Genomic DNA, 128,698 nt, shown 5'->3' on the forward strand with positions numbered 1-128,698 from the left:
ATTATTGTTATTATCTATATACATATTTGAATTTTATTAATATTTTTGGCACTGTGGAAATTTAAATTATTAATTATGTCTTGTAAGATTAGGATGTATCCTATAATAATAAAGATTACATTATTACATTATATTACTAACGCCAAAGAGCCTCTGTAATCAGGGGTAATTGATACATATGGAATATCTGAAAACATGCTTACTGTGTTCCATACTGTATTCCAGTATTCCATTCTTCAGAATATATGATGAAGTTGACAGAAAAGTATCATTTTTTTTTAATTTCCTACTGGAGTTATTTGATATGCATGAACCAATTGTCATTTCAAGAAGCTTTATAGAGGTATGCACAATTAACAAGATGTGAATAGAGAAAAAAAGGCATGTTTCACTCATCAGTTTAGCTGCCTTGATGAAAAGGAACTGTGGATAAAAGTAAAAAGCATTAAAATTTTTCCTGAAAATAAAATACTTGTAGCCCTTCAAAGAGCTGATTGAATTAAATAAATCACATGTTATGGATCATATTTTTAGATCCAAAGATTAAGGTTAATATAGAGCATTAGTGTTATTTGATTTCAGCCGAACATTTGATACAATAAACGCAGATGAGATGAAACACAACTGTTTCATCTCCTACCTGAAGGTTGTTAATGGCTTCTGGCGGTTCTCAAATTGATAATGAACCATCGCAGGTAAGAGAACCGCCAGAAGCCATTTACAACCCTCAGGTAGAAAAACACGTAGGAGAACTGCCAAAAGCTATCGACAACCCTCAGGTGGAAAAACAGGTAACAAATCCATACAACTTACGCAAGCGAAACCATATAAAAACACCACAAGAAGAACCTAACATCAGTTACACCTCTCGAAGCGAAGCAGTAACTCGTCTTGATAATGCCATCTGAGATGATGGCGAAACGTCGACTATGGAATAGTACACAATGGATGAACACCCGGAAAAACAACAGATCATATATATATATATATATATATATATATATATATATACATATACTATTCGATATAGTCGATATACATATACAAATATATCACTGATGACTCCTCGGTGAACCATCTGGATGAATAGACCTCTGAAGAAGCCAGCCACTCGTGCTGGCGAAACGTTAGGATACAGTTCCAAACCACGAACGTAACGAATATCGTAACACTGAAAATCTTGGCCGCGAAAGCCCTAATCAATTTATCAGACTTCCGTTTCCGATATGGTGGTGGATGGTCGATAGCGACCGTCCACAAAGAAGGTACGCGGACGCCATTGTTGGAAACGGAATTCATTTTGTGTTATGAATGTTCCCCGTTTTATAACGAGCCAGCAATCGTAAATTAATAATAGTGTTAATAAAAATTGCTTGTGATTCAAAAATAAGTAGTACTCCCATTCACGCCGGTTGGAGGCCGGGGTGAATCGGATGTCCACGTGGGAGTAGGATCGCAACAATAATATTTTATAAAGAAGACGATAGTTTTATTTTCACAGTAGAACTCATTTCGGACATACTTGCAAACTGCAAGACAGTCTTTGTCACCCAACGAAGCTTTTGTTATTTAACAGCCAGTTACGTAACAATCAATCAAACATTTGTTAAATCAGTTTTCCTTCACAATCACATTACACAATGACGAAAAGTTTAAAAATTATTGTTGTTAAGCGTTTCCCTAGTTAGGGGCATGACATGATGCTAACAAAAAATTTATATGTTTAGACATAAGTGAGGTTAAATATGTATTTACATAAATATTAAAGAAAGATGTATCTAAATTTGGAAATAAGTAGCAAACTTCTAGAGGAAATAGTTTTTAAGATATCAAAGTTGGAAATTTGAAGTTACAGAAATTGGTAACTAAGGAAAGTACAGGATTTTACGAATGTGAAGGCAGCCACGGACTTCTAGCCATGGGTTTGTAGCGAGAGTCAACGGCACCCGGTCGTCAGCGGCACCCAAAATATGTTGCACATTGGAGAACAGCTACGACTTTATTTAAGAATTGATGAAAATTCACTGCAGAATGTTCTTCAAGAAATGAATATTGATTCATTATATTGATGTATCTCATAATATTTTGCCAGGCAGGAAACCTACCCCCACACACGCTTATATGTTTTCAAAATTAAATTTAATAACTCCTATCAAAATATTTGTGGATGGGGATTTTTTGCATGATTACATTACTATGAAAGGTGCTGAATGAGACCTATATCTCAAAATATTTTGCCGAGAAGGCAGGTGTACCGCAGGGCACAGTTCTAGGCCTGATTATTTTTTTTGTGTATCAACTCGACAGCAAAATTTTAAAGATTTCCAAGAACATATTTTTTCATTCGCTGATGATACAGCAATTTTTTTTACTGATAGAAACTGGAATAATCTATTTGATGAAGCTGAAAAGGGTCTTATAAAAAATCTCACAATGGGTAAATTATGGCGAATTGTCTCTGAATACATCTAAAAGTTAATTTATAACATTTTCTACAAATGTTGACACACAAGCAAACGGAAATAATATGCTTCATAACAAAATATGCTCTCAACCTAACTGCAACTGTCCATCTATTCAAAAAAACCAAAAAAATTAAATATCTTTGGCCCATCTAAAATGGAATGAGCATGCGAAATATGTAAACAACAAAGCTAGACAATTAATTCGAAAATTTTACATCTGTTAAAAAAAATCTGTTTTTCTGTTAATCAGCTGTCGCCCCCATACGAACGACAACTCTCAGAAGTTGAAAAACTTGTGCGAGCTAAGGACTAACGAGGTCTTACCTTTTAACGTGTGATTCCTACATTTTTTGGCAATCGAAACTTAAAACTTATATATACATATATAGATACTGTTAAGTAATATGGGGAGGATCATATAATGATGGATTACAAAATTTAAAAACTACTCAGAACTGTATACTGAAATAGGTTTCAAAAAACCAAACATTTCTTCGCTGATAGGCTTTACGAAGAGCTAGACATCTTTAACGTTGAAAAACTACATATGAACCAATGGTTGCTATTCCAACAAAACTATTACAAATCGATTTATAACAAACCAGTCGAATGACATACCGCTATTTACGAAAAGTCTCGCCCAAAACAACCTCTTTTATATAGGTCCGAAACTATATAACAAACTATCACTTCAAATAAAAAAATTATATGAGCTCAGTTCCTTCAAATACCAAATCAAAAAAAAATGAAAATAGAATATACCTATAAATTAAAAGAAATAAACAAATAATCAATAAAATAAAAAAGTACTTCTCAATTTTACTCAAAATACCCATATATCACTTATTCGCCAATGTTTTAATACAAGAAAAAAAGCAAAATATTCAGTTTGCACCTCTCCAAACATTTATTTTTTTTTAATTACCTTTCCTCGTACAGAAATATGCAGTACAAGCATGTATGTTTAGGTAATTACTATACAGGATCATAAAATCTATAACAATGATATAAATTATAAAAATTACAATTATGGAATGAATGAAATTTGATTTGTAGGTTTTCTCATTTATGCAATAATACTTGAAGATTGTTCAATGCTGCTTTTCAACAACCTAAATAGATTACGTGGACACATTGGTGGTAAATCATTTTATATATTATATTTATATAATAGTAATGATAATAATACTTTATTTCCGTAAAGACAATATAAAGTTGTATAGAAAACTATCAACACGATAAAATAAAGATACTATAAGTAAATTATAAAAATGGAATAGGCAATAGAAAAAGAAAAACAGACCTAATGATTATTTAAAAAACTCTGATAGTATATAATAACAATTTTGTAACAGATATGCTTTCAGTGTTTGTTAAAAATTATACAGTTGCTTTGAATCCTTTACATATTCAGGAAGATTACTGTAAATTTTTGGACCAACGTGTTTTGGCCCAGAATAAGTCACTTTTAATTTCGCAATTGACACATGGAACTGGTTTTTGATTTTCGTATTTTGGTGGTGAAAACTCTTATTCGATATGAATTTTTTTTTTAAACACATATACATACACACATTTCAAATAGACTGATGCAAAAGATGAAATATTATATTGTTTGAAATACTCTCTACAAGAATCTCTTTATCACACCATTATCCACTTTATTTGGTCCAACATCCAAGTTTTTCCTGGACCTTAATTTTTTTGTTTATTTTTACTATCTAGTAATCTAGTAATAATTATGGACATACATACAGCTTTCCACACAGGTATTTCCAATATTTCAAATTTGAGTTGACTTATCAAAATATTATTTACTCTTTTCAGAATGTTTGCAAATATGGATATCTCGGTTTTGAAAGCTACATCTTTATTATTTTTCAAACGCTTTTCTTTATTGAAATATTTGAAGCTGGCCTGGCTTTACATTTGTTTTTTGTATGTATTTTCTCATGAGCTTTTAAAAAGCGCCGCTGAGAAAATGATTTTGCACAGATTCCACAATGAAACGGTTTATCTCCTGTATGACTTATTTCATGACTTTTTAAATATTCAAGCCTTTTGAATGATTTCAAGCAAATTTTGCATTGGAAAGGTATCTCTCCTGTATGAATAATTTCATGGCTTTTCAAACAGCGTCCACGAGCAAAAGATTCTGGGCAGAATTTACAACGATATGGCTTATCTTGTAAATGAATACTCTCATGGTTTTTCAAATAACTTAGTTGACTGAAAGATTTCAAGCAGCTTTGGCACTGAAATTGTTTTTCCGTTGTATGAGTCATTATATGAACTTTTAAATTGTCCAATCGGTTGAAAGACTTGGAGCAGATTTCACAATGAAATGGTTTTTCACCTGTATGAGTTCTTTCATGGATATCCAGCTTACTTTGTACACTAAAAGATTTGGGGCACAGTTTACATCGAAATGGATTTTCGTTTGTATGTATTCTTTCGTGACTTCTCAAATTACACAACTTACTAAAAGTTTTCGGGCAGAACTTGCAGTAATTCAAATTCTTTCCTGTATGATATCTCTCATGAGTTTTTAAAGCACTCTTGCGAGTGAAAAATTTCAAGCAGACTTCGCAGCGAAATTGCTTTTTACAAGTTTCAGAATTTTTCAAAATGATTTTGTAGCTAGATGGGCCTTCCTGTGATACACCGGCTAAAAGTTCTTCATCGGTAATTTCATTTTTGCAAGACATTTCTTGCTGCGATCCAAAATCTGAAAAAAAAAAACAATATTTCCATTAAATGCAATTTTATTGTATGGCAAAATATTTGGTTAGCAGAATAGAAGTGAAATATAAAATAAAAAGGCAAATATCTACATCAAGATTGATCAATTACAGCAAGATTGTAACATCCTGTAGATGTTATTAGCATTAGTCTCATTTTAAAAAACACTGAATGAGTGGATTATGGCACTCAAAGTTTGTTACTTCAATTGAACTTATCCTGTATAGATTAGTATTGTTTAGTCGAACTATTTGTACTGGAATATAATCAACAATCCGAATTTTTGAAAATTTTATTCTAGTATAGACTACTCCTCAGTAGGCCTTGAATCATCTCTTCCAAGTATCCATTGGGCAAATGAATTTGGCTTAACATTTTTAAGGAAACAATCAGAAATTTTGCAAATTTTTCTTGAATATTAACCACCCCTTAAACATTGAAAAATGACTCATCTTTTGGTATATTCTTCCACAGTCCATTCAAAGTGTCTGTACAGAAAATGAATTTGGATGGAGGAAGAAAAATAATTTTTGAATCGCACCTCTTGCAAGGTTTCTAATTCAGGCATATTATTCTTTAGCCTATTCTAAGTGTTTGTACCGAAAATGAAAAAGAATTATTCAAGTAAAAGCTATTCCTTGACAACTTTCATTAGAGTATCACTTAGTATATCGTTCTTCAGTCAGTTCTGCACATATCATCATACTCTGAGCACTGTATAGAAGGAAACACAAGTAAGTTCACTCTCCGCCATATTTGGGTCAAGATTCCCCATCTCCAATTTTATGCTCAGTCGACCTACAGCGCAACTGACTAAATCTGATGCATTTACCAAGCGAGCCAAGTTGAGGCATGGAGTATTATTACAGAGTGAGTCGTTGTAAGTGGTGGTTTTGTATTTGTAACCCTGTAATTTGCAGGGTGATGTCGGCATTAATTTTTTTCGATTTTAAATCAACAAAAAAGGTATGTTTTTCTAGTATTTATTATGTAAGATTGAAGGAATGAACATAAAACGAAAATCATAAAATAAATTGTTATAGACCACATATAGTGGGGTCATTAATATGCAGACTATTTTTTTAATGAAATTAATTTGATGAAATTGAACCAAATAGTATATGCCTCACAAGTAATGATATAACATGACAAAACAATCAGAGTTCCACTAGAAATCCACAAAGGAAAATAATTGTTGAACCACATAAGTTTTTGATTTGAATAGCATGTATTTGTAGGAGAAATATTACTTTCACTAAAATATCTGCAAAACCAAACTATCGAATGTATATTCAAATAACCTTTTCTGGAGCCTACTTTCCATTTATATGTTCTAAATAATATATAAAAAGCAAATATGTCTATTCTTACATTCTGTTATCAATAACAAAAAACATTAGAATTTCATTTGATAGACACCCTTCATAATTAGCAAACTAGGCAACCCAAAACTAAGAAATCTGTATTTTATACTGAAGTTTTGATTAACAACCAACCCAATAATATAAAAAAGTTATTTCAGGAAAACGATTCAAAACCAAATAGAATAAACGTTTGCTAAACTACCTCAGCAGCAATCGGGACTGCTACATTCATTGAAAAAATGGGACGGCTATATTCATTGAAAAAATGAATAAAGTGTTTGATATTTTGAATTCAAATCAATATGACGATGTCCAACATTTCAATAAACCTTTCTTCAGAACATCAAAACAAATTGATTTTCTGAAAGAAATGAAAATATTTTTCAGCAAATTAACTGTCATATCAAAAAAAGGAAAAAACACGACTGGACAAATGAGATTCATTGAGGGGTGGCAGATAACAATTTCGGCATTTCTGCAACTTTGGAAAAACCTACATAGTGAAGGACGAGGAATATAAATCAGGACTATGTGGAAAATTATTTTGGTCAACAGAGAAATATACTTGTGGAAATGCCAGAAACCCAATTTCTGTTCAAATTACCAGAGCTTTCAAAAACAAATTTACTATTCAGTATTTCACACAGGCAGAAGGAACTAACTGTCTAGAAGATACTAGTGAGATTCTATCTAATACTACAGATGCTAACATAAATAGAATGAAGATTCTTGTGGAAGTTCCAAAAAATCCCTATGAACCTTTGAGAGTAGAGACAAATGATTACAGAACTCTAGCCATTCTTCTCGAAGGCAACAGCTTGGGCTATGTTTGTGGATATCTTTTAAGAAAATGTTCAAGAAAACATTCATATAAATTATGTACAAATTTTGCCACAGCGGCTAGTATCACACTGAATGAAACAAATGTATATAGTTATTTCAAGGCATACAGAAGCCATTCACTTTCGAAGTTTATATATGCCTCCCCAGATTCATTTTTATAAAGTATCATTCATCTAGAGACAGAATTTCCTTATAATTTTTATAATTTATGTGCCAATGATTGCATAGGCAACCAGCTCAAAACAATGTTTTCAAAAATCAACATTTCTCACCCTTGTGATAATTTTCATCAGGATTATTTATTTTCTCTTTTCACAAGAGTGAGAATTTATCGTACTTTGAAATTTGCCAATAGAAATTTGAAAACAAATGTTAAAAAAAAATCAAAAACTCATTCTGAAAAACCTTCAGAATAGATTAGTATAAGTTGTTGACCTAAATTGTATAATCTTACTTTACTAAATATATATTCCTAAATCATTTGAGACATTTATTGTGAGCTCCTCGTAGCAATGATGAAGTCAGATTATGGTCACATATTTTTTGATCGAACCTCGTGCAGAGGTGCACAATAGCTCTTAGCAGACACCCTCCTGCCCGGCAAAAAATAAAATCTCGACCCGATACATCAAGACGCCGACCGGATGTGAATTCACTTGTGTTTACTTCTATACAGTGCTCTGAGTAAGTTTATGAATTCAGAAAGTGTGGGAGCAGTGTGGCCCCGGAGCGCCAATTAATTTTTATTGTTGTTTTTATTTTATTTTTATCGTTGTTTTTATTTTATTTTTATCGTTGTTTTAATAAAATTAGGTGAAAAATTTTCAATTTTTAATAAAAAAATAGAAAATAACAATTTTTTTATTTTGGCAACGGTAATCTATTTTTTTTGCCTATTAAGGATAACTTCACCAAAGGAAAAAAATGCCAGGTTTTTAGTTTAATAATTATAGGGATTTTTATATTAACTTTCAATTCAGAAAAAGTTATTAACAAATTTATAATTAACGTTAAAATTGGGATAAAAATTTTTTGACTGCGGATTATTGTTTATTGATGTATCCCAACATTACATGAATTTTTTCATTCCTTAATATTTACATTTAATATGTTTAAATAATTTTTTTGTTTTTATGTTAGAGCGACGAAAGGCGCGCGGAAGCCAGACTACCCGCTTTTGGCTCTATTTTCAGGGCTCTGTAAAAATTATAAATAATCGAGATACAGTTTCGGGAGTCGGGACATTTTTTCAAATTCATTGATCTTTTCAAATCTTTTTTCAAATTTCCAAAATTTTGAAAATTTTCCAAGATATTCAGAAAAAACTAAAGCCCCATTTTTTTTTCACGTAATTGTTTGTAATTTTTATCGGCGCGTTTTCGGACCTTTCCTTAAACATTCTAGGCAAAAATACGAATTGAATTGACACCTTGGTCGTAATTTTTGGACAGGGCTGAAAAATGTTACAAAAAGAAGTACATGTGAACTAGACTCTAATATAATGTAAATTTGGGCATTCAGGGCATTCAGGAATCACAGGTAATGATAAAGCTGATAAATGCGCTAGACGCGGATCATCAACTTCATATATAGGTCCTAAACCAGCTCTGGGGGTACCAAAATCATTGGTATGAAACCAGATTAGGACAAGGACCAATAAGAAGCACACAGAGTACTGGACAAAAGTACCTGGCAACAAACACAGTAGAACATTCATTAGGGAACCGTCCGAGAAAAGAACCGAAGAACTACTTCAATATAGTAGGGATCGGCTCAGAATAATTACAGGGTTGCTAACGGGTCATTGTCCGCTTAGAGGACACCTGAATAAAATGGGGCTGTACAACAGAGACCTCAGCTACAGATTATGCAACGAAGGGATAGAAACAGCTCCATATATCTTATGCGAATGTGAGGCACAGAATCACAGGAGGCAGGCAATATATGGACATACAAAATTACGCCCAGAAGAATATGACGAACATCCAACACGGAACCTGTACAAACTAGTACAGGGAACGAGACTGATGGAATGGGTGTCATGAGAAGATGCGAGAATAAACGCAATAAGCCCAAGAGGCTGCAGTGTTTTCTGGAGACTTGGACTAAATGGACAAGTCAGACAGCTCCCAAGGTACAAAAAAAAAATATATATATATAAATCACAAGTAAGGCAAGACCAAGAATTTATCCTTGTGGTACACCAGCATAGATTTCAAGGAGGTTTGAAGGCTGAAGGCAATTACTCGATGAATTCTACAGAAGCTCAATGAGGCAATTGAAACTTGATGACATATTTTATCAGATTAGGAATGTATCATTTCACATCCATAATTTGGAAATATATGCTGGTACACAACCCAACAGCCCATATCAATTACCAGATGATGTTAGTAGTGTTATAAAACATCTAATATTCAGTTATCGCTGGACACGTTCCTTCTTTTCAATTCAAACTTAGACGAATTGTAACTCTTCAAAACTGTTATAATGCTCATCTTGTTTTCTGCCATTTTGAATTTTTCACCCTTGAATCCTTTCATTTGATATCTATATCATGGGGATGTCAAAAACATGATATCTGACTCCCTTATCTTTTCATTTCACTCGGTATTCCACTATAGCGTTTGAATGATCTCAAACATTTGAATTATTCATTCAGATTCTTGAGATATCTTGAGTTACAGGAATAAGCCAATATCTGATTATTTTCAATTCGAATTATACCATCACAGCAAATATTGACAATTTCAATACTTTTTTCATTAGCAATTTTTCAATAAAGAAAAATAATATGGATGATATTCAACTAAAATTTCATAAAACGAAAAAAGAAGTAAAGACAGGTTTTCCTGGTGATATTAATTTTATATCAGTCCATCAAAGATCTTAGTATGGTGCTTTCTGACAGGTGAGTCAGACCTTACATAATTAATATTATCGACACAATACAGTGTGTAACAACGAAAACTTAACAGAGTCGTTTTTTTATATAAAAAGTAAGATTTTTAAAAAAAGGTCGGACACGTCGATTTCTAATTAAAGGGGGACACCATTCAGACTAATCAGATTTTTTGTAGTACGCACCCCCTCGGAGGGGGTGCGTACTACAATTTACATAGGGAAAGTAGGCCGAGTGGCACCTTGTTTTAAAGGTCTTTCGAATACCTTTACAACTCTATTAAAATAAAATTTTTGTAACGATTAGTTTTCGAGATAATTTGAAGTTAAAATTGCCTAGTTAATAATAAATTAGACAGACCACTCGGTAACTTGTATGCCTAAATAAAAAAAATTTCGAGCAGTTCTTCTTATCAGTTTTTTGTTAAATAAAATCCCTTTTTTAAAATCAATACCCACTTCTCTTCTTCCCGTTTTCATTAGTAAATCGTTCGATTGTTTTGTTTAAACGGGTCGTGTATTGTTATTTGTTTAAAAATGCCTTACACTACTGCTGAAAGGGTTTCAGTTATTGCTTTATTTTTTGGCAACGACCAACATGCTAATAGAACATCAATTTTATTTAACAAGCAAAACCCTGGTAAACACCTAAGCAGAAATCACGTTCTGGATTTGGTCACAAAATTCAGGGAGACAGGTTCGGTTTAAATAAGAAAAGAAATGTTCAGAGAAGGGTAGTGAATGACGATAATGCGAATGGAGTGATTGGTGAAGTCATCGCCAATCCCAGGTTAAGTACCAGAGGTTTATCAGCAATGGCCGGAATAAGCCATATGAGCTCATGGAGAATCCTTAAAAACCACAAATTCCATCCTTACAAAATTAAATTTGTTCATGAACTCAATGAGGATGATTTTGACCGAAGACAGGAGTTTTGTGAGGGCATGAGTGAGAGATTATTGCAAAATCCCGAGCTGCTATATAACATCTGTTTTTCGGACGAAAGCTCATTCTATTTAAATGATTGCGTGAACCGTCACAATTGCCGTTATTGGTCGGATGAAAACCCAAGACAATACGCAGAAATACATACCCAACATCCCCAAAAGTTGAATGTGTGGGCCGGAATATTGGGCAATCATATTATAGGTCCATTTTTCATTGATGAAAATTCAACTGGTGAATCTTATTTACAACTTCTTGAAGAGGAAATACAACCTCCGAAGGGAGTGCATACTGTAAAAAATCTGATTAGTCTGAAAGGTGTCCCCCTTTAATTAGAAATCGACGTGTCCGAGCTTTTTTAAAAATCTTACTTTTTATATTCAAAAACGGCTCTGTCAAGTTTTCATTGTTACACACTGTATATAGTACACTACATTACTTAGTGATATTGATCAATAAAGTGCCCTTTTCAATTGTGTAGACAGGAAGGATGGATCTACAAGCTCTGATTATGTCTGCCTTGGTCATCAAAAAGAGTAAAGGTAGACAAAGATTGTGAAGTAAAAAATGATTGAAAACATTTTTTAAGAATGGATGAATATTTTTTTGCATAGGTTTTACCATTCATAATAGAGAAGGATACATCTTTTTCACTGCTCATTTCGAAATGAGTAGTTCAAGGAAGATACAAAACGAAAATTTTGGAAAAAATTTTGAAAGAAATCGATATAAGGGTAAAACTGTACAGAAGACTAGTATACGGTCAGTCTTGAAAGAGTCACGCTCAATTTTTCTTGTTCTTAAGAGGTCGCATATCTCTCAATTCAGAAACATAAGTTGAACATAATTTGTGTTACTTCAATAGTTTTTTTATCTTTTGTTACCTTAGCTTTTCTCATTGCTTTGCATTATCATAAACAAAAAGTAATTTCCTCACCTGGTGTATCAAAGTCAGAATGGTCTGGTTTGACACATCCCTTACTTATATGGTTGATAAGGTCTACCTCACTAACAAAACTTTCCTTACATTCACAAATATTTAAAATGTTACATTCACTTGACTTCTCATCACTTATTTCAATTTTGATAGTCTCATAGGTAGCATTGTCATTCTCAATTTTAACTAGTATATTTTTGCAGTCAGTTAAGGAAGAGGTATATGAACATTTTTCATCACTACTAGAACATGTCTGGTTTTCAAAGTCAGAGACCGATTCCATAGGTTCGTGTTTTACTATATCCATTTTGATATCATTATTAAAATCATCATAATGGACTTCTCTTACAGCTGGATCTATTATATAATCAGAAGAACCCATCATATTTCCGGAAGGGTTGTTGGTAACTACTTTCTGGTTCACTGCCATCGATGAGATTCAAGATTGTTAATTAACTGTTTAACTTAGTGACACGTGTTTGGTTAACCTGGGTTAACCAAAAAATAAATCTAACGTGGAATGAAAAAAATAACTTTCTGGTTCTGCTTCTGCGAAATTCAGGTTCTAGGACGTCAGGATCATGCGCAGTTGATATAGAGCGTTCTGGTTTATATTGAGGAATTGAGGATAATTTCGGACTGATGAATCCTCTGTTCTGGTTTTGACTGCGAAATGATCCTAAACTGTTTTGAACCGTCCCGAATCGTTCTTGCTCTCGAGGCTGAACTGTTGACAACTGTTCCTGTTGCTCATGCGCATTCATGTGGAAATTTGTTTGGGCTATTTGCTAGGATGTTTTTTTATTTGAATAATTGATGATTGAGGGTAGATAACATTTGAGCTGACTTTAGGGATACGCTACATAACAAAATGGACATGATTAATAGTATTTTCCCGTCTTCATCTCTTCATATATACGATAGGTGGCACAGTAGTCTCCTCAAAAGTGTTCTGGTTTAAACAAGTGTCCGAGACTATTTCGGACTGTTTGAGATTTTTTGTTTGTACGCACCATGTCTTGCGCAGTTTCCAAACGTTTTGGGATGTTAGAACAAGAACAAACCTTTTATATTTTTTGTTACTATATGTGACCAGTGTTGCCAAGACTCTTTGAAAAAAGTACTTGAAAGCGAACTAAAATGTACCAAATTGAATAAAGTACTAAAAAAGCGAATCCGTGGATAATTGATATAGTCACAGCATAGGTAAATGTTGCCTATGCTGTGATATAGTCAATATATATCCACCATTCCTATTGGTATAGTTGCAGTTTTTTTTCAACTCAAAATCTCCACAATAATAACAAAAAACTGATTGACAAGAGATGAAATCACAGTAACAATTGACATGAGAATATTTGCTTTCTTGGTGCAAAACACAAATCGTAAAATGACCATAACATAAATTGTTCAAAAGATGCTTAAACTGCTGTAGCAACTTACTGGTGTAGAGTTTTCATGCAAATCTATCGACTAATATGATCTACTCGATTAACGTGGGCCGCTCATTTAAAATAATGCTAGATCTAGATACCGTTAAGATCGCTGTTCGTGTGACGGTACAGTGGGGCACACTCTATGTTATAATGTAAATAAAGATTTGAAAGGGAGATATGAATTGTCATGACACTCATAAAATACTATTTTAGGATATGTATGCAAATGCATGAAAGTCTACCGATTGCTTTGAATTACAATAAATATATGGATGTAGCCGTTACTACGTGGTAGTTTATTGTAATTACTTGAAAATGTCCTCATAGGAGGAAAATGCAGTTACAACATTAGTTGCGATTAAAAGTGATAAAAAGCATAGAAAGTTCTATTTCTCATTTTTCACGCATTGAATTACATATTACATTTGTTAATCTATGATATTCTAGAATCATCAACAATGGCAGTTTGTATGCGTTGTGAACTATTTTATTGTTATGTGAATATTTGAATGGAATTATTCAAATTGAGGTGAGTGAACACGTTTGCTTCACTGTTAACCCATTAAATATGAATCAAAATATTTTACAAGTAATGTTACATCTGTGAATCTTCTCTTCTGATATTAGGTGCGTTTCGTTCGCATTAATCTATCCCAGATATGTCATTGTAGGAAGTTTTTGGCTTTCTCTGCTCGATAAAAATATGTCGAGAAGAGACATTTTATAACTTCTGGCAGGAATTACTCAATCTGGAATAAAATTAGTGAGAACAGAATATTTATAGATTGGTCAATAGTGAGATATAATTTAAGATTCAGTTTTGAAAAGTTTACATACTTTTGGTTCTTATACATTTCAATTCATAAACTCAAATTGCTCTTTCATCAATATTGAAATACATATTTTTCTTTCACGTTCTATTTTGAGTGTCATCATGGTATATATTGTTATTTTGACGTTCTCTTTCCTGGATCGTATGTCACGCTCAAATTCTCTTCCGCTGTACCCATTCCCTTTTAAGGCATTTTTCAGGTAATTGAGTTCCTCGGGGAGACTTTCAGGTTCACAAACACGTCGTGCTCTCTCAACCAACGGTTTAATTACTTCTTTCTTTGAATGTGGCTGGTGATAAAAGTTCTTATTCAGGTGCCTGTCTGTGTGTGTTGGTTTCCTGTACAATGTGGCCCAATGTACCATTTTCACGTCTGTTCACAAGAACATCCAAGAAAACTAGAGTCCCTTGGATTTCTCGTTCCATTGTGAATTGGATTTTTGGGTCGAGAGAGTTTAGATATGTCATCAACATAACGTCATCAACATAATGCCGCCAACAATAATGTTTCATGGCCGCTTGCTCTAAAAGACCCGTTCCTGATAATTTTTCATGAATTCAAAAATCCAATTCACAGAAGCCCAAGGGACTCTAGCCTTCTTGGATGTTCTTGAGAGAGCACGCCAAAGTAACCCCAGCTGGGTTGGTTGAAAATGTTACAGACCGCATTGGGAGAATCTTAGAGAAACACGACGTGAAAGCAATATTTAGGAGAACAAAAACTATCAGACGAAGTCTAAGGTCAGCTAAGAACCCCAGAGATCCTTTAGCAACACCTGGGGTAGCTTTTGTAGCTGCGGATCGGTCTGAATTGGAACCACGAAAAGAAGTGTATACACGTGTAGGATTTTTTGTTTTTTCAAATGTCACATTATAAACGCCATTTTTCAATGATTTTATAGCATAATCGTTAACTCTCAAGAGAGAGTTATTGATTGTTACGATTTTCATTACTATGTTGCTAAATATGTTATGAAATAATTGAGTACTTCTTGTATTGTAATTATGTTTGGTGCAGAATAGTTAATAAGACAAGTGTCTTATACAGAAACATTGACGTCCGCCACTGAGTATGGTAGTTTCCATCTATAAGTGAAATTTCATACTGTAACTCTTTCATAGTCATGATAAAACAATTCAACAGATCAGAAAGTAAAAGCACCTAGAGGCTGACTTTCGACCAAAGAAGGTCAGATGTCAATCTTGCTGAAGTGGCCATCTTAGAGGTGCCCATCAATAAGTTGAAGACCGCTCCGGGGGAGCGGGGGTGAATGGACGAGATGGGATGTTCTGCACACATCACAACTCAGAGCACTTAACCCGTGAGGGGGCATGGGGGGGACTCTTTCATATACTATATTGTGTAGTGTTCCTGTGTGAATGATATCTGTTTCAATTCCATAACGAATGTTTGGAGTACAGAGTGAATAGAAAAAAGTGATTTTTTATATAATTCAATATTCATATAAAATTAATTCTTTCCAAAGTACTTTTTCTTTCGTGTAACTCAATGTTTACATGAAAGTAGTTGTTTCCAGAGGGCTTATTTTTCAGTTTGTATCTGAAAGTAACTTCCATGCATGATCTACACATCTTTGTAAGGAGTTCATTTTGAAATCATTCGCTTTCTTCCTTTCTTTGGAAGTTTCTCAAGCGTGGTGTTAAGTGGAAGAATAGCGTTCTGCTGCACTCTGCCACATTAAATAAATAATATTCATTATTATTAACATAATTATTATTTATTGAGTTTGTTGGGATCATATACCTTATCATCTCACTGATGAGATTGTGGTATCTCCATAAAAATTGAACCTTTTACTTTCTATAGTTTCCAGAAACGATGTATTTGTAAATGTAAATGAAAAGATGGCATGTATTACACTTATGTTCTGTGATTAAATAATAAATATTTCAACTTCTATGCGACATGTGTAAAAGACATTTTATTCGAAAACATTTTTCGAAATGAGCATTCAGAAATCAATTCACTCAATAACTCATTTGAAACATATTTAATAGTTATTGATTGACCAAAAATCTACATTGAATATTGCTGAATAAATCAACTTGGCCCTTGCATCAAATTTCAAATAAAATCCTATGCCATTCGTTTTAAAATGGGTTTTTTGAATATTTTTTACAGTAACATCTGAAGCTGTCTACACTGCACGCACTGTCCGTTCGATTTGGGGTCAAATCGAATGCATCTCAAAAATGTCATAAAATTTAAATTTGGATCACCCGCGAAATATTTATCCTAACCTAACTAATGTTTGAAATAAACAAATAAATGATAGAAGTATGTACAAAAATTGCAAACTTCGAAATTTCATCTACTTGCATAATGCAAGGACTGCGTTATTTGCAATTGAATGATTTGTATTGTATGTATCTGAATGGAAGAAAACACAGACCTTGGAATATAATCTCATTTTACATAACGTTAGCACTTTTGATAAGGTTTGAATCTGATTCTTTGAAAATGTTGTTTGGGAAACTGAATACAAACAGTTGGAGAAACTTGATTCAATCGCCTCAGATATTTACTGCACCAAATATTCATCTGTCGAATATCTAAAGTGATTAAGTATGGAGAGGCCTCCATCTCTTGAAAGTGTGTCAGTTTTTTGTAGTATATGTCTGACAGAAAACACATCGGAATTGGTTTCGGAAAATATATCTCTTCAAGATCTCTTTACAAATATTACTGATATCCAGGTATGTACAACTTTTTTGTGAATCCAAAAATAGTTTTTCACCAGTCATTAGTTTAACAAGTCGTTGCTGACATGATTCATCTCTCCTTTAGGGATGGGTGATTCAAATAGTTGAGGTCTTAACTTTGTATCGGAATATTGTAACACTAGAATTATTGATCACCAATGGAATCAGAAGTTCCTCTTGACGAAAAAATCATTTTATTTATTTTTTATTATTTTTACCTATAATGTAATACAGATCTACATGCCTTACCGCATGTCCTGCTTCAAAAAAAGTATAGCAAACCTGATAGAATGTTACCTTTATTCAAAATTAGTATGTTTGAAACATTTTTTGACTTTGTGGATAAGTGTGGTTTCTCAGAGGACTGATTCAAGTGCACCATATGAATGCCATGATCTTTGTGTATCAAGAATATGGGTGAATTATAAGTCACAACAAAAATACAAAATGATCATCAGCTACTCATTATATTTTTTCAGTCAATAACTACAATAATATCAAAAATATCATTGTTCATAATTTCAACACTACATGAAATCAGTCTTATCTCAGTCAGTTGTTTGAATTAGTGAAGATAATCGGATTATTCAAGTAATCTGTTATGATCCATATATTTCAATAATCCTATAATAATTCAAATAATAATAACAATAATAATATAGGAGTTTTCAGCTCCTGGCGAGACGAATATCGTCCGAAAAGAGGAGGAAAAAGGGATAAAATATAGAGATTTTCTCACCGCAGTCTCTATCCAGACCACTCTGTCAAGATGGTTGTTTTGATTATTGAAGTCCTTGGTGGAATGATGCCCTCTCTACTCTCGAATCTTAAAATCATACTGGCTTGCCGCACTAAGGCAGAAGTCTTAGCCGCACAGATGCAAAAGGCTGTCATTCTTGGCTTACTGCGCTTGCTCAGGGCACATGATTCTCGGACCCAATGATCACTTACCTCACGGTGTGGGGAGTGGTCATTGGTTTATAATGCTGGCCCGCCCTCCCAAATGTATCGGCGCTTTAGGGGATAGGGCCTGACCAGCGCAAACTATGTTTGATAATAATAATAATATGTTTATTTTCTCATACACTGATATAAATTACATGCGAGTGCTATCGAAAATAAACAAGATAATCACAGAAGCCAGAGAAATCTATAGCTTGTTCCTGATGAGACTATGTTGTGAATTAAGTGTATTACATACTTTCACATCACCTTTACATTTCATTAAAAAATAATGGGTGATCAATCAATTAATAAATAAACCTAATAACAGAAACAGTAGTTACAGACAGAATACATAGTTATTTTCATCTGATCAATAATTGCTTAGGTCAAATTGGTGTTTGGAATAGTTTGACTAATGAAGTCACAAAAAAAGTTCTTTCGGTATTTAGAATAAATTTCTTTACTTCTCTTCTAAACATAGAAGAACTGTTGATATTTTTTATTTCTCCTGGTAATATTTGGTAGAAGCGTGGTCCGAGATTTGTTGCATTTCTTTGTCCTATAGTTTTGTCACATCGTGGTGCATTTTTTTCTAGTATTGCAGGAGTGAATGATTGGTTCTATTTTGATGTTTCCTTGTTTAACATCACTCAGTATGCTAATACAAAAAAGTTGTCGAATATCACATACACTTGCTTCTTTAAAAAAAGCATCAGTTGGATGAGTTTTTTTTCTATTAAATATAATTTTCAGTATCCATTTCTGTATGACATTTTGATTCCTAAGATAACAATCATTCAATCCTCCCCAACCTTTTATACCATAAGGTAGTTGTGATTACAAGTGCAAAGTACAATGTTTACAAATGCTGAATGTCAAGAAAGTTTTTTAGGTAATTGAACTTAGAAATATATAGAAATATATTCAAATATTTGAATTGAAGGGGTTATATTTTTAGGAGTGATTAATTTTTTGGGAAAGTTTTTGGCTTTCTACTACTCCATCTTGATACAAAAAAAAGGGATGAGGGAATCTTCCAAAGAAAGGAAGGGAGTAATCAGTGTATAGAGTTACTTATTTTCAAATTGATTACTCCCTTCCTTTCTTTAGAAGATTCCCTCATCCCTTTTTTTGTATCAAGATGGAGTAGTAGAAAGCCAAAAACTTTCTTTCCAAAAAAAATATTCAAATGCTACAGCAACATGAACCAAGGATGGGTAGATACATAATCCGAATTACTCCAAATTATTTATTTTTTATTTTATTACTCCAATAGTCTCGCAGGACAAGGTAGCCTTAGCAAAAACTACCTGAAATATAATAGTATGTGAAAACTTTTTATTACATTACAAAAAATTTGGATCATATAAATTTTCTGAATTCATTTAAAAAAATGTCTACCTATTAATTATTATTTGTTTTTGCAAGCATTCTCAAAGAATTTCCATTATTTTTATAGATAGATAGATAATATATTTGTCTCTTTAGATTGTTCTTACAACATGAGATATGTCAAAAAAGAAAAAAGAAAAACAACAAGTACAAACACATTAACAATAGTCAATTTCACACAAAAGTTAAAACATATTGGATAGATACATATTAAAAACAGTACATATAATGCATACTACATAGATGAAAATGAATCAGCCACACTTTTGAATAAAATCGTCTAAAGTATAAAGTGCTCCTTGAATTAAGAACTTTTTCAGTGTATGTTTAAAAGTTTTTATTTTTGTTTCTGATTTTATGCTTTCAGGCAATAAGTTGAATAAATATGCCCCTGCATACAGAGGTGATTTTTTGTGATGTGATCTGAGTATGGGATGTAAGTGAAAGTCATTTTTCTTTCTCGTATCGTATCTGTGGTACTCACTGTTTTTGTTTAGTTTTCCTTTAGTTTTCCTTTATTTAAAAAGGTATACATCAGTAATTTATACAAATAAATAGATGTGAATGTTAAAATATTGTTATTTGTGAAGGTGTTCCTACACGATTCTCTGTAGTCTAAATCATATATCATTCTGATGAACTTTTTTTGTATTCCAAAGACTCTGGATGTTTCTGTGGACCTTTCCCATACTATGATGTTGCAGCTGATGGTGCTATATACCAGTGCATAATATAAATTAATCAAGTAAGATCTATGAAAATTTGACTTGAGTGTATAGAAAGCATAATATAGTTTATTTAGTTTTTTGCAAATAGAAAATCTATTTGGTTGTTAAATGAGAACTTGTAGTCTAGTTCCATACCTAAGTATCGTGCTGACTCTGATGTGTTTATTTCAATATCATCAATATTTATTGTAAGATTGTGTGTTTGCCTGAGGGGACTTGTAAACTCTATGAACACCATTTTGTCTGTATTGTTAATTAGATGATTCACCTCACACCAGTGCGTAAATTTCTCTGTAACCAATTCAATTTTCTTTTGGAATTCAGTAGCGGTGTCAGCCACAACAATAACTGTGGTATCATCCGCATAGTTAAAGGTTTGTCCATGCTTAATGTGAGTGGGTAAATCATTCAAAGTTATCAGAGAACTCGTCCTCAATCTGCACCTTAAGCGTCCTCCTAGAAATATATGATAGGAACCACTGCTGAACTGGGCCTCGTATACCTATTGCCTCTAATTTGGTTGGTAAATACTCGTGCTTTATGGTGTCGAATGCACGCGACAAGTCAAAGAAAAGTCCTCCTACAACTTTGTTTTCGTTGATATTATCATATATATTGTGTCAAATCAACAGATGCTGTCTTCACTGAGTGGTTAGGTCGAAATCCATGCTGAGATGAAGTAACAATATTATATTTGTTTAAATAGTTGATTATTTGGTTGTACACTACTGTTTCCATTATTTTGGAAAAACAGCTGAGGAGGCAAATCATCTTATAATTTTCAACACACTGTGTATCCCCTTTTTTGAATATAGGAATCGACTTTGTGATTTTTAGTGCATTTGGGAATGTTCCACTCATTACAGAGTTGTTTACTATCAACGTTAAAGTGCTAGATATAATATCAACTGATTCTTTTAGAATTGTGGCGGGAATTTCATCAATGCCAGCAGAAAATTTTTTCTTCAAGTTAAGAATTATATGCTTGATGTCATGTTCAGTAACTGGAGCGAAAAACATGGAGTTTGAACTCATCACTTCAACTTTGGTATACATATCGCAAGGGAGATCAAGGGAATCTATTTTCTCTTTGACAGAGTTTGCAAAGTGAACTCCAAATACATTTGCTATATCTTTATTTTCAGTTACGATTTTGTGATTGTAATTTAAGGTGATTTTCTGTTTTTGTTTTACGCAGTTGGTTTTGTTCACCAAGTTCCATAGTGTTTTCACTTTATTGTTGGAATTTTGAATAATATTTGTATGATAATCCCTTTTTGCAATGGAGATCTCTCTATCAATTTCCTTTTTGGTTTTTTTATAGTATTCATGTATTACAGGATCATTGGTATTTTTCCGCAACCAATTCATTTGTTTTAGATCATCCAGCTTTGCATAGAGTTCATTTGAAAATGGAATTTTTCCTGAACTCGATTTTTTTGATGGTTTCATTTTTTGCTTGGGTAATGCAACATCGAAGCACCATTGGAAATGTGAAAAGAAGTTATTGAACATGACATCAACAGTCTTATTTTATTCATATGAGAAGTCGTCCGCGATTAATAGTGATTTAAATTCTGATATTGAAACGTCATTAATTTTCCGAGTGACAATGTATTTTGTATTTTTGATTTCATTCATTATATTACATGTCAGTCTTTGGGCAAAGTGATCTGATACGCTATGTTGGTAAGTAACTATATAATCCAGTCCACTAGAAGTGATCTTTTTCCCATATTTTGCCATACGCGTTGGTTCAGCATAAGGCAAAATAAGATGAAACATTTCAAGTAAGTTAAATAGTTGTTTTTTAGGGCGGCTTTCTCCTGTGAAGTCTATGTTGAAATCTCCGCTTATTATTATTTCTGTATATTTACTTGTTATGTAATTTAAGATAATATTCAACTGATCAAGAAATACATCAACTTCAGAGTCGTTTGATGAACTACAATATAAAGTGACTATACAAAGTTTTTTATTTACCTCTATGGCAGAACACTCAGAGTGCAATTCAAGTGAGTTGTCAGAAAAATATGGGATGGGTTTGCATTTATTTGCATTATAAAATTCTGATTTTACAAAAACAGCAATACCACCATGTTCACTTTGGGTTCTACAAAAACTGGATACTAGATCATAACCTGCTATCTTTGAATTGAAGAGTTTATCCTTACACATCCAATGTTCAGATACACAGACAAATGTTGGGGTATGAGTTTCACAGTACATTTCAATTACATTTATTGTATTCAGTAAACTTTGAATATTCACATGAATCAACTGAAGACTGGATTCCGTTGAACTGTTCAAACTGTTCTTAGAGTTTAGGGCGAAGCTGGTTTCTGGTTTTGGCCAGAAATTCGGGTCATAGACTTGATCATGTAGCTTTGGGTTAAGTCCAACCATGATGGCTTGATTATCAGTTCAGGGAATTTCAATGTTGAGCTTTTTTACATACACATTAGTGGTGTGGGCATGTTGTTCGATGTATTTTCTCATATTGTCTGCTTCTATTTTATCTGGAACTTTAGAAATAAATAACCAGATTTTTCTGACACCTTCTATTCTTTGTAGGTTTTCGTCTCCTTGACCACTACCCAGTTTATGGGCTTGTCTTTTTTTACGCTTAGATACTAAAGTATAATTATTTTCCAAGTCCTCATTTCCATTGTTTCTTGAGGAGGAGGCCTCATCATGGTATTTTTCATCATTCTTCGTCAGGTTTATTACTTCATCAAGCTTCTGTTTTGTCTGTACGTCAAAACTGTGACACAAGTCAAAAGAAATTATAAATATCACAATTGGATCTTCCAGTAGTTTATATTACGCAGTAACTTTTCGGGATGAACTTTTCAGTTTGCCCTTTAGCACATTCTCTATTGATTTATCTTTCATTTTTTCAGATTGTGGAAGGTTATACTTAAACCCAAAAACACAGTATAAAATATTGAGTCCTCCATAAAAAAATTTCGTTTAAAGAATATCTCGCCACTAGTTGGGATGTTTGAAAATTTGCTCTTGATTACCTCCAATATTTCAATTTTGATTCCCAATTACCATCTTATTTTCTGCTTTCATTTTCATTATTACTTACAACTTCTCTCTTCCTCATAAATATTTTTCAGTATTTGGATTTTGTTCAAAAAAACTTTTCCGAAAAAATTTGAAATTGTCTGTAGCCTATCATTTTGCTGAAATAGCATACTTTATAACAAAATATAATCATAGACTTTTTAAACAGGATATTGCTAACCAGAGTTGGTAAGTTTAAACCAACATGCTTGAAACCATGGTTTAAACTAAGGTTTAAACCAACTGGTTTTTTTAAGAAAAAACTGTTTTTTTAAATTGTGTTTTTTCTCTATATGTTATTGATGTTATTCTATAGTCTATTTCAAAAGAGTGTAGAGTAATAAATCATGAAGTGTCATAAAATTTGCCTGAATTTCGTTGTCGTCCATGGGCGTAGGCAAATCTTAGGATTATTAAACTTAATAATTAAAGTAAATTAAAAATTACAGACATAGATAATAATAAAAGGCCATTTTTGGGAAGTAATTTGGTCTAAAACTAAGTACCTACATGTATTTAGGTAAGTAAAATTTCTTAAAAAAAGATTAAGATTAATTTTAGTGGTTCTTGTAAACTTATTTAATATGCAATTTGGGTTCATATACTTGAGCATGATTTCTCAAAAAAGGGTTAACACTTAGTTCCGAGGTGCCATGTCATTATAATAATCCCTTTTTGACCCTGCCCACCAATCATGCAATACCTATTAAACCCAGGTAATTAAGAAAAAGGGTTTAAATATATTGTAATGGTGTCTTAAACATTCGAGTTATAATAGTAATTGTTACTACACCAATTAAACGTACAGTGATATTGTGATATAGAAATAGTGAAAAAGTTATAAAATGGGGACATTTACTCCAAAGAAAAGAAGTGTAAAAAATTCTCCGCTATCTGTTTGCGAAAAAGTTATAATTTTAAATGTATATGATTGCATAAAACACGATCACCCTAGTTTGTCTGTGCAAGAAAGTGTTGAGCGATGTGCCCGAATGACTGGAATTGGACAGTCCACGATTTTTAAATTATTGCGAGAAAGAAAGATATCAGGCCAGGTAAGTCCATGCAAGAGAAAATCAGGAAGACCAATAAAAATCTTAGATGAAGACACCAAATGTGACATTCGAAGAAAAGTTCATTCGTTTTATTTTAAAAAGGAAATACCCACTCTTGAAAAAATATTTATCGAGATAAGCCAAGATAACGATATTCCTTTGATATCCAGAAAACTTTTATGGAAAACTTTAAAAAGTATGAATTTTGCCTGGGAAAAGCACAATCGAAAGGCACTATTACTGGAAAGTGATGAAATTGTTTGCTGGAGACGAAAATATTTGACAACTATAAAGCAGTACCGCAGAGAGCAAAAGAAAATTTTTTATCTTGATGAGACGTGGATAAACGAAGGTTATATAGTCAAAAAAATGTGGCAAGATAAAAATATAATAAGTTCTCGCCAAGCTTTCATAGAAGGCCTTTCGACGGGTATTAAAGTGCCTTCGGGAAAAGGGAAGAGGCTTATAATTGCTCACATTGGAAGCGAAGACGGATTTTTAAAAGAAGGTTTGTTAAGCTTTGAGTCGTGCCGGACGGGAGATTATCATGAGGACATGAATTCGGATGTCTTCGAAGACTACTTCGGGGAAATGTTAAAATTTCTTTCAGCTGATTCGGTCGTGGTTATGGATAATGCAAGCTACCATTCAAGGCGCTTAGAGAAGGTACCAACTTCAGCTTGGAGAAAGCAAGAAATTAATAACTGGCTGTCAAATAAAGGTATTCAGTTTGAGACGAATTCAGTAAAGAGGGAACTACTAGCCATAGTAAAACAACATAAATCTCGCTTCATGAAATATGCCGTAGAAGATGTAGCAGAAAAGTATAAAGTAACTGTGCTGCGCCTACCGCCATATCATTGCGAATTAAATCCTATAGAACTTATATGGGCACAAGTTAAAGGATATGTTGCAAGGCACAATACCACATTTAAAATGAAAGATGTCAAGGTATTGTTTGATCAAGCCATTATGGAAATCACATCAGAAAACTGGCAAAAAGCAATCCAGCATGTTTTAAAAGAGGAAGATAAAATGTGGGAACTGGACAACTTGGTCGATCAGGTGGTTGACCCTATAATTATAACACCAGGGGATGATGACAGTTCTTCGGATGAAGACTATACTGATGTAGAATAATTTAATTGAATTGTAAATATACTGTAGCGGGATAAGCAATCTGGACAGAGACCAGTGTATCAGTGACAGTGACACTTTTGCTTAGGTTAGGGTTTAGAATTAAGGGTAGTCTGAATAATTATTTTCTCGGAAGGTTCTCGAAAATTGTACCTAGTAATCTCTAGAACATTCAATTAGGGTATAAATAGAGTGTTGTTAAACGTTAAGGGAAGTTCACAGTTTTAGTATTGTTCAAGTGTCAAATTGTAATAACGTATCCAGTAAAGTTCTTGTCGTTTTTGTGAATAAATTGATTTAAAGTCCCCACAAGTGTTTCAATACGTAAAGTTCGTTCGTGTGTGTTTGTGAGTATTTCCCGATTTCGGTTCGTATATATTTTATTGTTACATTTTATATTTTTTTAATAACACTGTTCTGCTGTATTAAATTTTTATTTCCTTTAATATAATTTTTATGAATGCATATTCTTTTGGCAATTATCCCACTAGCGCGCCTCTGGCTCAGTATTTATCCGTCGATAACAATGGACAAATCCCTTGAAACAGGGTGATACCTACCTGCTCTTTATGAAACGACATAATTTTGCAATGCGGACTAGGGAAGTGACAGAATTTATTGACGGATCACCCTGTAGCGCTTTTGAATACTTAATGAGATTTTATTACTCTACACTCTTTTGAAATAGACTATAATAATGAAAACTACAGCTTAATAAACTACATATAAAAATTTGATATTTAAATTTTTAAATTAATATATTTCAAATGATTCTAATAATTAAAACAACTGTAATTTTACACTAGTAACAAAGAAAATTATCCTGAAATTGACATTTTGTCAATAATTATAAAGTTTCAGGCAAAACGTGTACCTTTTCAGAAACATTTTTTTGAAAACAGTGTTACTTCAAAAGTGAAAAAGTGAAAAAGCCACAAAAATATTGATTTGTTTGAAGGTAGTTGACAATGTTTCGTGGTGCATTTCATTAGTTCGGACTTCCATTCTCAAATCTAATATATAAAAATGGATGTTTGTTGGTTGGTTGGTTGGTTGGTAAGTGATAAACTTCTACATCGCTCAACCGATCGTGATGAAACTTGACATGTATAAGTAATTTTTCTTAGAGAAGGTTTTTAGGCTATCAATTTTTCTGTAACTCGCCACTAGATGGCGGCGTAGAAAATTTTTTTGAAAGCACTGTTCTATAACGCTGCGCACGCCTAAGTTCGTTGATTCTGATTCTGTCAAAACATTGGAACAGCCAGGGCCCCCGTAAGGGCTACTGGCACCTGTGTGCAAAAAAGGATTTTGGCACCCCTTAAGGCATTTTGGATCATGTTTTGTTTATTTATTTTTTTGAAGGTAGGTAGGTAGGTGCTTGCAATAAAGCAAAAAACTGAACTTTAGAAGTCATATTTATTTGTAGACTAAAATATCAAAATGAAACAAACAGAATAAAATCATAACAAAATAAATTCTTGTTCACCCTCATTTTAAAGCATTTACTTTACTAATAGGGTACTACTTTCCACTAATACTTAGATATTTTAAAAAATATGCAATATGCAGATACTTCTGATAAAAAATACCTAGGTAACTTCGTTATAAAATAAAAAATGATAGCTAGGTACGATAGAAAAATACAAAATAGCTATTGTAGCAGCGATATTTTCCGCTAATATCGCTAGCCCAGACAATCTTTCTTGAAGCATTGTCGATCTTAAATAATTTTTAATGATTTTTAACTTTGAAAAAGATCGCTCGCCAGACGCTATAGATACAGGCAATGTCAGAAGAATTCTTAATGAAATGCTAATTTGATGTTATAGCCCTTAAAAAAACCTACAAAATGTTTTTTTTTAAAGATCGAAAGCATAAAAACTAAGCGAGTCATTAATAAAAAACCAATTATTTTTTTCTATCTGACATAATAAAGGCTCTAGGAAGCACGTAAATGTAGTCAAAGACCCTGTACATGACATTTCAATCAATAAAAAGATATTTGGGTAAACAAAAAATAATTATAACCAGTATCCTATAAAGGGTTAATGTTGATAGTATAAATTAAAGTATTGACCACTAACCAATTTATAAAAAATCAAACCGTTGAAATTGGAGTCAGCAGGTATTCAGCATTTGACTTTTTAGAAAAAAAGTAGTAAACAAAATAATATACAACACAACACTTGACAAAATAAAAATAACTTTAAATGTAATAATTAATAGGATTACTTATTTTTATGCACTTGTTGCACGGTCCAGTGAACTAACCGGTTTAAAAACGCCTCTGGCGATGCATCATCTCTTTTATAGCGCTCCGGGCATTGTTCATGTCTAAACAGGAAAAATCACCGCCTGACATGTTCTCGCAACATAGGAATCGGCAGTAACTGGATGATATACTAATAAAATTTCGTCTGTATTTATACCTAATCCTATTTAATTTCTCAACTTTTATTTTAAAATTAATTTTTGTTTTTTGTTTTTTTTTTTTGAAAATTATTGCAATTTTTGACCCTAGATTTTGGCGCCCCTAAAGGATGGCGCCCGTGTGCATTGCACACTTTGCACATATGGTAGCGGGGGCCCTGGGAACAGCAGCGATACACCAACATAGTACTAGTATGATATAAATTGATTTGAAATCCCTGAAAGAATCTATGAAAAATAAAAAGATTAGCTGAAAAATAATAATTATATTAGTCAAAAAAACTGAAATTACAATGAAATGAAATACAAGCAACAACCAAAAAATAAAAATAAAAAATTGAACTATTAACACGAGATGAAAATAAAAAAAATCCAAAGCAAGTTACTACACGACGTTTCAATTGTTAGTATCCACAATCGTCTTCGGGTGATAACTGTTATCAGGTGATTACAACCCCGTTGTTTATTAATCACTAATATTTATTTAATATTTAGAAATTTAAATTCTTCCGATATTTCTAAGAGTAATTTGATGATTGAAAGTTAAATTGTTTTTGAAGACTTTGCTGATTCTGTGACACTTCTTTTGATTTGAATGAGTACCTAAATATGTGTTCATATTACAATTCAATTTTTCCAGAAACTAATAACAATTTATTAATTTTATTTATTGTACAAACTTTACATGTCGTAAAACCCACAGAAAAGGAAGTATATCACAAGTAGATTTATACACACATAATATATAAATAACAAAATATAAAATCAAAACAATTTGATACAATAAATACGCTTAAGCTTGTGAGACTTTGAAAATAAATATCAGTCATTTTGTAAATTGTTATATGCTTTACACGAAGTGTTTTAAGGATCATTCTGTAGTACATTTTTTCATGCACATTCGAAATAAAGTGTGCGCGACGATCTTCTTCTATGTACAGGTCCCTGTAAACCAAACCATTAATTTTTTCGTTAATTTCTCCGTTTCATTATATGTACATGGATTAAGGCTGCAGAAGAAAATTATTTTGGAGTCTACAGGGTGACTCAAAAAAGTGTGAAATACCTAATAATGCTGTGTTTTTCGAATGGAACACCCTGTATATCGTTACATTTTTGAATAGGTCAGGAAAAATACTATGATTTCATATAAGGTACCATGTACCTAACTATAACCGTTCTAGAGTTGATTTTTTAATGAAAATGCAGGGTACAATTGAAAACTAAAAAACATCGAAATTTATAGAAATCATCCCTTCGGATTCTGACCAAGCATAAAATAGGTTTTGGACTATCGATTTCAATAAAACTCGTTTCTCAATATTATACAGAATGTTCACAATTCATTGTCACTTTTTTTAAATCTTGGACAAAGATAAATGTTATTTCAAGTAAAACACCCTGCATTTTTTTGGTCTGAACAATATCTTTGATTTCATTTTGAGGTTCTCTATACCTAACCTAACTAGTTTTTCAGATATTGGCCTTTTCAAATAGTAGTTATTATTTCAATGAATTTTTTGAATCAATATAGCTTTGAAACGACACGTATTCAACTTGTTGAAAGAATATTGATAGTTATTGTGTTTTACGTTATTCAAAACATTAATTGATTTTGTTTGTTTCACGGTGAATGTCGGACATTCATTGTCTAATATGATATTCAAATCAAAATGAATAGCTGAAAATAACAATTATATTGATGAAAAAACCCTGATATGGAATTACAATAAAATATAAATTTAGGAAAAAAATATTGGTTTGGTTTACAGGGGCCGTGTCGTATGGGGTGCCCACCCTGTATTGAACAAAATATCTATTTGTTTCAAATCAGCTTCCATTTGTCAGTGTATTAATTGTGAATCTTCATTGATATAGATCAAAGTTGAATCATCAACAAATATTACTAATTTCCAGAAAGCTGTAATTCCGAAATGGAATTTATATAAATGAGAAAGAGTAAATGTCTTGATATAGATCCCTGCGGTACTCCACAAACATTTGTTTTAATGAAACTTTCTTATTTTCCAAAGACACCATATACCATAAAAATGCATTACCTACCTCTAATACCAATATCAAATAATTTGTTCAACAAAATTTCATGATTAACAGTTCTGAAAGCTTTACAGAGGTCTAATGACTAAAGTCCACATTTTTTTCGTACATCTAACTCTTAACTGAATATTAGAGATAATATCCAAAGCGGCACATTCTGTATCACTAGACCTTCGAAAGTCGTGTTAATTTGGATACAAGAAATAAATGAATTCTAAATATTTCAATAATCTGTTATGGAAATTGCTTTCTCCAAAATTTTGGATATAATTGGTAAAACAGAAATCGTTCTATAATTATTAACATCATCTTTTTTTCTTTTTTTGAAAATTAGAGAATTTGTATTGATAAACGAGGTAAAGCTACCGTTTCTACAATCCATCATGATGATTACCTATAGATCATTAATGAAACTTTTCTGCATGTGAATAGTCAAAGTTTCCTTCATTCAAGGAAAACCAAGCTATCTGAACTTTGATGAGAATAAAAAAATCTTAAGTCCATTTCCACATCAAAAGACGACTGTTTTTAAGGGTCTGAAAATTATGTGTAGAAAGATCGATATTGACTTACTCAATCTTACAAATTATATGGTTTTATTTTCAGATTAAATTGAAAGGCAATCTTTCCAAGAAAATTTGCAGCAATTGCGAGACTACTCTGAGGGACATATCAGAATTTATAAATTTATCCAAGCAAACTAATATTATTCTCCTGCAGGATTTGATTAGAGAAAGAGAAGATCTTCAGTTTACTCAGGATGAAATAACGATAGTGGATGATGGTGTAACAGTAAAGATTGAAGAAGATTCTAGTGAATTCAGCAATCAACAAAAAAACTATTTTAGCCTAGTTTGTCACAACAGTAATGAATTGAAATCTTTGAAAGTATGTGAAGATGAAAATGTGAAATCAAGCATCAAGAAATATACATATTTATTTTCTCACGTTTGTCGAATATGTTTAACGCAGAAGAATTTACAAGTTTTTCACGAATTTCAAGAATTGTTGAACCTGTTTCGGAAAATAACCAACATAGTGGTATGTATATATAATCCTCATTTTGATCACATAGATTCTTGCTCTTGAATTTCATCTAACAATTCATATTACTTAGCATCAAAAATTTCCATCAAACAACAGGGCATCATTTTTATTAGGTATAGTTTAATGAACTGCAAAGAAGTGATCTTCAAGTTATTTAAAATTTCTGGTAGAAAATATTGCACTTGTCTACCACAGTTATGTGCTTTCCATAAAAAGCCTTAATAAAACCTCATTGATAAATCTCGCAAGCTGAATTTTGGAAAAGTAGTGCCAATCCATAAATAATCACCTGCTAATGGAAAATTACAGACCTATTTTTGTTCTTTTCAGTTTCTCAAAAATCTTTGAATACCCGTTTCTTGTTAGGCTCTTGAGTTTTATTGAAAATTATCTGGTTACTAAACACCAACGTGCTTCCATTCTACTAAATCCACTTATGGTGCTACTTGATCATTTTGCAATAAAGCGATTTCATCCGGTAGCTGTACATGGTGTTGCTTTGAACTGGGTAAAATCTTTTGTAAGCAATCGTCAATAATATATTTGTATTGACAATACCAACAATGAGGAATCTGTGTGATGGAATCGCCGATACTTGATGAAATCCATAACGTTTCCAAGAAACACTTCATTGTGAGATTTTCACTAAACAAAAACGCAACACGTGTTTCGCTATACAATAGCTTCAATAGCTGAGTATATACTGAGTATAGACACACTTGAAGAAGATGTTGTATAGCTCAACACGTGTTGCTTTTTTGTAAAACTGTTAAATGAAAATCTCACAATGAAGTGTTTCTTGAATTTGTGGAATCAAGTATACCCAATACTAGTACTCTCAATCAGCTCTCCGACCCATTTTATTTTTCTTTTACACAAACGAGATAGTGAGGGCGACCCTTGGAGTCGACAGAGAATTCAATCCTTGAATATCAAAGATAAACGAGGTTCCTCAAAGAGGTCACTTGCGAAGCCAAGCTTCAACATTGACCGCCGACAAGTTTCTACCTCTGTTTCTCACTGCAGCTTTCGCTGCAAGGCAACTAATTGAAAATCAGAGCCGAAACACAATGCATTCATGATTCAACACCAGATAGCGCTGTTTTGACTTGCCACAGGTCCCATCAGTGGTGTTAGGCCGAACTACCAATGTATTGCCGGACTCAACTTGCCCATACGGGACATAAGGTCGACAACATCTTCCTTACGAAGACGCCATCTATGGGATCGACAGAGAACTCAATCCTCAAATATAAAATATAAACTAGGCTCCCCAAGGCAGAACGTGGCAAAGTCAAGCTTCGACATTGACTTCCTACAAGATTCGTTCAAAGTCATTTAATGGTGGTTTCACTGCAAGGCAGCTAGTTGAAAAGCAGAATCTAAAATTAAAACACTTACGAATCAACACCAGACAGAGCTCTTTCGATGTCATCGCCTTCACTTACTTGGGCTTGTTTTTTAAGAACAGTTGAATTCAGTAATGCACTTCTGGTTCAGCTTAGTACCACGGATAAAATCTATGGTGGGTCGAAACAACGCTGTCTGGTGTTGAATCGTAAATATGTTTCGTTTATTATAGAGGAAGACATTTTTCAGAAAGGTGCTCACAAAACAAAGCTGCTCATATTATACCACACATAAGCTGCGGGAAAAATGCAATATGGTATCGCATTCTCCTTTGAGATGAATCCATTTTATGATAATTGTTTTCATTGCTTAAAAGAGGATGACTCTACTACATACTCCTGTGAAGTATCTTTAAAATATAACAGATTTTTTTTATACAGAATAACAGATGTTTTTATAGAGACTAACAGATGTTTTTTTATAGAGAATATAGAAATGCTAAAATAACACTTCATAACTGGCATTGCTTAATGAAAACTTTCCATAGGTCACACCTGAAGATGATCTACCAAAGAATGTCTGCTATGAGTGTATTCAGAAGCTACAAACCATTTCATATTTTATTGAATCATCAAAATCCAATAACACAAAACTTCAACAACTTCTATCAGGATCAAAAGTTATGGTTTCTACAGACAAAGAACTGAAGGTAGTCATTGAAAAAATGAAAATGGATACAAAAACTAATCAAGTCGAAGAAGATACTATTGTAACATATACTTGTGACAAACGTCCAAAAACAGAGTTCAAGAATCATTTAAAATGTGGAGTTTGTGAAAAAGGTAAATATATTTTATTTTGTAATTCATAGTTGATTCAAATTTTTGTGATGGAAGTTTTGTCACTTGCTCAGTATTATTTCTTGAACAGGCTGAAGCACCTCTTATAAATATTATACAATCATAAAACGTGTAGCTTTGGTTACAAGAAAGTTAGGTGTATAATGAAACGAGAATATTTATAACAGGAATAAAATATGAATAGTAAATAAATAAATTATTTGAATACTGATTCATCAGTTAGGTGCACAGCAAACGGCGACACTTTATTTTCATAATGAAATTCTCAACGGAATTGACAATCGTCGAACGCCCATTTGACCAGTTATTGGAATAGTTAAACGTTAATTATTTTATTAGGACAACTCTATTTGTGAAACACCCTATATATGTTTCCAAGCGAATAGACAGCCGACTCGTGAGTTTTTTGAAAGAAAAAAAAAGAACGTCCGTCCGCTCTGTGGCATTCGTGAGAGAAACTGAGTGATAACGTTTGGAAGAGTTGATTTTAAGCAAATTCTGGTTTTCCATTATGAAATTACGTCTTTTGAAGGATATAATGATATTGTGATTGATTAATTCTGCTGTGGAGGGATCTTGCAATATCCTTATTATCAATTGGGATGAATGATCGGATGAATTATTTCTTCCGGACGGTTTAAAAACATCTCCGGCGATGTTAGGACTGTCGAGCATTTAGAGGTAAGCGTATAGTTTTGTCGCTCATTACTTTTTTTGGCGCGGATGTATCGTGAAATCAATTTACGAGAATACCTTTTTTTAGATGTTTTGTTTTCTGATATGGTAAATCGAAATTTACAACCTTTGAGAACACGGAGAAATGGATGAGGCCAGATCTTTTTGAACCTTATTGTACGTATAGCGACGAAATTGCAAATTTGCGAAATCATATGGATGGTGGTATTCCTATTTCGACCTTCTAGGCGGGAAATCAAAAACTTTTCACGAATTTGCATAGTAGCGAGCCATAGGAATCTACAATCACACAAACGGATGTATATTGACGAAGCAACATTCAACGTTATTTTTGTCCCTTTGCTGTATATTATTTATATTTACATTTACATTTCTCCCTGATATATATATATAGCATATTATTTTGGGAAATAAATAAAAAAGGGTCTTTTGCCCCCGCTGGTTCGCCCTCTCGTGTGGTCGACGTCACGCGTCGGCGGCATATAGAGGGGTGTGAGTTCGGAGGAGTAGGGGTTCCCTTGACAGTGATGGCGATAGATAGAGGGAAGATGCTCTATTATAAGGCTTTCAGACAGGGCAATAGAGAGCAATGGCACTTTTCAAGTTTCCAGTTTCATGGGTGGGAATATAAGAAAGAATGCATGACGGCGCTCCTAGGGTCAAAATACTTCGGATGTGAAATATCCCCTCCAATCGGATCTTTGGGTGGGGTCTCTCACAAAACCAAAGTCAGTGCAACAACAAACCCCGTCAATTTTCTATATCCTGACTATGATTTCCACTCCCGATTCAGACGTAACTTTGGAATATCACTTTTTATCCGAAGCGATCTCTTCGGTCAATGAGAGGAAATGCTGTAACCCCAAAACTTTGATGTTACGTGGTTTAAAATAATATCACAGAAGATTACTAAATTCATATGCTGCGTTTTTTGACCACGAAGCCATACACAATATAGGGCACTATTCTCTTCACTTGCAAACACGATAGACTTTCTGCAAATCAATCATCCCAGTGCCGAAATTTCCATATTTGATGACTTCAATGTCCAAATTTGTAGAACACTATAAACTCATACCAGAATGTCAACATGGTTTTAGACAGCAAAAATCAACATCATCTGACATATTAGGAGTTCCACAAGGCTTAACATTGGCTCCGCTTCTCTTTATAATATTTATGAGTGATATTGAAAATTCATGTGTATCTCCACCAAAAACAATAATATATGCTGATGATACCTATTAAATGGTAGCAGAAAATGAACTTCTCCTATCTGTTCAAACCGCAAATAAAAATGCTGGCGAATTTTCACAATGGTGCACAAATAACAGTCTACTTGTTAATGTAAATAAAACTGTTTTCATGGATTATCAACAAAAGAATTTTACTAATCATTGTTCACTAATAAAAATACATCACAGATCTATAGAGCAGGTGAATCAATATAAGTATCTAGGATTGGTAATTGATCAGAAGTTAACTTGGCGGAAACACACAGATTATCTAATAACAAAACTGAGTAGAGTCTGCTTCATAATAAGACAACTACATGGAACAGTATCTCTAGAAGTACTCAAATTGGCCTATTTCGGATGAATTTAATAGAACTGGCCGATGAAAATCCACATTAAAAAACTAATCAAAAGAGTTTATTTTATGATTTTCACTATCATGGTTTTACAAAAACCGCGACACGTGTTTCCCTATACAATAGCTTCTTCAAGCATAACTCGGATTAGTACAATCTAATATCTCAAATGGGTTAATATTCTGGGGAAACTCAGCATACCTAACAAAAGTGTTTGTTATCCAAAAAAAAAAATAATTAGATGTATCGCTAGTATACATTGTAGACAATCATGCAAGACAGTTTTTAAAGATCTAGCTATTTTAACACTACCGTCTTTATATATTTTGTTCATAACTATGAATATCAAAAGAAATGAATCACACCATACAAAAACCGTATGATACATGATCACAATACTCGCAGAGGAAATGAACTCAGACTACCTTACTCACGATTAGCCCTTGGGCAAGACTCGGCAAGCTATCAAGGAGTCATATGTTATAACAAAGCAACTAGGTTAGTAGGAAATATAGAAAATCACAATACATTCAAAAAAGCTTTAATAGACCTTCTCCTAGAAAATGCCTTTTACAATGTCAAAGAATTTTTAGATTTGAATATATAAGCTGATTTTTCTTCAGTTTGTGTTACTAGTCTGATAAATAATGTATATGTTATATGTGTATGATATTTCAATGATGAATAAATTCTATTCTATTCTATTCAATATCGAATGGCTCAAATGTTCAAATATCAACGACGAACAAGGCCACGAAGCTGAGGTTTTTGCAATAAGCAGCGAACTTACACTCAGATTATAAATGAGCCAACCAGAATTCCTGAGCGTGATGGAGAATAAGCTAGTTTTCTGGATCTATACCTAACAACCAATCGAGAAATTTACATAGTCACAATGAAGTCTCCATTGGGAACTTCTGATCAGAAACTCATTACAGTGTTTAATGAATTACCGATTAAAATTGGGGAACCATCTAAGCCGCACAAAGTTTGGCATTACAGATCTGAGTGGGAGGATCTTCAAGACTGTTTCCGAAATTTTTCCTGGCTAGATGTTTGTTTCAGCTCTAATGATCCATCAACTTGTGCTTTTGCGTTCCACTCCACAGTCAATTTTCTGGGAAACGCAACACCCACTATTTCCACACTAGAATCCTCAATGCCGGAAATTACTTTTCGGCGTCTAGTGAGACGAATTTTGAAACAACCTAATATCAATAAGGCGCCTGGTCTTGATGAACGCCAATGAACTCGCACCAGTTATTTGCAGACTTTTCAACCTGTCTTACAAAGAAGGGGCTTTTCCTTCTTGTTGGAAGAATGCTCGCGTTCAGCCTATTTCCAAAAAGGGCAAGAAAAATCTTCGAAGTAACTATAGAGCAGTCGCTTTACTATCAAAAATCATGTATAAAGCCGTAAACCACCATATCCTTGAATATTTGGAAAGCTTTGACATCTTGAGCGATCTTCAATATGGCTTTGGGAAACAAAGACCAACAGGCCAGAGCTGTTGCGCTTGATATTTCTGCGGATGCACATCTTCACCGGCAGCAGGAGGTTGCATGTCTTAATGAGGATCTAGAGGTAATTTCGAATTGGGGTGAAAGTAACCAGGTTCAATTCAATACCACGAAAACCCAGGCATTGGTTTTCTTCAAAAAAATAAATGTCTCCGAACCGGATATAAGGTCAGAACAGACAATTCCGCTTTCTGTTTCGATAAGTTTGTGGGTGTTAAAATGGACACCAATATGAAATACGTGACGGACTGTGGCTGCTCATCGTTTTGCGGTTCAACTCAGAACACCTCGAACTTGACTGTTTAAGAACTATTTCATTTGGAGAACTACGTTAATGTGGAATACACTTCCTGAGAACGTTTTTCCAAATGAATTTATTCTCTAGCTAATCAAATCCAATCGCTACTTTCGCACAGGCACCGCTCTTAGAACGCCTTAAGGAATTTCCTTTAGTGCTTCTGTTTTGTCCTTAAAAAAATAGCTAAAAGTAATTTTATGGAGCAATAAATACAATAAAATAAAAATAAACAAAAAATCAAAAATTGAAAAAATGAAAATGAACTAAAAATTGAAAAGATTTTACCTAGTTACTTCATGACGTTTCGATTGTTGGTATTCAAAATCGTCTTCGGGTGGTGACTATATATCTCTTATCATGCATAGAGTAGAATTTGAATAACCATGTATATAGTTACAAAAACTTGACTCACATTTTTGCATTTCAGGTTCCTCTATATCTTCTTCGAAGAGCCTTCCTAAGTCTCATTCTGGAAGCTCTTTAATGTTATGCCTGGTTTGTGAAAAAGCATTTGAGACAAAAGAGGAATACTCAAACCACTGCCAAATCCTTCCAGCGAATGAGAACACAACTTTTGATAAATCGAGTCTTACAGACATCAAAAAGAATAATTTTTGTGCAAGATATTTGAACTGTATTAGTGGTACGGAGACCAATAAACAGTCCAATTTTTGTGAATATGTTACAAAGGAAGTTCGAAAAAGGAGTAAATTCAGAAGTGATGATATGCGCAGTAGGCCATATCAGTGTAAAACCTGCGACAAGAGTTTTCTTAAGAATATACATCTAACTGAACACAGTAAAACTCACGAAAGTCCTTCATTTGAGTGCCAAATATGCTTCAAGAAGTTTCACTTTAAACATAATTTGGAGTCCCATATTGTAACCCATTCAGAAGAAAGACCCTATATTTGCAAATTATGTTCGAAATCCTTCAAACGCGGATCTAGTTTCCAACGACACATTATATTTCACAGAGGGGAGAAACCTTTTGAGTGCTATACTTGCCAAAAAAAATTTGCAGCAAAGAGTTACCTAGTTATTCACTTGAGGGTGCATAGCGGAGAGCGCCCTTACAAGTGTAAAATTTGTTTACAAGCATTCACTCAAGCAGGAGATATGAAGCGACACCTTGGGAAGCACACAACGAATGAAGATTTTCAGTGTTTTCTCTGTTTGAAATATTATCCGACCAAGGAAAGTTTGTCTACTCATATGAAAACTCATATAACAGATAAAGAATTCAACTGCCCCACATGTGAAAAAACTTTCAGGTGCCCAACTCTTCTGAAAAGGCATGAAAAAAATCACTCGTCAGAGAAACTTCACCTGTGTCACGTATGTTCAAGATCGTTTACCTTAAAATCCCGTCTCGTCCGTCATTTGAAAACTCACAATACTAGAGAGAAAACGTTCAAGTGCGATGTTTGCTTAAAAGGTTTCTTTGAGAACAGTGACCTGAGCAGACACATGAAAACCCATACAACTGAACGACCTTTCAAATGCTCGATCTGTTCAGCAGATTTTTCTATAAAAAAATACTTGATGAAGCACATAAAAAGGACGCATACAAAGCAAGAGAAACCCTACCAATGTTCAATTTGTTTTAAAAGATATCATATTCCGAGTGCTTTAAAGAACCATCAGCTGGCAATTCATGATAGGCATAAACGGTTCGATTGTCAATATTGCCCAAAAAAGTTCTTCCATAAGAGCCAGATGCTCATCCATGTTCGAGTGCATACAGAAGACAAGCCACATGTTTGCCCGCAATGTCCTAAAAGGTAACGTGCATTTTTTTAGTATCGAACAATGATTTTTGTTTGTATGAATGCATGATAAAAATATTTGGATGAGTTGATACCCAGGATTTTGTTTTGGGGGAGGGCTTAATGTTTATTTCTGGAGGGAGTGAATTTAAAAGAATGAGACATTCCCATTGCTTTCTCAAGTAAATATGTAGAAAATTCTCAAATAATTCTTACAACCAGTTTCCTTTGTTGTACTCTTAATTGATTCTATCATAAAGATTTACACAGATTAAAGAGTATGAATATATTATCTGGAACAATTCATCACTAAATCATCTTTTACAATTCTCTTCAATTCTGATGATTTTTATTTTAAGATAAGAGTTGAAAATATCGATTACTTCATTATATATATATATATATATATATATATATATATATATATATATATATATATATATATATACAGTGTGTGTGTACAGGAGATCACTATTTAGTCGCACCTTTTTTGTCAACTAATTAGTTTGTCACTTTCTGTCACTAACTTCAATTATTCTTTCTAGGTTTACTTTCAAACAGTCACTAACATATCATTTGAGAGTACACACTGGTGAAAAACCGTTCCAGTGTTTGGAATGCATGAGGTGCTTCAGTAGGAAGACTCATTTAGTCAGCCACATAAGGACCCATTCAGGAGAACAACCATACCAATGTAACATATGCTCCAGAAGATTTGCTCATAAGAACACTTTGAAAAATCACTTGAATGTTCACGTAGGAGTCAAACCCTATGAGTGTTTTTTATGCACGAAAAGATTTTATGATAGCAGTACCATGAAGACCCATTTCAGAACCCATACAGGCGAAAAACCTTTTGAGTGTACCATATGTTCCAGAAGCTTTACACATCGTAACTCTTTGAAAAATCACTTGAAACGTCATAATGATGAGAAACCTTATATGTGTGCCAATTGTTCAAATAGTTTCAAAACCAAGGGTGGACTTGCAGACCATTTCGAAAGAAGGCATAGAGAAAAACAGTTTTCTTGCGATATTTGCTCAAAAGTATTTCCCAAAGAAGGGCATTTGAAAATGCACAAACGAATGGCCAAGCACAGGAAGATTTAATGGTTGTGTAACTTATTCTAGTGATTTTTTAATTGAAGATGTCAAATATTTCAGCTGAAGATTTTGACAATACTGACTTCAATTGTTTATTAGAGAGTAATTTTTTAAGTTATTACAAAAAGTAGAAAAAACACTTCATTTGGAACAAACTATTTCATTATTTTTTTAAATCTTTGGTAGCTCCCATGTTGAATTTTGGAGCACTTTCTCGTACCATTTCACAGAAACTTTTTTTAGGAATCAATCAAATTGTGTCAAGTTCATCTGGGTCAGATCTATTTCACACCTAAATATTCTTGCAAAATCGAATGTATTGCATTCTGTGATATGCCAAGGGTAGCTTCTATCTCATGGTCTGTCTCATCTTGTTATGAGCCCTGCTGTTTCATAGAATTACAACCGATTTTTGTCACACTTCAAGAGACACATTACTGTCAGACGTATAACCAAGATAAAATTCTGCAAACCGATTTTGAAGTTTTTCCTTCATTACTGAAAGGCCTCTTTATAAATTATGAAAAATCATATAACAAGAGATTATCATTTTGTCTCACTTTTTTTGTCAACTAATTAGTCACTTTCTGAACTGCCACCAAGCCTAGGATAATTAAAGGTGAACTTTACTAATATTTCGAAATAATATTTCTTCAGTGCCCTCTTATGGTCATTTATTAAAACATCATTTTACGTCATTTTAGCGAAGGTAACATTTTAATAAGTCAATGGTAGAACGGGAACTATCCCTACATACAATAAGTGCAAAACCCCACTTGACGCAAATTTCAACAGTCAATTTGGTTGGTGAAACAAAGTTGCCTGATTTAGAGTGTTATTGAATTATTCGCTTGCTCTCTTTCTCTGTCTCTCCCTTTCTCCCTCCATCCCTCCCTCGATCTGCCTCTCCCTATCTCCCCTTTTCTATATATCTCTTGTCTCCCCCTTTCCACTTACACCACTTATCCCTCTTTCTCCGACTCCCCCTCTACTTTTATGGTCCTGCAGATATACAGGAAAAACTTAATTTTTCAAATTCTATTTGCTCTATAAAGTACAAATGTGTTGATATCCCTATCTCTATTTGCATTGAGGTTTTTTCGTATTGTACAACCCCCAGAAGTTTAAGAAAGCTTGACAAAAAATGATGTTTGGGAGAAATGGGTTGTTGTTAACTTCAACCAAAAAGTTATTTGGAAAGGATAAGAGAAACCAGCAAAAGTATAAAGTAGATGCCTACTTTTTGAACCTAACAACATGTCAGATTTCTATTATTGGTATCAATTTATAAATATCCTTTCAGGAACTTTGTATGACAAATTAGAAGAGATATACCCATATACAAGATGAGGTCAACACTTGATCATTTTTGTTAAATACCAGTTCATATTTTTATTACTGATCGTCAGTAGTATTCATTGATCGTGATAGCCGAAATGGGGGCGGGATATGAAAATTCCAATTTTTCTTCAACTCCTGTAGGTTGTGCAACGTGGCAAAATCTAACTGTAAACTTCAGAGGGTTGTTTTACTCACAAAATTTAAATACTTGGTGCTTATTTAATTAAATAAAAATTTATTATTTCTTGATAATTAAATATGGAACAAAGAGACTGAAAAGTGTTGCTTCCATTCGAGCGGTTATCTGGGCAGTAGTAAAAACAATTCAACCGATGATTATCAAGTTACCAAGACTCCCAGTACTATAGAAAGAATTAAATTTTGCGACATCAAAGTTCAGTATGGCTCAAGTTGGATGATATTCTGCATAAAAATTGTATCAACATATTCTGATATTCCATTGGATTATCCTGTTGCAAAGTAAACATCGTTTTCCGATATTCCGCTAGTGAAGAAGATACAGCCAATAAATAATAGAGGTTCGACATTAAAGGTTAAAGTCAATTTTTCCATAATATTCAACAGTACTCTAATTAGGCAACTTTGTCACAGTTCTATCTGTTACTGCTTGCGAGTTCCTTACGCAGAGACTTGGATTTGAATAGTTCCTAATATTATTCTTTATAGAATGTCAGTCAACTTGTTAACCAAAATCCTGTGATAGAATCGATTTTTGGAATATTTATTATTTGTTGTAAATGCATATTTAATTAGGATCGGCCTTTATGTTTAAAATATTGTTTAAATGATTTTCTTTGAACAGAATCTAAATATTATGTTTTGTTAACAATATTCACTGTTGTCTTATTAGGAAAGAATTCGAAAAATGTATAATTTTGTTTTATATAAGAGATTTATATCACAATAAATGTGTTGTCCAATGACTTGATATGACTATTTTATTAAAGATCAGTTATAATTTTCATCTGAATACATAGCTGTGTTAATTTCATTGACATAAAGAAATGGTAACGTTTATTGGTTTTTTGTCTACATTATTAAACATTAGTTTGCCAAAAAGAAAACTATTAATTTGTTTTTGCATGCTTTCGGTTATTTTTGCTCAATTATTTTGTTGATGAAATATAATTTGAGATTGTATTGTTTATTAAAATATTTAATTTCTGTTATAAATGTACTGAAAACACTTTTCCCTCACCAGAATGAAATTGCTGTCTCTCGACATGCGTTTCGCTAAAAAAGTTAGCATCATCAAGCAATGAATAAGCAGTCTTTATCCAAGCAGTCTCATTTAATTGCTGTGTCCTGACGCGCGTTTTGCGAGACACAGCAATTTTGTTCTTGCAAAGGAAAAGTGTTTTTAATAGTCATTTCAAGCCATGTTGACATATCCTTACCATACATTTTTTTCAATAAATAATTTTTTTGATTTAAAATTAATTTTTATTTTCCAAATGACGAAACCAACTGAATTTCCTCTTTAGCAAAGTACCTAAATTAATACTATTCTTATATCTGCTTCATTTCAAAACCACCCTTTGAATATGGAGTGCAATTTTTTTGATATTCAAATATTCAATGAATATATGTGCATTAAGATAAGTTGAACTTCATAACTAACTTGCATCAGAAATGAAATACAACATTAACATACAGGAGAATAATGATAACTAGATATTTAGTTCAACATGCCCACTAAAACTTGAATTATCCAGATCTGAGTTTAATTGCTGCGAAATAAAATTTGTGCTTTAATCCAAATAATGACTTGGTCAGATTATTGGCAGGCGTTTTGCTTGTACTGACAGTTATAAGCTGAATTTCCTCCTCCTCTATTTTGTTTCTAAGAGAGTATCAATGCTCTTAGATTTTGGATGATGAAAATTAATTGTTCGTAAAGCTATGGCACTTTGGTTGTCGTAGCCTCTGTAGTGGACAGTGCAACTCAGTGGTAGTTTTATGATATTGCTCATGATAGATTTAATACATACGTCACATATCGTCGTTTATATAAATCATATCCCCAGTCATCATCACTGAACCAGAAGATCTACTCCGTCTCTTGAAAAATATTGACTTTGCTGTTGATGTTGCTCTTAATAAAAGTTTGAACAAGAAAAGATCACAGTAAAAGAGATACCACAACACTAATGAGTTCGACTATTTCTCTTACATTTGCACATTATGTATTCGAAAATAATTGAAATTGATAATAGAGTATTATTTTTGGACACACATTTGATTGGTATAAAAGAAAAATAGATATTATAATTTTGATTCATAAAACCCTCGAGTTCAAGAAAACATATTCTATCTAATATACCCCACAACTTGGTAGTAATATTGATTTAATATGGGGTAAAAAACTGAATAAAAAAAGTGGTTGTTCCCTCTTATCAGGCTAGAATTTGGTTCAGCTAAAAAATGCATAGAGTTTAAATGTTGCTTAACATGAAGCTAATGATTTTTTCATTTTCTCTTCAAAATGTTAAACGTTTTTGGTCAGTTCAGATGAGAAATGTTATTTCTTTTAAACCCTGTATTCGATGATTTTTTTAGTGGATATCCGAGTTGGTTCTATTGGAGAGTATGTAGGTCAATCATCCTGCGAGCTTTAACATTTTAATATGTGAACCTTTTTGGTGTGAACTATCTACAAAATTATCAATAATTCACAGTAACCTCCTTGTCGTTTATTATAAGGAGGTTTCATAACACAATCTCACATAACTGTTTTCATATATCTTGAACGGAAGTCTTGGAGAACTTCATATCTGTATGAAGTGAATAGAACCAATCTGTAGATCATCTCGATGAGTTACTGCATACATTGTGAAAAAGCATAGAGGGTGTTTCAAATTCTATCCTCACTATTGGGATCTCGAAAACTATGAGAGATACGAAGATGGTTAAACTGGGGCAAAGTTGCGCATTTACCTGACTAACAATATGCCGTTGAGAAAGTTCTGAAATTCCGAGTATATCCGGAGATATCCGGAAAAAACAGAAATTTCGATTACTGATATAGGTATGATAATGTCGTTTACATTGATTATGAATTGATTATGTTATTAAACAATTTGGAACAATACCTTTTACTGTTTTGCCATTTTCAATTTTAGGAACCTCTGGGACAGACGACACACCATTATTAGATTTGGTCATCCCTTCTACTTCAACCTCATCCCCACCCTACCACCGACCAGAGAAATGGAGATACTGGTGGATCACTGCCTCAACCAGAGAGTGGAGCTTATATTGGGTTGCGACTTAAACTCTCACCACTTGAGCTGGTGCAGCAAGGATATCAACGCCCGAGGTAAGTCCCTATATGAATATAGAATCAAGAAAGATCTAACAGTCTTGAACAGAGGCACGGATCCGATATTTATTAACGCCTGTAGACAAACATTAATATATATCACGCCAACGACAGCCAAAATATCAAACAAAATCCAGGACTGGCAAGTCTCGGACCATATTTCTATGTCAGACCACCGCTGGTTGACCTATACGGTAAGCCAGGATTTCCGGACAACTGTAAAAACCCCGTGACTCGAAGAGGACGGATATAGCTCTCGACAATCGACTCTTAAAAGCAGCTCTGCGGGACACAGAGGTCGTGACTCCTGGCAGAAATGAAGAACTGGAAAGGTACACGGTATCTATTTGGAAGTTCAAAAAAGTCTGCAGACAAAAACAAAGAGAAGCCTGGAGGGCCTACTGTGAAGCAGTCGAATACTTTCCACTAACTTCTAGGCTACAGAAGGCACTCTCGAATGACCACCATAAGAGTATCGGCATCCTGACGAGGGAAAATGGCGACAAAGCCGCCAACCTCCAGGAGAGTGCTGAGATTCTTATGGAAACTCACTTCCCAGGTTCTGTCTTTTCTGGAACGACGAACTGGACGGAAGTACCAACAGCACCCTCACAATACGACTGGCAATCTGCTAGTGCAGTAATTGACAAGTACAAGGTAAGATGGGCCATATCGGGCTTTTTCCCCTTCAAATCACCAGGACCTGACGGTATAAGACCAGTCCTACTTCAATGGGGACTGAATATTCTTATGCCGCACCTAGTTGGAATATTCAGAGCCTCTCTAGTTCTGAGGTATATTCCCAGTAAGTGGAGAGGAGTACGAGTAGTATTTATACCCAAACCAGGTTGGATGGACTACACCTTACCAAAAGCATCCCGACAAATTAGTCTCACATCGTTCTTCTTAAAAACTATGGAGAGGCTATGTGAGCGGTACATAAGAGATTAAGTACTAGTTCACAACCCACTTCATCCAAATCAGCATGCATATACTCCGGGAAGGTCTACTGATTCGGCCCTTCACCATGTGATTGGCAGAATCGAGAGATCATTGGACAACAAAGAATCCACCCTGGGTATATTCATAGATATCGAGGGAGCGTTTGATAAAACAACCTATCCAATAATTACCCAGCAACTACACTCCAGGAAAGTACCCCTGGTAGTAGGAGAATAGATACTCAAGATGCTCTCTAGTAGAGCAATAAGTATCAATGTAGAAGACATCACATTGAGAAGACTGGTCATGAGTGGATGTCCACAGGGAGGGTTCTTATCACCCCTTCTCTGGAACATAGTTCTGGATACTCTGAATAATCACCTCAACAATAATGGATTGTACACAATTGCATATGCAGATGACATAGTTATCTTGCATACCGGCAAATTTGTGAACACACTGTGCGATAGAGCATAAAGTGGGCTCAAATTAATAGAAACATCGTCGATCAATCCCAAGAAAACTGAGATGGTCCTGTTCACCAGGAAAAGAAGTTTATCGGGCTTAAAACCTCCCGAAATCTTCAAAAGCAAACTAAACTTCTCTGAGGAGGTGAAATAGCTTGGTACTATCCTCGACAGGAAGCTAATATGGAACTATCACCTACAGAGTAGAGCAAAGAGAGCATATGTGACTTACTAGCAATGTCGGCGGACAGTGGGACGTGCATGGAGTCTTTCACCCCGTGTGGTCTCCTGAATCTACACTGCAATAATAAGACCTATGTTAACGTACGGAGTCATTGCATGGGAACCGAAAGTTCTACAAGCAACGGCCATTCAAAAATTATATCAAATACAGCGACAGGCTTGTTCAAACATCACAGGAGCCATGAGAACAACACCAACCGCGGCAATGGAATTAATTAATTACCTATATGTTAAAGAGGTTGCGTTAATGGCCATGTTACGATTGCGCATGGCTGGTGTGAACCTCGAAGTAGGAATGGGTCAATTGAGGCTGATCCTATGGCGAGAAGCGCTTACTGTGCAACCTCTGCTGCAGGCAACCAGTGATGCAATTTAACCCAGGTTTGTGTTCAATAAAACCTATAAAATACAAATAAAACAGAACACAGAGTCAGATGCTACAAATGCAATACGCATATATATGTACAGACGGCTCAAAAACCGAAGAAGGCTCAGGATGTGGAGTATACTCCAGATCACTAAGCCTAAGGATTGAGTGGAAATGGGAAAAAATATCAGCGCGGTCCAAACAGAACTGGCTGGTATCTCATTCGCCACAAAAGAAATAACCAGGAAAGGAGTTTCTGGCAACAACATAACAATTTGCACTGACAGCAGACAAGTCCTATTAGCCTTGAACAGACAACGTGTTACCTCAGGTCTAGAACTAGAGTGCCACCAAGATTTAGCCAAAGCCTCGGTAGATAATAACATTATCTTGAGGTGGGTTAAAGGGCACGACAGGAGTAAAAGTAATTGCATTGCCGACTCTTTAGCCAAGGAAGCGGCCGGACTAAGAATTTTAGGACCCAGTGGCACCTACGGCCTGATGACTTCGACAATTGCGGAACCAGCCGAATGTTACACCCATGCTCAATCCCTAAAGAGATAGAATGGAATCAAAGGATGAAATCTTGCCAAGATCACCCTGGGCGACCCTGGGAAGCTGGCGCCGAAGAAATATCTGGCGATGACCGGGAAACATCTACGCTTAACAGTAGAATTTCTGACTGGCCACTGTCAATTAAGGAAACACATCCATAATATGGGGCTAGTGGATACACTTTTATGCAGGATATTTGAACAGGAAGATGAGACTGTCAGGCATGTGCTATGCGAGTGCCCGGAGTGTGTTCGGCGAGTCTTGGCCTACACCTGCCGATATAAAGGAGATGTCTCCCAGTGACCTGTCCACCTTCCTGGAAAGAACAGGATGGACGATGACCTAGGAGAACAACTCCTCTGGAGGATGTACAATGGGTAACATATTGCTTAAGTGCTGTGGGCTTAAACTCACCCTCCCTACTCTACAAAAACAGGTATGATAATGTCGTTTATATTGATTATCGTATTAAACAATATTGAACAATACCTTTTACTGGTTTGCCATTTTCAATTTTAGGAAACTCAGGGACAGACGACACACCATTATTATATTTGGTCATCCCTCCTACTTCAACGTTATCCCCAAAATTTTGTTTTTTGTTATTTCACATGAGTACTTATTTGCAACACATTATATTACATCCATCAACATTATAGAAAAAAATTATTCAAGACAAGAGAGAAACAAAATGAAACAAAAAGAAAATACACATTTGAAACTGCGGTGAACATTTTTCTAAATGGTCAACGGCCGGATTTTTTGCTCGGGCTGGCCGGACGACGATAGCCACACATGTGTGGTCCGCATGTTTCAAGGGTTAAGTTCTTGAAGAGCCGATGAAATCGCCGTACGGAATAAGTAACTTACGACAAAATATTCTATAATAATATCTTTAAATTTCGTTTTTATATGAGCGCACGCCTTTGGTAAAAGGACGAAATCGGCTCCGCACTTCGTTTCGAGGTCACCCAGAACTTTGTGAATTTATGAATGAAAGTAGTGGGAGTTGACTTACTGGTTGATTATTTTTACTGTGATGAAACATTTTCAACCACTTTCAAACAAACACGTAATGAGTTCTTTTAGAAAACGAAGCCAGTCGCGTAAAAAAATGGAATGGGCCGAAAGAGTCAGGACCCAAGAAAAGTAACACCCTATAGAAACTTCAATACTCATCTTTATAGCCGTTTCATGAGCATTGATAACTTGTGTGTTAAGGTCGAACTTGATAGCTTAAGGAATATACGAGAGTATATTAAAATTCAAGGAAATGTTAAAGTTTAACGCCCTGTTCAGGGCCGTCGCCATGGGGGGAGCCTCTCATCCTGCTTTTTCGATTTGGGAAAAAGTTGGGAAAAGTTGAGAAATTTCGGGCCATGAAGATAGATACAAAAAATAGTAAAAAATGAATAAAAATTAAAAAAATAAAAATGAGAGAAAAGAATTGGAGAGGTAATAAGGCAAGAGAAAGAACCAGGAGAAGGTTGGGATTTCCCAACATGCATAACTTGAAGAGAATTCTGAGTTGTTTGAAATCTTCAAAAAAGTTTCATTACTCCCAAGTAAGAAAACAGTCCTGAATAGTCACAAATTTTGAAGTGACAATTTTTCCGACTTGGAAAAGTTGGGAAATTTCGGGCCGTGAAGATAGAAAAAATAATAGTAGAAAACAATGAGCACAATATTATTTAAGTGTTGTTTCCTTTCATTTGTATTGAATATTCCTAGACATGGAGGATTTGGTGGAAGACCAAGGACCTTGGTCCAAAGTAGAATAATTCCCATTATTATTTTTATAATCACCAAAATTTATTTTTGTTTGTGCATACCCTAACAGGCATAAGTATTCAGCCAATCTTTGGATGGCTAAGTAAGAAAATTAATATATTATAACTAATTCCTCGGCTTTCATTTCTCCGTTGAAAATTTTGCTGGTGGAGTTGGGAAAATTTGGATTCCCTCACCCCCCGGTTTTTCTTTTCGCTACGGCCCTAGCCCTGTTGTATCATAAACGAAGCCTTTTAGGATATTGATTGGGTTTTTTCTCAAAATCATCCGCAGATCCATCCCCTAAATTTTTACATGACATGACAGGATACCCCGTATACTAATCAGATATTTTCTTGAAAAGTCGTATCTATTGGAAAGATGGATACGACATTCTATACATTTCTCAAATAAAACTCAATAGGTACCTCATCAAAATTTGTGTATTCAAGGCTATTGTCAATTCTTTGTATTTGTCTTTTTCAAATACATGAACTAGCAACAGTGCAGAATTCGCTTAACTCACAACTGGAACACCCTGGTAACCGAACAAAAATGTGAAGGTTAAAATTGAGACTGGAGAATAACAGAAGTTCATAATGTGTCTATTGCAGCGGTGCTGAATATTAATTGCATCAAGTTACTCGAAGAGGTTGGTGTTGAATCAACATGATGAAAATACTGTTAATATGTGGACTTTTCTTCGCAGGTGAGCTGATTTCTATTTATCTATTCGTCAAACATTTTATTTCTACTTTTGCGGCTAAACAGTGCTGACAAATCTGAAATAAAATACATCTATTAAGATTTTTATTTTTAATGAAATTGAAACTCGGATATTCCCATATCTCAAAAATTTCAAAGAACACGCTAGTTTTGTTTCGAGGAGCTCCGCAATGTGGATGTGATTTGGCTTGAAATTCCATTACCTCATTGCGGGCAACAGCTACCCCTTTCAGAGGCATAGGGGGTCGAGTAATGCAACATTGGAAAAGTCAATTGTTCCTCTATTACCTTTTGTAATATGTTTTGAATTGATTATTGAGTAATTTATTTTAAACTTTTTATGTAAGAAAAAGGTTGCTTTCACGGAACAGATTTATTTCATTGAGTAAACCTAATAGCAAACAACGATTGAAAAAAAATACCGAATAATAACTCGCCAATCGCCCTACAATAATTTATCTGATTTTCTGAAGCGTCCTTTACGCTGTTTGTTCAAAAAATATGATGAATTTTGATTTTCAAAGAAGTCCCTCTAAGATATAATACACTTATGCCAGCGTTGTCTGAGGCATGATTATGGTGTTGTTTTGTGGCAAAAAATTACAAACAAGCAATGAAGAATGAGCAGGTGCATTTTCGTGATGCAAAAGCCGTAAATTGTTTTTCCACAATACCAGACGTTTTCTTCGTATTGCTTTTCGCAAGCGGTGCATAATTTCAAAATAATACTCATTAATGAACGTACGACCATGTTGCATGATGCATTAAGTCACGGTAATCGAAAAAAACAGTGAGCAAACCCTTGTCCGAACTTGGCGGACTTTTTTTGGTCTTGGCTCCCCTGGGCTTTTACATTGAGACGATTGGACTTTCAATATCATAACCATATTCCCATGATTTGTCACCAGTTATGACCCTTTTAAGCAAATCTGGATCGCCTTTGACGTTATTCAACAATTCCTGAGTGATTTTTTTTATAAAATTTCAGAAATTTTGTCCATCCTGTCCTTTCCAGGACAGGATGGACAGATAATTCCGGGCACTCGCATAGGACATGCCTGACAGTCTCATTTTCCTGTTCACACATTCTGCATAAAGGTGTATCCACTAGCCCCATATTATGGAGGTGTTTCCTTAATTGACAGTGGCCAGTCAGAAATTCTACTGTTAAGCGTAGATTTTTCCTGGTCATCGCCAGATATTTCTTCGGTGCCAGCTTCCCAGGGTCGCCCAGTGTGATCTTGACAATAGTGCATCCTTTGATTTCATCCCATCTCTTTAGGGATTGAGCATGGGTCTAACGTTTGACTAGTTCCGCAATTGTCGAAGTCATCAGGCCGTAGGTGCCACTGAGTCCTAAAATTCTTAGTCCAGCCGCTTCCTTGGCTAAAGAGGCGGCATTGCGATTACCTTCACTCCTGATGTGCCCTTTAACCCACCTCAGGATAATGTTATTATCTACCGAGGCTTTGGCTAAATCTTGGTGACACTCTAGTACTAGACCTGAAGTAACCCGTTATCTGTTCAAGGCTACTAGGGCTTGTCTGCTGTCAGTGCAAATTGTTATGTTTTTGTCAGAAATTCCTTTCCTAGTTATTTTTTTTTGTGGCGATTCATCGGTGTGCCCTCACCTCTCTCGATGCGGTGAAGGCTGTGACGTAACGCATCGCTCTAGTCTCGCTATCGATGGTGACACGCAGGCGGCCGAGGACTGTGTTAATGTCTGCCCTCTACGAGAGCGCAACGACCACTGCCTGTTCGTATCGACATCGCATTCAGTTGGGAGGTGGGCTTGGCTGTGACGTCAGGCATCTCTAGTGGGTAGCAACTAGCAATGTGAACCTTTCACGATTTCATGGTGGGGGTGACTCGCACTGTTTAATATAAAAGAAATGCCTGGCACACTATGAAATCAGTAGACGAATATATCTGCAGCAGTTAGCAATTGGTAGAGTGTTATTCAGTTCGTAATAGAAGGAAGACGGTGACTGTATTTGTCTGTTGGAAATTGTTTATATTTTCATACATATTTTCATCATGTCCGTTTCAAAAGTAGACTTGAATAAAATTAATAATTTGATTGTACAGGAGGTTGAAATACTAGAGCAAAAAGCCTTATCATCATTGCCAATTGATGAAGTTTACATAATTAAAAATATGTCAACTTATTCTACACGATTTGGTAAATCAATTTTATTAACTTTGGAAGATGTAAGCAATGATAAATTATTTAAAACATGGCTACCAGAACGTATTTCGTTGCAATTCAGTGATGACGATATAACTTGTATCAACTCATCGGGTGATAAATATACGATGACGTATTTAGGACAGAGCCCACAAAGTTTTGCTGGTATGAAAATGTGAACTCTAGTCAAATTCAATATGATTGAATAATAATAGTAATTATAGTGAATTTCTTTTTGTTTTAATAATATTCATATATTAGATGATAATTATAAGGAAATATAAACATTACTAACTTAGTTGAATACACTCACTTTGTAACTACAAGTAAAATGGGAATGTGAGTATTATATCATGGAAACAAGTTAGAGGTTGCTTATTGTTTTTTTATTCGATTTCATTTCCACCATTCAAAGATGTGGATACAGTATGCAAGTCAAGATTGGATCGATGTTGTAGATCTCAAATCATGGGTTCTACATTTGTCGTCTAAATTCAAGGTGTTGGGTGATGGAGCCGAACATGCAAGCTTTAATGATATGAGTGTATGCTATGATGAAAAACAAATTGAATTATGTCTTCGTGATGAATTTTTGGATAATGAATTGGAACTGTGGCAACTTTGTGAGGTTATGATTGAACTGAACCTGAGAAAATTCCTGTATAGCCTCCAACCATACTTGCCAGAATGGATTATTCATCACTTTGAATTGAATGATGAAAATCGAGAGGAAATTGAAGATGGTCGCGAAAATGATGACTATGAAGAAGAAGTTATTTTAGATAGTCTGTATGTTTCTGTAAATCATAAATAATGTTAAATGAAAAACTTTGTATTATTTTCATGTTTTATTTATTTAAATCCCATTATATACAATAGAAAATGATTACGAAACAATGAAATAGTATCAATAATTTAAAGAGTGTCAATATCTGCTGTGAACTGAACCACCTAATGCATTGTATGTTAAAACTCTATCATGCAAAATTAATGGATATACTTTAGTGTTGTCTGGAAACTTGGTCTTCCTCGTCTCAAACTCAATCTTTATATCAATAGCTGATGATTTTGTTCCATTCGGTTGATGGGAACAATCGATGACGAATAGTGGATTCTCTCTAAATTGTCCAATGTCCATCAGAGGTTCACTCATATCTTTATCATAATAACTTCGCTGGAAACTCTCAAAAGCATAATAAGCAGGAGCATCAAGTTTTTTATCGAAATTCAAACTCCAACACTCATATGGATAAACTTCAGAATTCAAGTATACTCGAATACTATTGATATCAGCAGTTGTGAATTTTGTAATATCCTGTGTTCTATCTTCAGATGTGGTAGTACTTTGGAATGCGATGATGACAAAACGAGGAGTTTTCAGAGCGTTAGTTGTTTTGATGGCCCATATGTCGAAGAAGTCCCACGTAATGATGGTAGTTCATAGAGGTCCCACATACGATAAGACAACTTGATTTTGGCATTCAGACCGCTTTTGTTTATTCTACTCAAAAGTTGAGCTTGTGTTTATCATCTGATACAATATGTCTTATTTTCCATTCGATTTTATTTATTTCCAAATCAGCATCAACCTCACCTATATATGAGTTTTTGAATGATCGAGCGATAATCAAAATCAATTCCTGTTTAGCATTCAAGATACTTTTGTTGTAATCTTCAGCGAAACCCATCAAATATTTCAGTGGTAGTTTTCCACTAAAAACATGACTGTTTGTATCCAAGATATCTTGTTTCAATTGTGAAAGTCCCCAGCCATATGTCAATAATGTGTTAACATGTGATTGTCCAAATGATATCATGGTTTTCATTGTAGATGTTATCCCAGGTTTTCTAACAACAGCCACTTGTTCACCACCCATATCGTAACGAATTTCATCAAAGAGAAATGCAATTGCATTATTCGAGAGATAGCATGTTTTCGCTACATCTTTGGGGGTGAATTTACCTTCTATGTAAATGAAGCTCTCGGCAATATCTAGTATAACATCTTGATTATTGATTGCAATTCTAATTTCATCCGAATTCCTGAATAGCGGTGATCCGTAAGGCTTATATGTGTGCTCTTGTAAACTTATGACAGAATGATCGAGCACTGGTTCATCGAATATATTCAACTTTTCACTCTTTGTTTCGAGCACCATTGTTATTTTCTCACTTTCAATCCAATCGATTTCAAAAATTTAAGATCACTCACAGACAGAGCGTTATGTGCTAACTGTTTAGCATACACTTGTGGAATGAGCTTCTTTTTATGCACACTTTTCTTTTGGTTTAGGATTGTTCAATACGATTTTGTCTATTGTAAATGAAACCTATAACAATAGTTATTCGATTTTCTTCAATTCCAAAATAATGAAAATCTCTTCTTCACTTCCAGAATCGATAAGGTTATTTTTTCATCCAAAATACGCACTGTAATGTTGTGAATCAATTGACGACCTTCTGGACTGATAGGCATATATATAATACTGTGTGGTTCTTTAGTAAGATTGTATCCAGGTTCAACATCAATATCGAATGAGAAAAGAATGTGGGATTCTTCACCATTTATATATGAACCAGATATTATATTGCAATCTAAGCGGATAAGTCTCATAGTTGTAATGTTTATTGGTGATGAGGATTCATGTATCTGATTTGGTGGAAATATGCCATGAGCGAACCCCATCATTTCTGCTATAGAATTTGGATGTGCAAGATCAATTTCATATTTGGATCGCATTTCACATTCGAATGTATTATTATTAGCGTGTAGATAGAAAATATCATCTGCAACGATATCAATTGGTTTTTTATCATAAAACAATCTGAACATGATATGTTTCTGTATGACGGTATTGATCTCTTCTATTTCATAAACATCACATGGAATTTCAATTGTAAACTTTTGGGGTATCGATGAGTTGTCATTACTGATTCTAAAGCTCACTAAATTATAAACTTCAGTTATATTATTGATTGTATTGCATCCATAGAATCCCAAAAGTCCTAATCCATAACGGCTGTTCCTATCCAATACAACTGGTGGAAAAAAATCCGCACTCAAGACCCTTGTCCCGACAGCTTGTAGCTCGAACTTTCGTGACATGACTGATGAATATTTTGAAACACATTTCAGTTTATTGTTGTGCACAGCAACAGCACATTTGAGACAATTTACACTTTTTCGAAGGTGTTGCATTGTGATAAATATCATTTTTATTGATACCGATATTCACATCCTGTATATTACAAATACAACACATCGGGGTGGTGTTCATAACAATATCTATGTTTCATTATATCGATGTCATCTTGTAGATGTTTGGGTAACTTTTCCCAAACATATGCAATCTCATGTGCAACACATGCAAGTATCTCTTCCTTGGGCATATTTGCAAGTACCACTTTATCCATTTTTTTCAAGGTACCATATTTTGAAAACATTCTAAGTGAAAACCCCATTTCCTTGATAGCCTCTCGATCCAGTTTTGGTGTTGTATCCATTTTTATTTGGAAAATTATTCAGAGAGAAACTGTAAGCACAGAGAACTGTATTGAATTTCTGTTGATGATCATAGTTATATTTGATTTTTACATTCGAACATTTTCGAAAGAATCGAGTCAATTCCAATGGTGGGGGTAGATCTCAAAAACTATCGAAATATGCGACTTCTTTCCCGCATTTTTTATATGCCACCCAATGTGTTCCTGGTTCACTTATTCCATCCAAATTAACAATAGCTGTCTCGTTTTGTCTTGGACCTGAAGAGGGTAATCTGTCACGCATAAAAACACCACGAAAATGTGGAATTTTCATTTTTTGTGCATAATAACTGAGATCGAGATCGGTGAGAGGCCTCTGAGGTAGGGTTTCAGTTAGTGCGGATAGTCCAGCAAAAATTGGTATCAATGGCAAAAGTCCACCGATCTTGGGAACAGGAATTATGCGTGGTGTGCGGATTTTCTTCTTTCCACCGGCAGCTTTGAGGTATTTACGTGCCTCCTGCAATGCCACAGTGATAGCTTTTTTGCTATTATTCGTCACAAATTGATCCCCACCAGCTTTCTTCAATATATTTCGCACTTTATGGACTATCCCAGCACCAAATGCAACTTTTCTATTTTTATTTTTCTTCGTTTGTTTCCTCTTTCTTTTTTTCTTATTGCTGCTACAACCCATGCCCATATGTCTTTTTGTTTTCATAATGTTGGTGACAAGTAATGCAGCTACTCTTTCCCGAATACTCGCGTCCTTCGATTTAACCCTATCCTAAGCGCTGCATTCAAGTTCTTTGTCGGCTAAATGTCTTGCTGCAAGATCGGATGGATGCTCAGAATATTGAATATCGTGTTTTTTGCATTCAATATCTAATTTATTGATTCCAGGATCGTTACGAGCTAAACGTTGTTTCAATTTTGTACCCGGTTCACAGCATTGATAACCTCCGGGTAGATGTAATTCGAAAGGAAGTTTGTTTATTAAATCATTAACAAAACCACAACCTCTTTTAATTTTACGATCACTTTCAATACGTCCGTATCGTTTGATGGTACACATTGAAATGAATAAGCTAATAACATTTATATAGTCTCTAAGCACGGCACGATGCGCATTGTAAAACAGAAAGAAAAGTTTGCTGCAGATAATCTAGATGAGAAATTCGGATGTGGATTGAATGGACAAAGGGTATTCAGACATGGTCCACTACTTCCATCATCAGTTCGAGGACTCATTATAGGACCTTCAAATTGTGGAAAGACGAATGCAATGATATCGCTATTAACACATCCACAAGGACTGAGATTTAGAAATGTGTATCTATATTCGAAATCACTCAATCAACCTAAATATCAGTACTTGCGAAATGTTTTGGAACCTATAAAAGGATTAGGTTTTTATACATTCAGCAATAATGCAAAAATAGTGGAACCCTCCGATGCTAAGCCTAATTCTGTTTTCATTTTCGATGATGTGATATGTGAAAAGCAGGATATTATTAGATCATATTTCTGTATGGGACGTCATAAGGATGTTGATTGTTTTTATCTTGCACAAACAATTAGTGCATGACAATCCCAATTTCATCATAATGTTCAAACAAGATAAGACGAATTTACATCATATTTATTCAGATCATGTATCACCCGATGTAACATTCAAACAATTCCAATTGATGTGTGTTAAATGCTGGGAGGACCAGTATGGATTTCTAGTTATTGATAAGGACAGAAAAATAGATGAAGGTAGATATCGCAAAGGATTCGATAATTTTATATATCCATGATCTTGTTATTCAAACTTATTCGATCACTGAATATTGTAGAGGTCACTTCATCAGCGAATTGAGCTATAATTTATAAAAAGCATTATGAATACGAAAAATGATTCTGAAAATAAAAAACAGTGAAATGAATTTGAAACGTCAACTAGTAGAGACAACAGAAGCTGTCAGGCAGAAATTCAACTCTATCAAGAATGATAATATTGAAAATCGTACGACACTTGAAAAATTGTATGAGCCCATAACGAAACCATTGAATGTTTTATCATCAAACGCTACTTCGAAATCATCAATGTTATCGTCAATCAATGGACATGTTCGATCTACTTCAGATTATCCCATGAGTACTCCAATAGGAAGAAAACAATCTTTTGGTAGTGTATCATCTGTGAATAGTGACACGAGCACACTTCAAAACGATATGAGAACAACTCTATTCGAAACACCATCATCGTCCCACATCGATTCCTCAGAACATGACTCCTCACCTAATTTGAATGAAAGTCGTGAAGATGTTTTGGTGAAACATTTGAATAATGTAAAATCTAGAAATCCAGCATATGATGGAACATTTAATGTACGTATGGATCCTATTACACAAAAGCTGAAAATGGGAAGTCTAGTGGTACATTTCAAAGATGGAAACATTTCATTTTGGGATGCTAATAAAGTGAAAAAATATGAATGCGCAGGTAGTCCAGATTTATGTAGGATATGATCTTTTTGAAGTATATTCCAAAATATTGAAAATAACGAATGCTCCATATGAACAATATCATCTGAAGAATGGTTTTAAAAACACAAATTCTAAAAAAATTCGTGAAGTTATCAAACCTCTATTAGACTCACGACAATATCCAATAAGAAGTAGAAGTAAAATTGGTGGAGCACTCAAACGAAAGAAAATTGGAGAAAACATACAATTCTAAACCTGTGAATTATGTGTACTGGAATTCACCGAAAGAGTTAGTTGCTCGCCTACGACTATTGGTAGCTTCAAAGTTAGGTTAGGTTATGACAATGGATATGACAATGACATAATTTCAATAATTGAAGAATTACGTGAAGAAGATATAATATATTGATATATCCACAAGTAATGATCACTATCATATCATCATTCAATGCAGTAACATTATCAACTTTTCCCTTTAATCATTTTTGAAATAGAATGACTAATGAAATAAGTGATGTCAAACGACAAGTTGTTAATGAATTACATAGACCTGCAAGACGTAATTTTCGTAGGAGAATAACCACCATCAAAGGTTTTGCAGATCTATGGCAAATAGATCTAGCTGAACTACAACCTTATGCAAAAAGTAATAAAGGATACCGATATATACTTGTAGTGTACATGTACTAAAGGAAGCCAAATTTTCCCCCAAACATATACAAAGCGATCAAGGGAAATAATTTTTCAATAGAAGCTTCTCATCTCTCATGCGAGAATATAATATCAATCATTATTCAACATTTAGCACAAAGAAGGCGGCTATAGCAGAAAGAGTGATTCGTACAATAAAGGCATGGCTCTACAAGGAATTTTCGATGAGAGGTCACCACAAATGGCTTGATATTCTTCCAACTATAACTAGTAGATATAACAATAAAGTTCATCGTACAATAGGTATGGCACCCATCAATGTTGATTCAACAACAAAATTGAAATTCAATGGTATCAAAGGAATTGGAGGAAAACAAAGTAAACCCAAATCCCAATTGAATGATATTGTACGTATAAGCAAGTACAAAAATATTTTTGAAAAGTCTTACACTGCGAACTTTACCACGGAGCTCTTCAAGATTGTTAAAATTAATTAAACCACCCCCACGACCTATAATCCTGAAGATATGAATGAACATCCTAATAGATGTTTTTACGAAGAAGAGTTATTACGAACCAAAATCCTGACGTATATCTGATTGAGAAGGTGTTGAAGAAAAGAAAAAATAAAGTATATGTAAAGTGGTTAGACCTTCCTAGCGAACAAAATTCTTGGATTGATGAATCAAATATGGTTTAAATGTATATACTATTGTATTTATGAATAAAGTAATGTTGAAGTTCATTATTGTTTTCATTTCAATTATAAGTATGTGAATTGAAAAATATTGCAGCGGTAAACGTTGCCCCAGCCATTCGCAACGTTCTGTGTATACCAAACCAAATTATTTGTATACTCTATTCCCGCTTATATTTCTCAACTCACGATATTGAAAACATATTATCATTCCCAAAACTAATCGCCGTCACTTTGAAATGCACTCTCCAACTCTTTTCGCCAATTATCTCTCACTGATAATGCCGTCTCATAAAGTTGAGTCGACTCCTCAAGCTCTGCCTGAGCTTGCATTCTCGAACGTTGATTGAATTGATTCTCTTAAACAATTTTTGAACGGAGTTCATCTGCATCTGTACACATTTTAGCCAATTCAGCCTTCGCTAATGCAATCTTAGCATCTAATGCTTGAAGAGTTTCCTTATTAGCATTAATAGCCCGCTCACTCTTTTCAAGTTCAGCAATAGCCATCTGCGCCTTTACAAGGCGGCATTTTGCTTTCTTTTTCATTTCTCCAAACCGATGTAGAGGACTGAAAGAAGATAGCGATTCAGCTTTCAAATCACTCTTCATTTCTTTAGGTGAACCTTTTGGCTTCCTCTTCGATCTGTCACTTTTCGTTGTGGGTTTTTTCTCTCGCACAACACTTTTCGATTGTTTCTTTTCTCTGAAGTCAGTGACAATCGATGAAGATGCATTAGTAACCTTCCTCTTGACCCTTCACCTACCCTTCCAAGAGGAAGGGTAGATTAAGGGTGTTTGAGAGGTGATGATTGCGAAACGATTGGATTTTCAATAACAATTTGCTCATTTGGTTCCGGCACATTTGCAAAGTTAACGAAGTCGTTAATATCAACATCATTTATCGAATCTTGACTCGATAAATGTAAAACTGGAATATTTTCAAAATCAGTGTGATCGATATCAACAAGTGGTGAACCATCTTCAGCAATCAACAACGGCATAGAGCTCATGATAATGATTATTTAGGTCTGAGGAGTGATATGTGATAGCAATAGAATGTGAATAGGAAAGGTGATGATGTGACTGATACTTCACCTTTTATAGAAGAAAATAAACTAGTGCATGCGCTCTTTCATCAACTGGCGCATGCGCTCTTTCACAAAACTGTTCACGCATGTGACGATCTTCGTCATTTAAGAGGAACACTCTGTGTTGCATGCATTTTTAAAATGAGAGAAAGTAATACAAATGAATTCAAAATAATATATTTATCAATAACAGAGGACAATAACGGTAATAAAAATCAAAAGTGTTGATGTGTCGCTGTTGATGTGGAACGTTCTTTCACTCTCCTCCTCAATATTTGTTGTTCATGTGTCAGACACCAACATTGAAAAAAATGAATTCTCCTATTTGGGTAGAGTTGACCAACCTTCTCACTTAAATCCCAAGTACTTCTACATGTAGTGCATACATGATTCCAGCAATTTATAGAATATGTATCACAACACAAACAACGTTGCAGCGGAGCTGGAGCGGCAGCACAGGTACCACAAATATTTCTACAAATACCTATATTATTCAATATTATAGGTTCGAAACACTTCAGGCACTGTAACTGTTGTTGACGATAATCAGATTTTGTTCGCTTTGGTGGATGAGATGGAGGCGATAGTTGAATCCGCGACACACAATCACTACACATACCAGTACATGGATTAATTGCTTCCTTAGGTCTACTTATTTGGCAAAAGTATCACACAATAGCCTCTGCAATCATCATTGGGTAGACACACACTTTTGGTTTTTCATTCTACTCTTTTGGAAACGGCATTTTACTAATTCGATTAGAAATATCAAGAGATGACTTATAGAAACTCTGACTGCTCTCTCCTATACCGACATTCTCTATTTATACAAATTAACATCATGTGAAAGTATAGTGGGATAACTTCTCCTTCTCTTCCACTCAAAACGAGTCAAGTGGGAGTCGTACCACCACCACTACCTATACAATTATATAAGTCGACTAGCGATCCTGAAGTTCATTCATTCACTCTGCAACTGTGAGAAAACATCAAGATGAATACTCAAAAAATAGTTGCTGCATTAAACAGAATATCTGCTATTGATGCAAATAACTGGATGGACGAGTCAGATGTCGTCAACAGAAATTTAATACAGTTCTCTGTTTTCACTTGTTCTTACAGTTTCTCTCTGAATAATTTTCCAAATAAAAATGGATACAACACCAAAACTGGATCGGGAGGCAATCAAGGGAATGGGGTTTTCACTCAGAATGTTTTCAAAATATGGTACCTTGAAAAAAATGGATAAAGTGATACTTGCAAATATGCCCAAGGAAGTGATACTTGCATGTGTTGCACATGAGATTGCATATGTTTGGGAGAAGTTACCCAAACATCTACAAGAGACATCGATATAATGAAACATAGATATTGTTATGAACACCACCCCGATGAAAATTTAGATTCGGATGTTAGTGATGGTCCTATACCTCGAAAATCTATGTCTTGTATTTGTAATATAGAGGATGTGAATATCGGTATCAATAAAAATGATATTTATTACAATGCAACACCTTCGAAAAAGTGTAAATTGTCTCAAATGTGCTGTTGCTGTGCACAACAATAAATTGAAATGTGTTTCAAAATATTCATCAGTCATGTCACGAAAGTTCGAGCTACAAGCTGTCGGGACAAGTGTCTTGAGTGCGGATTTTTTTCCACCAGTTGAATTGGATAGGAACAGCCGTTATGGATTAGGACTTTTGGGATTCTATGGATGAAATACAATCAATAATATAACTGAAGCTTATAATTTAGTGAGCTTTAGAATCAGTAATGACAACTCATCGATACTCCAAAAGTTTACAATTGAAATTCCATGTGGTGCTTATTTAATAGAAGAGATCAATACCGTCATACAGAAACATATCATGTTCAGATTGTTTCATGATAAAAAACCAATTGATATCGTTGCAGATGATATTTTCTATCTACACGCTAATAATAATACATTCAAATGTGAAATACGATCCAAATATGAAATTGATCTGACACATCCAAATTCTATAGATACAGATACATGAATCCTCATTACCAATAAACATTACAACTGTGAGACCTATCCGCTTAGATTGCAATATAATATCTGGTTCATATATAAATGGTGAAGAATCCCACATTCTTTTCTCATTCGATATTGATGTTGAACCTGGATACAATCTTACTAAAGAACCACACAGTATTATATATATGCCTGTCAGTCCAGAAGGTCGTCAATTGATTCACAACATTACAGTGCGTATTTTGGATGAAAAAAATAACCTTATCGATTTTGGAAGTGAAGAAGAGATTTTCATTATTTTGGAATTGAAGAAAATCAAATAACTATTGTTATGGGTTTTATTTACAATAGACAAAATCGTATTGAACAATCCCAAACCAAAACGAGCTACACTATCAAAAATAAAAGTGTGCATAAAAGAAAAGTGTGCATAAAAAGAAGCTCATTCCACAAGTGTATGCTAAACAGTTAGCACATAACGCTCTGTCTGTGAGTGATCTTAAATTTTTGAAATCGATTGGATTGAAAGTGAGAAAATAACAATGGTGCTCGAAACAAACAGTGAAGATGTAGCGAAAACATGCTATCTCTCGAATAATGCAATTGCATTTCTCTTTGATGAAATTCGTTACGAAATGGGTAGTGAACAAGTGGACAATCACATGTTAACACATTATTGACATCTGGCTGGGGACTTTCACAATTGAAACAAGATATCTTGGATGCAAACAGTCATGTTTTTAGTGGAAAACTACCACTGAAATATTCGATGGGTTTCGCTGAAGATTACAACAAAATCTTGAATGCTAAACAGGAATTGATTTTGATTATCGTTCGATCATTCAAAAACTCATATATAGGTGAGGTTGATGCTGATTTGGAAATAAATAAAATCGAATGGAAAATAAGACATATTGTTCCAGATGATAAACACAAGCTCAAACTTTTGAGTAGAATAAACAAAAGCGGTCTGAATGCCAAAATCAAGTTGGCTTATCGTATGTGGGACCTCTATGAACTACCATCATTACGTGGGACTTCTTCGACATATGGGCCATCAAAACAACTAACGCTCTGGAAACTCCTCGTGTTGTCATCATCGCATTCCAAAGTACTACCACATCTGAAGATAGAACACAGGATATTACAAAATTCACAACTGCTGATATCAATAGTATTCGAGTATACTTGAACTCTGAAGTTTATCCATATGAGCGTTGGAATTTGAATTTCGATAAAAAACTTGATGCTCCTGCTTATTATGCTTTTGAGAGTTTCCAGCAAAGTTATTATGATAAAGATATGAGTGAACCTCTGATGGACATTGGACAATTTAGAGAGAATCCACTATTCGTCATCGATTGTTCCCATCAACCGAATGCAACAAAATCATCAACTATTGATATAAAGATTGAGTTTGAGACGAGGAAGACCAAGTTTCCAAACACTAAAGTAGGTATATGCATTAATTTTACATGATACAGTTTTAACATACAATGCATTGGATGGTTCAGTTCACAGCAGATATTGACACTCTTTAAATTATTGTTACTATTTAATTTTTCTACTCTATCATGTACTGTTTTATGATTTTTTTTTTCATTCGTTACTGACTTATATCATGTATTGTAATTTTTTTTGCTAATTCATATATATCATATTTATTGTTTTGTAATCATTTTCTATTGTATATAATAGGATTTGAATAAATAAAACATGAAAATAATACAAAGTTTTTAATTTGACATTATTTATGATTTACAGGAACATACAGACTATCTAAAATAACTTCTTCCTCATAGTCATCATTTTCGCGACCATCTTCAATTTCCTCTCGATTTTCATCATTCAATTCAAAGTGATGAATAATCCATTCTGGCAAGTATGGTTGGATGCTATACAGGAATCTTCTCAGGTTCAGTTCAATCATAACCTCACAAAGTTGCCACAGTTCCAATTCATTATCCAAAAATTTGTTACGAACTTCTGCACCACTCCGATAGTTCTCAGCATCACGAAGACATAATTCAATTTGTTTTTCATCATAGCATACACTCATATCATTAACGCTTGCATGTTTGGCTCTATCACCCAACACCTTCAATTTAGACGGCAAATGTTGAACCGATGATTTGAGATCTACAACATCGATCCAATCTTGACTTGCATACCGTATCCACATCTTTGAATGGTGGAAATGAAATCGAATAAAAAAACAATAAGCAACCTCCAACTTGCTTCCATGATATAAAACTCACATTCCCATTTTACTTGTAGTTACAAAGTGAGTGTATTCAACTAAGTTAGTAATGTTTATATTTCCATATAATTATCATCTAATATACGAATATTATTAAAACAAAAAGAAATTCACTATAATTACTATTATTATTCAATCATATTGAATTTGACTAGATTTCACGTTTTCATACCAGCAAAACTTTGTGGGCTATGACCTAAAGAAATTCACTATAAATAATTACAATTATTATTCAATCATATTGAATTTGACTAGAGATCGCGTTTTCATGCCAGCAAAACTTTGTGGGCTCTGTCCTAAATACGTCATCGTATATTTACCACCCGATGAGTTGATACAAGTTATATCGTCATAACTAAATTACAACGAAATACGTTCTGGTAGCCATGTTTTAAATCATTTATCATTGCTTACATCTTCCAAAGTTAATAAAATTGATTTACCAAATCGTGTAGAATAAGTTGACATATTTCTAATTATGTACACTTCATCAATTGGCAATGATGATAAGGCCTTTTGCTCTAGTATTTCAACCTCCTGTACAATCAAATTATTAATTTTATTCAAGTCTACTTTTGAAACGGACATCATGAAAATATGTATGAAAATACAAACAATTTCCAACAGACAAATACACTCACCGTCTTCCTTCTATTACGAACTGAATAACACTCTACCAATTGCTAACTGCTGCAGATATATTCGTCTACTGATTTCATAGTGTGCCAGGCATTTCTTTTATATTAAACAGTGCGAGTCACCCCCACCATGAAATCGTGAAAGGTTCACATTGCTAGTTGCTACCCACTAGAGATGCCTGACGTCACAGCCAAGCCCACCTCCCAACTGGATGCGATATCGATACGAACAGGCAGTGGTCGTTGCGCTCTCGTAGAGGGCAGACATTAACACAGTCCTCGGCCGCCTGCGTGTCACCATCGATAGCGAGACTAGAGCGATGCGTTACGTCACAGCCTTCACCGAATCGAGAGAGGTGAGGGCATACCGATGAATACGCATTACTCCTACCGTTGAACGGTTGCTGCTATGACGTCACACCACTACTAACTTGGTGGGCTCACACCGATGGAACATTCATTACTTGAAGGATCTTCGAAGTATGCAGACGTATGTTTGTACATAGACAAGCACATGATGAAACCCTGTACCGTGCATTCACACACAAACACACACACACACACACACACACACACACACCAACCAAATATAATTACGTCATTATGTCACACATACAAAATCTCATATGAAAAAAAATCTGAATGATTCATGCACCAGACACTTCAAGGTCATATCGCCTTGATGTTGTTGGGGGGGCGCCATGAGTCGAACATGTCGTTCAATTACTCCATTACATCGTTAATGACGTCATAGTGGTGGGGGGAGGCATGGGTCGGTCCAGGTCATTCACCCCCCCCACGTGACGTCATAGTGGTGGGGGAAGCCCAGAACCGGCTGTAATCTACTACTAATATCCCTCCCTGTGGACATCCCCTCATGACCACTCCTTTCACTGTGATGTCTTCTACATTGATACTTATTGCTCTACTAGAGAGCATCTTGAGTATCCATTCTTCTACTACCGGGGGTACATTCCTGGAGTGTAGTTGCTGGGTAATTATTAGAAAGGTTGTTTTATCAAACGCTCCCTCCATATCTATGAATATACCCAGGGTGGATTTTTATTGTCCAATGATCTTTCGATTCTGCCAACCACATGGTGAAGGGCTGAATCAGTAGACCTTCCCGGAGTATATGCATGCTGATTTTGATGAAGTGGGTTGTGAACTAGTACTTCATCTCTTATGTACCACTCACATAGCCTCTCCATAGTTTGAGGCGAGTAAACCAACAAAAACAAAAATCGCTAATCGAATGTACGTATTTTTCGAATATTCCACTACATTATTGAAGTTGTCCGAAGTCGGCAAATGGCTTTCCATCTGCAACAATCTGTCACAGCTTTCAGGGATACTAGTGAAAACTTGGGCATCCGAAGAAGAAATGCAATGGTGAGAGATCAGGTGACACAGATGGCTGTCTCACTAAACCATTTTGTGATACCAAAAGTAGTATCTCATTACTTCAAAATTCAACATGAATCGTGTACCCTTGCATTTCGAAGTTCGCATGAAACAGTTTTCCTAAACATGGGATTGGCAAAGTTTTCTAGTTATTCTATATAAAAAGTTCTGCATGGGCTTTAACCTAAAATGCAACTATCAGATATCGATTTTTTTTTCCAGTCGTATACGACAATATTGATTTTATCCAACAGTAAGGTATTTTTTTTTCGAAAATATGGGAAACTTTCATCTGTTATCTCTTTATTCGTTGAAATGTTGATAACCTTCACGTCTTTTAACCTCGATGTTGCATCATTCGGATGATGCATTAAAATTATTGATACATGACCAAATTATGTTTTCTACAATAATTATCAACTACTTAAATACAGTGCTAATAATGTTAATTGCGTATCAAACGTGTGATAGTTCCACATTTGTAAATGGCCTGTGTTGATATACGTTTTCTTTCAAGTAACCCCAGAAGGAAAAATCTAATGGCCAAATAATCCAAAAATATCGGAATATCTATGAATTAACCTTTCATCAAAGATATTATTAAGTTAGTATTGCCTCACTTCCATCGTTCATGTCTTGGAAGACCACGAAGCGAATCATGCAACTGATTTAGTAAAAAAATTAGATATTATTGAAAGGTCATAGACTGTCGAAAAAGGGCCAGCCCCAGTTGCGAAGACACTGTTCCATTAGACGTCAATGTAGTTTCGTCGGAAAATTCGCTTTCCTAGCCAAAAGAGGATCGTCTTCTAGCTTTACTTGGCTAAGAAAACAAAATTCTAGTCGCCTGACGTAGTCTCCAGTTTTTAACGTATGGATATATTGTGATTTATATGGATGAAAATTGTTTTCTTCAAAAATTTTTGATATTGTATCTTCACCAATTTTAACTAGAAGCGAAGATACCCTTTTTCACAGAGACAATTCAGGTTTTTCCACTACAGACACATTTACATTGTTATAGTAGATAAAAAAATAACCTTTGCGTCTCGGGACGCCCGACAGAAGCGATAACTTAAACTAATCTAGGTTGAACAATCTAATATTGAAATTGTATAACTTGAGAAAAGCTTAAGTTATTACCTAAGCGAAAGCCAATTTATCACTTGTTCAATTATTATGTTTTAAACCTGAAGATAACATAGACAATGTCGAATCATGCGGCAAAAATTTAAAGAACTATTCTAAGAATGGATATTTTTATCCTTTAATGATTTTTGATAGGGCGCTTTGTTTCGAAGATACGGAGCGAAAAATAATTTCGACAATACCAATTTATTACCAAAAATTACATGCAATGTTTCTTAATCTACAAGAACTGCTGAAAATGACTACCCCCGCTCGGATGCAAGAATCCAATCTTCTTCTCATCGACTCCCGAACTCTTTCAAAAACACCAGGATCGTTTCTGATTGCGTTACACCCGTTATACGTAACAAAATATCCTCAAAATAGTCCAAGGAATGGTCCTTAAATTTTTTCCACATGTTTAATAAACACCGTGCACCGTATATATATACGGTCGATGGTAGGTTAGACGTTTCTGGAAAACGCAAAGCATGATTTTTCTGACAATTTCACCTTTTACATCTCCTTACCTGTTCTATCGATCAACTTTTTTTTTTGGAACACCCCGTATATTAATACATTTTTGGAATCGCTCTGGTATTTTAATACTTTTTTGTTAATAATGTTCTATACCTATCTCTATCTGTTTTCTAGATAAAAAATAAATTGTGCTAAATATGGTCCAAAACATAGCCTTAATTGAAATTAAGTACATCAGTACTCTCAATTCATGAAGAGTTGATATTCTTATGATAGTTTGGACAAACTCGATATATTTAAATAACACCAAGAAATCGACTCCATATCATACAGGGCATGCTAAAATTACTATTATTTCCATTGTGCATAAAAGTAGTCAAAAGTTAATTTTTTCAAATGAAACCCCCTATATATTACTCGGTAAATTGAAAGATGGTGAAAAATGCTTCAAGATGATATATCATGTCCCTATACCTAAATCGTCAAGTTTTCTCAATAAAGTCGCTTCTTCTAGAAACATAATTTTTTTTTAGAATTTGGATTTAGGTAGCAGTGAAATTATCAAGCTTATAGCAGTTCGGTTACTTTTATAAGTAATTTACAAAGAGTTATCGACGGTGTTTCGAATCATCTTCCAAAATCAATGCAATTATCGATTATTCAAACGAAGCTCTTATGAAATTATTTATTATACACATGAACAAAGTGATCAAATCATTGTCAGAACGTGTAAAAAATTCAACCAAATATATCCTGAATTAACAAGGTTAGGTTACAAGGTAAGGTTACAAAATGATTTCCTTAACTATGGCTCAAAGTTTCCAGGGAACAACTGTACCAAAAATCAGTCATTTCTAGGTGAAAAGTAAGATTTTGTGGGCTGAAACATGTGAAAGTACAGACAATAACAGAATAGGATGATTCAAAATAACAAAATTGTAAACAAAATATCACATTTTCACAATAAATGCTGAAAATGTTGTCCATTACATTCATTCTAAACACTTTAAAATGTTTTTTTGTACGCGACTTGTGGTTGCTTTTTCAATTTCCTGAGGATACAGATCTTCAATACTCCGCACTATTCGCCGTCGCAATTCTTCTTTGGTAGGCACTGGAGTACTGTATACCCTTTCTTTTAAAACACCCCATAAAAAAAGTCAAGTGACGTGAGATCGGGTGATCTCGGTGGCCAATCCCACGGCCCTAAACGCCTAAATCAACGATCGTCGAAGAGTTCGTCAAGTTTCCTGGAAACTTCCTGGGTGGAATGAGCTGGCGCTCCGTCCAGTTGAAACCACGAATTCCTATATTCCTTAAAGGCAAATTTTCAAGAAAATCGGTTACAGTCGTCCTTAATATTTGGAGATATCTCTCTGCATTCAGTGTGTCTTCGTAAATAAAAAAGCTAATTTTATTGTTCTTCAGAATACAGAAAACATTCAGGTCCAATTTTTCTTGAAAACCCATTTCTTTTGTAACATGAGGATTATGATCAGCCCAAAAATGTTTATTCCTTCTATTGGAAATACCAACCCTCGTAAATTTTGATTCGTCGCTCCAAATTATTTTTGACAAAAATTCCCGATCTTTCTGTGTATGAATCAAAAGGGATTCACAAAAATGCATTCAACGTTCGAAGTCTTCTGCTTTTAGAGCTTGAACTTTGGATGCATTCCGTGATTTTTCAAAATTCGTTGTACTGAAGCATGTGATACACCTAAATCTTTTTCTGTACTGCGAATGGAAGCTTCGGGATATGCATAAATATATGTCAAAACGTTAACAGTATTGTCCTCATTTGAAGTAACAGGTTTTGATAATGTTGAAGGCGCTTTTAACATGGAGCCATAGCTAAGGAAATTATTTTGTAATCTTACAAACTTCCTCTCGTTCATTGGTGTTAATTCAGGATACATTTGGTTGAATTTTCTACAAGTTCTGGCAATGATTTGATCACACTGTCCGTGTATAATAAATAATTTCATAAGAACTTCGTTTGAATAATCAATATTTGCATTCATTTTTGGAGATTTTTTGAAACACCGGTAATTACCATTAATCAATTACTTATAAAAGTCACCAAACTGTCATTTGCCTGATATTTCCACGGCTACCTAGAAATCAAATTATTTAAAAATTATTTTTTGCACAACTGTTATTGAAAATCTCTTTGATAGAAACACTTTAATCAGAACACCTACCAAAAAATCATTTAGAAAAGTTCACACATGCAGTTCGTGCTATTGGTAATATTAAATCCCTGTGAAGTTACTGACGATGACGAAGTAGTATTCAGTCCAACTGTAGAAAGTCCTTCATGACTAACCAATAATCCTCCTTAAAATAACGTGAGTTGGCGTATGTAGTTGTAACATATGCCTTGTAACCCAAAGATTTATAATTTTTTTTATTATCAGCAGTAACGTTATACAAAAAAATTTGTATGACACATTTGTTAAAAGTGATTTTATTTTGCTCCTGAGTTTGCTCCACTTGCTGACGCTCGTTTTTCAATAATACCCACTCACAAAATAAAATGCCACTTTCAACACTTGTAGGTAAAACGTGAATAACTATTTTTCCACAAAAACGGCCTTATTAAGAAAACTTGACGATTTAGGTATAGGGACATGTATATCATCTTGAAGCATTTTTCACCATCTTTCAATTTATCGAGTAATATACAGGGGTTTCATTTGAAAAAATGAACTTTCGACTACTTTTATGCACAATGGAAATAATAGTAATTTTAGCACGCCCTGTATGATATGGAGTCGATTTCTTGCTATTATTTGAATATTTCGAGTTTATCCAAACTATCATCAAAATATCAACTTTTCATGAATTGAGAGTACTGATGTACTTAATTTCAATTAGGGCTATGTTTTGGACCATATTTAGCACAATTTATTTTTTATCTCGAAAACAGATAGAGATAGGTATAGGATATTATTAACAAAAAAGTATTAAAATACCAGAGCGATTCCAAAAATGTATTAATATACGGGGTATTCCATTTAAAGAAATATAATTCATAGGACTTTTTGATAGAAGTGGCAACGCTGCAATGCTGAAAATATTTTAGATCGATAAAACAGGTAAGGAAATATGAGAGGTGAAATTTTCAGAAAAATCATGCTTTGTGTTTTCCAGAAACGTATAACCTACCATCGACCGTGAGTCACGCTGTATAAATTTTATCAAACTGTAAAATTGCTTATTTCTATGAAAATCAGTTATTCATTAGCCTTAAATCACAATCTTACAACAATCTTAAGCAATATAATGTACATTTTTTTAATAAACAGTCTCTATTATGAAATAATTGAATAACTGGAAACCTTGTAATGCTACAAAACAAAAAGTCTTTCAGAAATAACAATCTCTTAATAAACTATGTATCTCTTATAAAAACTTAATCAAACTTGAACATTTCTTATTTCTATTGAAATCACAGTTATTCATCAGTTTCAAATCACAATCTTACAATATTCTTGAGCATCTTAATACAATTATAATTAAAAAAAAAAATCAGTATCCTTATGAAATGATTAACTAAAAACATTTTGGCAAGGAATTTGTAAAACCTTCATGTGCCCAATTATCACAAATATCGCACTGGTACCATTCTTTACTCTTAGAATAATTTCCATTACACACAATACAATAATTTTTATCTTCCTGTGAAGCAATCTCCTGGTTTTTAATTCCATCTGAGCTTGTTAATGAGGAATCATCGTGCAAAGATATGTTGTCGCTGGAATCACTGGACTCACTTTTTTTATATTTGGTTTTGTTGACAAAATAGCTGCGTAAACGCAAGCGAAAAGCGAAACAAAAGTGGAAACACCTATTGGTGTAACACCCAAGTCAACTTGCCAGGTTTTTATGTCACTGTTGGTGGTTTGATCAATCAACCGACAACTGCGGTAGCAGAAAATTGGGAAGCTAACCTGAAATGCCATCGGAAAACGAATCCACATGTTTCTAGAAATGATATGAAATCTAGACAGGTTAATGCAGTCAAGCTGCTGGAAAATAATTCCATGAAAATCAAAAAATAAATAGATAAGTACTCCTTGATTATTCCCATATTGATTTCAATTTAAGAGCCACCGGTATACAGTATATACAGTATATACAAGTATTTTCTTGGTTTTTCCCATTTTGTCTTCAATCGAGGACCGCCTGCCCGGTATTGACGATGCCCAATAGGCTGAAACAGCTGTATACCGGTGGCTCTTAAAATGAAATCAATATGGGAATGATCAAGGAGTACTTATCTATTTATTTTTTGATTTTCATGGAATTATTTTCCAGCAGCTTTATATATATATATATATATATATATATATATATATATATATATATATATATATATATATATATATATATATATATATATATATATATATATATATAGACATTTTTTTATTTACTTTCTTGAATTAAGGATCTTATTCAGTCTATGTCATCTTCAGGTTTAAAATAAATTAATTGAACAAGTGATAAATTGGCTTTCGCAGCCAGGGTTTTCAGTGAAGGCCGTCCTAGTTTGGAACTTCATCCTAACGTTTCGCAAGCACGAGTGGCTGGCTTCTGCAGAGGTTTATTCATCTTGATGATTCACCTATGACTAGTGATTTCTAATTCGTAGGTTGTTATTTATGTTAACTCAGGTAATCCGCCTCTTTTGTCGATATGATGTTATTGGCCGAAATGTTATTACCTGTTAATGTCGTATCTATTCCCGCCATATACCTGTTAGCAGGTTATTATTGGTTACGGTATCGATACTTGACTGTGACCTGTCGTTCTTTTATGCGCCCCCATGATATGAATATTACTGGAGTTTTTTCCCAACACCAAATCATTATTTTTACACCAAATCGTAAAAATAACGATTTGGTGTTGGGAAAAAACTCCAGTAATATTCATTACTACACCAAAGGTTCCAAAGAGTACATCACAAGCCCATGATATGGGTATGAAATGAGAGGGTTTGCTCTGAGGAAAACGGACCGGACCGCCCAAGATGATGTACTAATATTTTAATGCACTCCTATATGGGTATTTGATGGGAGGGTTTGCTGGAAATAATACGAAAAATAAAATAAAGTCACTTCAAATCCAATATGGCGGATAATGTAAGATGGCGAACTAGTAGATATCAACCGAAAGACAGCCCAGGTTATGGATAGTTTGGTGGTAGGAGAAAATAAATTTTGAATCAAATCAAACCCACCACTTTATCACATTACAGAATGTATATGATATAAGAGCTTGTTGCGAGATTCACCTGTGTAGAAACAATATTACAATATGTAACTTGAACTTTACATACTTAATTATATATAGACAGCAATTATCATAAAATAGTTAAATTTCTCCACACAGGGTGTAACTAAATGATTATAAAACATTTGAGGAGGTGATTCCTCATCAAAAAAACGATAGAAAATAAAGAAAATAAAGAAATTTCATTGTAGCATCCCTTGTTAAGATACAGCCCCTTAAAGGGGGCACATAAAATTTGTATAACAATTTTTTTCACAAGCACTAAAAAAGTTACAATATTAAAATTAACCTGACGTTTTGTACTACCAAAAAAACACTTAGCCAGAAATTTATTTGGTTTACCCCATGGTTGTCAGGGGTGGAAAACGCAATCCCTAAAATTCATTTCCAATGTAACTTTTTGTCTTATTATTTGTTTACCATTTAAAAATGTATTTCCGATAGCCTGTTTCATTCTAAACAAAAAATGTCTCTTGGGTTTTTTTGCCCAAAATAAACCAGTTCGCAGCAAAACATTATTTCAGGATACATAGATACATAGATACATCGTCATAAATGCGAAAATACGAAACTAATCTATCTAGTAGGGCGCTATTAGCGATAGTGACAATTAAATTGGTATGACGCTGTCAGTTTGTGAATTTTCGAAATTGAATTAATACTAATTGTGTGTTGTTCTGTTCTTAATTTGTTACTTTAATAATTCACTTGTTACTAAAATGGCATACACAAATGAGGAAATGGCTGATATGCATTACGTTCACGGTCTGTCGCAAGGGAATGGGTTAGAAGCTTTCAGAAGATATGCTGAAATGTATACTCAACGGCAGCATCCTTCACTGCTTCACTTTGCTTCATCACTTCATCAACGATTACGAGAATATGGTTCATTCGACAAAAGAACGCAGGATTGTGGTCGCCATCGAGAAGTACGAACACAGCTTGAGGAAGCAGTACTTAATTTGATTGAAGAACAACCTACTACCAGTACTAGAAAGATTGCTTTCCAGCTAAATGTTGATCATATGTCGGTATTTCGAGTTTTAAAGGAACAATTCTTATACCCTCACCATCTGCAACGAGTACAGACACTGTTACCACGAGACTTTCCGAACCGTCTTGAATTTTGCAATTTGATGCTGGAAATGATTAGAAGAAATTGTGACTTTCTGAAGACGATTGAATTCATAGACGAATGTAGTTTTTCTCACGCTATTGTCGAAACTAACAATCAAGAACAGTTTTCTCTTAACGTGTGGCTCGGAGTTATTGGGGATGATTTAATTGGGCCTCATTTTCTATCTCCTCAATTAAATGGTGAGGCATACGTTCAATTTTTAAGAGAAGTGCATCCAGTACTGCTGGAGGAAGTTTCTTTGGGCGTCAGAAGGAATATGTTTTTAATGCATGATGGGGCTCCCGCCCATTTTAGTCAAGTAGCACGTCAGCATTTAACTGAAACATATGCAAATCAGTGGAGTGGTCGAGGAGGACCACAGAACTGTCCCGCTCGATCCCCGGTTCTCAATCCTCTCGATTTCTCTATTTGGGGCCATTTACAGCATTTGGTTTATCGTACTCCTGTTCGCGATGTAGATGACTTAAGAAACCGCATCATCGATGCGTGCAGGGTAATCAGAGAGACTCCAGGAATATTTGAGCGAATACGTGGCTCAATGCGCCGAAGTCTAGACGCATGCGTAATGTCTGAAGGTAGACATATTGAACATTTACTACATGTTGTGTGTTTAATGCAGGTACTAACTATAAAATAACAATAAATCCAGTTCGCATTTATGACGATGTATCTCTGTAGTTGTTCGTAAAATAATGTTTTGCTGCGAACTGGTTTATTTTGGACAAAACACCCAAGAGACATTTTTTATTCAGAATGAAACAGGCTATCGGAAATACATTTTTAAATGGTGAACAAATAATAAGACAAAAAGTTATATTGGAAATTTTTAAGGGTTGTGTTTTCCACCCCCTTACAACCATGGGGTAAACCAAATAAATTTCTGGCTAAGTTTCTTTTTGGTAGTACAAAACGTCAGGTTAATTTCAATATTGTAACTTTTTCAGTACTTGTGAAAAAATTGTTGTACAAATTGTATGTACCCCCTTTAAGGGGCTGTATCTTAACAAGGGATGCTCCAATGAAGTTTCTTTATATGAAAGATCCTATCTTTTTTTCGATGAGGAATCATCTCCTTGAATGTTTTACACTTATTCAGTTACACCCTGTATACACTGTGTAATGTGCTTGTGAATGAAAGCTTGTAGGTACTTGAAAATATGTTATGGTGTTAATTTGTTCAAAATATGTTTTTTTTCCGCTAACCAGCTGTCGCACCCCTACAAACGACAAGTCGAAACTTGTGCGAGCTAAGGACTAACAAGGTCTTGGAGGTCTTACCTTTCGACTCGTGTTTTTCAGTATCAATTTATTGTAAAACGCTTTCATAAATGACTTTTTTTTGGTAGACTCATTTCTATATCCGAACCTCTGGTGTAGAATGATTTCAACACAAACATTGTTGTCACACACCAGGAGTGCAACATTCTTCTCGACGACATTCATCCTCATATACAAACACATCCACTGTTCAACAATCTTCTTCAACAAAGAAAATTGCATTCATGGTGTGTGGGAACAATGTTTCTTCAGTTTATAAATGACCTTGATAAGTTTATAATAGAAACCGAATTTTTTTCCTTTTTTGAAGCTACCCCTTGAAGGCTTTAGAAAAGATTCTTGCTGGAAAAATTGAAAAAAAAACTTATATTTTTGATGAACAATCAAATATGTTGAGAAGTGAAAAACATAATTGAAGCATTGAGTTTTTTCCCAAATATACAGTTTTTTTTAAATTTCTTGTCTATTTGTTTGAAGGTGGTTGACAATGTTTCGTGGTGTATTTCATCAGTTCGGACTTCCATTGTCTAATATAATATAAATTGATTTGAAATCCCTGGAAGAATCTGTAAAAAAATTAAAAAAGATAAACCAAAAAATAACAATTTTATTGAACAAAAAACTGAAATTACAAAGAAATAACATACAAGCAACAACCAAAAAAATAAAAAAATAGAAATATTAATACAAGCTGAAAATTAAAAAATTAAAAAATATTATTAACAAAAAATGAAAAATAAAAATTAATAGATTCCAAACAAAAGTTACGTCACGACGTTTTGATTGTTAGTATCCACAATCGTCTTCGGGTGATAACTAGACTTATTCCTCCGAGATCTGACTATTTATAGGTCATTCGAGTGCTTTCACCTATCCCCTCTTCCCTTTCTCCGCTTCATTGGTTTTAGCGGGAGTTGGTCGTTTTCCGCTTGATTAGAGGTTTCCATATGTTACGTACCTCTACGCTAGCTTGGCTGAATGCGTTGTTGGACAACATATACGCGGCTTCTTTGAATTTTCTCCTAAACCAGTGTTCCTCCTTGTGGATGATTTCAGCTTGAGCCCACTTGATGTTATGTTGATAAGTCCAAACATGCTCTTCTATTCCGGATTTGCTGGTTTCTCCTTGCTGTGTGTGTTTCTTGTGCTTAGCAATGCGAACTTTCAATGACCTCTTAGTTTCACCGATGCATGATTCTCCGCACTCGCAGGGTATCCGGTAAATGCAATTCTTGGAATCGCAGTCCGCGTTTGGTGGCCTGGTTTTCGCGAGGCTGGTACGGATAGTGCTCCCAGATCTGAAGCAGGTCCTGATGTTATACTTGAAACCAATCCAATTACAATTGGATTGGTTCCAAGTATAACACAACCAGTACAATTACTGGTTGTGGCGGCTTCTCTTCCTTGTGGAGTTCTTGCTGTCTTCTAGCTAAAGCCTGTTCTACCATCACTCTGGAGTAACCATTCCGTTGAAGGTCATTTTTGATGATGCCTAGTTCCTTTTCGAGACCCTCCTTTGTATTTCAGAGCCCGAAAGCACAGTCTAGTAGAGTCTTGATGATTCCTCTCTTAGTCGATTGATGGTGGTTGGATTTCTGGCTCAGATACTGTCCTGTGTGAGTGGGTTTTCGATATACAGATGTTTCCCATTTAGAATCGGTTCTCTTCACCAATACATCTAAGGAAGGCAATTCGTTGTAGACTTCCTTCTCTATTGTGAAAGTGGTTGAAGGACTTACGTTGTTGATGTGCTTCAGGAAAGTATTTAATTCTGCATTCCCATGGTTCCATATTATGAAGGTGTCGTCTACGTATCTCAACCAGACTCGGGGCTTTTTGTGGGCATCTTCAATGGCCAGAGTTTCAAACCACTCCATGTATATATTGACTATAACCGGTGAAAGTGGCGATCGGGAGTCCCTCCTCTTGCGTAAATAATTAGTCCTTCAATTGGAGGTAACAGTTTCGTACACAGCATCGTAGAAATTCCATGATTACTTGTATCGGTAAGTTTGTTCTATCTTTCAGGTCCCCATCTTCGGATAGCTTTTTTTGTATGATTTGAAGTGCTTCTTCGACAGGAACGTTGGTGTAGTTTCAATTTCTAACATCAGCAATGGAGAACGAAGAGCCCTGAACGGGTTACGTAGAGACAACACCATCAAGATCTTACCTGCAGATAAGGGAAACGCTACTGTTGTGATGGATACTGATCGCTACGAACAGAATATCGAAGAGGTGCTTCAGAAAGGAAAATACATGAAGATCGTAAGAGACCCTACTGCATCAATTGAAAGGAAGTTGTACCAGACTTTGAAAAAACACCAAATCTATTTTTCGGAAAAAAAGAGATCATCGCTAACGCCGCACCACAGTAAGCCCCCTCACTTGTATGGACTTTTCAAAATCCACAAAAAGGATGTTCCGCTCAGACCGATCATTAGCTCCAGAGATTCAGCCACTCAGAACTTGTCCAGATTTTTACTACCAATAATTGCACTACCACTGCAAAGAAAAGCATCATCTTTTGTGAAAAAGTCAAGGCATTTTGTTGAACTGCTAGATGAAATCGAAGTAAAAGAGCAGAATCAACTGATCATTTTCGACGTGGAAACGTTCCTGTCGAATAAGCACTTCAAATCATACAAAAGAAGCTATCCGAAGATGGGGACCTAAAAGATAGAACAAACTTACCGATACAAGTAATCATGGAATTATTAGGATGCTGTGGACGAAACTGCTACTTCTAACTGAAGGACGAATTCTTTACGCAAGATAAGGGACTCCCAATGGCTTTAGGCTTAAGCTAGAAGACAGCAAAAGCTCCACAAGGAAGAGAAGCCGCCACAACCAGTACTTGTACTTCCCTACATCAGAGGATTATCGGAAAGGATAAGAAGGATTGGGTCCAAGTATAACATCAGGACCTGCTTCAGATCTGGGAACACTATCCGTAGCAGTCTCACGAAAACCAGGCCACCAAACGCGGACTGCGATTCCAAGAATTGCATTTATCGGATACCCTGCGAGTGCGGAGAATCATACTTGGTTAAATGCGTTGTCCAACAACGCATTTAGCCAAGCTACCGTAGAGGTACGTAACATATGGAAACCTCTGATCAAGCGGAAAACAACCAACTCCCGCCAAATGGTCATCTCCCGCTAAAACCAATGAAGCGGAGTGAGGAAAGATGGGATAGGTGAAAGCACTCGAGTGGCCTATAAATAGTCAGATCTCGGAGGAGTAAGTCTAGTTATCACCCGAAGACCATTGTGGATACTAAAAATAGAAACGTCGTGACGTAACTTGGTTTGGAATCTTTCAATTTTAATTTTTCATTTTTTGTTAATAATATTTTTTAATTTTCGAATTGTATTAATGTATCAATTTTTTTTTATTTTTTGGTTGTTGCTTGAATGTTATTTCTTCGTAATTTCAGTTTTTTGTTTAATGAAATTGTTATTTTTCGGTTAATCTTTTTTAATTTTTTTACAAATTCTTCCAGGGTTTTCAAATCAATTTATATTATATTAGACAATGGAAGTCCGAACTGATGAAATTCTTGTTTATTGCTGCGGTCTTTTGTGTGGAAGGCTTGCACTTTGAATTTCCGACATTCAAATATTGACCAATCAACTAGAATATTTTCAGTATACTAAATTTTCCATTGTGAATGAATTTATTCATTCAAAATCTCCTCCTAAGAAAAACTTTGTCATTAAAATTGTGTTTGAAATTTGTTTTGCGTGTTTTTATACTATAACTCACTCGAACCGCTAGGTATATCTATACTAATCTATATTAATTAATGTTTTAAAACGACTGAACAGATTTAGATGAAACTTTACATAAATGAGCCATAAATACAATTGAATTGGATAGTTTTTTTACAATACGCATTTCAGAATATCTGTCATATTCTTCTAAAATTTAAATCAGGAGTTACTGTATATAGATCATATCTATAAATATGAAAATTATGATATATTCATATATTCAGGTAACACTTTATTGTGAGATTTTCGCTGGATATTGAAACACGTGTTATGATTTTATAAACCGTTCATCGAAAATGTCACAACAAAATATCACTCGAATACGTTGGGGATTTTCATTATCTGCCAATTCAGTCATAAAAATTATTAAATGTGAAGTACATTTCATCATACATCCATCGTTATATAATATATGAAAACATTGCCGATCAATGTCAATTTGAATATATCAAAACGACTTCATTTCATGAATTGAATATAATTTTTTTGTAATTCTGCTGTCGATGAGATATAACAAAAAATTTATGTTTTACAGGTTCAAGTATGGCCGAAGAAGTCATATCCAATAGAAAAGGTGAGTAATCTTAAATTGAAATATATCATTTTTATGAAATAACTGAGTTTCTACTATCATATGTAGTGTATTCCAGTTATAACAAGCCACCCTGAATAAGCTGATATTGAGACTATGAAAAAATCGTGAAAAACCTCCACTTTGGTTTTCAGGGGAACATATTTCTACGTAAAAACAATAACTTTTATCAGTTTCACGTCAATAAATCCAAAATGAAATTATTGTGTCTTGATGAAAGTTACACTTTTTATGATAATAATTATACAATTTTAACACCATACGAGTAAATTTCAGTCAAGACGAGATTCACTATACGCAAGTTTCATCAGTAGGTACATCAAAATATTCTTCAATGTCTTTCATATAATAGTAGGTTGTTACAAAACCTAATGAGATTGCTGATTCATTCTGGTGAAACCGGTAGATTTAAAAAAACAGTTACGATGCAATATTACCTCTCGGAAAACAGGTGGCTCATAAATTATCACTAGCCAACAAATGAGAAAAAAAAATTGTGACTAATATTATAATGGCTATACATGAGAGTTCAAAGCATCCTGACTGTGACTTCAACATCAAAAATTTTTCATCACGTAAAGATTTTGAGTTTTAGTTATTTTTTTTATACAAAAATTTTCACATATTATTGGGAAATATAAGATCAAAACAAGAAAAAAACAATATATTTTAAGGATAACAGACTTTATTTACAATACATATGAAAAAACATCCAAATGAAGTCTTTTGTGCATAACCTTTTTGCAAATACACATCCGTCTTTCAAGCGAATCTTGCAGTGTGCAAGGCTTATTAAATTGAGACCTCAAAGAAATGAGCGGATCAATATTTTTACAGACAGCAAGAGCGCACTAGGGGCTCTGACAAACCCGAAGGTGACATCAAAACTGGTCTGGGAATGCCATGAAGAACTGAATGGACTTGCAAACAGGAACAAATCAACTTTGTACTGGGTGCCAGGGCATTCAGGAATCACAGGTAATGATAAAGCTGATGAATGCGCTAGACGCGGATCATCAACTTCATATATAGGTCCTAAACCAGCTCTGGGGGTACCAAAATTATTGGTACGAAACCAGATTAGGACATGGACCAATAAGAAGCACACAGAGTACTGGACAAAAGTACCTGGCAACAAACACAGTAGAACCTTCATTAGGGAACCTTCATAGTAGAACCTTCATTAGGGAACCGTCCGAGAAAAGAACTACTTCGATATAGTAGGGATCGGCTCAGAATAATTACAGGGTTACCAACCGGTCATTGTCCGCTTAGAGCACACCTGAATAAAATGGGGCTGTACAACGGAGAACGTAGGAAGGGAACGAGAGAACGAGACTGATGGAATGGGTGTCATGAGAAGATGGAAGAATAAACGCAATAAGCCCAAGAGGCTGCAGTGTTTTCTGGAGACTTGGACTAAATGGACAAGTCAGACAGCTCACAAGGTACAAAAAAAAAAGAATAACACACTTTATTTACAATACATATGAAAAACCATTCTAATGAAGTCTTTCCCTCATAAGGAACAATTCTTTTGAAAGAACTCCACGCAGCTAATTGAAGTTTACTTAATTTTTGATTAAAGTGTTGATCACTTAGTAGTTTTATAATTTGTGGCCCACCACGCAACACCTTCTTTGTCTAATGCTTTTACAAAATTTTTCATTAACCCCAGTTAAATGTGTGATGGAGGTAACAAAACATTTTTGGGATTAACAAGAGGTATATTCTTCACGTTAGCTTGACCTGGAATATATTTATCTCTCGGGGGCCATTTTTTTACTCGATAATGGCTCTGTGTTGCCCTTTTCCAAAAGCAAAGAAATCAGAAAAACTTCGTAAATCCGTCCTGAAGACCTAGTAATAGTCATATGACTTTTAGGTCACCACATATTTACCACTTATACGTATTATAACTTATTGCATTTAAAGTAAGTGACATATTTTCGTGTGTTTCCTTCATGGCAACTGCATGTGCAATAGGAATAGAGGGTCTTTGTTACCATTATGCAGCAAAACGGCTTTTGAACTTGTTTTAGACGAATCTATAAATAAACGCCATTCGGTATGTGCAAATCCTAATTTTTCCATCACACCATTTGGATTTACACAAACACATATTTTATTCTGCATAGTAAAAAACGAGGATAGCTCATGGTTACGGTTCCTAAATATTGTAACTTTGGTTTTAGGGGCTAGTAAATTCCATTGTTGTAATCTAGACCCTAATAGTTCAGCATTCTCTTTGGACAAGTGCAGGTCCCGAACTAGGTCATTTAATTCAGGTTGTTCGATTGAATGGGGTGTTCTTCCTTCACTCTCAGGAAAATAAGGACCGTCTTTTTCTGGCACATCATGGGAACCTGCCTGGTCATACATACATTTCCAAATCTTCCCCCCAATTTGCTGGAGGTGTTGGAGCTGGTAAACCTTCTCCATGAAGAACCGGCCTTCTTGCAGAAGAAATATCCGGACATTCAATTTTGTGTTTGCTCTTTCTTGAAAAACCAGACCAGTAACATTTGTTGTAATGATTTGTTGTTTCTCGCCAAATCATTGGAACTGCAAAAGGCATAGAAGAGCTGCACAGGTTTGGCAACATACTTGAGGAGTCCAATCCCAATCTTGATCACCATCAACACATCCAAAATACTTATGGTAAGCTACTTCGGTCTTTGATTATTTGGCCGTTTCTTCGATTTAGAAGTAAACTGACCACATATATAGCAAAAACTATCTGCGGGATTAACGCAGCCACGATTCTGTACTTTGGGCATTTTTGTACTGTTACGTACGTCGAGTTCAAATATGTGATACTGCGTTTACAGGATTCAACTTATTTTCTTCACAAAGATAACACTATTATAATATTCTTAATATTCGAGTGTTTGCTCACCACGCTTCTCTAATACTAACTCACCACTACTCGCGTTAAATCCATATTGATGATCCGATTGTCAACCTGCCACTTTTATAGCGGTTCCATATTTCTGGTATTTTCTGGAAACTTCGAGTATCGGAGAAGCAGCGCGGCGTTACAAGTCTCATATACAACGGAAGCAGATACTGGGCAGAGCCGCTGTGTTGCCAGATTTTTAACAATTTCCTCAATTTAGGGAAAAAGCAAAATCGGAATGTCGTTAAAAAAATCTTACGTGTTAGGAAATTTTTACTATCATTTTCGCATTTAGGGACTGTAATGCATTTGACATTACAGTCGTAAATTGGCTGTAAACTAGTGATTAATGCTTGGCATTTTATGAAAACAAGTTTAACGATGGTGAGTGAATAACTTCTTGTTGGTCGTTTAAACGGAAACTTGAATGTTTGCGTTTATTGATTTCCAGAGATTCCAGCAGGTTTCATTTTTGTCCTTTAATTTCTGTATGCAATATGCCGTAGTTTAAAAATCTGTTTTTCCGTTAATCAGCTGTCGCCCCCATACGAACAACAACTCTCAGAAGTTGAGAAATTTGTGCAAGCTAAGAACTAACGAGGTCTTACCTTTCAACGTGTGATTCCTAACACGTCCATGTTGAAATCGTGGTTCTCTGAAAGGTGGAAAGCATAGGCGGAATTGATTTTCTTCAGTTCAAAACTTCTTCATTGTTCAGAGATTTCCGTTTTGAAAATTCTTGAAGTCCGTCCAATATAAACTTTTAGGCACGAGCAATTATTACTTATATTATACTTTTTATTCAAAGCAGTCACTGTTTTATAACACGGTGTGTTATACGTGGTGTGATAACCTACAAATTCGAGTGACGCACTGGTTAGCTCAACAACATCGTATTTGAAGTTTTTTATTTTACGAAAAGCTAACTTTAATGAACAGTTTTTGAAAGTTTCATCATTGAAATCAATTACAACATCATCCGAATTTCACAAGAAACACTTTTTGGTCATTTTTTGACAACAATAAATAGAAGAACGTTTTTTCAATTTTTACTATAGCGACAAGCTACTCCAAAATGATGCACACCATTTACGAGTCTATCGCTAGTTTTTTCATTTTCACGGACAAATAGCATGCGTACTCTCTTTTATTCAATGGACGAACTACACACATCTGCAATGCTGCTATACTACTACTGTGATGGTTAGCCCCGGTTGCAGAAAGTTATAGTGAATCTTACCAGCCGCTGACCACTATACATGGCCTTTCTTGGTGGGTTTTCGCCTTCTGAGGGCCTGGGTGACACATTGGTGCGTAACCACTGCCCTGAACGTCTTCTGCTGTGGTAAAGGATCCACTTTTCTCACACGTGACGATCCGATCCAAAAAAGGATCTTTTTTGTTGCGCAAAAGCAAAGAAGAACAAACCTCAACAATTTCTGTCGATCTGTCAAATAATGGGGCACCTACTTTTCGAGCTTTCTGACCTTTTCAATACGTTTCAAACCATCAAAAACCGCATGGGAGATGACGCCCAGTTCTTCCTTCATCCCAAGCACCGTTTGTGATGGGTCTCCACCAGGGTCCTCAAATCCTCTTCCTGGATTACTGTAGGTCTACCACTTCGGAGCTTATCTTCAAGGCTAAAATTAAGACATCTTATAGAAATAAGCTGAAAAAAGCAAAGAATTAAAATTGGAAGAAAATAAACAGCATCAATGTATATAGTACAAAATTCTCCATCGATCAGTATACACCACGACACAGTAGAATAAATATTTATTGAGATATGAAGCTGCAAAAACACAACAGTGAAACGGACAAAACTTTTGAAACCAACTAATAGTTCAAAATCAAATACAAAGTTGAACATTTTTTTTAACATTGCTTATCATTTTTTTTTTCAATGACAAAACACGAGCACTACAGGAAAATCCTTAAGGCGTTCTCAGAGCGGTGCCTGTGCGAAAGTAGTGATTCACATTGGATTTGAATCGCTGAAGATTAAATCAATTTGGAAAAACGTCCTCAGGAAGTTTATTCTACATAAACGTCGTTCTCCAGATGAAAGAGTTCTTAAACAGTGAAGTTCGAGGTGTACTGAGCTGAACCTTAAAACGATGAGCGTATTTCTGATATGTACCGCTCTTGGTAGAATCAAATGTGCCAAGTCACTTGAACACTTCCCGTGAAAGTATCTATAGAAGAGAGACAAATCTCCAACCTTTCTTCGATGATCCAGGCTATCAAGGTTGCACGTGATTGTCGCGTCTCCAATCAGGCGGATGGTTTTTTTCTGGATGGAATCCAGCAACTTCAGGGTATGTTTGGGGGCATAGCTCCATACATGAGAACAATACTCCAAAGAAGGTCTGATCTGAGCTTCATAAAGCATCAAAAGTTGTTGAGGTGTGTTTAGTTTTCTGGTTCGGAACAGTGTTCCAAGCTTTTGCGAAGCAGCCTTTGCAATTTCAGCGACATGATTGTGCTAAGACATATTGGTGTCCATTTTAACCCACAACAAACTTATCGAAGCAGAAAGAATGTAAAAATATAACAGGGTTGGATTTTGAATTCAAAGACCGTTTAAAATTTTTGATATGTTATGGGGATAGGTTGGCTGGCAAGAAGTTGATTTTACGTAGTAGTGGTTCCCTATAAAAGATAAAGTTAACGTGTTTCTAGATTCTGCCTCAATGTTAAATGACTCATTCAGGGTAGCTAATTTTAACTAGAACGCACTGATATGAAATCTGCATATACGTAAGATATGTAGATATGTGTTCAAACAATTCCAAATTGAAAAATGTATTTTGTATTTGTATAATTTTATTTTTAAATAATAATTGATTTTCAGAGGGCTTGATTTATTTCATGTTGAGATACAACTTATCATCTATAGGATCCATGGTTTTGTCAGCTTGCAAAGAAAATAACCCAGAGATTGCAAACGAAGTAGAGGTAAAGTATTTATAGGGTGTGTTAAAGAGAAATATAGTTAATGAATGTGAAAGAGAATGTGAATGGTAATCATTATTCAACATTTTTATGCGCATACGAAATGGAGTTAATTGTTTTCAACGTTTATCAAGACTTTTTAAGGGATTTCTTTAACATTTTCAAATAAGGTTATCGTTTACTTCGAAATTATCGTTCCTGTTGCTGTGATAAATTCGAAATATACATAAACCCTAGTCACTAACTGTCACTCGCTATCTGCCACATTGGTTTTTAGAAATTCATTAATATCATCAATTTTCCGAGAAAGTAATTTGGAAAGTTGAACCTCATACAATTTTATAACCATGTACCAAAATTTCATTAAGCCAGGAATAAACTGATTTATTTTTGCTATTTTTTACAAATAATAGGTAGGTACCCTGAAAACAAAAGTCCACTGCCACTTCATGTGCTTCATGCGTGTTCTGTTTAAAATCTGTTTAAAATCTGTTTTTCCGTTAACCAGCTGTCGCACCCCTACGAACGACAACCCTCAGAAGTCGAAACTTGTGCGAGCTAAGGATTAACGAGGTCTTACCTTTTAACGTGTGATTCCTAACACGACGATATTTTTTATAAATTACAGTTTCATATTTGAGCAACACTCTCGAATTGTATTATCTAAATTCTAAGTATTGACTGACCGTAAATGGTCTAGTTTTATAAACTTTTTGTTTCAAATAACACCATTTCACGTGGGGGTTGTTGAATTTGACGATCGGAATGGCCTATAATATTATTACTCAGTCCCGCCTTTTGTCTCGGGATATTAGATTGCTGCATCACTTTGCAGTATCAGTTTGGTGATGGTTTGGTGATACATTCGGCCCGATATTTAGGTTCATTTTATCCAAAACCTCTCTTTAGTTAGATAAAAAATTTGCTAAACATCAACTGCTGTCTTTCCCTGAAAACAATGTCCAACTACTTGATTGCCAAATATTCCGCATCATACATTGTATTTACATAATTAGGTTGTGAATATTAGATGAGTTTGTAATGAAATATAAGGTACGTGCTTATTTTCATTATTATTATTTACGTTCAGTAACATTTGTTGAGGATTCACATATACACGTGCGCAAGCCAACCGTGAACCCTTGGAAAAGGACCAGTTCTTGACATAAACTTGAAGAAGATGTGTGCACATATCGTTTTATTCTCAATTGTTGTTGGATATATTGTTGCCAAAATTTTCAATCTGGTTGGAGTATTTTGAAGCCAGACACATTTCCTGTATCCAGACAAGGTGAGCGGTTCTCAACATTATTACAAAACCAGGATTTTCTTAGGACCAACATCGGCAATATTAAAAACATAGGTACTAATCCGTTCATTTCACAAAACGTTACATGGAAATCTTCTTCTCTTTCTCATTGGAACCAAAAAGAAAACCCCAATCTAAATCACGTATTTATGAGTTTCATTTTTCTGTTGAACCCAAAGATGGTGTTATTAAAATAAGAGATGTCATCAACTTTTCTCCAAACATTGAAAACCTGATACAGTTCGTGGCCAAACAAGCAGTGGGATCGTCCAGTCGAAATCTCTTCTGTATATAGGGTTCCGATTTTTTGGTGTGTGTAATTTGGGAGTGTTCTCATCTCTAAGGGTAACACCCCATCTGGCAATTTTTGATTAAATTATCCAAACGCACGCCACTGCATGTATAAAACGAGCCGAACGCTCATAAACTATTTTGTTTGCGATAAAAAATAAGGAGGACCCGGTAAAGTATTATAAAGCCGCTTATATCTGCTGTGGCGAATCAAAACGTAATCACAACATTTTGTTGTTGTTACTATTATAAAACATAATAAAGTCTAGTTGGCCACTTTTATCTCACATACAGACTCCACATTGGCTCCACAATGAGGAACACTGGAGTTATATAAGGTCAATAAGCACTGTTCTATGGTTATGTGAGGCCCAAACTTCAACATGGGGCGTTGATTTGGTATTCCATTTATACTTCTCACATACAACAAATCGAAGCTTTTCTTAGGAAGTTGTTGAAACTCTTGATTTTTCGCATTACGGGAACTTGCTACGAAAGGGGTATTAATTTTTCTATCCCCCTGAACCTTCGTTGAATACATATCAACTCTTCATCACGGTTACGTTCCTGAAAAAAATATTCAATATGTAGCACAACTGATTTGCTATACTCCTAGAAAATCATTTTTTCTGTATCTCGTCTCAACTCCAGAAACGAAATAAACATTGTATTGTCAGAATAAAAACACAAAATTAAAACTTCAAATATCTGTAATAATGTTATAACTTCAAATACGTATGTAACAGTGTGGTATTATAAAATTTCCATGAAGTTTACTCAGAACATGTTAACTGCATCTTTATGTCATATTTTCAGCATATTTTCTTCAACATTGAACTGAAAATTTTAGAAATACAGTACTACCTATCTATCCATAATAATAAGTGAACAATGTTCACAAACATTTTTCATTTCCAGACGCGTTTCGTTAACACCGTAGCTTCTTTGTTAGAACTTAATATTACACACTAGGTTACAATTCTTATACAGGGTGTTTCCTAACTACGGTACAAAACTTCAGAGGATGACTCGTTAGGTCGTTTTAAGGTTCCTATGAACATGTCCGGAGTAGCTTCGTTTGTGAGATTGAGGACGTTGAAGTTAAAAAAACGGTATTTATAAAATATCATAAATATCCGTATACCGATTTGGTTGAAGTTTGCTACAATTATTTGAAGTAATAAGGCGCCTATTAAGCCCGAACAAGATTGAAATTATTAGGTCCAGTGGCGTCTCAGTGGGCACCACATCCAACAATATTGAGAAAATAAATACTTTTTTGTAGTTTTTAATTTTTTTAGATTAAGCAACTCAAAATACAACTTTCTCGTCGCCTGTGTTTTCTTTATATCAAACTTCGTTTTCGAGAAAAAAATTACTTCTAAAAACTATTTTACTATAGTGTGTAATATTCATTAATACCACGGTAGCTACGGTGTTAGCGAAACGCGTCTAGAAATAATAATAGTAATAATGATAATAATGGTTTTTATTGATGGTTCCATACAATTACAACCAATCAAATGGCAGGATTCAATATCTGCGTATGATAAATCATCGCAGAGATTGCTCTTCCAGCCAACCGTAAGAACAAAAGAAAAAGAACAGTATGCTATCAAGAACAGTGCAACAGTATATACAGCGAAATAGAAATACAAAATATATATATATATATATATATATATATATATATATATATATATATATATATATATTTTTGAGCTTGGAGCAAGGTTGATTGATTTCGACATAATTCCATTAGTTGGATATTTTTTTATCTTTCGTTTGAAGTTTCTTAATAGCAGAGGTTTATATTCAATGGGAATCCGATTATATGAGTAGGCAATATGGTAAGTGAAAGATCCGCGAAAATGTTTGTGAAAATTGTTGAATTATTATCATGGATAGTGTTATTAATTTTCATCAAGTAACCAATTAGTCCATTCATGACTATCTATCTATTTAAACCCCACTCTGAAATACATACAAGCCGATAAGTCTGATGCATATCTTCTCGACTATCAAAGTAAGACAACAAACACTCTTGTTTGTCAGTGGCTCTTGTTTTGAAAACTATTTTCACCTCAGTTAGTGAAAGAACCAGTGACTGCATCAGCAGGTCGATATGATTTTACTAAATATCTGTCAGCATAAAAAACAACGTTATTAAAAATAGATAATGAAATAGGAATTCTTCTTTGTTCATATTGGGATAATTAAGGTTTTGGTTTTCCAAAGCAAATTGTTAATAATGAAACTAGAAACATTTTATGATCAATTCTCGATGAATCGAAGAGACCACACGCACTAACAACTTTCAAATAATTGTTCCACATAAACTCATTAATGTTTCATACGCCCGCTTCTTAAAGAAACAAGAGTAATTGAATCGGAAAGTAAATATAGTCAGTGTATGTGAATTGGAACCGTGATATTGATAAGATCGAGTCAAGTTCATTCATGTATTCATAAAAAATTCTTCGTCTTGAAGATATCTGCATTTTGAAGGACAACCGTGTCGGAACTTTTTTCTTCGTCAATAAAAGTAAAGTAAAGGCAAGGTCAGGGATAATAAAATAACAAATGAGTCAACCTCTACACTATTTCGTCCTCCTATCTCTTCAAAGGTTCATTTGGCAGCAGAAACTTTCGAGTGGCATTTTGAACAGACATCACATCCCGACCAAAAAAAAAAGTGACCCGTTTGAAAAAATCAAGACAAAATTATTTTGCGTATCTGAAAAAAGGATTGTGGTCAAATCACTATTTGTGATGCACTGTTTGGAACCTTTGGTGTAGTAATAAATATTACAGGAGTTTTATCCCAACACCAAACCGTTATTTTTGACACCTCGACACATGTTTCGATTACCAAGTGATCATCTTCAAAAGGAAGGTTAAACTAATTATATATACAATGTTGTCCTTATTTTTAGGTATCATAGATACCTATGCTGGGTGCCTGCATCTTAATTGTCTCAAATATATTTTACTATGTTGCCTTATCTACTAGGTGTTGAAAATAATGATTTGGTGTTGGGATAAAACTCCAGTAATATTTAAATCAATATTTGATAATGAAAAAACTATATTTTTTGTTCATCTTCATAACAATACAGACACTCCAAATAGGGTTTCATTGAAAATAGGGAGATTAAGTATATCAACTTTTTTATGTTGTTTTTGATTTCACTTCTGAACCGCTCGGTGTAAAACATAATAATATTTCATTCCATTTGAAAAACCAGACTCATACACCATGCTTCTATCCCAAAAAAAGCCCAAAATTTAATAGGAAACATTTTTTTGAACTTCTTATGAATGCTCGTTGTGACACACACACACACACACATACACACACACACTGAATGAACCTTCCGTCTCTGCAACTGCAACACTCTTCCGGATGCACGTTTCAATAACCAAATTAGGGTCATTAGGAGATAAACTGTACTAATGCCTTAACTCCAACTTCGCATATTTATATCTAGTGGGACATTTACAGGAAATTAGATGAACTATAGTGTTCATATAATATAATGCATCTCCTGATGACGCCAACTTGATTGGTAGAACACGCATCGAGAAAAGAGTTGCAGTTCTGATGTGGGGGAAATATAGCAGCATGTACAAAACTAAATGATGTTTTGAATTTTGAACATTTGGACGTTTCCCATTTGATTCATTTTTTTCAAAGTCTTTTGAATATAATTTCAAATTATGCCAAATATAAACCGACTTCATTTCAGAATGACGCTATGGAAGTTTTGAAATGCTTGTCCGCCAAGAAGGAAAAACCTAATTACAAAACATTGATCGAGTGCTCCAAGGATATAGCGAACAAGACTGAAAAATGCTTGAATGAAAAATATCTTCCTAAATTTTTGTTGGATTTTGCAAAGGTCAAATATGAGGCGGGTGATCTGGCAATTAATTCTGGTGAGTATAAGATGTGAAATATTCGAAATGAACCTAAACTCACGACAGATTAGCGATTATTAGATAGATTAGAATTATTAGATATCCACACAAAATACTCGTATGAAAGTAGGTAGGTAGGTCCAAAGTGAATAGGTGGGGTCAGGTTAGCTGCAAGCAAATAAATAAATTTTTTCAACCGAGCCGAATACTTTGTTTGGTGAGTGATCTCTCAGGTCAACAGACTTCAACATCTTGAGCAATCATCATTATGGCTTTCGGAAACAAAAATCAACAGGCGACCTTCTCTCGTATATCACCCATATTTGGAATAACGCAATCGAGGAACAAGGCCTTTGACCATGTGTGGCATGAGGGTTTGCTGGCTTGTCGGATCATTTTTGTGTATGGCACTTCAGCTTCCTGAAAGAACGTTCCCTGCAAGTGGGCGTCGATGGATATCTCTCGAATACTTTCACCATCAACGCTGGTGTTCCCCAGGGATCCATATTGTCTCCAACCCTCTTTTTATTTTATATCAACAACTTTTTGATAAAAAACAAGAATCCAATATATTGCTTTGATGACAACATCACTACACTTGTCTCGTCATTCCATTTGGATTCCAGGACGTCAGCTACGGAGGCACATCTTCACCGGCAGCAGGAGGTTGCATGTCTTGATTAGGATTTGGAAGTGATTTCGAATTGGGGTGAAAGTAACCAGGTTCACTTCAATGCCACGAAAACCCAGGCATCTGTTTTCTCCAAAAAGATAAATGTCTCCGAACCGGATATAATAATGTCAGATCAGACAATTCCTCTTTCTGCTTCGATAAGGTTAAAATTGACACCAATATGTCTTGGCACAATCATGAACTGGAATTGCAAAGGCTGCTTCTCAAAAGGTTGGAACACTGTTCCAAACCAGAAGACTGTACACACCTCAGCAACTGTTGATGCTTTATAAAGCTTAGATCAAACCTTCTTTGAAGTATTGTTCTCGTGTATGGAGCTCTGGCGCCAAACAGACCCTGAAGTTTCTGGATTCCATCCAGAAAAGAGCTATCCGCCTGATTGGAGACGCGAACATTACGTGCAACCTTGATAGCCTGGAACATCGAAGGAAAGTGGGGGATTTTTCTCTCTTCTATAGATACTTTCACGGGAAGTGTCAAGTGACTTGGCACATTTGATTCCATTGAGAGCGATACATATCAGAAATACGCGACGGACTGTGGCTACTCATCGTTTTGAGGTTCAACACAGTACACCTCGAACTTCACTTCACTCGAAGTCTTTCATCTGGAGAACTGCGTTTATGTGGAATAAACTTCCTGAGAACGTTTTTCCAAATGGATTTAATCTCCAGCGATTCAAATCCAATGTGAATCGCTACTTTCGCACAGGTACCCCTCTGATAAGGCCTTAAGGATTTATTTTTCTGTAGTGCTTGTGTTTTGTCCTTAAAACAAAGAGTGAGAAGATGCCAAACGCTGAAAACCTGTTCCGATCCGGTTATGAAGAATTAACCAAAGTTGACAGACCATGGTACATTTTCTCCAATTCAATGAGGACCTAATCGGCGGTCAATCTGCGACTACCTTTGTACCTTTGTCAGTTAGGTCTTTAAAAATCTGTTTAAAATCTGTTTTTCCGTTAACCAGCTGTCGCACCCCCTACGAACGACAACCCTCAGAAGTCGAAACTTGTGCGAGCTAAGGATTAACGAGGTCTTACTTTTTAACGTGTGATTCCTAACACGGAATCTGCGGCGTATTTCAGGAAGACGCTTTCCTATGGCCGCAGGGTACTGACTGCATCCACCAGCATGAAGACGTTCTTCTTGAGACGCTCTCCTCTCGAGTGACCTGTAGCCATTCAGGCCGGAATGTGCAGCTCTGGAATCGTGACAATGGACCACCTTCTCAAATATCCTCTTCACCAGCCATAGTGGCATATTAAAAAGATTCCAGTTGACTAGATAATATTGTGGATGTGGAACATTCAAGCTGCAAGATTCTCACATCTGACGATACATTAGATTAAGCCATGCAGACCTTTTTCGCTTCTGGTTTTTCTCACGGCGAGACTGTTTCCTTTCCTGATGCAGATTCTGCTTCTGTGCCTCAAAAATTCATGGTATTCTGCACTCGACGAGGTGATAGGTTTGTTAACAGGATCAATTGTTGGACAACTGACAAGCTCTTGCTCTTCCAAGCAACAAAAGAACAGCAACAGCCCTTGCTTGATAGTCCATAAAAGTTTCCACGAGTAGGGAAAGAGGGCTCATCACGGCGGCACCGCACTTTATCTTGATAAGGCTTTATGTACCGAGAGGGCACCTGGTATTTTTAGTCATTCATCCTTTCGATTCGGATACACACACCTCAGGATGAGACGTCATTCAGAAGGAGTCTTATCTCTATAGGTGATACTTCACCCGATGGGGGTATTGTAATGCTCCTCCTTGCAGAAGGGGTATAAGAATACAAAAATGTCAAAGTATCCGTGTGAATAAAATTACTATTGTTACTGTTTGTTCTTTGGTTCGTAACTTTTGTTATGTCTTGTTTGGACCAGTATAGTTGTTGAAAGGTTAATCGCAATTTTTTATAGTCACATCGTACATCGTTTTCGATCATTAATTTTGTAGTGTGGCAGAGATTATAAGGTTCAGAGTAGAATTTTAATTACTAATAAAGTTATTTAAGCTGTTGGTAATCTGTAACTAACCCTAACTCTAATGATACTAGCTTAGGTAGGGCTTAAGTATTATGCTTACTGATTGTTTCTGATATTAATTTGACTAGGTAAACTTGACTGCTGCAAATTTTGAGATAATGGTGATATGATGCCTCAGGTGTCTCTCCCCATCAGACATTTTTGATTTGAAGTAATAAAAATGAAAACAAAATCCATATGACAGCCAACCCAACTCTTCCAACAATCACAGATCCGTTAGTAATAAATATCGATGCATTCCCACTTCTGAGTTCTTCATGAGTCCACATAGATTATCATTAACCTTTTTATTTTTGTACGTTTTTTTAATTCACCTTATATTTGTTATAGATACTAAAGCTTGTTCAGAAGTGCTCAATACGGGAGTGCACGACGAAGAAATTCGAAACTGTGTAGCAAAATATGACAATGGCGGCATACCTGCATCAAAGGCTGAGCTATGCGAGTAAGTTGAATCAATTGATTCCTTCATATATAGATAGATAGACAGATAAATGGATGAGTACTATTCCGATCATTCACATTTTTTGTTTATTTTGGCGGGATCGATTTCCAGGATCATTAGCACGATCTATTCAAAATCATGGATGTTCAGCCTATTGGGCATCGTCAGTACCGGGCAGACGGTCCTCGATTGAAGACAAAATGAGAAAAACCAAGAAAGTACTTGATAAAAATAGCTGCGTAAACGCAAGCGAAACATAAGTGTAACCACCTATTGGTGTTACACCCAAGACAACTTGCCAAATTTTTATGTCAGTGTTGCCTCTTAAATTGAAATCAATATGGAAATGATCAGAATGGTACTTATTAATTCATCTTTTGATTTTCATCTTTTCATTTCATCATACATATTTATATATATATATATATATATATATATATATATATATATATATATATATATATATATATATATATATATATATATATATATATATATATATATATATATATTATATATATTGTGTATATATAATTAAAATACCAAATATATTTTTATTTTTCATAATTTTGTCATTTTCATAATCAATCTCCTTTCATTGAAGTTGAAGTTTTCATATCTTTTCAATTTTGTTTGTATACTTTTTACAGGCTTATCATTCCTGCAGCGAAATGTGTCACAGATGCCCTGAGGAACCACTGCGAAAACAATCCTTCTACTACTGAAATCTATAACAAAGCAACTAAAACCTTCAGCAACCTTTGTAAATCAGAAAATTGAAACAATATTTTCTTTTCTATCTAAAATTTGGCATTAAATGACAATAATATCATAACTCATTTTTCAAATTTATTTTTTTTACTACACATGCTAAGAATTGCACGTTGAAAGGTAAGTAATCCTCGAACTCAATTATTTCCACAATACCAGGCATCACCGTTCATATCAGGTATAGATCAAAATGTCAGGGAAAATATATATAATTTTACGAATTTGTATTAAGCCCCCTAGTCTTCTTCTTGTGCGACAGAATCTCGAAATTCTTTCGTTTGAATTATTTTTCAGACCCTATACTGAAGTGATTGAGGAGTTTCTTTTGACGAAAATTGTTTTGGAACACAAACCTCAACACACTACTCGACGCGCGTTTCACCAACCACGTTTGCGTCTTCAGGAAACACTTTCACTTTCAGACACACAACGATTTCGGCTAGAAATTCGCGGGAAATTTTCTCGTGAAATTTCCCGCTTATTTTAACTTAGCGATTCATATAAAGATAAGCAATCGGTTGTTTGAAATGGGACCTTTGTCACTGCTTATGCTATTTCCAGAACTTCGAAAGCATCCAAAAATCTAGTGTCATGTTCCGATCTCAACAATTTCAGAGTTTTCATTTATTATATGACCATTCTCCAAGGCGTCTTCAGCGACACCAGATTTTTCCGAAATCGAACATATGCAATGACTTTTTCCCAATATCGTATCTTTCTTTACTCGAGCGGAACATAACAATTCTATGCATAAGAAAGTGAACAGCACAAAAAATGGGAGGACTGTCCATTGTCCATAACACAAAATAACAGAACTGAACTTTCTTATCCATACGTCCCCCTTGAGTTGTAATAAATGACCTTCGGGTCTGAATTAGTCGATCCCTATATACTAGTAATTATATGTGATCCTAAATATATAATAATTATCTTAAAGATTTCCGCACAATAAAAATACACCCCCCTATATATGGTATTGTTCAGCCGAAGGTATTACTTTTGAATTTAGTTTGGTAGCGCGAGAGTTTTTGTCAGCAGATCAGAACAAATTTGAAATCCGTTCTGATCACACGGATGGAGAATTAGTGGGTGACTTGGTCAACAGATGAAATTTTTAGCTTTCTATCTTCGCAGAGCGGGAAGAACTTGGTTATGCCACCAATTAGGTATATCATCAGAGACTGGATTCAGCCACGGCTTAAATGCGTGGTCTTTAAAAGGTATGTGGGAATGAAATAATATTCGCAGAGTTTCCTCAAATCACATTTATTGATGAATAAATTAGGTGGAATAATGGGCTTGTTTCATCTCTCTAAGTACCGTAGTTTTCCCGTAATTAATTATTAAAAATCGAATGTGGTGGGGTGGTGACGTCACGCCCCTATTCCCGCTTCTTGCTCGATTGACCAATAAGAATAATAGAAAAAATTAACATTGCCAAATCGTAAAATTTACGAAATCTATAATTATCAATTTAATTATGGAAATGTATATGAACCCGTTGACGTTTCAATTAATGAAAAATTCTCCACATGGAATAAAATGTACACGAAAAATCATGTTTGCAAATAAATTCTATATCTAAAATCAGTACACAAAGTCGATAGATCACAAAATATTTACCTAAACCATGATTTTATGCATTATTTAATAATATACAGTTATGAAAATAAAAAAATATAGCAAACTGGATTGAAGAATCATTTCAAATATTCAATTTGTTCTACAATCCTCAATCTGTACAACTGCAATTTATTATAAAAAAAAGATTCCTACATATATACCTCTTTCTAATATAGCTACTAAATTCAAGCGTTATAGGCTCGCTTGGGTAATCTGTTGAATCTTCCAAAACTTGAGAGGAAGGTTGAATGAGGTCAAGTATAGACAGAATTGATTGTACTCTAACTGATCCAACAAAAGCTTCTAAGGTAATAATACCATTAATCATATGATAAAATTTAATTAATTTTGTTTCATACTTTCAGTAACAGGATTAACTCCAGATAATATTTTCTGTGGAGAATACTTGAAGTTGAAATAAAAAAACTCTGTCACCAAATTCACTATTTTCGTTCCCCTTTCATTTCTAGTCACTTTTTAAATGATTTCTATAAAATCTTGAAAGAGTAGTTCTTTCTTTTCAATACTTTCACCCATTTTTTTTTCTCATCATTTCATCCTTTGGGAACCTAAACTCATTATATGAAATAAATCACTTATAAACCAATGCGCTTTCTGTTTTCTTGTGCCTTTCCGCACAATTAAAATCAGCACAAGAATGCACCATATTAAATTTCAAATATATCTCTGAAACACTTTCAAAACATACACAAACTAAACTAGATGAAAAAACGAATTGTTCCTACGCGAGCTGTCAGCTAAGAAAAAGTTGAAACTCAATGTTGCAAAAACAACCAGATTGGATCCGATATGACATACATTTTCAATGCCGAATAAACCAATAAATTGTGATATGGGTACTCCATTTTCCCGAGAAAATGAACGATCAATTAAAATTTTCTGTAATTATTCATTTATTTTTTTTAGAATAAAGCCAGCAAACAAAAAAATATACAATAATAAGATCGCTCGAATCCACGAATTAAGCATAAAAATGGACAATAATATTTGCCTTGATAACTGATATAGTACAAGTTATATCTAAATATAATTGAACGAGCTGTATTTCCAAATGGTTTTCAAATGTTCATGAACCCTAATAAAATAAATCAATGATGCATTCAAGCCACCCACCAAAAAATAAATTCAACGTTACTGGTATATTAGCCATATTGTCATCCAGTCAGCCAGCGCCCTAGTCACAGAACACCCTAATCTGTGCCCTAGTGTATGCGACAATGTGCTCTTTCTAATGTCAATGGTTTCCACAACCTTCGTATTTTTGTTAAAATAATTTGAAAATGAATGTTGAGCCTAGTTTTGTTAAAGCTGACTCCCAACAATTTACCAAGAGTCGATTTTGAAATGATCGATGAATTTTACTTGAAAAATTTGCAATATTTTGGTACCGAAATGAAGAATGAAATATTGAAACGGTAGGTAGTATATTTAGTAGGTCCCTTTTATTTATACGACATTCATTTCAGACTTTGTCTTTTATCGAAGGATGGAAAGTTTTGATTTAATTTTTATTCTATCTTGGCAAAGGAGCAGTATGGTGACTGAAAAGAGAAGAAAAAATGTACAGAGAAATGTAGAATTACTCCAGAACATATCAATCTAAAAATAACCTAAAAAATATTTTTCGGAATGTAAACTAATGACACGGAATATGCAGTAAAATAGGTAACCACCGAGACCTATGTTTTACAAAAAAAGTTCTGTAATCATATAATTGTAACAGTTGTATTCACACCGAGTTGACAACAATAACAACAAAAAATGGCGTCTGTCAAATTGGATCATCAGATATGTGATTGGATATTAAAAACCAATACACTTGGCAACTCCGCTCTAGACACGATCAATTTTATTGGCCAACAGACACGCAGCCAATTTATATTCTTGTTTTGTGAATTATTTTTTTTTCTGCAAATATAAAGAGATTTTGGGACCGATTAGGCTTGATAAGTATAATATACCCCTAACTCGATGACTGAAGTTTAAACCTAAACAAAGCAATATTGATATTATTCTCTCATATCTGATTTACTGAACATTATTCAAACTGTGTTCAATTTGAAAAAAAAAAGAAATATGTAACTATAACCATGTGAAAAAATATAAACAAACAAATTAAAACAATATGAGGAACTATTAAGAGACCCACTTAATCGCTCCTCCCTGTATAATGTAAGAAAAATGTTATAACCATCTTATAATCCAATAATGAAAAAGGGAACCCGATTCGTAGCTACATGATAAATTTCCAACAGTACCCTAGGTGCCAATTTGAAATTGTAAAACACATACGCATGCAATAACATATACAATATAGAGTAAAATTTATAAGATACGCTCACCAACTAATCGTAGATGGACTCTCCTGAAGTCTCCAACAAAAGACACTTTTTTCCGAAACTGTTCCAAACTTTTGCCAGGAACTCGAAAATGTTCCCTCAATCAACTATACCGAAATAAACCGCGAATAAACACCAGTACCGAAATCACTTCGCGAATTTCCTCAATAATTTTGCTAACTCTGTAGGCAGTCCAACTGACCCAATTCCGAGTTGGTACGCTCCTGACTTTTTACCTCAAGTCAGCTAGCCAAATAAAACAGGAATAACTCCCAAATATAGAGATCACTTTTCGAAAACATATTTCACTCTATTCAAGAATTTCACAAAGTTCTGCAGGAAATTCAACTGGCCTACTTCTGATTTCGTACGCTCCTGACTTTTTACAAGTCAGCTATCCAAATAAAGCGCGAGTAACTCCCAAATACCAATATTATATCTCGAAACAGTGACTTGAAATATTTCAATTCACTCAAAACTTCCTCCTTCCCCATCCCTTTATCTCAGTTCAACTAAACCACGAATATTTATCAATACTGGAATCACCTCGCGACCCAGTGTCTTGAAACACCTAGCACCTCAGTCCCTTCAAGAGCATTCCCAGCCATTTTCCCAAAGGGGCCAACCGCCCCGGTCAGCAGCCCCCAAACGACCCTGATGGGGTCCACGTACGACTGACTTGATTCTTTCCAAAACTTTCCACCTTAACTCTGTTAGGGGATGGAATTCAAATTATCTCAGAAATATTCCTACCAATCATAAAGAGTCTGAAATTATTTCAAAACCTAGTATTCTCAACGTTCTCTACATGTCCGGACATAAGTCCGCAAGAATTACCAATATCATTGTCTATAAATCCTTAGACAATGCCAATATATTCCCGCTATTTCTAATGTCGCGAGCCTGCTACTGATATTTATATGTCACTGCAGGGGTTATTTTTAAAATGTCCATCTCTCTGAACTCTCAAAAAGTAAATCTGGTTCACTACTTAGACACTAAGTTATTCTCAATGGGGTATATAGACTGGATAATATATTTTCGACCCTTAACGACATGATAATGAAATAAATGATGAGTTTGAATGTTTTAAAATATCAAATTTTTTAAACATCGAGCAGTCAATTTTAACGACTTTTCTTTTAAATGGCATGGCTCTGGTTGACTTTAAGATTATTATTGAAAGCGGATAAAGGTTCTCTTCTTCTACGAGAACACATGTGTTTTGGTAATCAATATTTAACGAAAAATAATATACCTAACTTACCTATAGGTACTTTATTACAGAGTAAAGGGACATACCTGAAAGCAGCAGGTATCTTCCAAACATAGTAGATAAGTCAATTAGGAAAGTTGAATTTAGTTCTATGACAAAAAATACATCGGTCAGACTAAGCAAGCTATTTAAACGCGTTTTAAAGAACACGTACCACATATGTATACGACTTCGGATACCAGAAAAATCTAGTTCGCTCACCACGCTTTGGAGGAAGGCCAAAGAATAGACTATACAATATACCTATTTCATATTCGGATTATTCATGTTGGTTGCTTATATGCAACTCGAGAATGTAATGTGTTGATAATAATATTCATTTGCTCCTGTACAAAATATGGCTTCATAAAGTATTTTCTTCATAAAGAAATACAATACAAATAAATATTGAATAACCCACGGAAGCAATGAATGTTGTTTTTATATGGGATCAGAACACAAAGTGTAGTAGTAGTTGAAGCAGTATTGAAATAAATATAAAAGTTTTAAAATGTTTATACTCAACTAGATATCAGTAACAAAATAATTATCACAGATATAAACAATTTGTAAATAATCATTCCCTATTATATTTTTATGGTTTAATTGTATCAACGTACATGTTCATGCGCATACCTATTCATATATGGAATGTTATAGTCGTATATTCAAGTAACACTTCATTGTGAGATTTTCACAAAACCGCAACACAAGTTTCGCTTCACATTTGCTTTCAATACTGAATATGAAAACTCTTGAGGAAGCTAATTGAGTAATACTTCATTAGAAGATTTTCACTGGAAAATTTACAAACCCGCAATACGTGTTTCGCTATGCAATAACTTCCTCAAAATGATCGATTCTGTCCACATATTTTGGAGCATTATAGACTGCCAACAAGATTTGAATTCCATTCTCAAATAATTTTTGAACCGGGCAGGTTTCTTCTTCAAATGCTGCTGCAAGTTGATCCAAATTCGGCAGGGTGTAATTAAAATGTGATTGAAGTGTGTCCCATAATTATTTTTTAATTTTAGGAATGCGTCATTAGTGTTATTGAATAGATGGATATTCAATTAATGAAAAAAACTATTGAATATGATGTAATATTCGATAACAAATATAAATTAATTATAATTATATATTTACCATTAATTAATACCTAAACTCTATATGGTATGTTACTACTGGTTGACATACCGCGCGCTCTTCGCTCTCTATCTCGAAAACGATTCAATATAGGTATAACAAAAATTCGAAGCAAAATTTTTAAGAAATTTATTTCTCTACAATATTGATGATGAATATAAACAAAATTAAAACCAATGTGTGAAACGAGATGGATGTAAAATCACCACGGCTTGTTGAAATTTAAAAAAAATAATCTACAATAAGACTACAGAACAATTCAGCACAGACCCGGATATGGAGACCTCAACCAAAACTTCTTCATTTCTGAGATCTGTTCTTGCCTACGAATTCGTGGTATCACTGTTTTTTGGCGAGGGTATTTGCAGCAACATCAACCCTAGTGATGTACGAGGACTTAGTGATGTACGAGGACCTGGTGGAACTAGACGAGGATGAAGGTGAATTTCAACAATGGAAATTATTGTGGAGGGGCAAAAGCCCTCCGGACCGGCCTTCTTGGGCCATTGAGGCTGTCGGAGAGTGCAATACGCAATTGTATCCCCACATTTATATGTTGTTGAACATCTTGTCGACTCTACCAGTAACCATGTGCACCCCGGAAAGGTCATTTTCCACACTTAGGTGCCTAAAAACCTACCTACGGAATTCTTGTGGGAAAGAGAGGCTAACGGGTTGGCCCTAATGGTAATTCACAGTGATGTCATCATCCCAACTAATGAAATTTGAGGTGTTTGATTTTTAAGACGAATATATTAGTAGTTTTTTCAATGGAGGGCTTTTCCCGTGCGAATGTAATTCATTTGAATTAGCAGGTCTTTTTTAATGAGACCCCTCGAAACAAAAATCTCGGCACGGCCTTGAACCTAATAGTGCTAGCGAAACGCGTCTAGAAATAAAAAATGTTTGTGAAAATTGTTTAATTATTATCAAGGATAGTTTCATTAATTTTCATCAAGTAACGGGTCATTCCATTCATAATGAAAAAATATAGGTAACTATCATTTTTTATAGATACTCCTAGTCCCATTCAAGCAAATCTTTAAAAAATTGATCTCAGATATGAAATATTTCCTCTCGCGTTGAGTTTAATTTTGTGCGATTGAATAAGAACATCGAATTTTATCTTTTTCAATCGCAAGTTGAAGTAAATGAGTTTGTGAGAAAAATGACTGTGGCTTTCTATTTCTCTATCTCTCAATATAAACGTAAACGCTCTTCAAAGATGTGTAGATCATGTAGGTATAGAAGTTACTCCAGCAATTCAAATTCAATGTGAATCACTATTTTCGCATAAGCACCGATATTTGAGCGCTTAAAGGGTTTTCCCGTAGTGCTTGTGTTTTGTCCTTAAAAAAACTTTGAGATACAACTCGAGAGAAAAAGCACTCTCGAAACAACTACTTTCATATAAACATTAAATTACATAAAAAAAAGTACTTTTGAAACAAGTACTTTTAGATGAACGTCGAATTATACATGAGTAGTTTGGTGTTGAAGAGACAATAAGATAAGTATCTAATTCCGAAACATCGATGTTCGTCATTGAGTATAACAGTGTTCCATGTAAATGAAATTTTATATTTCGCATTCTATATAGTGTAGCATTCCCGTTAATGATATCTGATTCAATTCCATAACGAATGTTTGGAGTAGGTACAAACTGAATAGGAAAAAATGTTTTTATATAATTCAATATGCATTCAAAAGTATTTGTTATAGATTCGAAAAGAAACTTGCTAGTAATATTTTACTATCACAAGTTATAAGAGAATGGTATTATTTTTATTTCAAACATGACAAAAAAGGTGTCAAAAACTTCAAAATTTCTGAAATATTCAATAGATGTGTCCACAGTGTCATCAAAAACAATGAAGATTGACTCTAACTGATACAATTATTCACTGTAAGATTTTCATTATAAGGATTTTACAAAAACCGAGACATGTGTTTCGCTATGCAATGGCCTCCTCAATGCTAAAATAAGAAAAAGTTATTGTATATCAAAACACGTGTCACGATTTTCGTAAAATCTTTTCATTGAAAATCCTACAGTGAACTGTATCAGTTAGTGTTATTATCATCGAGTATCGGCCAGTTCTATGCAAAAAAGATTGATATGACCATTGAAAATATACATGATTACAGTAATAAAACTAAGTTCAATAAAAATTTGCCCAAGCATATATATTGTTATGAATGGAAAATATTTAATTGTTTTGAGAATTTAGAGAAAAACGGAGTTTTCCAAAAAGTACTCAATTTATGAAATACAAATCAGTGAAAACAAAATTTTCCTGTAAACAAAAGATGTTCAATCTTTGACGTCTTTTGTTATCAATTTCTTATTCAAAATAAAATTCAAATATTTAGAACACATTAATATTTTTTAAATTCAAACAAACTTTCGGTGTTGGTATCGCAAGTGAAAAAAATAATTTCAACTAACTCGATTTTGTGAGAACGAGAGACAATTCCTAAATTATCATTGAACGAAAAATTCGTTTGAAAATATTTGTCGATTTCATTTGGTAGTCACATATAGGTATGTATATATATGGTATGTATATATATGGTTTTTTCCCATTTTGTCTTCAATCGAGGACCGCCTGCCCGGTACTGACGATGCCCAATAGGCTGAAACAGCTGTCTACGCGTGGCTCCTAAATTGAAATCAATATGGGAATGATAAAAAGTACTTATCTATTCATTTTTTGATTTTCATGGAATTATTTTTCAGCAGCTTGACTGCATTAACCTTTCTAGATTATATATATATATATATATATATATATATATATATATATATATATATATATATATATATATATATATGTATATATATATATATAAATGGAACTCTCAAAAAAAAAAAAGGGTCAACAACAGAAGCCAACCGCACATTTGTGGTTCCAGTTAGAAGACCTAGAATTCCCAGGCTACATCTAACATGACTATATATGAATGCGTTATAGGCAGCCACCATTTCTTATCTACAACTAGGTTAGTCTTCTTCTTCTCTTATCTTAATAATAATGACAAATAAGCTTTTGGCTATAGGTTAATAGTATCAATGGACAATATTCTCAACACTCCTCCTCGATTTGAGGTCTCACATCAAAATCGCTTTACTACATTGCAAAATAACAGAGTCATAAAACTAGTATATTATCCCTATGCTTCACAAATATTTCTTTGCCTAACGACTTTGTTAAAATGTCAGCTAAATTTTCATTGGATGAAACATATTCAATAGATATTTCTTTTTTACTTACTAGATCTTTCAAGTAATGTGCCTTTATATCTATATGCTTCGCCCTTTTGGAATTTTCATGACTTTTTGACATCAGGATTAAACTTCTATTGTCACAATAGAGCTTTGCATTCACGCTTAATTTCAAATCACCCATGACTCCCTTTAGATTAATAAGATCTTGAGCACAAAAACCTGCTGCTACATATTCCGCCTCTGCGGTGGAGAGAGCAACGCATCCTTGCTTTTTAGAGAACCACGATATAGGATTATTTCCATGTAAGATAATACAACCACTTACACTTTTTCTGTCAATTTTGTCAGATGCCCAATCTGAGTCAGAATATGCATTTAATGTATTACACTCTTGTTTGCATAATGTATAGGTTAATCCTTTACTTTTTGAACCCTTTAGGTATCGAAGTATTCTTTTGCCTGCATTCCAAATCTCTTTTGTTGGTTTGTCCAAAAATCTACTTAGATATGAGACTGAGAATGTAATGTCAGGTCTTGTTGTGGTGGATAAGTACATTAATCCTCCAATTAATTGCCTATATGGAATTTCGATAACTTCACTATTTGGACTATATTGAAAGCCTTTTTCCATTGGTGTATATTTTGGATTTGATTGTTTCATATTGAAAGTTTCCAAGAGTTTACCTATAAATTTCTCCTGATTTATTTTTAACTTATCCTTCTCTCTACTGATATGCATTCCCAAAAAATTACTAACTTCTCCTAAATCTTTTGCTTCAAATTCCTCTTTTAATAACAACGTTACCTTTTCAATGTCTCTTTTGCTTCCTATTAATAAAATGTCATCAACATAAAGTACTATGTATATAAGTTCTCCACAATATAGACAGCAGTCATATCTTGACCTTTTAAAGTTATTCTTTTGAGCAAAATTACTAAAGGTTTCATTCCAAACTTTTGGTGATTCTTTTAGCCCATATAAAGCACGATTCAATTTAAGTACTGCAGACTTTGTCTTTAAACCTTCTGGTGGATAAATGTATATGTCATTTTCCAATTTTCCATTCAAAAATGCTGTAGGAATATCTAACTGTTTTATTTTCCAGTTTTGTTGCAGTGCCATTGAAAGCATAAGCCTTATGGTAGACAATCTAGCAACCGGTGCATATACTGGTTCTAAAAAATTCTCCTCCTGTGACTGGAATCCTTTTACCACTATCCTGGCTTTCTTTGTACCATCTTCCTTAGTACGAAACACCCATTTGGTTTGTATAGCTGTCTTTTCTTCAGGTAAATTTGTCTCTGTCCAAGTATTCATTCTTTTGTGTGCGTTTATCTCTTTTTGCATAGCTTCATTCCATAAATTTGTTTTAATTGCATCATCATAACAAACTGGGTCATTTTGGGAAGTGAATAAGCAATATGCTGAATATATTTCGTATTCATTCAAATATTTGGGTACATTTATTTTTCTTCCTCTATTCGTGACCTCTGTTCTTCGTACATTCTCTTCATCACTATCTGAACTTTCTATGTTTGTACTTTCTTCATCCTCAATTATGTCACTTTCACTCTGTTCTGAGTCATTGTTTTGTTGATATTTAATAATTTCTTCTACTTTTCCTTTTTCTTCGTCTTCTCTATTTCTTTCTAATATATTTGGCTTTTCCAGAATCTCTTTGCATTTGCTCATTATGTCATAATTAATTTGATTTTCATCAAATACTACATCTCGAGAACATATTACCTTTTGACTTTCTACATTCCATAAACGATAACCTACTTCATTATATCCTACCATTATATTTAATTCTGCTCTCTTTTCAAGCTTATTTTTCCTTGGTAAAATAACTGACCATGCTCGGCTTCCAAATACTCTCAATTTGGATAGGTCATTTTTACCATACCATAACTCTGATGGAGTTGTTCCACTATTGGCTGTGGTTGGGCTTCTATTTAACTCATAAGCTGAGCACATAATGGCTTCACCCCATAATTCTTTTGGTAAATTGGTGTCTGAGAATTTGGTCCTTACTTTATCCATTAACGTTCTGTTCATCCTTTCTGATTTACCATTTTGTTGAGGACTATATGGTATTGTGTACTCTATTTTAATACCCCTGTGTTTACAAAAATCCTGAAAAGATTTTGAAGAAAATTCGCCCCCATTATCACAACGAATTTTTTTTGTTTTACAGCCATGCTGTGTTTTTATTAACTTGATAAAATCAATTAAATTGTTACTTGCTTCAGTTTTGGATTTCAAAAGTCTCACTACTAAAAAATGTGAAAAATCATCTATGATCACTTGAAAGTATCTATATCCTTCTACAGTAGGTGTCACTACTGGACCTGAGATATCTGTATGAATAAGTTCCCCAATGTTGTTACTTTTATTTTTACATTGATTAAAAGGTTTTCTGGTACTTTTACCTTCAATGCAACTACTACATGGATTTTTATTGAATGGTAACCTAAGTTGTTTCAAACCATATCTACTTAAATGTCCAAGCCTTCTGTGCCACAAGTTAATGTTTTCAACTTCAACTGCATTATTGCACAATTCTTGATTACAATCAATTTTTAGTACAAACAAATTACTAAATGATTCACAATGAAATGTAGAGTTTTTTAAACTTATTTCTGCCTGTTTTACATTATTATTATTCTCAAATGTAATTTTAAAGCCCTTGTTTAACAATTTTGAAACTGATATAAGGTTTTGTGACATACCTTGTACAATTAGAGCTTCTAGTGTAATATTTCTGCCTTGACATTGTCCTTTTAATACACCTTTCTTGTTAGCTGCTAATATCTGTCCAGATTTTGCTGTTCCTATTTTGACTTGTGCTTCCAAATCTGTGACGTCTGTCATATATTTCTCCAGCTTAGTTGTGACTAGATGTTCTGTGGCTCCTGAGTCTAGTATAAACCAGCCTTCGTTTGGCACTAAGTTGGTACAGTTAAGTGCTATGAACGCAACTGAGCTTTCATCTCTCTTTGTTTCTTGTTGACTTGATTGTCCATGTGCTCCTCTGAGTGTGCCTCGACTTTGAAAATAACTGCCTCTCTTTCTCCTTCTGCCTTTAAATGCTCCTCTTGCTGTATTTTCTCTGCAGTCTAATATTTTATGGCCTGCCTTTCCACATTTATAGCATACAAATTGGTTAGTATGCCCTTTAAATGCTACCTCGTTGCCTGCACCTGCATTATTTTTATACTTTGTTTTCAATTTTAATTCCTCATCGAGTAACCTTGCCTTAACAAACTCCATGGTTATATTTGTATTTAAGGTTTCTATCGCTGTAATTACTGGATCATACTCCTCACTGAGACTTAAAAGAAGGTGACAAACTTTATCTGATTCTTCATACTTGCTTCCTGCACTTTCTAGCTCTCTAATTAGGCTATCGAACTTTTGAAAATGATCTTCTAATTTGTCTGTTGTGCACTTGAGAGTTAATAGCTTTTTCTTTAACGTAAGCTTTGTAAAAACACTTTTTCTCTCGAAAACTTCTTCTAATGACTGCATCATATGTTTGGCTGTCTTTGAATCTTTCACAATGTCGAGATGTTTGTCTGATATACATTGAACAATAATAGACTTTGCTTTTGCATCTTTCACTTGAAAATCCGTTTTCTCCTTTTCAGTACCATAATCTTCAACCTCCTTTTCCAATGCTATTGCTACTTGTTTCTCCTCTAGAAATGCCTTGACCCTGAACTTCCAATTGTTGAAGTTTTCCGAGGTTAATTGTGGGAAAATCACTGTTGTATTCATGTTTCTTCTTTTTTTTGCTCTGCGTTCCTTTTTCTAGAAATGTCTGCTTTTCTTTTACTCAGTTTCACGTCTAGCGCGATCCTGGGCCCATAACCTATTATTTGTTATGATTAAATAAATGTTTCACTGGTAAACTGAGTTTTATTTACAACTGATTACATTAGCATACATGTGCAAGTCATCATATATACAACCATTTCTTATCAACAACAGAAGCCAACCGCACATTTGTGGTTCCAGTTAGAAGACCTAGAATTCCCAGGCTACATCTAACATGACTATATATGAATGCGTTATAGGCAGCCACTTTATATATATGTATATATATATATATATATATATATATATATATATATATATATATATATATATATATATATATATATATATATATATATATATACCTATATATAATCTTATTAGTCAGTGGGCGGCTATGCTTGAAGACTGGGGCTCTAAACAAATCTAAAGCTATTAGGTATTGGCTATTAGCCAGGAGAGTAACCAGACTACGATTTATTAATTAACGCGAAATTACAGCATTTCAGAAGAATTTATTACTTCATTAGTAAAAATCATTTTCCAGTTTTGCATTGTTTACTATTCTGTGATTTTGCCACATAATTTAAATTTCAGTGTTCTGTGGACAAAATCAAACTCAATCGATCTACTGTCACAGCACAAAATAAAAACAATTGCTCTCTTGACATAAATTTTTAAATTTGTCATAGTCATAAATCAATTTAATTATAACAACATTCTAATTCATCGCATTGTGAGAAAAAAGGATAATTGACTGATCTTTTTTTTTAATTTCCTAATGGCTACTGGTGAATATGAATGCCTAATCAAACAAGAGGTAGGGCCCATTGGTGATGAAACAGATACCCAAAATTCTGATCCATTTGAAGTAAGTCTCTCAAAGAATGAATTAGAGCTAGAACAAATCAAAAGTGAAGAATTCATTGACGTTGTTGATCACCACATTAAATCTGAGAAGGTCCAGGAAGAACTAAATGAAGGGTTATTTTGTGAGGTGTGCAAAGGAGTTTTCAGTTCAACCGATTTTCATATTCCTGATGGGTTAAGATTGAACTGTAATTGTCCATACCAAAATAAGTCTAATGATATTCAAGGTAATGATATTAAGAAACTCAAACCTCTTAGCTATGGCTCAGGCAACATTTATTTTAGCAAAAATAAAGTAAGCTTTTTGATATGTTCATATACTTTATTTTGGTAATGTCGAATTGACATGTTTATGATCAAAGTAGTGCTCAATTTAGATGGTGTAAAACTCATTCAGTGGCCTTCTCAATAGCTATGTTTTTTGATAACAGAAATGACCAATCTCATTGTTTTTATGCTCTTTGATTCCTCTTCCAGTTGCTACTTTTCATTCCATCTCAATCGATTGAATCTTCTGAATGAAGTAATGGGAAATGTGAAATCTAAGATTATTTTTCATAATTGTTAATATTGATAATGTTATTCTTACCCTTTTTTGTGGAAGTAATTCAGGTTATTGTACCGGTTCTGGTGGTAAACCAAAAAAACATTCCGTAAATATTGCTCACAATATGTTAATGCCAAGTTCTTCTATGGGGAGCAAAACCTGGAATTAGGTTTCAACCGATATTATTTAAATAAATTCAAAAGTGTACTATTTGTATTTCTTGCATGCATGCATTTTATTCTGTGGAAGGGTATTTAGTTTTCATGTTTTCATTTCATGATGTTTTTAATATTAATTTTATAGTGTCTTAGGTAGAAAGATAGGCAGGTTTTCAACATTTCAGTTTTTTCTTTTCTCTATCATTAAATTATTTTGATATAAAGATTTTGTACTAGTATGTAAATCTATAATTGACTAAAAAATATTACTGGAGTTTTATCCCAACACCAAACCATAATTTTAACCGTATTTAAAATAATGGTTTGGTGTTGGGATAAAACTTATTATTATTATTATAAGGTTACTACTACTAAGACAAAAGTGTCAACAATACTAAAGGCAAAAATACTTTATATCAATCATTCTTCGACTTGAGTGTAGCACATATTTTCCCCTTAATATATTGGTAAAATATTCTTGAATAGATTCAAAGTAATTGTTGGGAAAGAATTAAGTAAAATGGTAGTGAAAAAGGGATTCCATACATTTTTATTGAATAATTGCTTTTGTATGATTTCCTTGTTTTAACTCATTATTGTTCTTTTTCAAATGTCAATTTGCTTTGTTTTTTATATTTTGATGTACACGTTCACTTCAAGACAATATATTTTAATTAGAGATGAAATAAATAGCAGTTAAGCCGGATACTGGATATTTGGTCAACCTTGCAGCCAGATATTAGGCCGCCTAATTCATTTTCTAAGTTTTACAAATATTGTTTTAACCGGTTTTCGGCCGGATAGGCATTAGTTATCCGGTATGCTGCTGGATAGGCAGCCGTTTGTTGTATTCATGTACGCATGTATTTTTTCCAAGTTGTCTATTCTGCGTATTTGTCATTAATATAATTTATTTTGGAGTTTCATTTGCTGTTGTATTTATCTAACATTTAGTTTTCTTAATATTCAGTTGAAGTAATGTGAATGATTAACATGACAAATATACAGAGTAACCAACTCAGAAAAAACACATATTCTCCAAATAAAATCCCCATTTTCACTCAATTTTATTAGCTTGTCCATGAATTTGTCCAATTTTCCATTTGTCCATAATGGTTTTGTCTGTTCATGTATATAATTTGATAATATGTTAGTTATTGTGTTGTGTTGTTCTGATTCTGAAGTAATGTTTCTACATTTTTTCAATACATATTGCATGACAAAATGTAATGGCATAGTGATGTGAAATAAATTGCTCTTTTACATAATACCATTTTCTTACAGATCCTGGAATCATTCATTTCGAAATTCAAGAAGAATCAATCGATCAGAAGGAAAAAGATAGTTTTGATGTATTATCCAGTCCTGAATACTATTTGAATTCAATTGAAGAGAAAAACGAAATTGAGACAAAAAATTGGAATAAAGAAACTGATACGAAATCTGTTGAAAACAGGTCTACAAGGAAGATTCCATTTCATTGTAAAATATGTTCAAAAGCATTCATTCGAACTTGTGATTTGAAAGCGCATGAAAGAACACACACCGGTGAAAGACCATTCAAGTGTAATTTGTGCTTCAAATCTTTCGCTCAGCGTGGAACTTTGAGGTTGCATGAGAAATCTCACACTGGTGAAAGGCTGTTTAATTGTAGCATCTGCTCAAAGTCATTCATTCATCTGACAAATTTGAAAAGGCATGAAAAAACTCATACTGGTGAAAAACCATTTCTATGTAAAATCTGCTCAAAATCTTTTGTTCGTAAGTCAAGTCTCGTGATTCATTTAAGAAGCCATAGCGGTGAGAAACCATATAATTGTAAAAATTGTTCAAAATCTTTCAGTCAGAGCGGTAGTTTGAGATCTCATGAGAAAGTTCACACTGGAGAAAAACCATATCAGTGCAAATTTTGCTCGAAATCGTTTAGTCAAAATAGTTCCTTGAAATTACATGAAAAAACGCATACGGGAGAAAAAACCATTTCAGTGTAAATTATGCTCAAAATATTTCACTCAGCGTGGAACTTTGAGATTGCATGAAAAAACTCACACCGGTGAGAAACCCTTTCAGTGTAAAATCTGCTTAAAGTCATTCATTCAAGTAACGGATTTAAAAAGACATGAAAAAATTCATACGGGAGAAAGACCATTTCAGTGTGAAATCTGCGCAAAAGCTTTCATTTGTAGATCAAATCTTGTAATTCATTCAAGAACTCACACTGGTGAAAAACCCTTCAAATGTAAAAAATGCTCAAAATCTTTCATTCAAAGTTATAGTTTGAAGTTACATGAAAAAACTCATTTGACATAAATTTTAAGGTAATTTTATTCATTCATTAACAGGAAACTTATTTTACAAATTTTATTTTACATTTTTGTAGAATATACAAATGAAAACAATCCATACTTGTGAATTACTTTGTTATGAACTAGATAAAAGTATATAATAATAAGCTGCCAGAATTTATGAGAAATGAGACTATACCTCCAAGATTCAAAATCACCATGAAAAAAATAATTGCAAATAATGACTCTTTTATATGAAATCATGAAATTGCTAGATGTCTTTATATTTATGTAATTTGTGTTGGTACTGTCAATATATGGGTGCTTTTTTTCCACATGATTCTTTGTAATGACATGTTCTGTATCCAACGGTGTCCTTGAATGAAATAAATAATTTATCAGTTAACTAATTTAGTATTCCAATAATTTTTCTGAAAAAAGGTTGGTTGGGTAACAGGATAAAATTTTTCTTAAAAAAGGCTTGAAAAGTAGTTTCTTCGTGTTAATATTACTATTTTAAAAACCACTAGAAATATTAGACACATTTAAAAAAAATAAAAAAACATTGGAACAACCAATTTTCAAGGCAACATCAACCCAGAACGACATTCGTTTGTTTCATGTCGTTATCTTGTTGATGTCTCAAATATTTGGGTGTTGCATTTTTTTTTTAAATCCATCTAATATGTCTAATGGTTTTTAAAATACTAATACTAACACGAAGAAACAACTTCTAGAGTCCTGAAAAAGAATTTAATAAAATTCGAAACGTTGGCCAGAAATATTGTATTTGAAAAAAATTGATCCTGTTACCCAACCAACCTTTCTTCAGATAAATAATTTATGTTTTCATTTCTGTTTGCAAGTCTGGTATTCTGTTCTTCGGAAAATATAATTAATGTGACCGATGGCTCTGTGAAAAAGTTGTAAGTTACTAATTCGTTTCACAGAAATTTTCAACTTTAATTCTTCCAAAGTAAAGGACAATTAATAATAATAATACTAATTAACGATTTCATTGGTAAAATGAAATTCACAATGGAAAAAATATCTTAGAAAAATTACCTACCTAAGGACAGAATTATCACTGATTCGCACCAGGTGAGGAATGGGGCAAGTGCTTTTTTTCACTCAACCTAAAAAATTGATTAATACAAGGTGTGAAGACAAATAAGCGACTTTACAAGTTACTGAAAACTACTTACTGTGTATTATAAATATCCCTAACATATTGACGTTGCAAAATAACTGATTACTCAAGTATACATGATGAATACCACAGGTCGCAATATAGAACCTTGTGAGATTCCATTCTTTGTGTGCAGTGAAGCCAATATATTGGAGGATAGGAAGTAATAACATATGTTTAATGTGGTCAAGGGCTTGACTAATCAAGCATTACTGAAGTCGTCAACTGTTTTTTGTTGATCGCCTTAAAGATGTCATAGGTAATATTCAGAAGAGCAGTAACACAGCTGTGTTGAGATATGAATATCTACTATAACTTGGGAATAATACTGTTCGAATCTAGGTGAAACTGATTCTGGGAAAATATTATTTTTTTGAACTCTTTGGATAGTGTGCAGAGTATGCTTATTTCAAATCAGTAAATGTTATCTGAAAGAAATATTTGAAGAATGCAGAGGTCGAAGATGAATTTGAATTTTTTGAGTGATCGAAGATTTAATTGTGACAATATTTCGACATAATGATAAGTGCCAACTGTTGAAAAACTTTTTTAAATGCTACATACCTGATAAATTTATTCTGAATCATTTCAATTTTCTCAATCTGATACAAGTAATAAGGTAACCAAACTGTGGGGACATATTCAGAAAGAGGTTTAACTAGGGAGCAGTACAGAATATTGATTGTGCTAATAAAAAATTGTGATTGATTGATATGGAAATAAAATGTCAATTTCATTTCGAATGTAACTTGCATTGAAAAAGGAATATTTATGGGAGAAGTTTTTTTTTCTGCTTCAACATTAGTAAACAAAAAATGAGGATACTTTCAAAAAAAGGAAGAGAGAAAATAACTACTCTAAAAACTATTCATAGAAATAGTGGAGCATAGACATCCTTTCATACACAAACTGGAAGAAACGATACCTTTGCAACTATTTTCACATAAAGATATAATCACTATAATTAAACACAATCATGAAATACAAATCAATTCAGAGTATTAAGTTTATAAAAAAAAAATGAAGAAAAAAAGAACGACATATGCCTCATCACTCACAAGCGGCGACGTGCCACTATATGGGTGTCTACAATATGCGTGTAATGCCCGTTGTAAGTAGTCCCTCTGTGATTCGAAAGTGCATATAGATTATAACGACAAGGAGCCATATTCTCTGCTACATAATTGCTCATATATAGAAGTCAATGGCAACTTTCAATTTGTCTCTAAATCTTTCTGTTGGAGATAATTATTTTAAATGAATTACTAAAATACGGGGAAACTTATAGATAGATAGGGACTTTGTACATTTTCTTCTTTCCTTGCATCTCGAACACGTTGGTTTTTCATCTCCATCCAGAGTTTCCTCTCTTGTGAAGGAATTCAAGCAATGTGATAAACTCAATTGACCAGTTCTTTGTGGTATGGGGAGAGGCAAATCCCAGAAAGGATCGAAGGTTACTGATGAGTGTCCACAGTGTGTGCACTTCATAGTGGATTTTAATTGACCAATGAAATTGTCTACAATCTTAGAGTTGTTCATATTCAAATATCTCAGCCAGGACTCTTGTGTTTTTCTGCTGTCGCTCAATTTTTCGTCAATCTCCGTTAAGATCGGTTCAGGTTTCTCAGAAATTCTGTTGAGGTCCTCATGTAAACCTTCTAAATGATATCGAAGGACTTGGGCGTCCAGAACCCATGAATCGTGGGGCAAATCTTTGAATCTGACTTCGGCATCGTTAAAAGAGATTTGCGACAGATAATGCTCAATTGGGGATGATGATAGGATTGGATTGGCAGTACCGTCACAGGTAGATACTGATAATTCACTTAGTGTTTTTGATTGTGGAATTGTACCTAAACATGAAGCTGCATTTCCTCTTTGAATCAGAATGCTAATTTTTTGAATCAAGAAAGGGGTAGCTCTTGCGTCATTCGTCTCTTTGGAAATGCTAATGCCGATTCCATGAATGAGTTCCAATGCTTGGGGGCCTAAGGTACCAAATGTTTCGATTCCTATTGCATAAAATTATCTCCCAAATAATTTTATTTTCGGGTTTTTGACAATTCCGCTGATGAAGCTGCTGCACCGCTGAATACAGAAGTCGAAGAAACGTGACAAGGAACCAAAGTATCGACGCAGGTGAAATCCCAGACAAACGGTTTTCCTCTCCGCCAAGGAATGAGAGTCATGCCATCTGGTCGTTTCCCATCATCGCCGCAAGTGCCTGGGGGTTCTAAGATGGAAGGTATATTTGCCGAACCTAAGGCACGTTTGATGACAACATTCACAGCTTGATGACGGGAAAAGAGCCCAGCGCTATATCTAAAACTCAATCCATGATATCCTCGGGTGTCTACTTCCACTCCACATTTGCATTTGTGTTGACATAAATATTGGAACCTAGTCGGAGGCTTACAGCAACTCTAAAAGATTCATTGTCCAATAATGTACCAAGGGATGAAACTGGTAAGGCATCCAACCAAGCACCTGCATGCCTTGATGTCACTGCTTTTATACGTTATACAGGAGATTTAGCCAAGTCTAACAAATTATTCAAGGCATTTTTTACCAGAGGAATATCCCAGGTTTGTTGAACATTTTTTCAGGTACTTGGAACTTCTGGACCAGTTCGTGAGATCCATTGTTGTTCGACCTCACTCAAATTGTTACCCAATGGAAAGGAGGGTGGTAAAATTCAATCTATCATATTGGTCACACTAGAACTTGAAGATAGGAAGGCAGGTAGTGAAAGATCAGTGATTGTACGAATGTCCAAACCTCCATAAGATACAGGAAGAGTAGCCTGATGCCATGCATCGCTCTCCAATTGATTAATCAAAAAAAGTCGAAGAGTGTTACGAATTTCTTCATCAAACTTGATCAGATAAGTTTGGTGATGCCAGGTTGGAAAACATCTCATGAGATGGAGGAGCTTTGGAATAGTCAAACAGTTACTGAGAAGATGGAAAGCTACATGTCTTGGAAGAGCATGAAAACGAGAAGACAATTCTGAAATAATGCAATTTTTCCTCAAAAAAAGTAATGAATGATTTTTCTGTGAGAGGGGAACCAAGAGTAATTCAATTATTTATGTCAATTATTTTGATTCCAGGAGCAATGTCATTGAATTCGAAATATTCAAATCAGGTTCACTTAGAAAATAAATTTCATATTTATGGAAGTTTAGTTCCAAGCCCAATCTCTTTGACTTTTTAATGACAGACGAAAGGATATTGAGAACTTCTTCATCTAAATACCAAGCATTGAACTCTTTTCAAATTTTTGATTATATTGTCTATAGACAGGCAAAAGAGAGCAGGTGCTAATGGATCTCCTTGCTGTACTCCACGCTCTAATGATATTGTGTTTTCATCAAATGTCAGTATAGAAGCCTGTTAGTAGCATTGAAATACAAAAGGATATAATTCTGGAACAGTATTTTGAACCGAGTCCAAGGAGAAGTCTCGAGTCAGCATATTGAAAGCATTTTTATAATCCAATTTAAGAAAAACTTTTCCGTCCTTGGACTCGTGTTCATTAATATAACTTCAGGCAGCGTGGGATACCGCTTCACAACAACTTGGAGATCCGAAACCATATTGAAGTGGACGGAAAAGATTTCCTAGTTTTTCCTTCAGCTTGAATGAAGTCCGTTTTGCAACTAAACGGCGAAACACATTGCAGACGGCAATCGGTCTAATTCCACCATCTTCTTTTTTCAAAGCACATATTTCTTCGTTCACAGTACCTGATAGCAAAACATTACAAAGGGCTGTTAGCGATGATAAAATCTTTGATGCTGCAGAACCAGCACTATAACTTATCAAGTCCTGCAGATGAGATGGCCTCAAAGAATCCAAACCTTCAGAAGAACTAGTATGAAAAGACATAATTGCTTGACGAACTTCATTCTCATTCACTACTAAAGAACTAGTTGAAAAAGAGTCAGTTTGGTAACAAATTCGAGTTTTTTACTGAGGATACTTGGACTGGAGTTAACGAAAGGTTTCCGTGCTGAAATTTGCCAGTTTGTCATCAGAACATAAAATTTTCACAGCTCCAGAAAGAACTCCATCAGATACTTCATTTATCACCATCTTGATTAGGATAGACTCCGGATTTTTAAATTTCTTGATAAATTTAGTTTCAGCAGGTTCAAATGTTGTTTTATTAAAGTTTTTCTTTAAAATACTTGTCAGAAATATTTTGCGTTTGCCATTATCATATGGAATTTCGAAGTTTTTGTAAAAAAGTTTCTCCCAGGATATGAGATATCATAGTACATACCACACTGTATCCTGCATCTACAAACGTCAAAGACACCGCCCATGAATGGATAACGAATAAACCATCAACCTGAAATAATAAATGCCATACGTTGCAAGGGAGCCAAGCCTCCGACCGCTTTAAAAAACACAAGATTCGCGAGACCGAACCAACCAGCGACATACGTCCCGATTTGTAATTTCAGTTGCGGAAATTATAGCGTTAGAGGAGGCTAGCCTCCAGTTGGTCTCCGTTAGTGTACGACTGTGTTTGTTTTTTATTCAATTATTCGAACGGAATGCCGTGACGGACCGGGACTGAAAAATATTTCGGTAAATCGTTTTAGTGTTTCTTGATAATATTTGTTATTTGTGTATAAAACATGCAGTATTGTATTATAGCAGTGCTTTTTGGTAATATTTTTAAAGTGTTTTATTTCAATTTTCGGTAAGTTTTTTTTCCATTTATTATGAATGAGTTGGACGAAATTAAAAAATCTGACGATATAGTCGATTGGTTGCTGACGAATAATTTTAAGTCTTTATCTTATGATAATAAATTTTACATTATCAAAACTCTGGGAAGGCTTCAACCAAATTTGATTTCAATTAAAGCGTCAGATAATCGACGAAATCGAGGATTTAATATTAGTTGGTACGATAAATAATGCGATTGGTTAACCGGCTCCATTAAACGAGAAAAACTTTTTTGTTGGCCCTGTGTTTTATTTTCCGTACAAACCGAATACCAAACGTGGTCTGAAATAGGATACTCCGATTTAAAAAAATTACCTCATTCTACAGAAAGACAGTTTGAATCTTAGGAGCATATATTTTCGTCTTGTAAATTAAAATTGTTTAGCAAACAAAATATAGTAACAGCTTTAGATACAGCTCAAAAAGGCCATAATTTCTTTTAATAACCAGGTTAGGGAAAATCGGTCGAATTTAAAAAGACTTATCGATATTACGATTTATTTGGGTTCCCAAGAATTAGCTTTTGCGCGGACACGTTGAAACCGAAGATTCGATTAGTCGCGGCAATTACAAAGAACTTTAATTGTTATGGGGCAAACATGATTCACAAGTTGGCACTTTTTTAAACGGTAGCGTTTTTTCGGGCACCTCAAAAACCATCCAAAATGAGCTAATAGACAGTGTGGCATATATTATTAAGAAAAATATAAGCAAGAAGATTGAAAGTGTTTCTTTTTTTGCATGGGAAATTTATGACACTACCGATATTACCTGTACATCACAACTTCCAATCGTTTTTAGATATTTGTGATATACTGTTTGGAACCTTTGGTGTAGTAATGAATATTACCGGAGTTTTTTCCCAACACCAAATCGTTATTTTTACACCTCGACACGTGTTTCGATCACCAAGTGATCATCTTCAAGATCAAGATCTTTGGTGTTGGAAAAAAACTCTGGTAATATTCGTTTTTAGATATGTCAAAGATGGTAATGTGGTAGAACGTTTTATGGGTTTTCATGATGTTTCATCTGGGCGCACAGCTGGCGATTTGTTTAATTTTTTAATTCGTACGTGTGACACCTATAATTTTAGGCAAAAGTTGATTGCGCAAACCCATGATGGGGCTGCGGTCATGGCCGGCCATTTAAATGGTTTACAAACTAAAATAAAGTCTATAGCTACTCATGCACTTTTTACGCATTGTCATGTCAATGCCCTAAATTTAGTATTAGGCAAAGCGTGCAACAACATAAAAGATTGCCGCGTATTTTTTTTTTCAAGTTTGTCTGGATTTTCGGCATTCTTTTCAAAATCCACCAAAAGAAGCCATGTTTTAAATGAAATATGTGGTAGCCGAATGCCAACTTTTGCTGCTATGCGTTGGAATTCTACATCTAGAGCAGTAATTTCAGTGCATTCAAACAAAGACAAATTGATTGATGTTCTTTGATTTTATCTAAACAGTGACGATTTTAAAACCGACGACCAAAGTCTTAGAGAGGCGAGAGGTTTCAAATATATTTTAAATGATCACAAGTTTTTTTCTTGTTAGAAATATTTAAATTAATATTTGAACATACCGATGTTGTTTTTTCTATTATTCAAAATAAATAAACAAATATTAATTTCTTAAAACAACGGTTAAACAATTTAACAGAAATTTTGATGAATTTTAGAAATAACGATACATTTTTTAATAATATTTTCGAATCAATTGATTTAACTTTCGAATCGCCGGCGCCGAAAAAAAGAAAAACCAATTTAGACTTACCCCATTTTAGACAAAATTATAAACAGATTTATAATGAAATATTGGACACCTTTTTAATGCAAATCAAAGTTAGATTTGAAGATTTACCTAAATTAAACTACTTTGATTTGTTGTTTGAAAAATTTTCGTCCTATACCAAATATTTTCCCCAAAAACTTTTATAAGGACTTTACCCTGCGTCCGACACGTGAGGTGTGACATACCCCAGCCGTAGAAAATTCCATATAACTTTTCGAAATTGGCGCCCCAGCGTCGGATATATTCAGTAGCTTCCGCATATAGCCTCCACTCTAATATTCACATCTCAAATCAGTCGTCGTTTGACGTATGTCTGGACCATGCAGAAATGAACTGCAAATCTTGCGTAGAAATGGCAAATATTGATGACACATAACTTTTTTTTATGATTTTCGATAATATTTTTTTTATTTCAAATTTATGATGTTTTATTATCTGTTTAAACCAGCAATTTGATATTTATTCAGTCGTTTTATGTGCAAAAGACTTCTTCGAGTAAATCTATTTTTTCCACTAAAAGAACCCATTGTTTTGGTAAAGACGGAATATAACGATTTTTTGCTCGTTTTGGTGAATCTAAAATTATTTTATTGCAAAATAAATATGACAGTATAGAATTCTCATAACAACAATGTTGAAATTCAAAAAAAAATCAATTTCAACAGAAAAATCATATTGGGGTCTCACACACCCCACGTGTCTATAAATGTTACAGGAGTCCACATGTCGGACGCAGGGTTGATAGCTCAGTATCCATTTTTCGATGTTATTCAACTGAAAAATGAATTAATCGTAATGTACAGCAAACCTCAAATGTTTCAAAATTGCAAGTCTCCTTCAGATTTATTAAATTTCATGTTTGAAAAATTAAAAATAATTTATATTAAATAACTCAAAGACAACCCTTTTTCCTTGTTTTTGTTTTTTTAATGGTCAGTTTTATATTTATAATTTTCGGCAATACACAATTTTTGTTTGCATTTATGCAAATATTACGTATTTTGCTTTAAATAGGTGCGGTACTCCAAAAAATTTTCGCGACTCCGACGGGGTTTTCTGTTTGTATATAGTCTTTATGACTTTAGCCCTGTTCTCTAATGCACGAGCCGTCACTAATCCCCACTGCAGATGTCCTTAGAAGCATACAAAACGTTTGGAACTACAAGTTCAACCTCGCCCTATATATCCCGAATTTTGTTATCTCTAATATACTGTATTAGTCAATGAATAAAACACTATGTTATTGTCATGCATCTCAATTACTTAGCAAAAGTTTTTTCAATTCTGTCTTGAATAAATTGAGATTTGAAGTCTTTATGTCAGCGGGTAGTTGATTATATGCATGCAAACCTTTGAAGAAAACCGAATTTTGTGGAATATGAAATCGATCAAGATTATTCATTTGTAGTAGTTCTGTAAAAATATAACAAGCAATTCCGTAAAAATCTTTTGGAAGTTTTACACTTGAATAAGGGGTTTATTTGAAATTTCATCAGATAGTTCATATCATGGAAAACCTATTTAATTATAAACATTGTTCTAGATATCCAAGTTACTGTGCTAGTTTTGAATGCACGATTAGGAAAAACATTTTAGTGTTATATGTGTTGGTTGAACCTCATAATTCATTTAGAATATCAAACTATACTCTTGAATACTTTTGTAGTGGTGGTCAAAAAGAAATGAATACGTAGTACCGTTTGAATATTACAAATACCTATTACGTTGTACACCCTCAACATACTTCCACTGAAGGTAGTGATATTGTTTCTGTATCCTGATGATTTTATCCATTACCAAAGAGACATTCTTGATCTCTTAGTACAGTTCAAATTAAAGAATGATTACTCATTGAGTAAACGTTCCAAAAACTATTCAATATTTGAAGGATCTTATGGTGGTCTTAGTGGTGATATATTTGAATGCCTGGAACAGAATTACTTCAGTTCAACAACCCTTTATACAGACAGCACGGCAATGACTATCTGTTCATGAGCAGATTCGAACTGGAAGTGAAGTAGGAGGGTGTTAAAGTGTTTTCCATGGGCTCAGATACGATATGTAAGTAGATGATGGATTTGAGATTTTTGGCACAAATAAAAGTAATAATGTTAATAGTTTATTTGTCAGTAAGCGAAATGTAGAAATGTACATGGTAATCAGCAAAGACAAACAAAAGGTGAAGTATTGGATCTGTTGACCGATTCTACTACACTTTTTCTGCAAGGCAAAAAAACGTAAAATGAAAGCAATACAAAAAGAGTTTGAAATACTCCTAACTAATGCGAACAAACAGAAATTCCCAGAAATAATAAAATCAAACATAAATGAAGAACATTTCAACCAACGATTGTTACTGCTGTGGAAGTAGTATATTTTCTCATTTTTTTTAAAACATGAGAGATGAAGCAAATACCTACTTGAAAATTTCCTTATTGTCTGAAGGGATATCAATCATATTTTTTTCCTCAGATTCAAATTCTGCCCGTCAGTTTTGAATGGAATTTGCTTGACTAAATATTCGGGGGTTTCACTTCTGAGGATTCCATAAAAAAAGCAATTCGAATTTAACCTACGGAGAATGTACATGTTCTGCTATACCCATACTTAACAACCTATTGTTGTTTTTATCCACTCCGTTGAAATTCGTGAAATGAACTTCGATAGAAATGTGGCACAATTGGGAAAATGTTATAAAAAGTTTCCTCTTATATAGATATAAATAGATACATTTTATATTGTGTTTAGCATAGCCCAAAAACTCATAAGTTCCTTTCCTCTCTCTCTCTCTAATTAATAACCGTTGCTTCCCACTCGGGAGCATTTAGCATTACTCCATAATTAATAGCAATTAAAAGCAAACGACGCTGTCTTGTGGGATTCCCCGTCCCATAGTCGCGATCCTTGACGTCTCAGTTGCATCGTTTCTCATTTGTTTCGTGGTTGGTGTGAATTGTTAAACGTGTAGTGATAAAAAAAAATATTAGAAAATTGAAATCTGATATTTACGAAAATTAAAAGGATTGATTGAATCATATTGAATACTTTTTGGTAAGATAATGTTATAATTAAATTACTTTCCTAGTATTTCTACAGACGAAACCTATAGATTAATTTTAATTTATTTAGATAAGGATCAATACTGAACAAAAAATAGCCTCGAAAATAACTTATATCTACTGTACTGTACTAGCATATTGCTTAACTAGTTTATGAGAAAATACTCTCACATTACAACAGAACAACTGGCTTTATTTTTTTAGTGAGAATCAAACATTGAGTGAAAAATGCCCCGGGGAGTGCATACATCCAAAAGAAAAAGAGGATTTCAGCAAAGGAAAGCCAAATAGGCTAGAATGGATGTAGCTCAGAATATGTCTGGATCAATTTCTAAATTTGTTACAAAAACGGATGACAGTCCAAGTTCATTAAAAAAAAACTAGTTTTCACCTTTATGCAAATGCAAGATATGTTTTAGATAATATTAGCTCATCTTCAGGAAGCAACATTGACAGGACAGAATTAATTAATACGAACGAAGATGCTGCTGAAAATATTGGTATAATAGTACTAATAGTGCTACCGATGAGAAAGATACTACTGACGTAAAATCAACCATTTTCATACTTTAAGGATGTGTCAGAATAGAGTATTTATGTTCCTTAAAATGTTCGCATGAAGATAATAAAAAAAGAAAGTGAATATTCTCAAAACAGGGAAGGACCATTTGCCACTGTATCTACACACGGAAACAAAATGAAAGGCTACGCACGTCATCTTTCATGGTTGGTTTTATGAAATTATGACTTATAGTGGAAAAATGCAACGGTCATGGAGGGTTTATTCCCCTACCACTAATAACCTGGACTGCTTCTGCTGTCGTTTATTCGCTATGTAGGACCATCTACGACTGGATTTCAAAAGTGGTGGAAACTAAATCCGAAAGTGTCTGACCATATACAAATGAACATCTAGGAAATCTTGAGGAATGAGTCTCAAATTGCATAAAATAATAGATGATGCAGCTTTGTAATTGATGGAAACATAAAAACAGAGGTGAAAGAATCTTTTGAATAAATTACTGGATATAACTTTATTTCTGGCTAAACGAAACTTGACATTTCGTGGATATGATGAAGGACAGGACTCTAAAAATAAAGGCAATCTTTTAGAATTAGTCAAACTATTATCAAAGTATTATGTAGTGTTGAAAGAACACGTGTTGAAATTGGAACAAGATAAAACTTCAAAAGTATCATATTTGTCGCTAGATACACAAAATGAATTCTTTAATGTTTTATCAAACCATGTGAAAATTAAGCTTGACAACGAAATTGAATCGGCGAAATATTTTGATATTATGTTTGATAGCACACTTGACATTTCACATATTGACCAAATGTCGGAAGTGATACGTTATGTGAACATTGAAAATAGAAAAATAGACGCCAAAGAAGTATTCTTAGGATCTAAGCGAAGAAATTCTTCAGAAGCGTGAGACCATATGTTATCACTAAGACTCTGGCCAATGATAGATATGAAGTCAGTGATAGGAAGGGTTTGAAAAGATCGCTAAGAAAGTATACAGGAGTATATGCCATAAATGAGATGAAGCCTTTCACGACCGATGTTAAAAGTAGTGACAGTGAGCAGAGTGCTCACCCCGATGACGAATGAAATACTGGGAAAACGAGCTCGCAACCGGAGACTTCAGACTTTCTATTATTTTCTTTCAAACTGATTGTTCTTAGCTCAAGGTCGAGCGGACGAAAAAATAAATGGGTGACCTAAGAGTTTGTGATGGGTAATCGGTCAGTCAACTCGACTCAGCCAAGCGAGAGCGTGGTTATTCATTTTATTGTTATATCCATATCGAAAAAGGGGTAATGGTGTAGTTGTTGAGTTTAATTGTGAATTGTTGTATTTTTGTATCTTTTATTACATATGTTTCACTGATATTTCTCAAGCAACATTACCTGTGAATCACGGAGGGTTGGGTCTGCGCTCAGCATCATAAGCATTAATGTCTTCCATGAATTAACAATGTTTCGCAATCTCCCAGTCTCCTTCACTAATATAATATATGATTTAGCCGTCGAAGGCGAATCTTTTTAGATGGTAAATGAAAAATGGACTCATGGTTTGAGCTGCAGAAAGAGTTCTGGAAGTTTTCCAAGACATAATCAAACCAACGACATCATGAAAAGGGATTTATTACCCGTAATATCCCTAGAAATGCGGCAAAGGCAAAGCTGTCGTTGGGATTTCATTTCACATGTGCGGACACACTGTTGCCATAATTAGCAAGAAAGCAAAACAGCAGAAGTACCGAAATGTTGGAAATAACTTCCTATCATGTGGCTGTAGAAACTTTCGCTGTATTTGGCCCCTCACATCTTAATTTCTTCGATGAAATTGGTAGAAGGATGACTGAATAAACTAAAGAAAAAAGATGCACCACCTTTCTGATACCAAAAATGAGTTTCGCTATACAGCGTGGTAATTCAGCCAATTATCTTTTTCTCCCAAACTCAAAAGGTTTGCCATAATTCTATCCAATTCAGTTTCAAGCATTTTAGCTTCGAATTCCTCATCCTGCTGCCGGTCCATTGATTGGGAGAATCATCGCATCCGTGATTACTCTGAAAAAAACAGCAGGGGCGAATGTAGCATTGACAGTTACAACATTAGATCAGTGATACAATGATACATTCTTCAGTTGAAACCGTTGGGCTTAATGGGTTGAAAAATATTGGCAATACCTGTTCATGAGCAGTGTAATTCAATATTAAAAAAAGGATGCGTACAGGAAATATATCAATATGTACTAATATTTCTAGTATGAAGGGTGCTTTATTCAAAGCGTTCGCAGAAGTTATCAAGGAATTATGGTCACAAGATTCATCTGACAGAATAGTAAGCATAATCTACTTTAAAATTTTGATTCAAAGATTTGACTCTCGATTCAAGGGTTATGCCCATCAAGACGCCCAGGAGTTTTTTCCGATATATTTTAAAAGGTTTACATTAGAACATTAAGTACTGAGAAACCTAATCTGATCTTGACAGAGATTGACTGAAAATTGCGCGGAAAAGCATAAGAGTCCTGGCCGAGAAATTTGAGGACATACAACTCTAAGATTGTAGATAATTTCGCCGGTCAATAAAAATCAGTAACCTTCAATCATTCTGGGACTTGTCCCGAAGTCCCACCTGTTCATAAAAGTTTTTAATTATTTTTCAATACAATTTAATTTTCCTCATGAATTTTACTCTGCGCATTTCAATTTGAATCAAATTTATAATTGAATAGTTCATTATTTCTCTCTCTTTAACAAGGAGGTCATTCTCAACAGAACACTGTTTTTTATATAAGTATAGTGTCGGCTACATATTTTCATTGATAACCCCCTCTGATTTTTCAAGGATTGTTTCTTGTGTCTCTCAAAGGATGATTCCAGGTTCTGCGGAAAATTAAAAAATATTTATGAACGAGTAATTATGACGAGTAATTTCTTCCACCACACTATTACACAGTTGAAAGACCGAACTAGGTAGGTACCTATATAATAATCATTGAATACTTGTTTTATTGAAGATCATAAGTGAAATGCAGAATTAAGTGTGATAATATTCCATACTCACATGGAATATTATCACACTCAAAACTAAGTCATTAGTCGATTTTTGGTGTTTGTTAACGTCTTTGGTATTCATGCTCTCGTTCACAATGACTTTCTCTAGAGCTAATATTATTAGAAGTATCTTCTTGAGAATATTTTCATTAGGTTTCTTTTCAACAATCTTCTGTTGAGCAGTCTTTTTCTTTACAGCTGTTCGCTTTGGCTTCTAAAAGGCTAATCCTAGACTTTTTTGCGTTTATAGGGGTCGTATTTTCATCAGCCCATGCTTGAACTTCTTCAATAATCTCGTTTCTTTATCGACTTCTCTTGTTGTAATAACTTCACCACTAGTTCTCGGACCTGCCTCAATAGTAATATTCTAGAAGATATTCACTTGTATTTCGTCGGAAGGTTTTATTGTATTCTCTATTTCGATGTTCGATTTTCCGTGAATCTTTATGTCGTTAACAATACTTTTCTCTATGTTGCACATCTTTTCTTCCATGCTTGTTTGTTTTTCGAAAATGTTTTGTTCTTCCATGCTTATCTGCTCCTCGATGTTTGCATGTTCCTTGATGTCTATGTGAACCTCGGTCTCGGTGCCTGTTTTTTTTCGTGCATGTGCGATCCTCGATGCCTTTTTGTTCTTCGATGCCCTTTTATTCCCCAATATCCTTTTATTCATCGTTGTTCTGATTCTCAATGTCCTTCTGATCCCCGGTTTGTTCTTCGATGACTTTCTGTATCTCAATATCTATTTGTTCCTCAGCGGCTTTTAGTTTTTCCATAAATATATGCTCCTCGATGCCTATCTGCTCGTCAATGTATATTGTCTCATCGAAAGGAAATTCTGGCAAATCAAAAATAAGTAGATCTTTTTCAGTGTTTATCATTTTTACAGTATCCAGCGGCTCATTTGAATGTTTCTCAGGATTCACATCATCTTTATCAAATTGCCTAAAAAAAGTTCTTCTTGAAATCTTGCAATACAAGGGGATCAATTTATTTCTCTAGAAATTGAAAATAAGCTAGTTTGTCATTTTTTACAGGCGTTATCGGAAAAGTGTATATTGTGAGTGGTGGTGGAAATACTTCTGTGAAGATTCCTGCACTGACACCTGTTGGATATAATCCAA

The 128,698-nt window shown here is 34.3% G+C and overlaps 5 protein-coding genes and 1 long non-coding RNA gene across 6 annotated transcripts; 4 read left to right on the forward strand and 2 right to left on the reverse strand.

Moving 5' to 3' along the window:
* Positions 1 to 3,348: 3,348 nt before the first annotated feature.
* LOC111515142 (uncharacterized) lies at positions 3,349 to 12,934 on the reverse strand. The gene is made up of 2 exons (XM_023171378.2): positions 12,198 to 12,934; positions 3,349 to 5,193 (listed from the first exon to the last, which is right to left on the reverse strand). The coding sequence occupies exons 1-2, from the start codon at positions 12,625 to 12,627 to the stop codon at positions 4,346 to 4,348; spliced, it is 1,278 nt and encodes a 425-aa protein (XP_023027146.2). The 5' UTR covers positions 12,628 to 12,934; the 3' UTR covers positions 3,349 to 4,345.
* A 3,735-nt stretch (positions 12,935 to 16,669) lies between these two features.
* LOC111504192 (uncharacterized) lies at positions 16,670 to 43,042 on the forward strand. The gene is made up of 5 exons (XM_074181177.1): positions 16,670 to 17,183; positions 30,616 to 31,050; positions 32,954 to 33,248; positions 37,799 to 39,155; positions 39,686 to 43,042. The coding sequence occupies exons 1-5, from the start codon at positions 17,055 to 17,057 to the stop codon at positions 40,248 to 40,250; spliced, it is 2,781 nt and encodes a 926-aa protein (XP_074037278.1). The 5' UTR covers positions 16,670 to 17,054; the 3' UTR covers positions 40,251 to 43,042.
* Positions 43,043 to 49,823: 6,781 nt separating this feature from the next.
* LOC111507211 (uncharacterized) lies at positions 49,824 to 95,984 on the forward strand. The gene is made up of 6 exons (XM_074181180.1): positions 49,824 to 49,981; positions 80,525 to 80,563; positions 86,338 to 86,441; positions 91,788 to 91,977; positions 95,031 to 95,145; positions 95,796 to 95,984. The coding sequence occupies exons 1-6, from the start codon at positions 49,942 to 49,944 to the stop codon at positions 95,923 to 95,925; spliced, it is 618 nt and encodes a 205-aa protein (XP_074037281.1). The 5' UTR covers positions 49,824 to 49,941; the 3' UTR covers positions 95,926 to 95,984.
* LOC141485125 (histone-lysine N-methyltransferase SETMAR-like) lies at positions 74,023 to 77,482 on the forward strand. Its single transcript, XM_074181179.1, has one exon. The coding sequence runs from the start codon at positions 74,516 to 74,518 to the stop codon at positions 75,569 to 75,571; it is 1,056 nt and encodes a 351-aa protein (XP_074037280.1). The 5' UTR covers positions 74,023 to 74,515; the 3' UTR covers positions 75,572 to 77,482.
* A 13,959-nt stretch (positions 95,985 to 109,943) lies between the features above and the next one.
* On the forward strand, positions 109,944 to 112,918 carry LOC111516484 (uncharacterized). The gene is made up of 2 exons (XM_023172640.2): positions 109,944 to 110,449; positions 112,212 to 112,918. Exons 1-2 carry the CDS (start codon positions 110,134 to 110,136, stop codon positions 112,916 to 112,918), a joined length of 1,023 nt encoding a protein of 340 aa, XP_023028408.2. The 5' UTR covers positions 109,944 to 110,133.
* Positions 112,849 to 123,762, reverse strand: LOC141485126 (uncharacterized). Its single transcript, XR_012467020.1, has 3 exons — positions 123,360 to 123,762; positions 114,282 to 118,152; positions 112,849 to 113,588 (listed from the first exon to the last, which is right to left on the reverse strand). It is a non-coding gene; the product is annotated as an uncharacterized lncRNA (long non-coding RNA).
* Between the last annotated feature and the right edge of the window lie 4,936 nt (positions 123,763 to 128,698).

The sequence above is a fragment of the Leptinotarsa decemlineata genome, unplaced genomic scaffold (genome assembly GCF_025532065.1).
Source record: "Leptinotarsa decemlineata unplaced genomic scaffold, Ldec_3_MD MMD2_tig00026307_RagTag_RagTag, whole genome shotgun sequence".
Classification (NCBI taxonomy): domain Eukaryota; kingdom Metazoa; phylum Arthropoda; class Insecta; order Coleoptera; family Chrysomelidae; genus Leptinotarsa; species Leptinotarsa decemlineata.

Bases quoted from the DNA above. Each gene is read 5' to 3' on its own strand.
- LOC111515142 (XM_023171378.2), bottom strand. From the start codon at position 12,627: ATGGCAGTGAACCAGAAAGTAGTTACCAACAACCCTTCCGGAAATATG. The intron at 5,194-12,197 runs GTGAGGAAATTA...TTTTTTTTTCAG, and splicing joins TTCTGACTTTGATACACCAG to ATTTTGGATCGCAGCAAGAA.
- LOC111504192 (XM_074181177.1), top strand. From the start codon at position 17,055: ATGGAGAGGCCTCCATCTCTTGAAAGTGTGTCAGTTTTTTGTAGTATA. The intron at 17,184-30,615 runs GTATGTACAACT...TTTTATTTTCAG, and splicing joins CAAATATTACTGATATCCAG to ATTAAATTGAAAGGCAATCT. The intron at 33,249-37,798 runs GTAAATATATTT...TTTGCATTTCAG, and splicing joins ATGTGGAGTTTGTGAAAAAG to GTTCCTCTATATCTTCTTCG.
- LOC111507211 (XM_074181180.1), top strand. From the start codon at position 49,942: ATGATGAAAATACTGTTAATATGTGGACTTTTCTTCGCAG. The intron at 80,564-86,337 runs GTGAGTAATCTT...ATTGATTTTCAG, and splicing joins AGTCATATCCAATAGAAAAG to AGGGCTTGATTTATTTCATG. The intron at 95,146-95,795 runs GTAAGTTGAATC...TACTTTTTACAG, and splicing joins TCAAAGGCTGAGCTATGCGA to GCTTATCATTCCTGCAGCGA.
- LOC141485125 (XM_074181179.1), top strand. From the start codon at position 74,516: ATGGCATACACAAATGAGGAAATGGCTGATATGCATTACGTTCACGGT.
- LOC111516484 (XM_023172640.2), top strand. From the start codon at position 110,134: ATGGCTACTGGTGAATATGAATGCCTAATCAAACAAGAGGTAGGGCCC. The intron at 110,450-112,211 runs GTAATGATATTA...ATTTTCTTACAG, and splicing joins TAAGTCTAATGATATTCAAG to ATCCTGGAATCATTCATTTC.